This window comes from Artemia sp. Qi Xiang Cuo, chromosome 10 (genome assembly GCF_049724085.1).
Source record: "Artemia sp. Qi Xiang Cuo chromosome 10, ASM4972408v1, whole genome shotgun sequence".
NCBI lineage: Eukaryota > Metazoa > Arthropoda > Branchiopoda > Anostraca > Artemiidae > Artemia > Artemia sp. Qi Xiang Cuo.
This window is the reverse complement of record NC_142803.1, coordinates 35,142,745-35,286,923: the sequence shown is the minus strand read 5'-3', so window position 1 is coordinate 35,286,923 and position 144,179 is coordinate 35,142,745. Positions and strand designations below refer to the sequence as shown.

The window sequence follows — 144,179 nt, the reverse complement described above, 5'->3', positions numbered from 1 at the left end:
TTTTTTTTTCTCTTTATCAAAACAAATCTTAACTTTTCTAAACGATGTAGAAATTTAATTCAAGAAATTATGGAATAATTCTCGGTAAGTAACAATTTTCTTCTTGAAGTCAACTCATAGGTACACAATATTGAAATTTCATTCAAGAATTTCATGACTTAGATACACTATGTAGAAATTTGATTCAATAAATTATGGAAAAATTCTCAGTAAGTAACAATTTCTTTCTTGAACTCATCTCTTGGATCCACAATACGGAAATTTCATTAAAGAAATTATGAAAATATTTTTAAGTAAGTAACAAACTCTTTATTGATTTCACCTCTTGGATATACAATACAGATACTTCATTCAAGTAATTATGCAAAAATAACAAGTAAGTAACTTTTTTTCTCTTTATCACAAACAATGTTCACTTAGCTAAATGATGTAGAAATTTAATTCAAGAAATTATTGAAAAAATTCTCAGTAAGTAACAATTTCTTTCTTGAAGTCAACTCTTGGATACGTAATACGGTAATTTCTTTCAAGAAATTATGAAAAAATTGTAACTAATTAGCAAATTCTTTCTTGAATTTACCTGTGGGACAAACAAACAAAACATTTCGTTCAAGAAATTATGAAAAAATTCTAAGTAATTAACAAACTCTATTGTTTTCACAAGTTAGATATACGACGTAGAAATTAAATTCAAGAAATTATGAAAAAATTCTCAGTCTAAGTAGCAAATTCTTTCTTGAATTCACCTGTTGGATAAACAAAAAAGAACATTTCGTTCAAGAAATTATGACAAAATTCTAAGTAAGTAACAAACTTTATTGTTTTCACGAGTTAGATATACGACGTAGAAATTAAATTCAAGAAATTATGAAAAAATTCTCAGTCTAAATAGAAAATTCCTTCTTGAATTCACCTGTTGGATAAACAAAAAAAACAAAAAAAAGACATTTCGTTCAATAAATTATGACAAAATTATAAGTAAGTAAAAAAATTTATTTTTTTAACGAGTTAGATATAAGATGTAGAAATTAAATTAATGAAATTATGAAAAAATTCTCATTAAGTAACCATTTCTTTCTTGAAGTCAACTCTTGGATACACAATACGGAAATTTAATTCAATAAATTATTAAAAAATTTGTAACTAATTCACAAACTATTTTTATTAATTTCACCTATTCGATATACACTAGAGATTCTTCATTCAATAAATTAGGAAAAAATATCAATTAAGTATCTTTTTTTTTTCTCTTTATCAAAAACAATTTTAACATATATAATTTGTATATAAATGTAGTTAAGGAAATTATTATAAAGTTATAAGTAAGTAACAATTTATTTCTGGAAGTCAACTCTTGGATACACACCATAATGAAATTTCATTCAAGAAATTATAAAAAATATTTGTAAGTAAGTAACAAGCTCTTTATTGATTTCACCTCTTGAATATAGAGTACAGATACTTCATTCAAGAAACGTGATTAAACACGTTTTGAAACTACCTGCTATTTGTATGCCTGTCCTTGGCACTGGTCCACCCGAACAGGGCTTCCCCAAGTTTTCCAACCCCGTAGAAAAAAGTGAGCAGTACGAAAACTCCACGTTTTCAACCAGACTGGTTTCTTAGGGATCAATAGGGAGAGATATGTAAATTCGACATAGCTTTATTTCATTTTTTTTAAGGTTCATTTAGACGAGGTTACGTGCGCGCAGGTAACCTCGTCTAAATGAACCTTAAAAAAAAATGAAATAAAGCTATGTCGACTTTGCATATCTCTCCTGATTGGTCCCTAAAAAACCAGTCTGGTTGAAAACGTGGGGTTTTCGTACTGCTCACTTTTTTGCAATGTGTAGGAACCAGTGGGGAATCCCCGCTCGTTTGGAAAGGTGCCAAGGAAAGTCATAAAAATAGTATGTAGTTTCAAAACGTGTTTAATCACGTTTCTTGAATGAAGTATCTGTACTGTATATTCAATAGTTGAAATCAATAAAGATCTTGTTACTTACTTACATATATTTTTTATAATTTATTTAATGAAATTTCCTTATTGTGTGTATCCACGAGTTGGCATCAATAAATAAATTGTTACTGACTGAGAACTTTATAATAACTTACTTAACTAAATTTCTATACCACGTATATAATTTAAAATTGTTTTTTATAATTAGAAAAAAAAAGCTACCTAATTGATATTTTTTCCTAATTTCTTGAATGAAGAATCTGTAGTGTATATCCAAGAGGTGAAATTAATAAAGAGTTTGTTACTTACTTACAAATATTTTAATAATTTCTTGAATGAAATGTCCGTATTGTGTATCCATGAGTTGACTTCAAGAAATAAATTGTTGCTTAGTAAGAAATTTTTCATAATGTAATTAAATTAATTTCTAAGTCGTATATCAAACTCTTGAAAACAATAAAGTTTGTTGCTTGATTAGCATTTTGTCATAATTTATTGACTGAAATGTATGGTTTGTTTTTTTTTTGTTTATCCAACAGGTGAATAAAATAAAGAATTTGATACTTAGACTGATAATTTTTTCATAATTTCTTGAATTTAATTTATACGTCGTATATCTAACTCGTTAAAAAAATAAATTTTGTTACTTAATTAGAATTTTGTCATAATTTATTGAATTAAATGTTTTTTCTTTGTTTATACAACAGGTGAATTAAAGAAAGAATTTGCTTACGTAGACTGAGAATTTTATCATAATTTATTGAATTTAATTTCTAAGTCGTATATCTAACTTGTGAAAACAATAAAGAGTTTGTTACTTACTTAGAATTTTGTCATAATTTCTTGAACGAAATGTCTTTTTTGTTTGTCCCACAGGTAAATTCAAGAAAGAATTTGCTACTTAGTTACAATTTTTTCATAATTTCTTGAATGAAATTTCCGTATTACGTATCCAAGAGTTAACTTCAAGAAAGAAATTGTTACTTACTGAGAATTTTTTCAATAATTTCTTGAATTAAATTTCTACATCATTTAGCTAAGTGAAAATTGTTTGTGATAAAGAGAAAAAAAAGTTACTTACTTGCGATTTTTTCATAATTTCTTGAATGAAGTATCTGTACTGTATATCCAAGAGGTGAAATCAATAAAGAGTTTGTTACTTACTTACAAATATTTTCATAATTTCTTGAATGAAATTTCCGTATTGTGGATCCAAGAGATGAGTTCAAGAAAGAAATTATTACTTTACTGAGAAATTTTTCGTAATTTCTTGAATCAAATTTCTACATCGTGTATCTAAATCATGAAATTCTTGAATGAAATTTCCATATTGTGTATCCATGAGTTGACTTCAAGAAGGAAATTGTTACTTACTGAGAATTTTTTCCTAATTTCTTGAATTAAATTTCTACATCATGTAGCTAAGTGAAAATTGTTTTTGATAAAGAGAAAAAAAGTTACTTAATTGTGGTTTTTTCATAATTTCTTGAATGAAGTATCTGTACTGTATATCCAAGAGGTGAAAACAAAAAGAGTTTGTTACTTACTTACAAATATTTTCATAATTTCTCGAATGAAATTTCCGTATTGTGTATCCAAGAGTTGACTTCAAGATAGATATTGTTTTTTTTTTATAATTTATTAAATGAAATTTTCGTATTCTGTATCCAAGAGCTGACTTCAAGAAAGAAATTGTTACTTACTTAGAATTTTTTCATAATTTCTTGAAGGAAATTCCTGCATCGTGTATCTAAGTCATGAAAACAATAAAGAGATTGCTACTTACTTGGTATTTTATCATAATTTCTTGAACGAAATGTCTTTTTTGTTTATCCAGCAGGTGAATTCAAGAAAGAATTTGCGACTTACTTACAAATTTTTCATAATTTCTTTAATGAACTGTATTTTTTTTCTTTATTTACCCAGGGGTTGAATTCAAGAAAGAATTTGCTACTTACTTAAAATTTTTGATAATTCCTTAAGTGTAATTTCTGCATTGTGTGTCCATGAGGTAACATGAGTTTGTTACCTATTTACAATTACATCATAATTTCTTAAATGAAATTTCAGTATTGTGTGTCCAATAGGTGAAAACAATAAAGACTTTATTACTTACTTGCGATTTTATTATGATTTCTTGAATTAAATATCTGTATTGTGTCCAGGAGGCGAATTCAAGAAAGCTATTGTTACTTATTTACAATTTCTTCATAATTTAATGAAATGATTAAAACTATTCTAAAGAATAAAGATGGGTTAAGCTTAATGTTATTTATTGCTTAAACGTATTAACATATTCTTGAAAGAATTTGCTACTTACTTACAATTTTTGATAATTTCTGAAATGAAATTTCTGCATTGTGTATCCATGAGGTAACTTCAAGAAAGAGTTTGTTGCTTACTTAGAATTTCGTCATAATTTCTTGAATGAAATGTATTTTTTTATTTATCCAGGAGGCGAATTCAAGAAAGAATTTGTTCCCGTGTGTCTGACAATAGATATATGCAAATTCCTTTTCTTACATCTCCAAGGTTTTATTAGACATTCTAAACGTTTGATATGCTAGCTTACTCTAAAAAATAATGAACACATAACAATGTAATGCATAATATATTTTTAATGAAATAATGCTATGTAGAATATTAATTCAAAAATATATTATGATACATTATTAATATCAATGATTAACTTTGGACATTTTGAATCTGTTCCATAAAATAGTTCACCATGTTCTCTCTTGATATTATAGCTATTGTCTTCTCTTAGTTCGTAATCAGTAGAATAATCATTATTCCATTTTGAGTCATACACAATTTTTACTGGTGTCTCATCAACAGGCTCAATATGCTTTTCGTCTTTGGTATTATTTGGTTCAATGACTGCTTGATCAATGGCAGTAACGTTTGCTGGTGCTTTGTTTTTCATCGATTCATCTTTATATTCCATCGTGATATTTTCTGACAATGTCCTTTTTATTTTTCTGGCAATTTCACTGTCTATTATCACATTATTTTTACACAGGTAACAGTTTCGGCACGTAGACAAGATATGGTTTACAATATTAGTAGAAGAGCAGGCCTTTCTTTTATTGATCTTTCGTTGAAAACTAATACCCGAAAGGTGACGATCGAACGTACCAGTAGGTAATGTGCTACCTGCAACAGTAGCAAGGAGTTGTCCTCTATCATCAATGATTATTTTTATGTTGGCATTCTCTTTGAGTGCAATCTTCTCTGGAGATCTCAATCTCGCATAACCACCAACATAAGAGTTGAATTTTTTCGGTATTCCAAAGAAATTTAATTCCTTAATGTCATGACAATGCATGCATACATTTCCAATAGTGCTACCACCTGTACTTGTTTCAAAGTTTAAATACGTCTCTTTGTCAGCATTCAATGCTACAATAACCTTGTTATGTAAACACACTTTATTAATCTGCTCCATCTTCACTTTTTTTTTATAGATATGACTTATGTGTCTATCGTTCCACTGCGTAAAAAATACTGATTTAATACATGCAATAGATTAGGTAGTGTCAATAACCGGTCATAGAATACCAGTGGGAAAGTCACATCGTGTCTCTGACCAATCACAGAGCGTAATTGTTAGAGCTGTAAGCATATTTTGACATTTTAAGTTATGTACAAAAAGAAAAAATAAATAAAGTTAAAAAATTTCGAAGTTTTAAAAAAGTTTGAATTAAACACTTTTAGGATATCGAATGTCTTTACTGAAAAGAAGAAAAATCACACGGAATCCGGCAACTGAGACTCTCAATCCCCGTAAAGCTCTTTTAAAAGATACAAAAACTACTTATTTAACACAAAAATTTCGTTTTTAATGACCAGCAAGCAAATAAAATAGTGAAGCGTTTCTTAGTCGTATGTTTACCCGAATATTTAACAAATACCATTTTTCTAAACCATCAATAAAAATCAATTACTCCTAGAATTATTCAAACTAAATAGTTACCTCCGCCCTATAAAGTTCGGAAAAGAACGATTGCATTATTTATAGTGAAGCGTTTTTTAGTCGTATGTTTACCAGAATATTTAAAAAATAGTATTTTTACACGCAGTCAACAAAAGTCAAGTCCTCCTTGAATTATTTAAAGTAAATAATAACAACCACCCTAGAAATTTCATAAAGACACGGTAGACTGATTTATAGTGAAGAGTTTCTTAGTCGTATGTTTACAAAAAAATTCAACACCTACCAATTTTCTACACCATCCACAAAACTCAAGTCCTCCTAGAATTATTTAAACTAAATCGTTACCACCGCCCTAGAAAGTTCGGAAAGACACGATAGCCTTATTTATAGTGAAGCGTTTCTTAGTCGCATGTTTACCCGAATATTTAACACGTACCATTTTTCCACACCAGCCACAAAACCCAATTCCTCCTAGAATTATTTAAAATAAATAGTTACACCCGCCTAGAAAAATTTGAAAAACACTATAGCCTTATTTATAGTGAAGCGTTTCTTAGTCGTATGTTTACCCGAATATTTAACAAGTACCATTTTTCCAAACCATCCATAAAAATCACTTCCTCCTAGAATTATTTAAACTAAATAGTTACCACCGCCCTAGAGAGTTCGGAAAGACACGATAGCCTTATTTATAGTGAAGCGTTTCTTAGTCGTATGTTTACCCGAATATTTAACAAGTACCATTTTTCCATACCATCCATAAAACTCAATTCATCCTAGAATTATTTACACTAAATAGTTACCACCGCCCTAGAAAGTTCGAAAAAACACGATATACTTATTTATAGTGAAGATTTTCTTTTTCGTATGAGTACCTGAATACTTAACAAGTATCATTTTTCCACACCAGCCACAAAACTCAATTCCTCCTAGAATTATTTAAACTAAATAGTTACAGAAGCCCTAAATCTTTTGGAATAACACGGTAGACTTGTATATAGTGAAGCGTTTCTTTTTCGTCTGTTTACACGAACATTTATCAACTACCATTTTACCAAACCAGCCACAAATCTCAATTCCTCCTAGAATTATTTAAACCAAATAGTTACCACCGCCCTAGAAAGTTCGGAAAAACATGATAGCCTTATTTATAGTGAAGCGTTTCTTAGTCGTATGTTTACCCGAATATTTAACAAGTACCATTTTTCCATACCATCCATAAAACTCAATTCCACCTAGAATTATTTAAAATAAATATTTAAAACCGCGCTAGAAATATCTGAAAAACACGATAGCCTTATTTATAGTGAAGCGTTTCTTAGTCGTATGTTTACCCGAATATTTAACAAGTACCATTTTACCATACCATCCATAAGACTCAATTCCTCCTAGAATTATTTAAACTAAATAGTTACCACCGCCCTAGAAAGTTCGGAAAAACACGATAGCCTTATTTATAGTGAAGCGTTTCTTAGTCGTATGTTTACCCGAATATTTAACAAGTACCATTTTTCCATATCAGCCACAAAACTCAAGTCATCATAGATTTATTTAAACTAAATAGTTACCCCAGCCCTAGAAAGTTCAGAAAAACACGATAGCCTTATTTATAGTGAAGCGTTTCTTAGTCGTATGTTTACACGAATATTTAACAAGTACTATTTTTCCATACCATCCATAAAACTCAATTCCTCATAGAATTATTTAAACTAAATAGTAACCCCTGCCTCGCACAGAAAGTTCAGAAAGACACGATAGCCTTATTTATAGTTGTAACCAAAAGTCAAAAATGGAATTTTGATAACAATTGACAGGAATTGGGTTTTTATGCAGATTGCAACTATATAAATTTCATTACGTTTAATATCTAGCCACCAAATGCTCCAAGCCTCAGAAGGAAAAGGGATTTTGAAAACAGGGAGCCCGATTTTCGAAAAAAGGGGTACGCCGCGTGCACCTGTACCCCCCTTTTCACTGCACCCGTGTATACCCAAACCCCCCCGTGCAACGGTATCCCCTTTAACTGAACCCTAGTGCACCTCACCCCGCCCAGCAACCCATCCCCCACAAAACACTTTTCAGCCAGTTATTTTTAAATTGACAATATTTTTCAAACGTTACTTATGTATTATACAGACCACATCGGCGAGGTAAAGCTATGTCAAGTCACAATGTCATTCTATCGTTACTTTTCAATTAAGCTATTGAATACTTTCTAGCAATGTCTATTGTAAGCGTCAAATCTATTAAGTATCTGATCTTATTCTTTGTATTGTTGATGCACGCATCTCATTCTTTAATTGTCCATGAGGCATTCTTAACCTTCTCAATACCTTTACGCAAATATCTTTTCGCAAAAAAAAATTCGCAAATCTCGTAAACTAAAAAAGTAATTACCCTTTTCAAAAAACATTAGTCCTTCTATTAATGAATCCGTGAAACGAAACCAGTCTGAATGCATCACACAAACATCAGGCTCCTAGTTCCAAAAATGGAATGCATGTAGGGTTTGTAGTAATAGGTTTAAAAACCTATTAGCCAAGTTTAAAAAAAAAAAAACCTACTAATCAACTTACAGATGAATGACCACGGATTTAAACTAAAAAATATTCAAATCCTAATAACCAATCAAGTTATACTCGTTCCTCTTTGCAGGCAAATGACCCTGGTAACACCAAATCGTTTAAAGTACCTACATACATATCCATGCCTCAGGCGTAGGGTTCACATATATAGATGCCTGGCCCGTGGTAAGGCATATTACGCAATCACTGGCCGGAGTGCATTCAAAAAATGAGTGTCACATTAGAAAACCTGTCTTCTAAGGCATGTACCGTTCATAGTAATAGGTAACTGGACCGTGGTAAGGCATATTACGCAATCACTGGCCGGAGTGCATTCTAGCATACAACTGTTGTATTAAGAAAAAACTCAAAATTAAAGACGGGGGGGGGGGGCAAAGGCTGGAAGACCGGTCTCCTCTGGGTAATTTTTCTTAAGTTTTCTTTTGCAAAAATCATTCCTTACTAGTAGCAAAGATAAAAAAAAGAAAATAAAAGTGAAGAAAGTGTAAAAAATAACCCGTTCTATGAAAAAAACAACCTTTTAGCGTGATTAGCTTAAAAGTAACAGGCCTAGGAGGAAATCCAACTATAACTCCCAGTCTCCGTAGGCCAATTTGTTACTGTGACTCATCTGGATGGGTCAGATGTTACTGTGACTCATCTGTGACGAATACTATCGGCATTTTGCTCCTGTTGATTAGCCTGGTGAGTCATTAAGCTGCCCATGATGATTCTAGTGTGTCTCCAAGTTCCGTACAACACTAACTGCTTCTGCTATAAATTTTTTACTGCGTAATGTCAGCAAAATACCGATACCCTGGTGGACACTCAACCTTCTTTGCCCCGTCTTGTTCATAGCTTCTGTTTTGAATTCTTTTTCAAGAGATTCCCAAAGATTTTAATCCATATTTCAAAGTCTCCTCTAAACCTAATCCGTGTAGAGTTATTCTAGGCTAAGTTTGAACTCGAACAGGCAAACACGACAATTTTACTCATTTGGGGATATTCTTAAGTATCGACTTGTCTGTAAATTTGGTTTTATTTGTTGTTCCTAATTACAGGAGCAGGCTGATCTTGAGTTGTTGGATTCTTGGGTTTCAGACGGCTATATGTACTGCAAATTTAAACGTGATGGCTTACAAATAAATAGTGGTGCAGAATTTGATCTCAGTCAGCCCTGGTATATACTGCTTGCATCTGCAACTGCTGTTGCTGGTAAGTTTTATCTCGACATCCTTGTTTGAAGTGTATTCTAACGTCCTATAGATGGCTTAGTGCTCCAATTGGCTGAAACAAATGTCCTTGAATTTCAAGCCTGAGTGTAACCTCTAAAGTGCCCCTTACACAATGTGCATTATTCCCATTAATTCAACTCATTCCCTGAACCTTCCTAGGTTCAGGTGACTTCCTAGCCTTTTCTGTATATTTTTATCAAGATCAATCAAGCCTGACTCCATAGACTGCATAATGTAAAATGCAATTGCTTAATGACTGTTCAGCTTAAGATTTACTTATGTTTGTCGTTTCAATTTCACTCGAACTATAATGTCCCGGAAACATTACATGAATTGGACGTATCCTTGAATAAACAACCTAACCCACGTGCAGTTGGAACTGAGATAATTGGGCCCATCGCTAGTATTACTATCAAACAGTTCGTGTAACGAACTGTAAGTAGACCCCGCCGCCGCGCCGATGAGAGAAGATCGGCGGCGGCGGGGCCAAAAATAGCGCGCCACGCCGCGCCGCCGGTAAGATGTCGGCGGCGCGCCGCCGGCGTGATCAATGTTGACCGCAAACATTAATGTTTTCATCAGTATTTCTCAAATCACAGCTTAAATTTACAACAGATTCAAGCCTATTCATGAGTTCAAAAATTCACACGTCGCTGGCTGGAAACTTGTCTTCTTTGTTATTCATCAAGAGAAGTAGAAATCTGGTAGAAACGAAATGGCTCTGACGTTTCAGAACCCTTGCATAATACGAGTAGTTGAAGTATCTATTAGCTATGTATTCTTAACATAAATAATCATCAAAATTAGTAGTTTTTTTCATCGAGCATTACTGCATACAAAACTTCAAATACCGTATCACAAAATTCGTCAGTTATCTGAGTAAAAACTTAGAATATAAGTTGTGAACTTAGAAGCTTAATTTTTTCATAATGCTCTTTGCCTATATATGTTTTGTCACCTTTAAAACAGTTGAAATGGGCGACTTTGATATTGATTGTTTTTTTGTGCTTTTGGATTCCTAAAAAGCCTTCTTGTATTAAAAACTGGTTTTTTATAGCAATTTTAAAAAAATGCATTTTAAAGTTTTTTTTGGTTTCTTTATAGAATATATGTCATGTAGGCTAAGGCTGAACTGCTGCTTTTTTATTGGTTTTGGCTGCTCTTTTGGATATTATTCATTTTTCCTTTTGGGGATTCATTCCAAATTATAAACTGATAAATACCTAATATCAGTCAAATTATAAACTGCATCTAAAAGGAGTAAATTTATCAAATTGAAAAATACATGATGAACGCTTCACATGAGAACGTTTCAATTACAATGAAACAAAAAACACTTAATGGTTTATTCGGTATGAAGAAGAACGAAGTGCTAGTTACTTTATAAGGTAAAAAATGAAAAGCTTATCCATTTTAAATGTAATTTAATCAAATATGCAGACTGAAGTAGGTCCAAGAAGATGTTGGGATTTTCATCCTAGTTTGCCACTTTTAATCCAAGCAGAATGTTAGGACACTTAGTATCAGTTACTGAGTTTAAGCTTTGATTTCCAAATGATCACAAAAATTACCAAATTTAAGAGAGTCGCAACAATAAGTCACATGTGGTCAAAATACTCAAAGCCAGCTATTTGATCCCCATACATGTTCAAAGTTTCTACTATGGTCATTTCCATGGAATTATCCAAAGAGTTTCTTCTTAAAATAGCTTTCAAGCATGGGTAGGAATATTTAGCCTTTTTTGCTTTTCTACAAAGATTTGAAAAACGTGATATAATATTCAGAATGTTACATTTGTGCATATTTTTGGTAATCATTTGTGGGGTGATCGAATTTTTTAAACCACTGTAGATACTTAAGAACGTTGCAACATCTAGTACCCTGAGGTCATAAGACTGTCAAAGACTCCTCCTTGAACCTCCCAAATTGAAAGCTTTTATTATGACCAGGCCTTTTAATGTAACTTGGGCACTTGACAAAGGGCGCCATTGTGAATCGAGCGCAACGTTAGGTGGGGATGTCGATATCGCTTTCGTCACACCAATTCGTTTTAGTGTGAATCTGCCTGGTACTTATGAATGAATGTTTTCAAAGTAAACCCGTTTCATCAATAAAAAAAACGGGCTACACGCATATGTCCCTTTCCCTTTGGACGACAAAACCATGCAAGTGCTGTATCAAGTATAACTCACGACAATCTTGTTAATTTTCGTCAACTTTTCAACTTTTTGGCATCCCTGCTTTCAATAAAAAAAAATCAAGGTACTATCAATTAAATATGATGATTCTCTTTGCCCCCCCCTCTGGATATCATAAAGATAGGATACTGTCTTTGCTATAAATAAAAAAATAATTATTTTATTTGCATCTCTGCTTTCAAAAAAAAATCCAGGCTTTGTAATTTAAATATGATAGCTCAATACCCCCCTCCTCTCGGGATCCCACCTTGATAGGATGCCGTCTCTGCTTTAAATAAAAAAAATAATTATCTTATTGGCACCCCTGCTTTAAAAAAAAATCGAGGTATTATCATTTAAATATGATAACTCACTGCCCCCCCCCCCCCCTCGGGATACCACCTTGATAGGATGCCGTTTCTGCTTTAAATTTGAAAAAAATGAACTTTTTGGGATCCCTGCTTTCAATAAAAAAAAAAATTCGAGATATTATCATTTAAATATAATAACTCTCTACCCCCCTTCCCCTCTGGATACCACCTTGATAGGATACCGTCTCAGCTTTCATTAGAAAATTAATTTAATTAATTAACTATGTCAAGCTAATGTTCTAGTAAATACGTGAAAAAACGTTAAACAGATTGTCTTCCTTGAAAAGAAAAATTTGAGGGAACTAGTAAAGAAGTACAATTAAAAACACAAAAATGTCAAAATTATTCAGATATACCTCAAATTATTGAAAAACTGAGTCATAGATTCGCCTTGCCATTCAATAAGATCCAAAGAATCTAATTAAAAGGGAGCACACACAAAATCCAAATTAGGCCAGTAGCCTATGAGAAATCGCAAAATACCCAAGACAATGATCAAGTCCTAATGGGGTGCCCTGGGTCTATCAGAATATTTCAACGATTTCCCAGGGAATTTGATATCATTTCTTCCGTTTCTGCTTTAAATGAAAAAAATTATTAGCTTTTTGGCATCCTTGCATCCAATTTGAAAAAAATGAGGTATTATCATTTAAAAATGATAGCCCCCTATCCCCTCCTATAGGCAATAATTTACAATTTATTTACGAAGCATATTTTTGGGGTAACTTCCTGTTCAATCTTTAATCCCCCAACCTTGTATATAGCTTAGTCTATAGCCAAATTGAGTCTCAATAGAAGGTTGTTTTTTTTGGGGGGGGGGGGTAAAAAAGTCTCAGAAAGAAGATTGTATTTTCTAACAGGCGTTCAACAATTGAGTATTGAACATTAAGAAAATCTTATCTAAAAACAGCAAAAAAAAAAAATCTGCAAATTTACCATTCAGCTGTAAAAACAATTTGTCGGCTGTCAATTTAAAAATCCAACTGAAGGCTAAAGCTGTATAGTAGTGAATGCGTTCTATAATTATATTCAACTTGAAAATAAAATTCTTGACTTCGAATGATGTAAGAAATAGCGATTGGGAAACTGCATTCGAAATGATTTAAACTCATTTCATAAAGACGATACTTTTTTTGACAACATATGAAGAACTGTGTATATTGCAATATCTGCAAATGCATATTGCATCTGTTTGGTTTTTATGCAAAGTAACAAAAGAGACGAAAACTAATGAACAAGAGAGTAGTGAAGAATTATGGTATGCAAAGTAATATTTGGCAGGGAAAGTCACTGGTGATAAATTGCTAGGGGGGGGGGGGCACCGTGATTGCGTGATTTTCGGGGAGTCGGGGAACCAAATTTTTTTTCGGAGTGACGCACAGATTTTTGGGGAAATACCCGAAAATTCTGGGATAGTGCAAGCCCTGCTTGATTTCTAATCAGGAAAATCGAAATACTAAACCACATGAGAAGGAAAAGCTTCTACTTTGCGGTTGACGCAATAAAGAATTGTACCGATCATGTGAGTTGGTAGCCGATTGGTACAGAATTGCCACAAAATTAATTTGAAGTCGACCGAACGCCGCCACCTCTGCCGGCGGCGTTACGACACTTCGGCGGCGTTCGACCGGGCCTCTCGTCGGCGGCGTTCGGTCGATCCGCCGGCGCGGCGCCGGGGTCTAACTGTAAGTAAGGAGCGACTCGGCTCAATAATGACCAAAACTCAAAAAATCGGAATTTTGATACCAATAGATACACAAAAAAATCAGATTTTAATGCTGATTTCAAATATATAAGTTTCATCAAGTTTAGTCCTCATCAAAAGTTACGCGCCTGAGAAAATTTGCCTGATTTTTGAAAAAAGGGGGAAACACCCTCTAAAAGTTGAAGAACCTTAATGAAAATCACACCATCAGATTCAGTGTATCAGAGAACCCTACTGTTCAGGTTTCAAGCTCCTATCTACAAAAATGTAGAATTTGTATTTTTTGCCAGAAGAAAGATCACGGATGCGTGTTTATTTTATTCTTATTTTTTCCCCATGGGTGATCGTAATGGCCCAGTGGTCCTAGAATATCGTGGGAGGGCTCATTTGAACGGAAATTAGAAGTTCTAGTGCCCTTTTTAAGTGACCAAAAAATGGAGGGCAACTAGGCCCCCTCCCACGCTCATTTTTCCCAAAGTCACCCGATCAAAATTTTGAGCTATCCATTTTGTTCAGCATGGTCCAAAATATAATAACTATGTCTTTTAGGATGACTTAATCCCCCAAAGTCCCCGAGGGGAGGGCTAAAAGTTATGAACTTTACCCAATGTTTATATATAGTATTGGTTATTGGGAAGTATACAGACGTTTTTAGGGGGGATTTTTTCTGGTAGTTGAGGGGGGGGGAGGATCTTTCCAAAGGGGAAGGGACATTGCTATGAAGGGGGCGCCGGATTTCCCAGCATTATTTAAAAAACGATCAGAAATCAAATAAAAAAAAAGTTTTTCAACTGAAAGTAAGGAGCAACATCAAAACTTAAAACGAACAGAAATTATTACGTGTATGATTGGGTTCGCCCCCTAGTCAAAACCTCGCTCTTTAAGCCAAAGATTTTTTAGTACTTTAATAAGAGATATTTATTCTAATTAATGGCCTTTGTTATAAAGGAGTCATTTTTAAAGAATTGGAACAAAATCCGAGCTTTAGCTTAAAGAGCGTGGTTTTGACTAGGGGGCGAACCGCCCAATATACGTATTAAAAATATATGAATATAGAAATTCGTCACGTATGTTAATTCGTAAGTTACGTATATTTATTACTAATAAAAACGTTCGTAAATAAAATTAAACAACTTTCGAGAAAGCCATTAAACCAAATAAAAGTAAAATTAATATATAAAACACTCTTTCTCACAACTCATTTTTTTGTAAACAATAAAAAACTTTAGCGTAAAGAGCGAGACGTTGAGGAGGGGACAGCCCCTTTCATATACGGAATTATTTCTGTTCGTTTTAAGTTTTAATGTCGCTCCTTACTTTCAGTTAAAAAAACTTGTTTTTTTATTTAATAATTGATAGAGGGCTAGGGTTGGTGCCACGACTTCTCAATCTTGCAACCTTAATTCTACATTTTAAAACTAAATCTAGTTTTAAAATATAACCTAAAAATTTTTTAGTAATAGTAATTGATCATAAAAAAAGACAAAATCAATCGATAGCACACCAAAAGCGTTGACTAAAAAATAAACGTCTAAAAAATAATCTAAGCGAAGCCATGAAGTAAATTAATTCTATTAAACAACCCAGGGGTAATTTATCCCTTTTTTTAAGTTTACTTGATTGCTCCCTATTTACGCCTCGAATCTTATCAAAAACAAAATCATATTCGGAAAATCTTTTTTTTTCTTTTTTTTTAAACAACTACTAGCAGTCACTATTGCCAGTTTCTGAAAGGCACTCTTGTTTTTGGAACTTTGCATTAGAATTTTCCAGGCAGCTTTTCATCATAAGATTGTTAAGTTAGGATTGTTAAGTTGATTGACATTATCATAAAAGTTCTTAAATATTTCAAAAGTTCTGAAATTAGTTGTGAAAAAAAAAAAAATAGCAATGTATGGAACATTGCCAGAAGGAGTTACATTTGGACTATTAGTTTTAGTTGGTGCTGATTAAGATAAAATTTCAATTCAATCTTGCAGAAGGAAAAGATTATCAGTAAGACTGATAAGTTTGACTTAGACAGCAATACATTTTGATAGTAGATAAGTTATTGTTTTTGTGATCTACATTGTTTTTATTAGCTCGAAAAATCAAATGAAAATTTATTTAAAAGTGAAGAGAAACAAAGAACTTAATTGCAATATTCTGTACGAAAATAACTCTAAAATAGCAACTTCGGAAAACGTCAGCGATTCAAAAATAGTTCTTAGTCTTACCCTTATCTTTACCATATTGTTGTATTTATCCTGGGGTTTCTATCGTAAGTAAATACTGCAATATAATACTTATTTATCTTTTTCCCAACCAGCTGGGACTGGTGTACTCACAGATGTTTACTTTGGAAGGGGGGAGGGGGAATCAAATTTTCCAGAATAGAAAAAAAACAGGCAACTTATAGGAAACTAGAAAAGATTCGGAACTTTTTTACTTTGGGGTTCAGGCTCTACCCCCCTTCTTTCTACCATCGCAGGTCATTGTGCAGAAGTTTCCTAAAAAAAGAGGGATGTTTTGCTTTAAGCATATGGGTTACCTTGGTTATTTTATCGAAAGAACAATATTTGTTAAATATAATATTCTACTCTTTATTTTATTTAATAGCATGGTGTATATAATGTCAATTACTTTTTTCCAGTGAAAATGATCAAAATATTCTTAATGAGCTGTAAAATGGCTTACTATGACAGCCGCACTCATGGAAATTTAGTTGTTTTTGGGGAGAGGGGAGGGGGAAGTAAAATCTGATATATGATAAAATTAACGGACGCAAATGTCTCCATAGTTTATGGTAATATGTTCTTGGACTTTACTGTCCTTCCATAAAAAGCAACAAAAAATGGAATAAAAGAAAAATAAAAAGGGATAAAAGTTTTTAGATTATGTTAGATATAATACTAATTTGTGTTTTTCATACGCAAGTCATACCTGTAGACATACGCGAAAGTGACAAGAATATCCTTAAGAAATGCTCAAAATAGTCTTTGGGATTTTTTCTTTTTTTTTGGGGGGGGGGGATCCAAAATTTGGACAGTTAGTCTTAAATTGAACTTTTTCGGGGTTTCCTATCCCCTACTCTTCCTACTTGTAAACCCCTCTCATCTGCAGTTTCAGAATGTTTGTCGCAATGTACGGAAAATATAATACAAGAATAATATAATGAATAGAAAATAGAAACCAATGGAAATACAAATTGAATCGTTAAATCGTTTAAACCCAATTCAGTGTTTTTTTTTTTACAAAAAATATTTTTTCAGAATATCTATAAGAAGGATCTAAAGGAGATTTAAAGAAAAGAAGCCAACTCATTTCTAGCAATGTTCTTTTATTTCTCATCTCAAATTTCAAAATAAAAACGATGGCCATTCGTAAGTGACTGGGTTAACATTCTTTCCTATTTTTGTTTATCTTGAAAATATCAAAGGTCAGATCCACTAGAAACTTAGAAATGACGAAATTCTACTTAAAGTAAGAGGAACTCAAGTGCACACAGGGTAAGGCTAGGATTTCTTGAAATACTTTTTTTAGGCTTAATGGGGCAGTCAAGGTGTATATCAAGCTTATCCTATAGAGAAAAACCGATTTTTCACTTACAAATTTGTCAAGATATGAGTAAAATTATACTTGTCCCAATTAGGGATGACAGTTTGCTTCATTGAAATAATTCATTACCTGAAAATAATATTCCTTGAGCTGCATCTTTTACGCTTAGCATGTTAGTGTAGTCTTTTATTGGGCTTAACGGGAATTCAAATTGTATATATTCAAATTCGTCTGGCTTATTTATACAAATTTTCAGGCGTTTTTCTTTTTCAGATAATATACTACCGCATTTAGGGTATTACGCTGCTCATACAGATGAGCCAGTATTACTTGGTGATGTACAAACCACTCCTCCACCTCAGCCGAGTGGTCCTACAACCCCACCCACCGCCTCAACAGAATCCAGCCCAAACACAGTATATCAGGATTGTGGTGGTACTAAAGGTTGTTTTGGCTACCCCAGTGACTGTGTATCTTCCCAGAGATGTGAGGTTCTTGTGACTTATCGGAATTATTCATCAACTCAGTTTGAATTCGAATTATTTGGCATTACTACCTCCTCTAAGAAGCACAAAGCTGCTGGTAGCTATATTGCTGTTGGTTTTTCAGAGGATCGTCGTATGGGGAACGATATTGTAATAGACTGTTCATTAATCGGTCAGAAAGCCTCGTTGGCCATGTCATACAATGTTGGGAAGCGTAACGAACGATTTTTAGATGTGAGTATTTTTACATATCTTATCTAAAAGGAAACTTGTGAAGTAACTAGAAAACTGGAGTAAGCACCCTGTAAGCTATTGGTCACCAACCTCCCACTCAGTCCGCCTCCCACTGGCTTTTACACTTTCCTCTTTGGAAACCAGTGGCATCGATTCACAAATTTAGAGGGGAGGACAAAACATTCTTCAACTTCTAGTGAAGGGGGTGGGGAATTTGTCATTTTTTCAAATTTTTCCAATTGAAAATAGCAAAAACTTTTTTTTAAATGAAAATACACCCAAAAGGTATTGCTCAAAATCTTGGGATGGGGAGAAAAAAAATATAGGGGGACACAGCCCCTCCACCCCCGCGTAATTTATGCCACCGTGGGAAACAAATGGTACAGCTCCATTTTTTATCTCCACTGAAGATAGCCCATTCGATGATTACAACTGAATCATTGGATTCTTTGCGTCTGTGTGTATTTGTTTTTATTATGTTGTAGATAGAATTCCTCGAGTGCGAAAACGAGAAGCTAAATAAATGTTCTCTAGAAAGTGAATTGACAGTAGATTCGTTATTCACTCACCAAAGAAGGATTACTTCTATGTTTACTTAATTTGTAACACGCGTTGGGCCAGAGCTTGAATCTTGTCTCTACGTACGTGCAACCAAATCACCTCATCTTGAACTTAATGTCAATAAAATTAGACTACTAGCCAACTGTGAATTATTCCATACGCCATTTTTTTGTGGAAAAATTAAGTATCTGGAAACACTGACTTCCCGTTAATATGCCCAGTTTAGCCTACTCTGCTATTTCGATGATTGATTTTAAGAGATAAAAAGTTTAGACTAATTAACAAAACGATTGAAAAAATTCCTATCATGAGCAACCTATTAGGGAGGATTTTCCGTCGTTTCTCAATATTCTGGCCGCTCTGACGCAAGCCAGATGGCTTCAAAAGTATGATTGTTTATGGAATGTTACGGGAACCCGACTTAAAGCTAAAAAATGAAAGTACTCGAAAATGTGTGTAACAACTGTAAATTGGTTCCAGTACGTAGTTCCCATTTGGGTCTGTTTGATATTTTAACGTATTTAGTATACCATATATCATAATTTTAGCCTCAAGAAGGATTACAGCTTCTGGAAGGACGTGAAGACAACGGCTATTTGTACTGCCGCCTTTTGAGGGACAGTGTAATTAACTATGACGGTGAATCCTTCAATATTGGTGAGACCGACTACCATCTTTTGCTTGCTGCTGGACCTGCAGATACAGGTAGGCTTATATTGTTTAAAAAGGGGGCAGATAAAAACGAAATTTATACCTTTACAAAATAAACTACAAGCAAATTGTTTTTGTAAATGACACAAAGCTAAGAATCCATTTCAAACTACATGTGTTAAATATCTAGGCATACTGAGTTTCAGTGTGCTGTAAAGAGTTTAACTCCTGTTGCATTTGATAGTCGCAAAGTAGTCGTATTTTAGACAGCTTTATTTTGAACGTTTTATTTTGTACAGCCTTCTGTAAATGTTTATGTTTGATTATGAAAATGGATGTATTTTCAATCGTCAAATCTTTCTTTTTACCTATTATTTTTAGCTAACAGAAAAGTAGTGTGAACTTCTTGGCTTCACTAGTAAGTTGACATTAATGTTGGCGTTACTGTTGTATATTAGGTATGTCAAAAGCGCTTCAGTGTTCGCGTTTGCCAACTGGTTACATATAACAAAACTGAACTTTGTAAAGGACGAAGGGCTGGGTTTTTCTGCAGCAGAAATAAACTTTTTATAAAGGATTTCTAATGTTATTTTCTCAGTTAATTCCATTTTCATTATCTCTTTAAACTCGACATAAGTCAGTCATGCAGAAAAGCCAGTATTTGCTGAAGAAATTCCGCTGGATGTAAGACAAATGTGAAAATCCACCAATATAACCATTAGGAAGCTCAACAAGCACCGATGTAAATGTTAAAATATCGTGTAAATAAGGGTAGGGACATCATTTGTTTAGGGAAAGGGCTGGGATAATGGAAAATGTTCCTAGTCCAGTAATTTCTTTTGTTCTAGGTGGATAGGAAATATTCAGAGTAAGGTAGCTACTTATAGCGTGGGCTCTTAATTTTCTTCTCTGTTGGCTTCATGTTGATAACATGGCAAAACTTTGTTAATGGATTTACACCCTATTGGTCAAATTACTGCCTGATATCAAGCTCCACAGCCAAGCCCTTGTATGCTAGAAAAACAGATTTATTTTGGACTAACTCATTCTGGTTGCCACCTAAGTTGGGAAGTGGATAGTTTCACTTACCTGGGTAGTATTATTAGTAAAGTTGTAAGAAGTAGAATAAACAAGGTCCAGATTGTTGTCATGGATGAAAAAGTTCGGAAAATAAGAAGAAACGCGGCGCTTCGGAAGACAGAGGAGGAATTGTTAGATGTTTCCAATAGGAATTGTCTACGGATAATTTTGGTTACCCGTTTGACTGAACGCATATCAAACAATAAGCTTTACGAAAAATGTGGTTCAATCCCACTTTCTAGGGCTATAATGAGAGACAGGTGGCTACGATGTGTTTTGTCGATAAAGAATGACAGTTTTACAGAGATGGTCCTTTTTGGTCATCCATCTTGGGCCAACCTAAAAACAGGTTGTCCCCGAATGGGGTGGAAAGAAGTCGTAAAGAAGGATTTACAGGAAATTGGAACTTCTTAGGAGGAGGTAAAGAGGAAAGCTTTGAACAAATTGGACGGAGGAGGAGAATGGGTTTCGTTAGCCTCAGGCAACTTGGTGCTGCTGTGCATTGCTAGTAGTAGTAGTAGTAAGATGGGAACACACTCCAAGGCTGACAATGTTTATCTGGTTCAACAAAGATTTCTTGTAAAAACTGTCTGTAAAAAATGAGCAATTTGTGTAATTTTGGCTCCTTATCCCTGGAACCGAGTGAGTTATAATGCCCTTGAAGGCATATTTGTTGGACCTCTCGGCTGTTTCTAGCAAAATGGCTACCTCAAAACTTTTGACCCATTTTATTCAGTAAAGCAAATATACCTCTCTAATGCCTTGATGTCGAAGCGTTGTTACATAAAAGTTAAGCCGGAGCGTGAAGATTTGGGAGTGGAAGGGGTGGCATCACTTCACGTTTAGGAATATGTAGGTCTTGATATTAGAAACGAATAGACATAAAAGAAAAATCAACGAGGTTTTCTAAATGAAAGTTTAGAGTGACATCAAAACTTCAAACAAACTGATATTGTCTTATGTACGAGAGAGGCTGCCACACCCTTACCCTCCATTCTTGATATTACTGTTTGCAAATTTTTCAATGCTTTGAGAACGGGTGCTGTAGTGCAAGAGCAATGTGACTTTTTTTTTATCACAATGCCTTGAGAATGAAATGACCTATTTGTTTGCAAGACAATTTTCAGTCCAGATTTTTGAAAGGCAGACAAAAAAGAAGACAAAAAAGATACCTACGATTACCAACTGGTCTTATATGTTGCAGTCTAAATTACTTTCAAGAAATCACTTGTCAAACTTATCGTAAAGCATGGGGCTCAGGGGGCAACAAATCCTCTCATACATAAGATTTCGTTTGTTCATTTTTAGGTTTAATGTCACTCTTTGCTCTCAAATGGAATTTAGATGCAGCAATGGAGATACTTTCAGAATTCGATACCCTGCAATAATGTATTTGCGTTAGCCGTCGTACCTCAGGCTCCTTACGACCCTGTAAGCCAGCTCTCCGGCAGGATTAGTCTCTGGAACAATGCTGGATGTTAGTTAGCACTCAACAGTCCAATGAGCCAGCCCTGCTTGAAAATTGTTCAGTTACCTAATACAAATCAGGATTCCCCTAAGATAATTCTGACTGTCGGGCAAATAGAATTGGTGTTTATATATATATAAATATATATATATATATATATATATATATATATATATATATATATATATATATGTATATATATATATATATGTATATATATATATATATATATATATATATATATATATATATATATATATATATATATATATATATATATATATATATATATATATATATATATATATATATATATATATATATATATATATATATATATATATATATATATATAGTTTCGTTATTATATCTATCCATTCCAGACCGTATACACAAGCACAAAATCAAAACAGCAAGTCAAGATAGGGTCCACTTGAATGATTTTGGTAGTGTAATGGGCAGCGATCTCTCTGCGTTGTATGTCTGGCATGGTATATTGATGACGGTCTCGTGGATGTTCTTAGTCTCAGCTGCAACTTTTCTCCCGCGTCATCATAAGCAGTCATGGAAAGACAAGCAGATCTGCGGCACTGCCATGTGGTTTGCAGTAAGTATTTGAATTGTTTATTAGAGATGTTACTTCCTACTGCGGCCGCATCCAGGGAGGGGGAGGGGGGCTAACGAGTTTGAATCCCTCACTCCCGAAATTTTTGTCCGATTCGTGAAAACGGGAAAAAATGCATATAAACAAATTTGGGTACTTGTATGATATAGCCCCTACCTAATATTCTTCTAATATGTTTCTCCGACGCTCAGTCCTAATGAAATATACCTAAGTATGATAAAAATATAATACTTTCGAAACAAATTTGTGCTATGTATTTGCACATTTGGGGGGGGGGGAGGTAAAGTATAGGTGGTCTGCATGCCTAATCTGTTAGGTACAATTAGTCTGCATATTATGAAGTAAGAATTGTTTTCTAACTTCACACTGTCAAAATACTTTACCCCGCCCCCACCCCGCCCCCCTATTGTGCAAATATATAGCCCAATTTTTGTATTTTCAATATATTCTGCCATTTCTATTTTTCTTGTCTCACGCTAAACTGAAATAAACTGACGAAAAAAACGGCTTTACAATACATCAATGGATGAACAACTGGAGTGGTCGGGGCTTTATCATACAAGTACCCAAATTTGTTATGCGTTTTTACAGTCTTTTGCCAACCCCCCCCCCCCCATCCCCGAACAAAAATCCCGGATATACCCTTGCTTCTTACGAAACATATTTATGAACGTTTTAGCTACGGTTGTTATTTTATTCTAGTGGTTTGTTATTTTTCATTTATTAGCTATTATTGAAATATTTTAAAAACTACATAAAATGGGATGTTTCCGTTTTCGCTATATGAAAAAACTTATACGACCAAAAAATTCATTGATTCCCCTATAAAGACATGAAAAATTACCCAGAAATCTTTTCTTTTTCCTTGATTTTAGAAATATTTTAGTTTTGTCTTCTCAATGTTATATAAACGCGAGTTGTAGAACTGCTTCCTTAGTTTTGTCCAAAGCTTTGAAAAAGTTATCGAACGATTAGGCACTATCTTTTAGTAATAAATTACATTAATTATTGGAAAAGGAAAAACATATTTTATACGATATAAGCAACCTAGATTTTGGGCTAGTTTTATGTACAGAAGGTCATAGTGACTACGGAAAGACAAAAGCCAATAAAGAGTATAATTCTTTTGACTCTATTTACTAGATGTTCTAATTTTGTCATAATTTTGTCAGCACGTTTCTTACACCTCCTGAAAACCATATCTTGGAGGAGTCATGGTGAATTTTGGGACAAGAAATTGCTAGAAGATTAGATTGTAGGTTTCATTCCAGCCACTAGATTCTCAGTTAACAATGGAGTTTTCGCATACATAACTGCACAGAATAAGCAATTTGGGAGATCATTTATATAAAGTAAAAATAGTAGCAGGTTGTAGACTAGACCGTATCCAGGGGGGGGGGGTCGGGTTTGACCTCCCCCCCCCCCCAAAAAAAAAAATTTGTCTGATTCGTAAAAACGTAACAGAGATGCATATAAGCAAATTTTGATACGTTTCTTTAAGTTTTTTTACCTCCCCCCTCCCCCCGCCCCTGAACAAGAATACTGGAAACGCCCTTGGTTCTAGTACATATGCCATGGATAGATAACTTTGAATTTCTACTTGGGCTTTTTGATTTGTCAGTACGATTTTAATGCTTTTCCTGGAACTCCTGAATTACATATTTTTCCAAAAAAGCAAGGATGGTAGAGGCAAAAGAACACCGTACTTGTATTTTTGTTACCGTGAATGTCCGAAATCTGGTTAATGTCGACATCCACCGGTGAATGTCTGAAATTCCTTTATTTCTGCTTGGATTGAATTAGCTTTGAGAATCAGCTTTTTCAGTCTTATGCAAGCTTTGATGGTAAAAGTTAAAGTTAGGTAGGTTAGATTATTTTAGTTTAGGTTAGATTAAATTAGGTTAAAATTGGTTATAAATATCAAAAATGGGTTAAAAACCTAAGCTAACCTAACCTAACATGTCATCATTAAACGTTGCATTAAACTGAAAAAGTTGACTGACAACGAGGACTATATCCAAGGAGTAAAAAAAAAGATATTTCGGAAATTCACCGGTAAATGTCGACGTTCACGAATTTCGAACAATCACGGTAATATATACACTCATGAAAATTGTACTTGTATCTTTATCCGACAGAAAAGCCCAAAGCAGGGAACGTGCAATCAAGTTTGGTTTTGCTATTGCGAAATAATTGTAACACATTGTGCAAATCCTTGTAACTGTAACAATTACGGGGTATTCAAGTGGTAAATACATTCTACGTGTCTATTCTGCTCTTGTTAGATTCAATTCGTAAGGATAGGTTTTGTTTAATTTTTTTTTAGTACTGAAGACGACTTGGTGGAGGTCCTTGTCGAAATATTTGCTTGTTCTTCGTCTTCATATTTTGCCACTGGCTCACAAAATCCTCGTTTTCTCACCTATTTGATTTTGTTTTTCATTTATTATTTCCGTTCCTCTCTTGTTTTCACATATTCAAGTGGTTTATTGTCAAAACTAGAAAAACGACGAAATAATCTACTTGGTTAGATTGGCATCTAAAAGGATTAATCAGTAACCAATTTGAACTACTGTTCACGTGATAAAAATGTCAGATATTTATGAAAGGATAGGATGAAGACCCTTCAGAGCCATTGCTGCCACTTTGGGTGTTGAATTGCCGTTTCAGTTGCTGGGTCTTTTTTACAGGGACAAGTAGCAAGCTTATCACCCAACCTTGTTGCGGCGGGGGGTCAAACCCTGGGCCCCATATTACCAAGCAGACCATCGATCCACTGTATTACAACAGGGTATTCGCAAAACTGAAAGCTCAAAAAGAAAAAGAGCAACGGCAATAAATATTTTTTCTTATCCGTATCTCTTCGTAATATCTTGTTTTTTTTCTTTTTTTTCTTTTTTTTGTGGTTTTGAATCCAGTCTATTGTGAGCTAAGAGTTTTCTTTCGCAGTTTCTCAAACTCCAACTACTATTAATTTTTCTTTCAGTTTCATCGAGGTCTTATGGTATTAGCCGTTATTCTTACAGCGATCGCCATTATATTAATTTTTATTGCCGTTGGTGGATGGATTAATAGTGACAATCCCTACGCAAATGCGCATGCCATCATTGGGCTAATTATAACTGGTAATATTCTACTTTATTATGTTTTAATTTGTCTTTTAATTTACAAATGTGTTATCTAATGTATAACACAGAAGAAAATGCGATATAGTGTTAAAAGAATAATGACTAGTTTTGACTAGTAATGACTATAGTAGCAAAATAATAATGACTAGTTTTGAATAGTAATGACTATAGTAGCAAAAGAATAATGACTAGTTTTGACTAGTAATGACTATAGTAGCAAAATAATAATGACTAGTTTTGAATAGTAATGACTATAGTAGCAAAAGAATAATGACTAGTTTTGACTAGTAATGACTATAGTAGTAGAATAATAATGACTAGTTTTGAATAGTAATGACTATAGTAGCAAAAGAATAATGACTAGTTTTGACTAGTAATGACTATAGAAGCAAAAGAATAATGACTAGTTTTGACTAGTAATGACTATTGTAGCAAAATAATAATGACTAGTTTTGAATAGTAATGACTATAGTAGCAAAAGAATAATGACTAGTTTTGATAGTAATGACTATTGAAGCAAAAGAATAATGACTAGTTTTGACTAGTAATGACTATAGTAGCAAAAGAATAATGACTAGTAATGACTATAGAAGCAAAAGAATAATGACTAGTTTTGAATAGTAATGACTATAGTAGCAAAAGAATAATGACTAGTTTTGACTAGTAATGACTATAGAAGCAAAAGAATAATGACTAGTTTTGACTAGTAATGACTATAGTAGCAAAAGAATAATGACTAGTTTTGAATAGTAATGACTATAGTAGCAAATTAATAATGACTAGTTTTGATAGTAATGACTATTGTAGCAAAAGAATAATGACTAGTTTTGACTAGTAATGACTATTGTAGCAAAATAATAATGACTAGTTTTGACTAGTAATGACTATAGAAGCAAAATAATAATGACTAGTTTTGAATAGTAATGACTATTGTAGCAAAAGAATAATGACTAGTTTTGAATAGTAATGACTATTGAAGCAAAAGAATAATGACTAGTTTTGATAGTAATGACTATAGTAGCAAAAGAATAATGACTAGTTTTGAATAGTAATGACTATAGTAGAAAAAGAATAATGACTAGTTTTGACTAGTAATGACTATAGTAGAAAAATAATAATGACTAGTTTTGACTAGTAATGACTATAGTAGCAAAAGAATAATGACTAGTTTTGAATAGTAATGACTATAGTAGCAAAAGAATAATGACTAGTTTTGAATAGTAATGACTATAGTAGCAAAAGAATAATGACTAGTTTTGACTAGTAATGACTATAGTAGCAAAAGAATAATGACTAGTTTTGAGTAGTAATGACTATAGTAGCAAAAGAGTAATGACTAGTTTTAGCGTAAAAAGAACTGAAATTGCTTTAAAATTTTTTAATTATTTCCTGATAAGACTTGGAATTTTTGTTTGGTTCAAGCATTCGCAATTAGACCTCAACTTAGTGTTCAGTTGACCTAGCCCGAATGAAAGCTGACTGGTCCACAAAAATAAAAGCTTAGAAAGTTTTGGGGGTTCTAAGGGGAAGTGGGGTTGAATTAGACTGCTTTTATATAATTCATGTGAAACCAATGAATTATGTACTCTCTAAGGTGGGTGTGACATAAAGGTGGACGTGCAAAAAAGCCTGCAGCCCTTTACATCAAAAATAGACAGAAAAATTTGATTTTATGTGACAAATTAAACTCAAATTACGTACAAGAAAACTATACTATTTATTTGGAAATTGGAAAATACTCAAAGTTAATTGTTTTTTTTATTTAATTTTAATGATTTAAAATGACTTTATTTTAGATTTAAAAGTAAGCTTTGCGTACAACTAACTACTTTAATGGCATTCCTTGTTGCATCTTTTACAAAAATTAATTATTAAAAACAAAAATTCTGGATCAGAAATAAAACTTGGATTTAATTATAATCTGGTTACGTACATATTTGTACAAATGCTGAAACTCGGAATCTCACTGAAACAGAACTGTACATGTAGTGAATTTAATCCCATCTTAAGATAAATGTCTGAATAAACGAACTATGTTGTTAAGAAACAACTAATATGAGAAAAATCGTAGATTTTTACGATTAGAAATCGTAGATCTGGGAAAAAATGGGACGTTTATGATTGTGTGCCCGCTTAGAGCCACTTTTTGCCCAAGTTAAGGATGTTTCAACCTTCTACGTTTTCATCATAAGCTATTGTGATGGTTTTAACTTTCGAAAATTGTTAGTATTTCGCTCAATTTTCAATTGCATCAATTCACGAAAATTTAGGGGGTGGGGCAAAATATATTTTCCAATATCTGGGGGCGGTAAATCTGTCGTTTTTTCAATGAAAATACCAAAAATACATTTTAAATAAAAATACGCCCCTAAAAACATTTTTTTCAATCTGTCGGGAATGAAGAAGTTTATATGGGGGTTTTGACCCCCCCCCCTCCCCGATTGATGCCAGTGACCACCTTTTTTATGTTTCGTTTCAATCTACTAACCATAGTCAACTACAGGGTACCATGGTAAGTGATAGTAAATACTGATGTATCTACAAAAATAGTAAAAAGAAACAAGTACGAGCTAGTTTTTGATTTGGAAGCACTGAAGAATTTGCACTCTTTTTTGCTTCTAGTCTGGTGAACTGAATCAAAAGCTTTTGAATTAAAATTAAAAGCTATCATAAGCGTTCATTCTGCGTAATAATTCGTGACGTGACTCGCCATGGTTCCTTTAGTCCCTTTTTCTTTTCTTTTCTTTTTTTTTCTTTTTTCTTTCTTTTTTTTTCTATTTTTTGGCTAAGCCTAGTCGTTTATGTATTTCTGGTCGATAGTTCGTTTGTTACCGAATAATTTACAAACCTTGTAATATTCGATTTTGGGGCATATAACAAAAGGTAAATATTAATCATTGCTACCAGTTTTAGTTGACAAATCACCACTTATCAACGGTTTATGTGCGGCCCATGACCCTAAAGTTTTGTAAGGTTTGCCCAAACGAGGTCGAGGTCGAAGGCCGAGATCAAGTTTGTTAATTTCCATAATTGAAATTTTGTTGTGCAGATTTGCTGCAGCATGAACAAAAGAGATGTCTTCTTCCTTTTTGTTTAATTTTTCCACTTTCCTCTTCGTTCTCTTTGTTAGAAAAGACGTCTAAAAAAGTTTTCATCTTGTCTATCCTAATGGTTCGTTTTTTCGTGTGTGTTTAGGGTTGCTGTTAATGCTAGTGAAAATTAGAAAGTTGTCACTATTATGTAGAATGCGTTATTTTTCTAAGTTGTATTTTTCATTGTCTTTACAGCTGATGAACTCATTTTTTTTGGTGGGGGGAGGGGGTGAGCGGGTCTCGGACAACATTGTTGCACAAACAGAAAGACTTCTTGAAGACTTGTATTTCATTATGGCAGCATAGTTATCACAAATAATACTTAGTATATACTTGTAAAGTTTTCAGCAAGAAAAGTTAATTCCTCAGTCTCAAATCTAAAAATTAGTGGTTTGTGTAATCCTGTAATCCTCTGATCATATTTGCAAGAATGATCAGCATCTTCACAACGTTGAACGTTTTCGATTGATTAGCATTTTCTACTTGGAATTCCAACTCCTCTTTTAAAATCTTAGGAGACCTGACTCCAAATCTGACCCTATACGCGAAGAACTAACACCAAATTTGAATTACTGTTTTAATAATGGTTTTGTAGCACTTAATATTTGGCTATATGGGTATTTCCCCACAAGGAAGAAAAAAACAAGGGTGAGCTCAACAGAACAAATGTTGAGATGATAATCTAAAATTAGTAGATATAAAAGCGTCGAAAGTTACTGAATAGAGTATTTCTCCAGAGCATACTATGTTTACTCACGGCTCCAGACTCCAACATTCCTGCCTCTGGCCTCGACTCGCTTTAACTAATTTTCGACCTAGACTTAGAACATTAATACCGAACCAGACTCAATAAACACACATTAAAAGTTACAAACAGACAATACTAGTATTAGTACCGGAAAAGAAATTGTAAACTCAAGAAATCTACAACGCATGTGGTTGGATTTTAGGTTCGTGAGGAAGACTTTTACGTTCGTTGATGTGTTCGAGTATGAAAATAGTTTTGTGTATATTTTAGTATTGATACAAAAAAACCTTCCAAATTTTGTCTCTTCGATTCCATAATAGACTGATTCTGCAGAAAAAAGCAGCGGATGGATCTGAAGTTGAGCAAAAAGTCTGAAAAGTAGTTCTGGAACTGTTATACTTGGCTATTAAGAAAATGCTCAAAAATAGTCTTGTTTTAATTGTTGATAATTTTTTTCGTGACTTTTTCTATTTCACAAGTGACTTTTCCGAGGATCAAATTTGAATTGCAATTACATTTTTGGAGCGTGAGGAAATCCAACTGTTCCAATCGGCCTTTATGTCAATAGCCTAATATAATATGCCAATGTATGTCAATATAATGTCAATAGCTCTGTTTTTCTGAAAATGTGGCTTAGACTGTTTTGGCTTAACACTGCTGATATTGATTATAAAGTTTGTTTGACTAGGTTTACAATTTACTTTTGCTTTTGGTGCCCAGTGGCTATTTTTTCATTTAAGGATATTAACAAAATATTCTTAGTATATTATGAAGTTGTAGCCGTCCTAGCCGAATGGTTAGCACACTAGCCTTGAAATACTTTGTCCCGGAGGACAGGGGTTCGAGTCTTGGTGTCGTTGGTTATTTGGTTTGGAATGGGGTCAGTGGCGCTGGTCTGTTAGCTCAGCCACACTCAACCAAGCTCTAGATAGGTACCTGGAAAAATCTGGGGAAGGTGAAAAGGAAGGGTGTGCAAAAGCACAGGATGGCTAGCCCCCAATCCTCCATTGCACTCTCTGGCTAAAGGGCCATGAAACACTGACCAGCACTGCTGATAGGGACTGTTAAGTCTAACGCCGTGTTCTTTACCTTCTTTACCTTACAAAGTTCAGTGTCAATAAATTAATTTAAATGCAATCATCTCAAACTTTGTTTAACTATAACTAAATAATCTGGCAACATCTTGAATTTAACATTGTTTTAGTCTATTAACTGAAAAGAGAATTTCTGAGTATCCTATATAGTAAAAAAAAGGAGAAAGTTTAAGTAAGAGAAAAAGGTATAAAAATGAATTTATGTTTAACTTGTTTTATAGCTTTGGCTCTGCTGCAGCCGATTGGAGCTATTTTCCGTCCGTCACCTAGTCATTCTAAGCGCTGGATTTTTAATATTATCCACGGTGGTACAGGCTATGTGACATTCATCTTAGCAGGTAATTTACTACCTTTTTAATTGTGCTCAATGTTTTTATTAAAAAAAAAAAAAAAAAAAAACTTCCCTAAATTTGTATAAGCGTTATCTTAAATCAGTGCGATTAATTTAGTTATACTGGAAAGATGTCATTAAAAAAAGACCTTTTATATAAAACAAAATATAGAAAGAAGTAATAAAAAAATGTATATATGTGAGATCCTTATATATTAAATTAAAAAAGCAAGTTTTTTTTAACTGAAAGTAAAGAGCGACATTAAAACTTACAACGAACAGAAATTATTCCGATATGAAAGGGGCTGTCCCTTCCTCAACGCCCCGCTCTTTACGCTAATTTTTTGTATTGTTTCATAAAGCAGACTTGTGGGGAAGAGTAAAAATTTATCATAAAGAGTGGGGTGTTGAGTAGGGGACAGTCCTTTCCAGATACAGAATGATTTATGTTCGTTTTAAGTTATGATGTCGCTCCTTACTTTCAGTTAAAAAACTTTTTTTTTTAATTTAATTTCTGAACGTTTTTGAAATAATGCAGGTTTTGAAGATTGCTTACCGTACGTGAATAATTAAGAAGAAATTTACATAAAAAATTTCCTTTTTTTAGCTAATAATAACCTTATAATAACCTAAGTTTGATTTTTGTTCCAGTTTTTTTTTTTTAAGAATGACTTCTGAATCACAAAGGCTGTTTAATTAGAATAATAACATCTTTGAAAAGTTAAAAAAAACTTTAGCGTAAGAGGGAACTATTGAGGAGAGGCAACCCTCCTCATATACATAATATTTTCTGTTCCTTTAAAGTTTTAATGTTGCTCCTTTCTTTATGTTGAAAAAACTTGTTTTTTTATTATATTTCTAATCGTCTTTCAGTTGAAAAAACTTGTTTTTTTTATTATATTTCTAATCGTCTTTCAGTTGAAAAAAACTTGTTTTTTTATTATATTTCTAATAGTCTTTCAGTTGAAAAAAAATTGTTTTTTTATTATATTTCTAATCTTCTTTAAGTTTAAAAAACTTGTTTTTTTATTATATTTCTAATAGTCTTTAAGTTTAAAAAACTTGTTTTTTTATTATATTTCTAATCGTCTTTCAGTTGAAAAAACTTGTTTTTTTATTATATTTCTAATCGTCTTTCAGTTGAAAAAACTTGTTTTTTTATTATATTTCTAATCGTCTTTCAGTTGAAAAAAATTGTTTTTTTATTATATTTCTAATCGTCTTTCAGTTGAAAAAAATTGTTTTTTTATTATATTTCTAATAGTCTTTCAGTTGAAAAAACTTGTTTTTTTATTATATTTCTAATCTTATTTCAGTTGAAAAAACTTGTTTTTTTATTATATTTCTAATCGTCTTTCAGTTGAAAAAAACTTGTTTTTTTATTATATTTCTAATCGTCTTTAAGTTGAAAAAAAATTTTTTTTTTATTATATTTCTAATCGTCTTTCAGTTTAAAAAACTTGTTTTTTTATTATATTTCTAATCGTCTTTCAGTTGAAAAAACTTGTTTTTTTATTATATTTCTAATCGTCTTTCAGTTGAAAAAACTTGTTTTTTTATTATATTTCTAATCGTCTTTCAGTTGAAAAAACTTGTTTTTTTATTATATTTCTAATCGTCTTTCAGTTTAAAAAACTTGTTTTTTTATTATATTACAAAACGACTTTCAGTTGAAAAAAACTTTTTTTTTTATTATATTTCTAATCGTCTTTCAGTTGAAAAAAACTTGTTTTTTTTATTATATTTCTAATCGTATTTAAGTTGAAAAAAATTGTTTTTTTTTTATATTTCTAATCGTCTTTTAAGTAATGCTGGGAAATCCGACACCCCCTTCATGGAAAATTCCCTTCCCCCATGAACAAGTCCTCCATGGAAAGGTCCTTCCGCGTAACCTTCTCCCCCCGACCCCCCACCATAAAAAATCCCTTCTGAAAACATCTATATACTTCCCAATAACCAATACTATATGTAAACAATGGGCGATGTTCACAACTTGCAGCCCTTCCCCGGGGGCTTAGGGGGGACAAGTCGTCCTCAAAGACATAGTTATTAGATTTTTAGACTGCTGAACAAAATGGCTATCTCAAAGTTCTGATCGGCTGACTTTGGGAAAAAGTGAGCGTGGGAGGAACCTAGTTGCCCTCCAAATTTTTGGTCGCTTAAAAAGGCCACTTGAGATTTTAATTTCCGTTACAATGAGCCATTTCGCGATATTCTAGGTCCAATGGATCGATACGCACCCCTGGGAAAAAAATAATAATGATAACCTAATAAAAATAAAAATAATAACTCTTTCTTCTAGAAAAAACAAATCAAAATTCCACATTTTTGAAGATAAGAGCTTGAAACCTCTACCATAGCGTTCTCTGATACACTGAATCTGATGGTGTGATTTTTATTAAGATTCTATGCCTTTTAGGGGATGTCTCCCCCTTTTTCGAAAATAAGGCAAATATTATCAGGCTCGTAACTTTTGATGTGTAAAAATAAACTTGATGAAATTTATATATTTCCGTTACAATGATGAAAGATTTTAATTTCCGTTACAATGAGCCATTTCGCGATAGTCTAGGTCCAGTGGATCGATACGCACCCCTGGGAAAAAAATAATAATGATAACCTAATAAAAATAAAAATAATAACTCTTTCTTCTAGAAAAAACAAATCAAAATTCCACATTTTTGAAGATAAGAGCTTGAAACCTCTACCATAGCGTTCTCTGATACACTGAATCTGATGGTGTGATTTTTATTAAGATTCTATGCCTTTTAGGGGATGTCTCCCCCTTTTTCGAAAATAAGGCAAATATTATCAGGCTTGCAACTTTTGATGGGTAAAACTAAACTTGATGAAATTTATATATTTGAAATCAGCATAAAAATCCGATTCTTTCGATGTATCTATTGGTATCAAAATTCCGTTTTTCAGAGTTTCGATTACTATTGAGCCGGGTCGCTAAAAATAAGCCAAATATTCTCATTTCCGTTACAATGAGCCAGCTCGTGATATTCTAGGACCACTGGGTCGATACGATTACCTCTGAAAAAAAATACACGAATTCGTGATTTTTTTTTCTTAAAAAAAAAAAATCAAAATTCCACATTTTTGCAGATAGAAGCTTGAAACCTCTACAGTAGATACGCTGAAACCTCTGATACGCTGAATCTGATGGTGTGATTTTCATTAAGAGTATGTGCCTTTTAGGGGGCGTTTCCTGCTTTTTTCGAAAAAGGCAAATGTTCTCAGGCTCGTAACTTTTGATGTGTAAAACTAAACTTGATGAAACTTATATATTTGAAATTACTATAAAAATCCAATTCTTTCGATGTATCTATTGGTATCAAAATTACTTTTTTTAGAGTTTCGGTTACTATTGAGCCGGGTTGCTCCTTGCTTACAGTTCGTCACCACGAACTGTTTGATATGAATAAATCATATATTGGCAAAGAACAGTTTTTATCCATCTGAAACGGGATTCTTGGACCAGAGTTTTTTTTTTAAAGAAAATACCTTATCTTCTTAAAATAGCAACCTCAGATTTTTCTGGGATTTCTCACTAAATGCTTCTAACTTTTAACCCCTTTGGTTTCTTTTTTACTGAATTATTTCCTTTTGCACGTAGATATACGGTTTAGACTTTGGAGGGGTTGTTTTGTTTTAGTTCATTTGAAACTAATTTTCCCTAAAATTTTCATCTGGCTTTTTCCAAAGTAAATTCCTAAGGTGTTTATCATAACAGTCAGTCCATTTCGCGATATGGTGGCATGATCTGTGTATATCCTTATTAGGATTCATGTCATAACACGAATTCAAAAAAAAAAAAACTTTACAAAAACCAAATGCAAAAACAGAGCTTAGTATAAAATCAAGAAAAGAGACTCTCCGAAGAAGTGTTTAGTCTATTAGAAGAATGATACCATTGTCATAGAACTACAAATGTAATAATGTGTTTCTGAAGTTGAGTATTCTGAAGCTAAAGCTGAAGCTTTCTGAAGCTGTCTTCCTGAGTGTTGTACAAAAATTTGTAAGTGCATCAAAATCTTATGGGATATGCCCAATGATTGTGTGCATTGTTTGATTGTTATCCAGGTACTTGTATGCTATAGCGCCGACCTAATATTCTTCATCTAAGTAGAACCTAACCGTTTTTTGTCCATTTAGTTTGCGAAACAGATTTAGTTTTGTCCGTTGAAATACATTTAGTTTGCGATCTGTATTGCAATATGATGAAAATATCATAACCTAACCAAACTTGATTTTAATTCAAAAATCAAATGATATTCATTTTGATACAATCCTGAAAAAGGTTTATGCCTTTCAGGATTAGGATTGAGCGTCAGAGAAACAGGTTCTACTGAGATGAAGAATTTGAGGTCGGCACTATATCATACAAGTACCCTCATTCAAACCAACAAAAGTGAAAATGATAATTCAAATTTTACGGTTGAGTAAAGAGCTGCATTGCCGCTCTTTTTCTTGAAGCCATAATGAATTACTATTGAAGTCAAAACAGTTTTAACGCCCTTTTACTCTCATAATAGTTCAAACAAGCCAGACAACAAAATATCAGACTGAAAGATAAATGTCTTAAATATTATGTTTGATACTTAGGAATGTTCCCTTAACAATATCAAACTTTTTTTTAAATTTAGTTAGCGGAAGGAATCTTTGCGAACGAACCTCATCAATTGATGAGTATAAAAATATGGTTCAGGAAATGTATGCAACATGATCTCCCCTGTTGGGCCCGTTGCCACCGTATCACACGGAGCCTCTGCTGATCCCTTGATTTCGTAAATGCTTGACCATACTATTAATTTTCAAATTTATTTTTTAAACATCATGTCTTGCAGGTCATAAGACAGTATTGCCACAAATTGTACATTGTTTCAGAAATTACTTAATACATGCTCTTTCCAGTTATAAATATGATGCTCGGAACAATTCTAAAGGATGGGATTGAACCCTGGGCCATTTGGATCGTAGTGGCGTTTGCTGGTGTTTATCTAATTGCTCAGATTGTCCATCTTTTATTGAAGAGATCACCAGTTAAGTCGTCAAGTACAGAAAATATGTTAGAAGTTTCTAGAAATCGAGTAAGTATATTATCACGAAATTTACTATGTTGCATTGAGTACTAAAGGGTTTTCAAGTATATTCTTTAACTGGTTTTTGAAGAAAACTATTTTTTGATTTTTGTAATATTGTTTATCTTTTAGTAATGATTATTTTTTTCGGTAGCTACTGATCACCAACCGGGATCTCATTTTATTGATAGATTTACCATGAAGAGAAATGTAAGCATTTAGTGTCTTAGCACTGAATATTATCACTGTCGGGCTTTCCGATAGAAAGAGGCACAAATAAACTGAGATTTTTTATTTAAGTATTATTGGATTGAAATCTCGAAGTTAATTGGATGGATTATAGGCAAAGACATCGAACGCTTACATGGAACTAATAGCTGCATGTACAGCCTTTCTTTTTCTCCCCCCCCCCTCTCTCTCTCTCTACTTTTTTCAAGGAAATTTTGTATAATTAATTTCATTAACTTATTCAAGTTTTAACCTTTTAAAGTGTTTTCGTAAGATATGTTGGTGGTAATATGAAGTCTTCACACGCCATCTGAATTGCTACAACGTATCAAAAAGCGAATAAGAACTAGAATCCTGTTTACCGTTCAGTCAGCAAATTATTCATTTCTATTTCGATTTATCTACGAAAAGCTGTATTTTCTGTAGCAGTATGCGCCCTTATTTGTCAGATCAACCAGCACGTTTGAGCTGTAATTGTCCCAACTATTTTTTTTCTACGACTATGCTACAATCTAGATGATCAGTGACCACCACCATTTGCCTCCGTCACATCAAAACTGCGGTGCCATCTAACGGTCATAGACAGACCTATTGTCTTAAACATTCAGATCTGTTTCGATGGACTATCATAATAAAAAAGAAATAATTAATTGATAGAAATTAATTGCCGGAATATTTAACTCTATATATATAAAATCAATTTTTAATGCCAGCTTTTTATTTGACAATTAATAGTGATTTCACCAACCTTTCGTATAGTGCAGTTTAGTGCGCTCTTAATATACGAGAATTTTGCTTTGAAATAACCTCTTGAAAGTTTGCTATTTCAAACTTTGAGGCTTCATAGATGCATTTTGTAGGAAGATGGATAAGTTACATCTTATTGAAATCAGAGTCATGCAATGATTTTAAATCTGTATTATCAAAGCCTGGCCCTGGGGCCCACCTCTCTTTTTTGAGTTGCCAATTGCAAATAAGAAGCTACAATTGCAATATGAGTCCAAAAACGGGATCTAACTTCTACCATTAATCTAATTCAAGGGTTTTTGAGATTCAAGATTAATGTTCCAATACAGAAGTCCAAAAAGTAAAAACACGAATAATACCCATCTCACAGCAGGGTTTAATTCTCCACCAAAATTAGTAAAAGGCTTTAACTGCAATATAGAGTCTTAAAACAAAAAGCAGTACGTGGGTAAGGTTTTTCATATTGGATGTCAATTTACACCTGTTATTGTCCAATGGTATTTTAGCTGGTCAATCACAAAGTGAAATTTACGAACGGAAGTAGCAAAACGTGGTAATGGTGCTTCATGTTAGTCAAAAGAATGATATTAATGTGACGAATTTGTATTAGACTAGTTTTTACTGAATAATTTTGACGTTCATCCCTGAGAACTAAGAATTTCCTTTTTTTTCTGGAGAAAAAAAAACCTTGTTTTTTTCTTGAGAAATTTTTTTTATTTTTTTATTGCTTTAAGCTTTTTCTACGCCCCCGCGTTTTTTTTTTTTTTTTTTTTTTTGTCTACTTCTATTTAGAAATGGTACCCTATCAACTAGAACCAACCTAGCATGAGTAATGATCAGTCTGTAGCAAATAAGACAGAAAAACAATACAATTTGTAAGTCATCAATGGGAAACGTCATACGGATTTTCAAGTTTTCTTCTATATTCAAACATAAGAAGGAAAACAAAAATTTTTAAGATCAATACTGTATGAGTGAATTTGAAATTTTTCCTAACTGGTTGAGAAAGATTACTCTAGTTCTAGTCTGTCAGGTTTGTGTGTCCATTGTAAGGCCATTTTATTTCATATATGCTTTAAAGTAGTAGTCTGCTATTTCAAACGGAGCCGTAACAAAGTGTTAGGGATCTGTTTATCTTCATAAAACTCCTACTGACATCTTACTAGCTTCATAGACATTAATTACGTAATTGCCAAGACTAAAAAGATATCATGAAGTAACTTGATAGAACTTGACTGAGCTGTGCTTCCTGAAAAAATTATTGCTCTTCTTAAAATCTTAAGAGCTTAAAAGCACATGATAAAACATGAAAACGTTACCACTGACCAAGGGGTGGGGGCAAGCAAGAATGTATGAAGGGCTTTTATTCTAGAAGGGCCTAAAAAGTAAAAATCAAACAGTTCGTGGTAAAAAAAACAAAAAAAAACTCTGGTCCAAGAATCCCTTGTCAGATGGATAAAAAATGTTCTTTGCCTATATATGATTTATTTATATCAAACAGTTCGTGGTGACGAACTGTAAGTAAGGAGCGACCCGGCTCAATAGTAACCGAAACTCTAAAAAATGGAATTTTGATACCAATAGATACATCAAAAGAATCAAATTTTTATCCTGATTTCAAATATATAAGTTTCATCGAGTTTAGTTTTACTTATCAAAAGTTACGCAACTGAGAAAATTTGCCTTATTTTCGAAAAAAACGGGGAAACAACCCCTAAAAGTCATAGAACTTTAATGAAAATCACATCATCTGATTCAGCGTATTAGAGAACCCTACTATAGAATTTTTAAGCTCCTATCTTCAAAATTTTGGAATTTTTTTTTTTTTGCCAGAAGAAAGATAACGGATTCTTTTTTCTTTTTTTTTTTTTTTTTTTTAATTCTTCTTCTCCTTCTTCTTTCTTCCAGGGGGGACCGTATCGACCCAGTGGTCCTATAATATCGGGGGGGGGGGGCTCATTCGAGCGGAAATTAAAAGTTCTAGTGTCAAAAACGGAATTAAAAGTTTAAGTGACCAAAAAACACGGAGGGCAACTAGGCCCCCTCCCACGCTCAATTTTTCCCCAAAGTCACCCGATCAAAATTTTGCCATTTTGTTCCGCATGGTCGAAAAATACAATAACTATGTCTTTGAGGATGACTTAATACCCCACAGTCCCCGGGGGAAGGTCTGCAAGTTACGAACTTTGCCCAAGTCTACATATAGTATTGGTTCTTGGGAAGTATACAGAAGTTTTCAGGGAGGATTTTTTCTGGTATTGGGGGGGGGAGTCGAGTGGGAGGTGGGAGGATCTTGCCTTGGGGGAAGGGAAATGGCTATGAAGGGGGTGCCGGATTTCCCAGCATTATTTAAAAAACGATCAGAAATTAAATAAAAAAACAACAATTTTTTCTCCCTAATATACGTAATACAAATATACGAATATAGAAGTTCGTTACGTAAATTAATTCGTAAGTTATGTCAGAACAAAATTTCGAGAAAGCCATTTAGCCAAAAAAAAAAAAGTAAAATTAATATGCAAATTTTGTTTTAATTATTCATGTACGGTGAGCCAAAATCAAAGCTGCATTAATTCAAAAACGATCAGAGAAATTATTCCGTATATCAAAGGGGCTGTCCCCTCCTCAACGCCTCGCTCTTTACGCTAAAGTTTGAATCTATCTCACAACTTTATTTTTAAAAACAATAAAAAACACTTTAGCGTGCAGAGAGAGGTGTTGAGGCGGGGACAGCCCCTTTCATATACGGAATAATTTCTGTTCGTTTTAAATTTTAATGTCGCTCCTTACTCTCAGCTAAAAAAAACTTGTTTTTTTATTTAATTAAAATTCAACACCATAAGAAGGCTTTATCATTTCCGTCCTATACGTATCTAGTCAGAAAGGAAAGGGCATTATATTTTTTTTTTGTTTTTCTTATGGACGATGGTACAAGTTTGAAATTGGTCACTTTAGCAAAGAAACTCGACGGTGACTAGTCGCAAGGCTGTGCCCAGGGTACAACCCGTGACAATGTGTTTGCTTTTTTTTCAATGAGAATGCCGAAAAAAAGTATTTTTCAGTGAAAATACATAAAACAAGCTATTTCCAAAATTTATGGGTAGAGCGCAAAAAATGTAGGGAGAAAATGTCCCTAATTGACGCGCCTATCTATTTATCACTCTCTTTTGCTGTCCCTCTTTTTTTTTCTCTTGCTCACCATAAAAGAATTAATTTTGTAGTAGTAATTTAGTAGTATTAATTTTGGTTTTCTTTTTTTTCAGACTAGTTCGATGGAAGTTATCTGGTACATTTATTTAGCTGCAGCTCTGGGAATGACAATAGCAATAATTATATCTTTACTCTAGTCTTGTTTTATAGGAAATGGGACGAATAAATTATTATTTCAATAAGGGTTTTAGTTTAAGCCGCCAAATTATAGGACATAACTTCTGCCATGGAATAATTTATTTAGAGTACAGGATTAATATATGATTTTAAAAGTTAATTGTAAAACTTTAATATGCGCTATACTCTACTTTCTATTTTTCAAAATTTAACCTACAATTTCAAATTCAGTCAAGAGGATAGCAGAGAAAAAAAGCTGGTAACCTCAAACAAAAAGTAAAAATAACCAAAATACCAATTCGCTCAGAGAGGCCGTACTGAGAAGAGATAGTTTCCGTAGTTTTCGGATTATTCATTGTCTGGAATTTTATCTGCTAATTTCTCAAACTCAAATATGAGCGTTTGGGGGTGGCAAGGGGGCAGTTGCCCCCCCCCCAATAATGTGGAGAAAAAAATATTATACATCCCATGCCCTTTGACTATCCAAATATGGACCCCTCTTGCCCCCTCCCCCAATAAAAATGCTGGAGATTCGGCCCTGTCAACAGCAGAAAAGTGAAAAATGTGCAAGATTTGGAAACGTGAGTCATAGAGTTATGGGGTGCAAATAGGGCTCCGGTCCGTCTTCCGTGAATTTTGACGACCAGTCATATAGTTTCAGGTCCTTAATAGCTTGGAACGCCAAGTATTATGGATTATACCACCTCCTTCCGAAGAGACATTGGCGCAAAAGGGACAGGTAAAGAAACAGCTATAGACCCAGATGGGACCAGCAGGCTCCAAATAAGAATAGGCAAAATAGAGAAAGCTTCATTTGCTATTATTGCGGTAAGTCAAACCATTATGCAGCAGAATGTCGTACCAGGATACGAAATCAAAGCTAGAGTAAACAAGTTTCAACCACAGGGTGAAAGAAATTTAGAAAGCCATAGACCAATTAATAGGTGGCAAGCACAAGCGACAGGACTTCTTCCAGAAACGGAAGGAAGTCGCAGTATTGAACACTTTTTACCAAGAAATCACAAAGAAAACCATGCCCAAGGCCAAACAGATACAACAGTAGGATCGTGGGGAGGATCAGAAAATTTTTGGCCTAATAACAGCCGTCCTAGTCGAGTGGTTAGCGCTCCGGACTTGAAATCCTGAGGTGAGGAGTTCGAGTCCTGGTGTCACTGATTCTTTGGTTTGGGGCGGGGGTCAGTGGTGTGACTTTTTTTTTAATAACAGCGAGCGTTTAAACGAAGGACTCAGCTTGTGAGGGTTGCCAGAGCTGTATCTTCACTAGACCCCTATATAGCTTAGTATGTTGCAATTTCGAAAATTTATTGATTCATCTATTCTACGTTGTTTTAAGATTGAGTGTTTTCAAAATTTGCCTTGACTGATCGACATGGGAGCATCGACTTCCTTAATTAGAGAGGAAGTTTTCATAAAATTTCCAAGCAATGTACAGAATCACCTTAGTAACTATCATAATAGCCTTACTTCGGTTACATGTCATAGGCTTACCATTTTAGGAGAATGTCCCTTATAATTTAGCATAGGAGATATGGAAGTTACTGTCAGGACAGTTATATGTAGGCAGCTACCTTTTCCGTGTGTCTTAGGAGTGGACGCGATAAGAAAATATGAAATTTTGTGGGACCCAATAAGCAATAACACTACCATCGCCAAACCCAGCCCAATTACTAGGGCAGTTTGCGTAACATCACAAGATAATAGCGAGACCCTTGAATATAGATCACAATCAACTAGCCGAGTAACTCTAGAAGCAGAAACTATTGCCCAAGTTTTAGTTATTTTCAATGCTGTAGACCCTAAAGGATTACCCCTCAGCTTTCGTAGAAAGCAAGATAGTTAAAACTGATAAAGGAGCGGTGCATCTGAACCTATCTAATTAAAGCAAAGAAAAAGTAAAACTAAATAAAGTAGCCTTAAGGGTTCCACAAAAAAGTAAATACAGATATAAAATCCTTAAACAGTCCAGAATTGTCTATAGATTTGACTTGTCAAAAACAACCTAGAATCGCCGGGGGTGTAAACGCCGGCCACTGTTAGAACATATTAAAAATCGAATAGGAAATATATTATGTGAGTATAAATGGATATTTACAAGAAATAAACCCAATTATGGCTCAAGTAACCTAATCTCACTCAAAATAGCTACAGTAGGGACACCAATCAAAATGCACCTTTATTAAACACCATATCATTTAATGTCTTGGTTGGACGGCCAGATCAAAGAGATGAAGGCGCAAGGAGTAATTAAGGAAGGGGTTAGCGAGTGGGGTTTTCCACTAGCAATAGTCAGGAAAAAAAGATAACACATGGAGATGTTGTGTCGACTTTAGAGCTTTAAATACAGTAAATGTAAAAGACGTCATGAAACTGTCCAGGATAGATTCAATTTTGGACTCATTAGAAGGGTCAAAATATTATACTAGTTTTGACCTGATTGCAGGATATTGGCCTATGAGCATTAGACCTAGAAACTAAACATAAAGCAACGGTGATTCTTGATGGCGGTAGAACCGTTACTTTTGAACGCATGCCTTTTGGGTTATCTTTTAGCCCAATTGTTTTAGCAGACCCATGAATTTAGTATTGAAAGATAATGAAACCGGGAAAAACTTAGCGTTCGGGATAAGAAGGAAAACAGGCATCTTAAGTTATTCTGATTTTATTTACAGAGACAATAGAAGATCATTTAAACGGGCTTAGAAGGATACTATGAAAATTCGAAAAGTCTGGTTAAAAATTGGAACCCGAAAAACCCCAAGTAGCAGTTCAAAATTAGTTTTCTATGGTCATTTGATAAACCATGGGACTATTTCACCCAACCCAGCCAAGTTCACAGCAATAGAACCATTACAACAACCAACAGATTAAAAAAGCTGTACATCCGTTTGTGGGCTAGTAAGGCACTGTTATTTTAGGCGCCATGTATAAAATTATGCAACCATTTCTAAACCTTTAACCGATCTATTAAAGATATCGGGGCAAGTTGAGTGCACCCTAACTCAAATAGAGGCACTAGAAACACTTAAGAAAGAAATATTAAAGACCCATGTACCCGAACTACGAAATCTTTCGCATAAACTTTGCCTGCAAACATACGCTTCGTTAGTAGGTATTGGGGCCGTATCATGGGCGCCCATATGGGGGGGGCTCCCGCCCCCCCCCCCGGCTGAATGATACTGCCTTATTTTTATATTTTTGTTCTGAGGTTTCTCTTATATAGCATTAAAAGTGCCAATTAGACGAGGTTTGCCCCCCCCCCCTGGAATTCAGCTTATGGACGCCCATGGGCCGTATTATGTATAGGCCCTGATGGATAAGAATCAATAATTCAATGTTCTAGTCCTGCTCTAACTGAGGGTGAAAGAAAATACTCAATAGTTGAGAGAGAATTCTGGGCAATTGTAGTATACACAGAACATTTTCGTCAATTTTTGCTCGCCAAAAAGTTCACTTTACGGGTTGATCAAAAATCACTAATTTGGCTGCACACTAAGCAGAATAGTTCGGCAAGATTTAAAAGGTAGGTACTTCGCATGCAAGAATACGACTACCATCCAGTTTATATTAAAGGCTGTAGTAATATTTCACCAGATTTTCTTACGAGGAACCCTGGCCAAAAAGACGAATTACCTGTTGCAACAATCCTAGATAACCTTTTCGCCGATAGGGACGTTTTGTCAAATAAAAATACATCTTTACACCAAGACAAAGATGAATTCTTTACAGCCATGAAAGGTTTTTTAACTGACCGAAAAGAACCCTCATAGCATTTCAAAAACTATTTCAAAGAAATAGATCATTATGAAATAGACGAATATAAAAATCTTCTTTTCATATATTAAAGACCGCCGCAATGGTACAGAAGCAACGAGCTGAGACTGATACCTGTTTTATCCAAAACTCTGGAGGGGAAGATATTACACATGTCACATGCTGTGTGTGGATGGGGGAAACAAAAACAATAGGTAGAATTAAAGAACATTTTATTTTTCAAATATGGGCAAAAAGATTAAAACATTCATTCAAGGATGTGAAGAATGTATGCGACGCACCCCCCCCCCCAAAAAAAAACACGTTCAGAACTAGGAACGCATATTGTTCCAAAGTGTGTTGGAAATTTAATCTCAATCGATGTTTGGGCAATTGCCTGTTTCAGAGAAAGAAAAACATTGTGTTTTAACGGCAGTTGATTCAAAATTTAAAATTCGCGAAGGCAAAACAAAAAGAAAAATACATAGAACAAATCTATATGAACCACGTATTTCGCTATCAAGTATGGACGGAAGTTGTATGGTTTAGAGCTTTAGACGAGCATTCATCCTCCAAAATATATGCCTAATCGTAACCGTGCCAAGCGATAGACCCGAATACGGGAAGACGCAATCAAGATAATGCCTTTCGAGTACATTCATCCCGTCTCACTGGGATTCAAGATTCAAGTACGTTAAGTTCACGTATGCTTCTTCCAGATGAAGACAAACAGGGGGACAAAGGGCCAATTTCCATATTAATCCAAAAGCGACGCGCTAAATAGCGTGTGAATGGGGAAGAAGGGTTCATGTACAGGACCGAGCATAGTTGCCAGATGGTGCGCATTTGCGCCATTTGGGCGCTTTTTTGAGTTGATTGTACATTGAATTTTTCAAATTGGCGCATTGCGCTGATTTTGCGCATGTCAAAAAAATTCGGCGCAAAGTGGGCGCATTTTGCCTTCACAATAACAATGACAGAGCTAAAAACTTCAGATTCTAGTGTTTACTGACAGATTCAGTAATCTCTCTATAAAGACAGGTGGAATTTTCAGAACCCCGTAGGAATTCTCATATTGCATTCCAGGCTCCATGACGACCTAAATCTCAAATAATAAAGCGTGCATTATCCTTAGCGTGAAAAACTAAATGGGAAGGTGGTCAAATTTAAAAAAACAACAACAAAAAATACAGAACAGTGGAAAAAGCTGACCTTTGTTCGACATAGCTCAAGCACCTCTTTCTATCTTAAGCTTACCCATCAGCAACCCCTTCTTCGAAAGAGTGTTTTCTGTCATGAATCTTGTCAAGTGAAAAATTCGAAACAGGATGACCTTTAAATGCTTAAGTCTACTGTGACCATTCGACTTAGGATAAATTGCCAAGGAAAGTGCTGCAGGGACTTGGATTCTATACCCGCTATGCTGAATAGATTTACCATTGACATGTATGACATCAAAAAACCATCCAATGAGAAATGAAACTCTCTAGGAAATTTTGGGCGATATAGAAGGAGGGTTTGCTGTTTAACTTTGAAAATGATCTGAAATACTAGTCGAAGATAAATACAATATATGATTAAAAATATACAAAACTTCTTAGAAGTTCATTAAAAGGAAAACATAAATACAATAAAACTCGGAACTTTTGAAGAACTTTACCAATCAAAATTTTGTATCATAGTTACATGTCTTTGGCTTATATTTCATGACAAAATCTCAGCCTGCAATTTTATAGATAGTTGAATTAATAACGGCCGGTCTAATTTCTTATCTTTGACTTGGTCGTTCTAATTTATATTTTGAAAGCTACGAAACATTTGTTCTCATAACTAAGTTTGATAATAATCCTATCTATTAGTTATCTTTATCAAATGCGCCTTTAACTTCCAGGTTTTTGTATAACTTATTTATATTGCAAGACCAGTATACTGAGTACCGTTTTTCTTTTTTTTGTTCTTTAATCACAATTTCTATTGTTGATAGGGAATAATTCAGTATATTAGCCAAAAAGTAATGTAAAATACCACTTTAGATATTGGCAAGTATTTTTTTTTTGTTAGATCATTTTTAATTCCCTTTTTTATTTAATTTTCTGACATACCAGAGAACTAAGGAAAAAATCTTTCTCGTCAACCCAGAGACTGAGAACAGAAAATTTTGACCACAAAAAGCGCATATAATCAGTCAAAAATGCTTCACTGTTTCAGATTTCGGAATATGGTGCCGAAATCTGTCAATGAAGACTGAATCTTACCAATTTTGAGTTCTAGTATTCTGAAAAGCAAAATTCACACTTTCTGGTAACATTGTCTCTGAATTATTATTATTTTTTTTTTTTTTTTCACTAATTCCTGCAAGATCTAATTTACCCTGAATTTCGAACTCGACCCAAAAAATAGATAGTGAAAATGCGCCGATGGCGCATTTTCGCTTCCCTTGGTGCGCATTCTTAAGTCAGGCACCTGGCATCACTGGGACCGGGTACATTGACATCCATACTAGAAAAGCTCGTATAAAATCTCTATGTGCATAGTAATTTAACTTAAAAATGTGAAGAAATAGACTCGCCCTTAGGGATTCTGGCCAGTAAAACAATTGTAACATGGGACGAGAGGGTAAAACTGCCACAGCTTCATCTGTCATTCTTTGTCCAAAAAGCGGATTTTCTATGTCCAAAGTAAGAGACATGTTAGTAACAATGACAATTCCAGAAAATCCATGTCCTTAAATCAACTTTGAATAATCATCAAAATTGCTTACCTTAGAAATACAAATAACCAAAAAAATTGACTACATCCACGAGAAAAAAAATATATATATATATATGTACTTTCTTACAGATGAAATCTGGAACTGCTTTGCGCAAAAAAAAGGAGGGGGAGTGTTACAATGAGTGACACCTCCCAGGGTAAGGAATTGTTCCGAAGAAACAATCAATTGGCAAACTTTTAAGCAAACAACAATTGGTGATTTTTAAGTGTAATAATAAGGCAAAATTAATGTAGTTGGCAAAATTAATGAAGTAATGATCCCAGTTTATAAAAAAAAAAAAACACTCATGAAGTTCGGAAGAATGCCAAGACACACCAAACAAGATGTCGCCGGTGGGATTTTTTTCCTCTTCAGCACTAGCGCCAGTTTCCAGTCTTATAAGTTACCCATACTCTTTTATTTTTATAAAAAAGAAGTAAATTTTATTTGATAGATTAACAAAAAGTTCTCTGAAGACCCCCAGCCGCACACGTCCCTGAGGGTATTAGTTTGGGTCCTTAAATCTCAATCTTCGTGGCTAAAGCCTATAAAAAAAGTAAACTAATAAGTACACTACTAGTATTTTGTACTTTTTTGAAATAGCATTATCTTTATATAGATGTAATCAACAGGACCCTCGAAAAGACCAGATACTTATATCTTCAGATCCTAATATCTGTCATACGGTATATTGGAACAAAAACCCCATCAATGTGAGCCTGCCAATAGATTATTAACGATCAAAAGAATATTCTAGAAGGAAACTCTGATCAATGGCAGCTGACAATCTGTATATACAAGGGTAATTTCCATTATTTTTCGCGAAACAATCCGCTCAATCAATCGCTCAATTTTGGAGGGTGGACGATAGGCGAGACAAGAGAAGAATGTTGAAAGTTATTTTATATGCAGTGCTTGAAGCATTTTTCTTTTCTTTTTTGTAGCCATGATCCATGTAGCTTTAAAGCATTTAAAATCTATTGATCATGTCTGTGACATTTTGTTAGTTATATGGTGTTATGTGCCTTTTTATGTTTGTTTTCTTTTTGCAATTGTTATGCTTTGTCATTGTCATTATTATATACCATATTATGTGTGTTAGTATCATGTGGTATTATTTTGTGTTATTTGATGTTTTTCCCGTGGCCCAAATTGGCCTTTGTTGCAATAAATATCTATCTATCTATCAACGAAAATAAAGAGTTGATTACAGCATTTTTTAGACTAAGAACGTTCGTATTTTTGTGAGCAAGGGTGTATTTTTTGCCTGTTTCAGTCATTTTATTTAAGAACTTATTTTATTCTTAGAGTTTTTTTTTTTTGTATTTGCTTTGCGCAATACAACAGAATTTTCTTAAGTATGCGGGAGGCTGCTGTCCCGTTAAAAAGTTAACGCTAATTTTAAAATTTTTATCACAGCTTGATTAAAAATACTACTGTTTGCTGTTAAAAACTGGCATTTTTGCAATATGAAGCTATCTTAAGTCCTCACACTGTATGCTTGAATTATTAAAATAGGACTCTAAAGTCGGTGTCTGAAATAGTGCAGTTCCATTTCCTAGGAAATACCGGTCCTCAAGCTTTCTAGGGACAATCAGTTTCATAGCAAACTGTGCCTACGTTGACTCTTTTCAAATACATCTAAGCATGTAGGGGCTTGGTTACCCTTCCAAAATATAATAGCTTTTCTCTGATTTTCTTAATTTTTTCATCTAAACCTTTATTTGAGCTATTTTAGAGAGGCTTCCTCCCCACATTAACATAAATTCAAACGCGCTAGAACTCAGCTTAGCTACACAAAGAGTCCAACTCAATTCTCTAAGCCTGGACTTCCTACTATTTTGCCTCTTTAATTTAGAAATATTATTTCCATCCCAACGAGTTTTTCCGTATGACTAATCTCAAAACATAGTTTTGGAGCTCTTTTTGCTTGGAGGGGAGGGGGGCTGAACCGCTGAGCCCTTCTTTTAGCCACGGACTGTATAGGAAGAAATAAAAAAATATGGAGTGACAAAAAAAAGAACCCTGACTTAGGATAGAATTCATCTCTTAGTTTCAGCCAAAATTAAAATATTAGTCATAATTAGTTAAATTTTAAAGTTTTTGGGTTTTCCTTGTTCATTCGAGAGCAGGTGTTCTGGTTAGCCCCAATTCAACTCCGTGCATTTCTTAAGACGCAATAAAAAAATTTTCATGACTTCCTTACAAAACAATCGAGGAATAGCTCTGATCCTCCTCCAAGACGGCTTTCTTGAGCCTAACGTTTGCCTTTGGCATCTGTTGGATCGCCATGTCATATAGATGACTCAAAATAAACAGAAGTCGAGGAGGTGATCAGATTCGTGATCTTATAAGTGACCGCAACTAGCTTCCTTACAAAACAATCGAGGAATAGCTCTGATCCTCCTCCAAGACATCTCACAGGATAAACCAAGGTATCGGCATGGCTTACTTGCGAATATCTTCCACACAGCTGGACTGAATCACTCACCGTCTTTAGCTGTACATTTCTTGAGGCGTCCTAAGGTGCTTAGGATGTTATTACTTGCCACGTTCACTCACGGCCCCACACTTACAGAAGCATAGCCCAGTTCCTAGATTCTGCTTTGGAATGGGCCTGTTTTCTCAGTCAAATTGACAGATGAAATTGGGCTTAATTCTCTTAAACAACTCTATCTGGTCAGCACATAATAAAATTTACTGAAGCTCCTATTGAGGCTTAGTTGTGTTATGAGACATTTTTTCTACCCTCTCCCGCAATAAACGGATGAATTGGGGCCAAAAAATGATATAACAAAAAGGACTTCCCACTTTTTTGGGGTCCTTCTTTTCGGGTCACCCTGTGTACGAATAAATTCTGATTTAGTTAAGACTAACGACAAGAGTGAGAAGAATAAATATATATGTTTGTACATACATATATATATATACATATATATTTATATAAACCGTTAATTCAACAGTTGAATGAGATGACAAAATTTTAAAAATAAATCACAGTTTAGCCTTGCACCGAATAAAACACCGAAAACTATATTGTTCTGCTTCGCAGTGCTGCCGCATTCTATGCTTCTACGTAAGTGAGAGGGGTAATACTATCATGTGCAACCAACATTTTACTAGGAGCTTTCTTTTCAGTCTCCATGCTCTTCGCCTTCCCAAGAATTCTAGCACGGAGCTTAAGAATGATAAGAGCAATTGTTAGCGGCAAAGGAGTCATAATTGCAGATGCTACGGGAACAACTAAAAAAGAAAAGAAGCTCTTGATAATCCAATTAAGCACTAAACTTTATAAACACTTCATAAATATTTCATTTAGAATAGTTTGATTTCAAAGATTTCCATTCAGTTTATTTTCACAACTAAAAAAAGAGTGCTTGAAAAAAAAAGGGGGAAAGGAATTTTTTTCATTTTTTTTTCTTCCAATTTTGTTCATTACTTTTGCTTTCTCGGATGTTTTAATATTAATTAAAATCGGGAGTAACTCATGTTAATTTTAGTATTTTCATGTCTCTATTTTTGAATTCGAGTACAAATAATTGAGTATAAAGAGAGGATGAGGGGTTATCTTCTGTTCCTTCAGCTCGCTGCCTTTATTCTAAATTTGAATATAAGTAGTATATATACTCATTTTAATTTTTAATATTATTTGTATTTTTTTTTCTCTTCATTGCCGCTCATTTTTATATCATTTTGAAGGTGGTTACCTTAAGCAGAAAGGGGGGTGCCACTTTCATTGGATTTATTCCCTTTGTGTCAAAGTTTAAGTTTTGAAGCTTAAAGACAATTGAAGGATATATAATAATCATACTCTATATAGAGCCCCAGATAATTTTCATTTGGGCATAAAGAGTAGGTGGGCACGGGGAGTGACGGCCCAGCTCATAGTTTTTTAGGAGTATTACGCTATGAATATAAGTGTAATAAGGCTTAGTTCATGTTCATTTCGAGTCCGCTTTGAGTTTTCTGTTTGCAGAAGATTCGTGCAAAGTTCGTTAAAATCACTACGGATCAGCTTGAAATGCACATATCCTCCGTAATTATTGACATTTTCAGCAATTGAGATAATATGCCACTTAAACCTAATGTTACTATCCGCCCCATTCTCATACGCAAAATACTTACTCATAATCCCGCCTGTGAAAACTGAGACAATAGTAATAAAAATAACAAAAAATCCCCGTCAGATAGCACCTTGAACTTGTTATTTGAAGACAGTAATCTTATTTTCTCAAATGATGTTTGTACTTCTGTTCCTAAGGTAACAAACATATTGATGACCTTGATTGAATAAGATATTTCATCCGTAACGAGACTTCTGATCACGCGACCCTTTGTGAAATGAGATACAAGGTTAGCTTTTACCTAACAGACTGGAAAACAATATTACAAATTAAGTTTAACAGACTAAATTATCAATTGACATTGCTTTTCAAATTATATTCTGTTTTTTTTTTCTCTTGTTTTTTTTTTTTTTTATTTAAAAATGGACCTGTTATTGCTATACAAAACGGTCAAGTTCTGCAAAATGGTACATAAATTATACAGCAGGTAGCTCAAGTTACACAAAATTATGTGATACAACACACTAAATCTCTAACCAACAGTCATTCAGCCCGTCAAGGTATGTAAAAATAATTTCAAAAAAGTTCAACCCGTCAAGGTCTAAGAAATAAGACTTTTAAAGAATATTGGCTATTATTTTTTTTTTCAATGAAATAATCATCTGCATCAGAACGTGTTAGGGGTGAGTGCATAGTTTCTTTTTTTTTTATTTTGCTTTCTTTTTTTGGCTATCTATGGCGTCCCACGTGTAAATATTCTAAAATTAAGCGTATGTATAAACGGCGGAGTTGAATCTTGCACCTATTCTACATGGCAAATAGAAGATATCCTGATGTCATTATCAATGGACTAATATGGCCTTAAAAGTTCTGACAGAAAAAAGAGAAAAATTGAAGTTCACTTGCAAACTAAACCAGTTGCAATTTGGAATTATCCAGTCTTAACGAAACTCGTTTTTCTCAAGACATGGCAAGTATGGAGTAGGCAAGATCATCATCCCAGTCCATGGTGATCCTCATTTAGTAGCAGAGGGATAGACAAGCGTAATTTCTTTCGTGACTGATTCGCTAATTCTGGCAATTTCTCTCCAAATCTCAGAATAACTATGACAGTAAAAACATAAAATATGAGCAGCTAATGGGCGTCCATATGGGGGGAGGGGCATTGGGGGCTCCAGCCCCTCCCCCTGGCTGAATGATGCTGCTTTATATTTAATGTTTTTGTTTTAAGATTGCTATTATACAGTACTGGAAGTGCCGATTAGACCAGCCAAGTCCCGACCCCCTAAAATTCAGCTAATGGGCGCAAATGGAGCAGTTTGATATTTTATCATACCAGTAAAGCCTTTGTGTTTTAAGAACAAAAAAAAGGAAAAATACATAGCTAATGTGATAATGCTAGCTTCAAAAACAGAACTAGTGACTTTCTTTACTTTCTACAAAAGGTCTTGTTGTTTTTTTCTTGTTTGCTTTACAAAACCCACGCTACTCTCCCGAGCTTTAATTGTCTATCTTGTACGCATTGATTCGGTGGATAAATGAAAAATTGGCGGAATGTTAAATATACCACAGATACCAGGATTATTTTTCAAGTAGATGCCAATTTCAGTGTAAAGCATTCAATTTTGAAAACTTTAAATTCAGCCTCATCTTGCAAATTCAGTATTGCAAAAGAAATATATCTCCAGTATTACACGAGAAATAAATATATATCTAAGATTTCTATATCTAGAGAAATATAAGATTTCTGCATACCTGTATTTAGATCAGCGTCGGGTTGAGGTAGCGTAAATCTAAGGAGAAAAATGGCAATGCCGGTATTTTGTAGACCAGTTTCAACAGAAATTGCAATAACATCTTCAATTGGACGCCGTAACAAATACGCAGCTACGGCCCCAAAACAATAGCCTAAGAATGGTAGAGAAAAACCGGCAGTGAACACCTGAAAAAGAAGTTAGTAGAATATACAAAAAATTATAAACCCCATAACGGTGTACACAAATGGGCATGGTTCCCACCCTTTCTGAAATTAGCCTAACTGTAATAAACCACGCACAAGGGCGTATCCAGGATTTTTGCTGGGGGAGGTTTTTTTCTCGGGGTGGGGTGAGGGATGGTTTACAAATCCAACTTTAAAAAACACATCAAAAATTTGTTTACATAGATTTTCTTACGTGTGGGACAGAAATTTAGAGAGGGAGGTTCAAACCCCGTAATCCCCCTCCCTGGATACGGCCTTAACCACGCATAATTATTTTTATAAGATGATCCTTAGGAAAGTGTCCTGACATTCCTCGGCCCTGGCTATGTGGATCTATCACGCCTAATAGATACATTGGCCAGCATTTATCATAGCCTAAGATTTGAGCTGTTCTACCAATAATACTGAATTGATTTAAGTTCACGTTTTATTACTAACCCAAACTTTAACAAGAGATAGCTGTACATCCTAATAGAGGAGATAACCTTAAAAACTAGGCAATTACGGCTCCAACTTTGCAACTGAGAGACTATATTCGCTGTTGACGTTTCTTTCATTTTCTTATAATGATTCCTGTTATAAACCTTACTCTTCTATCTCTGCAATTTTGATTGAAGATAAAGGCTAAAATTAATTAAAAAATTATACCTAAAAAAGGTCTAAAAAATGAAATCATCATCATAAAAAACTAAAAATAAAAAAGAAGCAAAACACATTAATAGTAAAAAAAAAATATACTAGTGGCCTTTCTCTTGACATAAAAGCATAAACTTCAATATCGTGACGAAATCACACCTTCAGTTCGTTTTTTCACTCTTTTTTATTTTCGAGTTAAAAATTTGAGGGAAGAATATTATTTTTTATGGCAATGTGTGTCACGATATCGATTAAGTAAGTCATTTCACGATGTGGTTTTACTAACATTGAGATTTAATGCTAAATTTTTAAAGGAGTCAGTTGAGACCCAACCCGTTCAAACAGAAGATTTGTTGATCTAGCCAAAAACCAAGCTTAATTGGTTCGAACTTGGTTAAGACTGGCAAATCATTATATCTTTCTCAAAGTTGACTCGCTAGTCTCTTTGAAACCACGATGAAACAATTTAAATATTTAGTAACGTCACATTATTATATTAAATGACTATCAAACATCAAAATCTAGTCATTAGCATTAAGTAATAAGAGCTTTCGAAACTTTCTAAATCTTTGTTCGGGTTAAATTTCATTGTGATTGGCCAGAAAATATCATTACTCAGCAATTTCAGTCCTTCAGTCTCCGCTATTACACGAGTATATTACCAGTTGTATCTGTAGTTACCTCATAGGACATGCAATAATTCTCCAATGCCCGGGACAATACCCGAGTTTGAGACAAACTTGACTCAACTCAAAGAATTTGAGCTGAATTGACAAGAAACTTGAGACTCAAAGAACATACAATCAATTCATTACTCATTAAAAACGAGTCTAGAAAGATTTGAGCAAAAGTTTTGCAAAACGGTCAACTCTGTAAATGTCAGGCCCTAGCACCCTCGATACCTACCAAGCTTAGGCTCAGCGAACTGGACCAGTTTTGTTGGTTTAGGATGTGTGTCTTATAAAAAATGTCACTTTGGCGTTTTCACGAATTATCCAAACATCTCCCAAATAAACCTATTTCGGGGCAAAATTGTTGTGCAATATAGTTTTATTTTGTCTTCTTTCAAAACCCATTCCTGTCGTAGAAGGGATTTGCACAATATCCATCACATTTGGTAACTGCTTCAGCGACATCCATTAGTTAGTCTAATGATATTAGATAAAATATATAACATTAAATTACTAGATAACTTATTATTTATCCTTTCCTAGATCTTTCATTCCATTTTCCACACTTCCCTCAACCAGCAATTACTCAAACCTGTTGGTTGTGTGGAATACAATGATTCTAAACAACCACGCTCAAGTCATACTCTGAAATTTAAGAACAAAAAGTGAACACATTCACTATCTTGAAAAATCTTATCATATACTTAGGAATGTGTGGTTTGTAATTCATTTTGAGATATTGAACTGTAAGTAAGGAACAACCGGGCTCAGTAGTAACCGAAACTCTGAAAAACCGAATTTTGATATCAATATATATATCAATAGAATCGGCTTATTACGATAGTAACCTAACTGATAGCAACCTAACAAGTGATTTTTATTCCTTAGAAATGCTTCTTTTCCTCTCACATTAACTAGTTCTTTTTTGTTATGACAAATAACACACTGTTAAAAATAACAATCTCGTTTTTGGAGTTTGAAGGGGCGGCAACCGCACTTTAATGGGTGATAATATCCATTCAGGATATTATTCAGGATATTTCGCTTACGATCCTCTGGTTCTACTTTGTTTCTCAATGACATTTTTCACTGCCAAAGTTTGGAACAATTAATTAAAAAAAACATACAATGAATTCATTACTCATCGAAAAAGAGCTGGGAGAGGCTTGAGCAAGACTTTTGCAAAAAAGACTCGATGCTCAAAAAATCAGATATGACATTTTCTTTTTTTTAATTAGAACTATTATCATAGACTGATCTCACAACAGTCTAAACTTTGTTACTGGTCATAGGGTTCATTTCTAATCTACCAGACATATCTGATAATTTTTTTATTTAATCTAATGCAAAAGATTTATGTGTAGAAATTAGAGAGGAGTCAGGTATTTTGCGCATTAATCCGTGTCGATCTTGATTGGTGAGAGAGATAGAGAGAGAGAGAGGACAGTAATCATACTTAATGGATAACTAACCCTTTGACATTTGAAACGCACAATGTGTGTACAAAAAGGAACCCGTCAAATTCCTAAAATTTCATTATTGCTCAAAAGGTTGTTTTCATGTTGAGTGGAATTGCACCATAGGTAATGACAAACATCCTTTCACAGAAAAACAGTTAATATGTTATGATACTTAAATTATTGGAAAAAGTAAAACTCTTGTAACTTTCTATAAATGCTGTGACGAAGAAATGACAATAGATTATAGGCAATATTAAAAACGAAGGACAGTCAAACGTCCAAGCAAGTTAAGATGCAAATTAGACCTATTTCTAGCTAGTCCCTCCAACCCCAAGGTCTCACTAAAACCTATTTCCCTTTAATCCCAGTTTCACTTGTATGTCCTTCACCCGTTTGAATATGAGCACATTACATGATGCTTATTGCGATTGAGTGTCGCATCTAATTGTCTTTGGTAGTGCCAGAACCTTAAAACATGTCGTTATTTAGATAGAAAATATAAATTATTTTTATAATTACAAACGTGTCAAGCAAAACTCTTTTTTTCAAACAGTTCGTGGTAACAAACTGTATGTAAGGAGCGACGCGGCTCAATAATAACAGAAACTCTAAGAAAAAGAGCCTTGATTACAACAGATACATCAAAAGAATTGAATTTTTATGCTTATTCAAAATATGTATAATTTTTCAAAATTAAGGTTACCCATCAAAAGTTACGAGCCTAGGAAATTTTACCCAATTTTTGAAAAAGGGGTAAACACCCCCAAAACATCATATGATCTTAATGAAAATGACACCATGAAATTCAGCACACAAGAGAACCCTACTGTAGAGGTTTCAAGCTCCTATGTAAAAACATCTGGATTTTGCATTTTTTGCCGGAAGAAGGATCATGGATGCGTGTTTATTTTCCCCAGGGGTGATCGAATCGAACCAGTGATCTTAGACGATCGGGAGAGGGCTCATTTGGTCGGAAATCAAAAGTTCTACTGCCCTTCTCAAGCGACCAAAAATATTGGAAGGTAGCTAGCCCTCCTCCCACGCTCATTTGTCCCCCAAAGTCACCGGATCAAAATTTTGAGATAGCCATTTTCTTCAGCATAGTCGAAAAATCTAATAAGTATGTCTTTGATAATGAATTGACCCCCGACAGTCCCTGGAGCTATGAACTTTGCCCTTAACTTACATATAGTGTTGGTTATTGGGAAGTATACAGAAGTTTTTAAGGGGGGGGGGGGGGATTTTTCTGGTGAAGGGGGGTTACGTGGGAGAATCTTTCCATGGAGGATTTTTTTCGCTGGAGAAGGGAATTTCCATGGAGGGGAAGCGGATTTCCCAGCATTATTTAAAAAACGATCAGAAATTAAATTTAAAAAAAACAAATTTTTTCAACTGAAAGTAAGGAGCAACATAAAAACTTAAAACGAACAGAAATTATACCATATATGAAAGGGACTTCCCCCTCCTAAACACCTCGCTCTTTACGCTAAAGTTTGACTCTTTCTTCCAATTTTTTAAGAACGACTCCAAATACTAAAAACTTTAGTGTTAAGAGCGAGGTATTGAGGAGAGGGCATCCTCTTACATACTTTCATGTATATGAAACTATATCATGTATACCACAGGTATATGTGGGGGTCACCCCCTCCTCAATACCTCACTCTTTGCGCTTAATTTTTTTTAGAACTTTTAAAAGAGCTTATTATTCTAATTAAACGACCTTCGTCATTCTTAAATAACTCGAACAAAAAAATCAAACTTTAGCGTAAAGAGCAAGGAATTGAGGAAGGAGCGGCCTCCCTCATATATGTAGTAATTTTTGTTCGTTTTAAGTTTAAATGTTGCCCCTTACTTTCAGTTGCTAAAAACTTCCATTTTTTATTAAGTCAAAAGTCTGCAACATTTACTACTGTACGTGCTTCATAGCTTATTTGCGTCAATTGCATTTGGCTATATCACAAGTAAAATAATTAGATCAAAATCAATATTACACCCTGTTACTGAAATTCTTGGTAAGAAACTTGACCTTTATTTTCTCTTTCTCAGAATCAAGAACGAAAAAGTTTGCTTAGAGTCTAAAGAAATTTATTAATTAGGAAAATTAACAATTTATTTTATTTATTTAAATAATTAACAAAATTAAATACGATTATTTAAAAAAAATTAGTTAGAGAAATTTCTATATTTTCCCCATATTAGAATTAAGCTATTTAAGAGTAGTATATATCTTTTAAGTGATCCCCATTCTGAAACTAAGATAACAGAGTTATTGTCTGTTTATTCTAAACATATATGCTGCAGTAGAGTTAATTTCAAATGTTTCTATGATTCTAAGGTTGAGAGGAAAGGGTAGGTACAGACAAATGATAAAAAAACTCATATATTCCTGGCAATACGTCCCCGTACAGACGTTTATCGAGAAGAGACAAAAGTTATCCAAATATATTTCCACGTTTTTAATGCTAGAGAATTGGTGATATACACTTGAAAATATTTGCTACATTAGGTAGTAAAATATATTTTATCGATATTTTGTTGAACTGTTCAATTTATATCTTGACAGATGTGAATAAATACAATGCCAAACGGAAAGTCTTAGTATTTGAAGGCATGGCTAAAACAGCAATTTACATTCCGAGCGGTGTAAGCGTTGAAAACAAAATACTGTTGATTTCAGAAAAACTTGTTTTGCACCCTTAAAATAGTTTTTTTTTTAGCTTTGCCACTCTTGAAAAACTGGGACATCTCAAGAGGACCACAGATGGCGAACGCAGACCAGAGTGGTATTTCAGTAGCTCGGAAAGAAGTTGGGCCAGGTTTATAAAACCCTTTGGAAGTGATCGGCACGCCACATTGTGATAAAACAAAGGCACATTAAAGCTTACATTCCCACTTGCTTACCTATTTGTAAGGCCTGAACATTTCTATGGAATAGGCCCTAACTTAAAAAAAAAGGAAAGAAATCGAATTTGTCCAAGAGTTTGTCTTAAATCCGGATTACCACAGACTAGACGAGCAGACACTAAGAAAAATTTGAACCTGTTTTCAAAATTTAAGACCTGTCTTCACAAAATCGGTCAAGCTTACAATGCGGTGGAGTTGGGACTTCAAACTACTATCAAGGTCCTGATTCGGAACATAGGATCAATTCCTGAAAATTTAATTACCATCTGGACAAGAGCTTTTTTGAGCTAGGAAAAGTCTTTCTATTCGATTTCGAAGACAAACTTCAAAATAATCTTTTATTAAACCTATGGAGACCATGTGTAAGGAATAAACTTTTGAAAAGATCGGACTGGAGGAGCAGTTTGCATAGCTGTTCGCCTCAAATGACTTGGTGCTGCAGTGGGTTGTTAGTAATAGTATGGGGCCCCTTAATATTCAATCAAAGTCACTAACCTGCCATCCCATTATCTGAAACATATAGAGATTCGTATACACTCCGAACACAATTATAAAAACAATGAAAAGAGACGCCATTGGCTTTAACATCTTGACTAACACATCAGCAACACGGGGTAAAAAACGACGAATGGCAATACCAATAGCAAGCGGCACAACAAGCCCAGCGGCCATCGTCACGATTCTCATATACGGGATCTGAATGGCTGATTGACTGAAGACGATACGGCCCAGGGTGAACGACCAAAATGGGATCATAGCTGAAAAAAAAAACACAATCAGGTATTTGATAAATCTGAATATAACTATTTTAAGGAATAGCCTAAACACTTCCATTATAAGTATTGCAAGCACTTACGTGTTATACCGACCAAACTGTTGTTTTTGATCTGAGTAATACCGGTTTAACTGTCTGTATTCGGTGATAATTAGCTTAGTCTCAATGAGATAAACTACTATGTAGGGATATTTTAATTAAATATTTAAGAATTGGTTAGGTTAAGTTATGTATTTAATATAATACGTTCTGGGCGGTCAGGTTTCCATAATTCTCTGTTGTAGTTTCAATAATTTTGTTACTAAAATAAATTTTTGTTACTAAATAAAATTTTCATCATATTTTGGTATATTTCATTAGGATTAACCTAACTGCTCTTCTTGTCGCTATAGTCGCTCTTGGTCGCTATAGCACGTAAGTACCGTATTGAAAACTACAAGAAAAGCTTCCGGTCTGAATCTTCTCTCCCAGAAATAACAAAAATTATACAAAAAAGTCACATTTTTCCGCTGCATAATGGCTACAAAGACTAAAAAATAATATTTTCAATAGTTTACCCTACCCCCATCCCAATACGAAATCCTAGACATCACGAATCATACCAAACAGGGTTTCAATATAGACATAGGGGAAAAAATTGTTTTTTGGGGGAAAGGGCATCAGAGTATTTCTTCGAAAGGAGGGTCATAAACGCCAAAAAACGGCGTTTTAGGCTGGTAAGTTCCAATTCCTTGAAGGATAAAGGGTGCGTAGTCTCCGAAATCAATCTTAGGGAGGGGAGATTCATTTACTCTGTCAAATTGTCAAGGTAAAAGGTATTTAAAAAACCCCTTTGGAAATTTAACTATTACAAATCCAAACAGGGATGCTGGAAAAGTGTTCCCAGAACCTGAAAAATAACCATCGGATTTGCTCTTTATCAGAGGTGGAGAAGAATTTTCAAATAGGTGTCAAAATAATACATGCGGTGCAAAAAAAACATTATATGATCGATCAAGTGTTCTCTTATCAAATTGGCCCTCTAGCCTGGGGAGATAAGTGTAGGATTTTCTTTGTTTTTCTTTCAAAGAATCGACTATAAGGTGTCTCGTGGCACTAGCTGATGCTACAAATGAAAGGCCTAAATACCCAAGAGGACTACAAGCTCAACTTGAATTGTATCAAAAGAGGCGGTCACCGGTCCAAGAAAGAGTAACTTGGTCATGGAAGAAGCAATCAAATGACCAACTTCATTCTGTCTGAGGCAAACATCGTTCTGGAATGCCTCTAGATTACGTATAATCTAAGAGAAGCGCATTATAAGTTACTGGACAGAAGAATGGGGACATACAAAACATAAAAAATTGTTGGGTACAAGCAGAGGAAATAGCTACATTAGAGGAGTCACTCACTATCTGTCACCTAGTTTAGATATCGGGAGCACCGCGTGTTCTGCCATGCGTCGAATGAGCTCTCCGCGCAATTCCTAATTTGTCCACACATTGTCTACTACTCCTCCATCGTGGGACACTTCAGCCATGCGTGGCGCACACCACACGGTGTAAACGATTTCTTAAATTGAACGAACCCCTCGGCTATTTTAATACTTTGTGATCAAAATAATGGAAATAAATGCAAATAGGCTAAATGGACGACTAATCAAGATCTGAAGTTTGACCGGTATTCTTAGTCTAAAATCTTGCAATGTAACCCCTTCCCCAACCCCTAAGCCTTGATCTATCTGATCCTAGAGGATAAACATCAAACTTATTTTTTCCCTTTTTTTAAAGCAAGCAACCTTATCTATCAAAATTCCAAGCTTTCAAGGCAATATTTGTTAAACAAAGACTCTATTAAGCACTATCACTTTATCATCATCAGCTTTAGAGTACAAACAATGAACCATTTATAGATGGTACAGTGGGTAATTCATTATAAAACAACTAAGGAGTTATTTTATCATAATCACAAAAAAACATAAAAAGTGAAAGTTCTGATACAGATAAGGGAATCTGTCAGGCGTAATCTTAATAAAAGCGAAATTTTTTCTGTGTTCACACTAATGAACAAAATTACTGACTATTTCGGTAAAAGTAAGTTGTATAGACTAGTTTAAATATAATCGGGTGCAGATGGGACCTTGTGAATGAAAAGACAAAACGTTAGTCATCTCATAACATATCAGACATTTAAGGCAAGCAGGGACGCCAATTGGGGGAGGGGTGAAGAAGAGGTGGGGAGATAATTGCACCTAAACCTTGACTTTGAAAATACATGTATGGTATTTCATTAAATCAAATTAAAAAAATACCCCCCCCCCCTAATTTTAAAAAATGTATTTTTTTTTGTACCGTCAAAAAATCGAAAAAATCCTGGCCCCTTCCTACATTTTCGTAAATTGGCGTCATTGAACAATGGTTTCTAAGACAGTAGAGTTTTAGTTTAACAGTTCAGGTCTATTTTAAGGAAAAAAGCGTTCTCAAGTGAAACTGGCTGTTGACAGTTATTCACGAAGTATTCAATCCACATGAATGGAAAAAATTAGTTCTAAAAAAAATCAAACACAAAAATCAAACATTTTAAGCGCCCAGAGATTGTAAGAAATTTTGTATAGAAATATTAAACTTCAATTTCAACTGAAATACATTTTATTATCTAATTTCACTTAAACAAAAAGATGAATTAACTAATCTAATAATAAAGATTAGGAGAGCATGAGTTTTAAACAGTTCAATAGGATCAATCCTCCCCTATAACAGAATCAGCACTACCAAAAGAAAAAGATTCCTTACCAAAAGCTGCAAAGGTACTGATACAGGTCATGGTAACAGAAAGGTTCAAATTGCCGTCCAAGATATACGTCCATAAATTAGATCCTCCTCCACCAGGACTACAGCCTGTGACGAAAAGGCCTAACTGAAGCTCCGGATTTTTCGGAAAAAGGAGCAAACCCAAAACAAAAGCGCACTGAAAGGAAAAACAAAAGAAGTAAGCTCAGAATATCGCTTGAACTGGTACTAGTTTATTTGCTAAAATATATAACCTGGGAGCAGCATAGAATAAATCCTATTCTGAAGGGGACATGGGAGCTTATTTAAAGGGGTGGGACATGTAAACCTTTCATTTTTAATTAATCATGAATGATGTTCCATAATTCGAATCTCCTATGACTCAATGCTTATTATTGTAAATGCATAGCGAAGATTTAATGTTCAAGGGAATTCTGGCAAAATTCTATGCATGTGGTTTAAAACATAAAATAAAATGTTTGTTCATTTGGCTCTTAAGAACAAGGAGTTTTAAAAACTACTTAATTAATAATAATATATTATCCTAGTTCTGTCTTTGACCGTGATTTTCAACGTTTGAATATACAATAACTATGAAATTATGCTTTACTTTAGCAGTAAGATACAGTCCAGTATCTTGTCCAGAAATGAGCTTCTCCCCTTCCGACACTGAGTTCAGGCTACCCTTTATAAACTGTCAATACATGGGTAGCGTTGCCAACATGGTTTAATTGCACCGTTTTTGGTACAATTTAGAGGTCCTGGTACAATGGGTCCCATTGCAACTGAACCACCGCGTGATTGAACCCCAAGCAAATGAACCAACGTGCAACTGAACCCCATTTAACTGAGCCCTCGTGCAACTCAACCCCATTCAACTAAACCCTGTGTAACTGAACCACGGTGCAACTGGACCACGATGCAACTGAATCATCGTACAACTGAACCATCATACAACTGAACTACCGTGCAACTTAACCCTCGTATAATTGAACTCTTGTACAACTCAAACACCGTACTTACATTGGGTAAAACACAATTTAGAATCTTTAAATGTTCAACCTTTTTGGAATTATTTGCTTTTTAAAGTCATAATATAAATGACTGTCAAGATGATTAATAAAAAAGACGATTAACAAAAACAAAGAAAATCGGACGTCACAAACTATTAAAACCAGATTTTTTTCTTCCTTTTTTATGTCTGTTAATGGGGTTTCCCTTCGCCCTGTCACTGTCCACGGGTCTAGGCGCTTATCCTCCTTTCTCCCAAGGAAAAACCCTCCCCTGAAAAACACCCTCTTGTGGGAAACATGGTTTTCCAAGTTGGAACATTTTATTTTGGTTCGGTTATTTTTTAGTTAGCTGAGGGGTGCTTAGGAAAGTGGAAAAGAGGAATTTATGTGTAAGTCTTGTCCCCCCCCCCTCCGTTTAAAAATGTTCTTCTCATGGGAAATTCGCCCTAAACTCTCCCCCCCCCCTTCAGAAAACTCCCACGCGAAAAATGTCCGTATGTTTCCCAATAACAAACACTATCTGTAAGCAATAGACAAATTACAAAACTTAAAAAGGTACTTAAAATTTTACAATGCAGTTCTCTGATTGTTTTATAGCTAGGGAGAGAGGGAGATACCTCAAAGGGTGCACCCCGCCATCAGCTCCTGGAACAAGGGATGTAAGTTAAGCAAGTTACTCAATGTTAACAAATAAGGTTTTTATTGAAAAGATTGTTGTATGAGCTTGGGGGGGGGGGGGTACACATTCGATTGGAAATCAAAAGTTCTAGTGCACTTTTTAAAAAAGATGTTTTTTCCTTTACTGGTTTAGAAAAGGAAATAGTAGCAATATCTACAATGGCTGATGGTATCAACCATCACATCGTTCGGAAAATGTTTAGGAGCATCTTCAACTAAATCAAGAGGTACTTTGTGCATCCAGTTTTACAAGACGACGTATCTGCAATGTGTCGAGAACAGCTGAGGGTATAAACCTAAGGGTATGAAGTTTAAACTTTCTGGGCATGTTAAAGGAATGTTGAAAAAATAGGCTGGAGTGCAACCAAACCCCTCACATATCCTTTTTAGCTGCAATCTCCTCAAAGACATCTGATAAAAAATCGCTATCTAGATGGACAAAAGTCAAATATCTAAAACACAAAAGGCGTTTATATCAAGACTTTAAGAAACAAACAATTCCAACAAGGTTGAACATTTAAAAATTCTAACTTGTGTTTCACCCAATTATAGTGCCTCATATTTTTAGTATACTGAAAAATTAAGTTCAGTGGTATATTTGCACGATGGTTCATTTACACGCGGGTTCAGTTGTACGGTGGTTCAGTTGCATGGTGGTTCAGTTACACGGCGGTTTAGTTAAATGGGGTTGAGTTGCACGGGGGTTTAGTTGCACGAGGGTTTAGTTAAATGGAGTTCAGTTACACGAGGGTTCAGTTGCACAGGGATTCGGGTATATAGGGTTTCAATTGCACGGTGGTTGTTACACGGTAGTTCAGTTACACGGTGGTTCAGTTACACGCACACCGGTACAATGCGGTACGTTTGGAAATTTTTCGGTACAACAAAATTTTCTGGTATATTTTGGTTTTACTTGCTCCTTTCTGATTCGGATATCTATCCAAGTTTTATTTTATCGAAAATTTTCTTCTGGTTGCGGCGAATTTTTTACTTGTTGTTCGGATAGTACAGATTTTTCTCTAGCAGTACAATTTTAGTCGGGAGAATGTTACAGTTTATTTCAAAGTGTTAGTAACACTTTCCACGGGCCTTTCAGAAACTAGTCCGACTTATTCCATGTATTATATTTTCTAGGCTAAGGGCCATGCACTTGATAAAATAATAACTTGGCGTATTCGCAAGGATATTCTCCAAAACAAGAATCAGTGCAAACAAGCCCATTTTAAAATACACTTAAGAACGTTCTCCATATTCTAATATATAGCCAAATATCTGAAAAAAGCTTGCATCAATACCAAACCAGCAATGAGTAGTAAGAGAGGTGCTGATTAAAAACTTACATTCAAACTTACGCCTGAAGGCATAGATATGTGTGTAAGTTTTTAATCAGCACCTCTCTTACTACTGCAATGAACGTTCTTTTTTAATTTTCTTCACAGTTCTTTTACAGACCTAGTCAAATTAGCCTTTGAACAGTTCGTATAAAGCTTGACCAAGCAGTACTTGCAGTTCGAGTTGAAGAAGGTCTTAAGCAACAAAATTAAAAGCGCTTCTCCTAAGCAACAACGCGGGATTGTAATTAGATACATTTCTAAGCTAGCTTATTTAAAAGAAGCACTACATAAATTTACTCGAATTACATCGACCCAAACAAAAACCAATGTATAGCATTACAAAATGAACGGTAAATCGAGGAATGGCATTTAAAGAAAATCTGAAAGAGCTGCATTTCATTCTTATATCTTTAAAATGTTCAAATAAATATCTTGAAATATAAAACAACTACATCTAATTATCTAATTTAAAAGAAATATCTTACTCAAAATTCAAGTAAAAGTCGTGTTTGAAGAAGTTTGATTTCTTTTTGATAAATCAGGTAAAAATTGAGTTCTAGCATCAACAATCTTATTAAAACTCCACTAAACAAGGTATTTTCTGCATGAGCGGGATGAGGGGTTTCTCAATAAAAGGTAACGCCAATTAATAGAAAAAGAAATACGAAAAAGCCCGATACCAGGGCTTGTACAGTACTATAAACATTACAATGAAGCTAAAAAACACAATAGTACATGAAATAAATGAAGAGCATCACAAATGATAAAAAAAATGTGGTTACCATCAGTGGTCTCCTAAAATATATGTCTATAGTTTCTAACACTCTAGCTATGATATTGTACTACAGTTATAAAAAACTTATCGAAACAATTGGGAACCAAGTGTCTATTAGCGACACTTTTCTTTCGTTTGCAGAAACTTATTTCGGTGACGAGGCAAATTTGTCAAAACCAGTGGCGTCAACTCACAATATTTTGGGGGGAGCGGAGGGTGGGGGGGAGGGGGCAAAAATCACTTCCAAATCTAGGGGGGCAAATTTGTAATTTTTTCAAGTGTTTCCACAAAACACCAATAACGAAATTTTTCAAAGAAAATTCCCCAAAAAGGGTATTTTCTGAATGGGAGCAGAAAAATCTATAGGGCACATACCCCCTTTGCCCCTCCCAATTAACGACACAAGTCAGAAAAACAAAACCAGGCAAATTTATGAGAAAACTATAGAGGAATACGAAAATAGGGACAAAATGCGGCAACTTTGTTGGCTTTACCCCTATTCCAGCCCCCTGCGTAAGTATATATGTGGCACAAAGCTAATCCATTACTACTGATAGAGACATACGTGAGTTCTATGTCTAGTTCAGTGTGTCACAGTCTATTTATCCTGCAGATCCCGCGAAATAAACTAGATCTATCAATGAAATCCTATAGATGTTATATGTCACTTCGAATACAAAGGAGGTATACAGACGTTGAGGCCTGTATAAATGAGCGAATAAAGGCTTAGAAACACACAAAACGATTAAGAGATTCATGGAGATCCAAACTACGAGCACAAAAACAGCTATGGAAGACGGTAGGCAAACCTTGGCTTCCAATTTGGTGGAAAAAATCCAATATTGGAAATTTTGAGAGGTAGGTGTTACTTAAAAATAAATAATATTGGAAAGTTCGTCTGGGTAGGTATGAGGTATCGTGATGTTTTTCTTAAATAATCAGTTTTTGTGTCTTTTCAGTCTATGTTTTGTTGATGCATTTTTTCGCTTGTTTTGTGTATGTCACCATCGCCCAATTGGGCTTTCGTGTGAATAAATCTATTTATCTACCTATCTATCATACATAAAGACTATTTTGAACAGCGTCCTAGATCACTAGATCAACCAAAAGATATTATGAAAGGATATACTTCACTAAGCGCAACTACAAGTATTGCTCTTTACATGATTTTAAACAAAAGCATACTTTCATTAGTTTCTGCAAAGCATTAAATAAAAAAAAACAAGTTTTTTTTAACTGAAAGTAAGGAACGACTTTAAAACTTAAAACGAACAGAAATTATTCCGTATATGAAAGGGACTGTCCTCTCCTCAACGACTCGCTCTTTACGCTAAAGTTTTTTATTACTTAAAAAAAAACTAGAGTTGTGAGAAAGTCAAACTTTAGCGTAAAGAGCGAGGCGTTGAGGAGGGGACAGCCCCTTTCATATACGGAATAATTTCTGTTCGTTTTTAGTTTTAAAGTCGTTCCTTACTTTCAGTTAAAAAAGCTTGTTTTTTTAATTTGATTTTTGAACGTTTTTGAATTAATGCAGGTTTTGATTTTGGCTCACCACATATGAATAATTAAAACAAAATTTGGATATTAATTTTACTTTTATTTGGTTAAATGGCTTTCTCGAAACTTGTTTAATTTTATTTACGATCGTTTTTATTAGTAATAAAAATACTTAACTTAAAATTTAAATTACGTAACGATCTTCTTTATTCATAGAGTTTTAATACATACATTATAGGATTCATCCACCTAGTCAGAACATTGCTCTTTAAGCTCAAGTTTTAATTTTGTTTCAATTCTTTAAAAATGACCCTTAATTACAGAGGCCAAATAATGCTGGGAAATCCGGCGCCCCCTTCATAGCAATGTCCCTTCCCCCATGAAAACTTCCTTCATGGAAAGATCCTCCCATATAACCCCGGACCCCCCCACCAGAAAAAATCCCACCTCAAAACGTCTGTATACTTCCCAATAACCAATACTATATGTTAACATTGGGTAAAGTTCATAACTTTCAGCCCTCCCCCCGAGGACTTCGGGGGATTAAGTAATCCTAAAAGACATAGTTATCATATTTTCGACCAAAATGGCTATCTCGAAATTTTGATCGGGTGACTTTGGGAAAAAAATGAGCGTGGGAGGGGGCCTAGTTGCCCTCCATTTTTTTTTGTCACTTAAAAAGGGCATTAGAACTTTTAATTTCCGTTCTAATGAGCCCTCCCACGATATTCTAGGACCACTGGGTCATGCGATCACCCCTGTAGAAAAAAAAACAAAAAAAAAAAAAAAAAAAAAATAAAAACGCATCCGTGATCTTTCTTCTGGCAAAAAAAATTAAAATTCCACATTTTTGAAGATAGGTGCTTGAAACCTCTACAGTAGGGTTCTCTACAACGCTGAATATGATGGTGTGAATTTCATTAAGGTTCTATAGCTTTTAGGGGGTCTTTCCCCCTTTATTCTAAAATCAGCCAAATTTTCTCAGCGCGTAACTTTTGATGGGTATAACTAAAATTAATGAAACTTATATATTTGAAATCAGCATTAAAATTTGATTCTTTCTATGTATCTATTGGCATCAAAATTCCTTTTTTTAGAGTTTCAGTTACCATTGAGCCGGGTCGCTCAATACTTACAGCTCCTAAAATCTAGCTATGTTGTATTACAAGCATGAGGTGTGTTGTACATCTAAACTATATTTTGAAATCAATGTTGATTTGGTTCAGGTAGAAACAATTTTCAAAAACAAACAAACAAAGGTCAAATCAAGCACATACCGGTTTAAAATTTACGAGGCCATAAGAGGGAGACCAATATCAATATTAATCAACTACCAAACATAAGGTACCAAGATTCCTATCAACACACTTCTCAATTTGTTTGGCAGGGAACAAATGGCGAAAAAACATCTTTATATTACCTGTTTACATGGGGTGGGGCACAAACTTGTGATTCGGGAGAAAGGGACGAAGGTTTTGCTCCCCCATTGGTATTTTCTCTGACTGTTTATAAGTCAAATTGACGACCGTTTTTAGCCGAGATTTTTCCTTCAAGTTAAGGATTACGGATCATTGCAAAGCAATCCATAACTTGGCAATTTCCCAATGAGGGTTAATACCCCAAAATGAAAAATAAGATGGCCACTAAATAATTCTCCCTTTTTTAGTTCTCAATTTTATTTCTTAAATACAAAAACAAACTTAGCCATATTTTCCGCATCAAAAGACATAAGAAAAAAGAATATTGGGGAGTAAATGCGAAACTTCTAAAATTTTTGTGAGTCATCCGGCTATCTTGTGAGGAATTCCTCCTTTCCTAATCCCTTTAGCTGTATACATGATTGGTAAAATATTATAGAAATTAACAATTCATATAATTTGTCTCTTTTTTCTCCGCTGTATGTTTAACGGAGCTAACCAACTTGGTAGGGAATGACTACATAAAATGATTTTTTTTACCAAAATAGTAATAATCAATATTTGGAAACTAAGCAGCGAAATAAAAAAAGCAGAACACATAAAAAGTTAATGAAATATAACAAATACTACTACTACTAATAACAACTCACTGCAGCACCAAGCCGCCTGAGGCCAACACAGCTACACACGCTCCTCCATCCCAATCTATTCAAAGCCACCTTCTTTACACCCTCCCAAGAAGTTCCCCCTTAAATCTTTCCTTACAACATCCTCCCACTCCATTTGGGAACGATTTGCTTGTCGTTTGGTCCTAGACAGTTGGCCAAAAGGACAATCTGTCTTTTTTCATCCGCAGAACCTGTCCTAGCCATCCCAACCTTTCTATCACTATAGTCTAGACACTCTAGAGAACACTTAATAAAAGAAGCGTTTCAACTTTTAAAGCTGATTTCATTTGCTAATTTTGTTACTTTAAAGATGAAACTCGAGAGACCTCAAATGCATATAGAATATGCTGCTTTCAGAACCGACAGAATATTGCTGGCCATCTCTATTTACATAGAGCACTTCTTGTAAATATGATATATTTGCTTCAATGTAGTCATTGAAGAGGAGAAAGCCTGCTCTCCTTTATATTTCCAGTTAAATTTTAAAACCGAGGTTGATTTATTTTCTACTTTACAAAAAAAGAGTTTATTGTTGACAGACTTTTCTAGTCTATTTTAGACAAATATGCTATTCGCTAAGTACAGTGGGGTCATTTCACAAAAATATACGGGAAGGGGATAAAATGTATTTTTCAATATCTAGGGGAGCTTATTAGTCGTTTTTGCCAATTTTTTCAATGAAAATACCAAAAAAGGTATTTTTCGAAATCTAGAAGGGTGGGAAATCAAGGACACTACTGGCCAAATAAAATATTTTGAAGAACTTTTCGAGGCACTTTTCCCAGTCACCACTTTAGAGTAGGACCAGTGGGGTCATGGTCAACTTGATTTTCTGGAGCCTTGTCCCTAATCCTTCCACCCCCAAGGAAAATTGAAATGGGATATCCGCTAGGAAGTTGAAATTAAAATGGGATATCCGCTAGGAAGTTGAAAACTCGAAGACAAATTCTGAGAGCACATAAACCTCTTAATACTGAACTTTCCTTTCTGAACAATGGACCTTTGGAGTATTTTAAGTTACAGAATATCTTCTATCTGAAACTCACACATTTAAAAACATACTTGATCTTTTTATTACATACAATGACATTTCTCTTACATAAGTCACTAAACATAATAAAAAAGCCAATGTTCTAGCTCTGTTAGTAACAGGTAAAAGGCAAGAATGTTTAAGAAGTTTTTCAAGATTAGTAGTAATCACATTTTCATTTCACCCTGTGCGTCAATGCAAATTCTTACTTGATTACGATATCTCAAAGCCAAAACATGTAGATATAAAAATATTTATTGCAATAAAATACCAGTTTATGCACCATATATCTAGAAACTGGTTAAGTGATCGTGATAAGTCTCAATAGTTATAAAATTTTGAAAACTAGCACTTCACTGAAAACACAAAACCGACGCAACAAACAGTATTGGGAGCATAAATGTCCTTTAAAACCCTGTAGAAAACGAAAGACTAATTTAGAAAGCTTTCAACAATATTTCACCAGCCGTGAAATCAATAAATTTTATCATGCAATTTTCATTAAAAACCTCACGAGCCAGTTTATCTGAATCAGTTTTGCAGATTTATGTCGCAAAAACTGTGAAGCTATAAGTTTTGTTTATTTCAAGTTTCATCTTGGCTCCTTAATCTCATCAGAATTTTTTTTTTAATTAATCTTTGTTCGTTTTCAGGATATCTAAATATACACAACAGACCTTACAAAACAAGATTTTTCTAACTTTGGCGAAGAAACTAAAGAAGTCGAAATGGGTTTTTCTAAAAAAAAGGGGGAGTAAATGTAGGTTTTGCTTACAAACATCTCTTAAACTTCTCTCCCCCCCCCAATAAAATGTACAATTTTGTCACATAAAAAGTCCAAAGGGTGCATTATCATCAGTATCTTAAAGGATATACAGACAAAAAATTCGATTATTTATGGAATATTGGCATATATAAAACATCTAGCGATTTAAGGAAAGTGAAGGAAATTATACAAAAATTCGCGTTGTTATTATTGCATTTTTTCTGCCAATAATGTAAACAATTTTGAACTTCTCCTAAGAAATACGTTCGTTATTTTACTTCTTGGATTTCAACATTTTAGGGGAAATAATGATTAAAATCCTATGAAAAATAAGATTAAAACAAAGAATTCTTCAAATTTAGGAGGCAGTGCCCCCAAACGATGGGCCAGTGACATCAAAATCATACATTAGTTCATGCACACCTTGGCAGGGAAGTAAGATCTTAATTGCGAAAACTAAGGTTGGACACACTTCGGCGCTCCTATGAAATCCCAGTGCATCGCTAGCGCTGAAAAAAAGACACAACAGGGTTTCAAGCTCTTTTTTAAAATGCCCGGAAATATATTTTGGTGATTAATTTTTATTTTTAAGTTAGATATAAATACTATTTATCAATATTACTGAATTAGCTTTGAACTCGAGTGAAAACATTTTTTCACTAAGCAGTTTTTTTTCTTCCAAAACTCATTTTCTATGTTTTAACTTACTAACACCATTGAACAGGGGGATTTTAGGCATCTGGTTAAGGATCTTTGGTAATGGAAATTTCGATAGTATACTATTTATGGTTACAAGCCTATCCACCGGAAATGACACAAAAATTCCCATTTTCAGCGCCATATTCAACTTCACGCTGGCAATGTAAAGGCAAATTTATACTAAGCATAAAGATGTAAGCATTATCATTCAAATGATTTCTTAGGCAGCTTCCTCCGATGTTTCGGTGTCCCACTAGTCCACAAGTGCTGGAGAAATAAAAATAATAAAAAAAAGACACATCAGCGCTTCAAGCTCTGTTTCGGAATTTTTGGGATTTTTGTTTTTATTTGCTTATTTTGATGATAGACGTAGATAATAGTTCTTACTCCAAAATCAAAATCAAACAGATTTTTTTTAATTAGGCTCCTTTTTTAAGCTTGTTTTATAGTTTTCACTTGCTAAGGGGCTTGGAGGAGGAGTTGTAAACCTTCAGTCAAGGGTTTTTACCGGTGGAAATCCTAATGGTACCTTTTTTATACTTACCACCTTTTCAAATACAGAAATGGCACCGAAAAATTGCAATTTTCAGTGTAATATGGCACTTTATACGATGGCTCTATCAATGTAAATTTACAAAAATGTAAATATTATCGAGAGGTTCGAAAAAAACCACTAAACATCTTCTACGATGTTTGGTAGCCTACCAGTCCTGGTAGAAAAAAGAAAAAAGGAACTGTTCAAGGTCAAGGACCATAAGTCTCCAGTATTGGATTTTCGACCATGATGATTACAACTGTGCCCTTTTTACTTCGATGCCCTACCATCTTAAAGAGATTCAAGCTCTTTTCTTCCAATTCCCGTTTATTCGTTTCCACAGCGAACATTTACTATTAAGATTAACCCAAATCATACTTACTATTCCAGAATCAGCTTCAAATAGCGGTTTTTTCGCACTAGCCATTTTTCCTTTCTAGGGCATTTTTTAACTTTTGGTTACTATGGGCCGTGGTTCATTCTTTACTAGGTTGCAATTATAGCTGCAACCCGGAAAGATTTATCCAAGCAAACACAAAAATACACCGCTTAAATCATCCGGAAGAATTCAATAATCATTTATATATTCACCTTGACATTTTAACCAGCGAAGTTTTTAGATCAAGTTATACTGGATTACGTCAGCAGCCTACGTTATTTTTCTTTTTTCTTTTAGATAGGTTGCTTTTAGCTTTGCTTCCGTAATACAAAATGAGGTATTGCCGATATCAATAGCATGACAATAAGTTTTCTTTTTTTTTTTTTTTTTTTTTTTTTTTTTTTTCTTTAGAGGGGCTAGGGCTCAGGAATCGTATCAGATCTTATAGGGCTCGACTATTATAAAAGTAAAGTTTATAAGTTTTATAGAGCCTTTTCAACTTTAATTTGCATGAGGGGGGATCTAATACCCCCCTCAAAAATCATTTCAGAAATGGCTCTAGGCTGTAAACCCCCTCCCCCAGTCACAAAGCTTGCATCCATGCGTATAGCATCTAGGTCAAAAATGAATTATATGTACACGTAACGGCTAAGCCGGATCAGGTAAATCGATCGGTGCAATCAGAGTCTTTGCAACTCATATCGTTATAGAAACAAAGGTAGCTTAGAAATATTTTTGCATCTTTAGAAACTTTGTTTCTTCTCCAGTAAAATTACAAAAATGACAGACTTCTGTTTTATAGAAGCGCGGTAGCCATAGCTGTTAATAGTCTTTGGTACTACAAGAAACAACAAATCGCGGGTCTTCGCGTGAAGTTTTTGAAAAACAGCGTTTTCCCATACAACGTAAAGACCAAATTTAAAACATAAAACGAGCAGAAATTAGCTTCTCTAAGACATCAAACTTAAAATGAACAGACATTACTATGAATGACGGAATGAAACCAAAAACTAACAGAAATGACATGAATAATGACGGCAAACTTAAAACAAGCATAATTGCCACATACACTGGCGAGGTTGCCACCCCTAGAAATTTCTACCTTGGATTTCTTATATTTAGTTTCTGTTCACTTTTTTATTGATTAATTTAACAAGCAAAGTCTTTCTTCCGGTAGTTAAGAGCGAAGTTGACACTTAAAATGAACTAAAATTATTGTTCCGCCGATTACTTAAGCTATATCTGCAAAACTAGACCAAATAAACTGACTTGTGATATCCTCCAATATTTGTAGAACTTTAAAAACAAGCACTTTACTGAAAACACAAAACCGACTAATTAATAAGTCTTTCAGCGACCATGCTATCGCTAAATTTTATTATACTACTCTCTAATTCTCTGAAAATTTCGAAAAGCTCAGTTTCCAATATAGTATTTGGAAATAGCATAGAACTTATGAAATACCAGAGTTCAATATGACATCTCACGGAACCAAACAAAAGGTAGGATATCTGCTATATACTGTTGTACGTGCATGTATGAGTTATCTTCTGATGAAATATCCCTGGCCATGGAGCCTTTCGAGGGGGAATAGGCTAAAAGTATTGGATTTCCAATTTGTATTTATTGGTGAATAAAACTCTGAACTCTCTGAACTCTGATGCGGAATTATTTAAACAAAATCTAACATGGTATTTCACATAACAAAATACAAGGCACAAGGCAGGTTTCTGTCAATTTATAGTTACTATATCGGATTTTGTTTAATAATTCAACATGAGAAGATAATTCCGACATGTAGGTACAATAATATAAAGCAGACAACTTGCCTTGTACTTTGTGCTTTTTATGTAAAATAGGCATACCATATTCGATTTTGCTTAAGTGTGAGTTTTCTTTTTGTTTTTGGATACGAAGCCTAAATATTCGGGCTTTTATCATTGTTTTTGCATAAATAAGTGTTGTATTTTATTTCCATTGTCTTAGTAAACATTTTTAACCTTTTCTATGTTTTATTTTTACCCGTTCTAAAAATTATTTACAGTTCGAGATGATAAATTCTTCTTTTTTTAGAGTTAATAAATCAAAGGTTTAGGAATAGAAACTTACCAGGGGCATGAAAGCAAACTGACTAACGAACCCAATCACTGGTCCAACTGGTCGACGTAGAGTTTCTTTTACAACCTTCAGGTCCAAAGAGCAACCCATATTGATAAAAGCAATGGAAACCAACAAAACTATAATTCCAGTAAAAGCTTTGTCAATTGGACGTGTGGCCCGTTTGACACCAACGCGTAACGACTTGGACCTTTCAACTTGACTTCCATTTCTTCTTCTAAGAATTTGTACTTCCGTATAGCCAATAAACTTTCCTTTAAAAAAAGTAGCAAGCAATCTCGAAGTCTTATCAAGTATCGAGGTTAACTTGGGGACATTTGCTGATTTTTGGGAGCATAAAAATGGAAAACCTTTATTAACCAGAAAGTTTTCATCTTTTGTGTTGTTGAAAGTAGAGCAATAAATGGCTCGGTCATTTTCGTTTTTTTTTGCAAACTTACACAAAAATAGGGGGAAAATATATTCCTTTGTGGCAGTCTCAAAAGGCATTAGATAGATGCCTTTGCAATCACAGGTAAAATTACTACAAAACATTCAAGTTACTTGGCTGTTCTTTATTATATCTTCATTTCTAGTACCCCAATAGTTGGGAGCAATTACACTTACAATAACATACCAATTAATACAAATGGCAAAGCTCCTCTAATAGAAAGGATAGAGTCAGAGAATTACAATATGCGAAATGAAAATAAATGGAATTACAATTAAATCAAGGATCCCTCTGATGCTTAGATTCCACCTAATTTTGGTGAATGCTATCCTTTGTCTTTTCTTGAAATGAACCTTCAAAAAGTTTCTAAAATAAGACTACCTCATTGTCCATATAAGACTTCAAAAGTTTCATAAATAAGACTACCTCATTGTCCTCAATACCAATTAGCTATTCTGTATCAAAGTGATTGTTTCACCTACCTTTCTGTCGATTTTTGTTAGGTTCCAAACACTCTATTGAAAGTAGCTTATTTGTAATTTAAATTTTGGATGGCTGAATGTATCTTATTTTCAGTCAAAATTAATTCTACAAGACTGTTTTTACACCTGCATAATCTAAAGAAAATTTCTTAATTAGTTCTTTCGACCCAGGTGGGGAAAGAACAAAATTTCATAAGGCATAATTATAGTGGCATAAATAATAATTAATTTGCAAAGCAACAGAGAACACCATGATTATCTTGAAAGGGTAAAGGATAAAGTGTTTGTTGAATCAGTCATCCTTCTTTTAATCAGGTTATAAAGCAATGCTTAGAATTCCAGATAAAACCCATACTCTTTCAAAGGATGGTCAACGATTATTTTCAAAAACATGTAGATAATTAAGCAAGAAATTCAGAATAATATTCTGATGAGGTCTTGTTTAGGGGAGCCAAACTTTAGGGGAAGAAGAGGAGCATAGACTTTGTCAGAATTTCAGTAATTTGTAGGCCAAAGTATTGAAATTCGAAAAAAAACCTTATTTTACAAGATTGATCCTTGAGAGTTCTCAGGGAGAAAGACTTCTTCTTCTTCCATTATGTGTACAAATATAAAAACTAGGATCATCATGGTATTCTTCTCCTAGAAATTACTAGGCTGAGTTTCAAAGAGAAAGAAAGTTCTTAGAATTGTTTCAGTAGGCTATGCTATTACTTTATCTCTCCATGAAAAACATGAATATGCAATTACTTTAACAGTAAATATTGCCCTTGCATATCCTAAACAAAATTGTATTGCTTTGAGGACACAACATCCAAATAATTAAAAAATGATGTCAGAATTTAAGCTTTTTTGGGACTAATAACGTGGCCTTATATATATTAAAGCTTACCAGTAAGATTAAAATATCCTCCTTTTTCATCACTGATAACAACTGGAGGGTCTGAACTCACTTCTACAATCCGGTCATCCAAGCTAATAGCATCATATTCAAACTCATGTGCTGGTATATTCATGTCTATATCATCCACTTCAAAGCATACAATTGTAGTTTCATGCTCAGTTAAACGAGATTCAGACGTAAAGTTAAAATCAACATTGAATGATTTGAGCTTTGTACCAAGATTAATACCATTAACAGTTGCCACAAAAATTGGTAACAAGGCAAGGACATACAGGATTACGATGTGAAAGGGCCACAGTGGACACATCCTTGACAGATTGACTCTGAAAAAGAAATTTAAATTCAGATAAATCATTCAAGTTTTTAAAAATTCATTGACGTTTGCAGACGTGCAAGGAGTCAGCTCCTTAGTGATTAAACAAAAAACAAGTTTTTTCCACTGAAAGTAAGGAACAACATTTAAACATAAAATGAAAATTAATTATTCTGTATATAAGGGGACTGTCCCCTCCTCCGTCCCTCACTCGTTGCGTTATTTTTGTAAGTGCTTTTAAAAAGCTTCTTATTCTAATTAAACAGCCCTTTTGTTTCAGGAGTCGCTCTTAAAGAGTTGGGCCAAAAAGTCAAACTTTAGCGTAAAGAGCGAGAAATTAAGGAGGGGGCAGCCCTCCTCATATATAGAATAATTTCTATTGGTTTCAAACTTCAATTACCTAGGGACGCCAAATATCTGGGCTAATCTCATCTCAGTTGACCTGGAAAAGACTTTCAATTATCTTGACCATAATTTTTTAGCTGATAAACTTTCCCATGAATTCCAAATCGACCCCTCTCTGGTAAAAATTATCTCATCATTTTTAAGCCAACAATATCAAGTGGTCAAATACATGAATACTTATTCTGCACCTTTACCAGTCTATAATGGAATACCTCTAGGTGTTATAACTAAACCCATGTTTTTTAGCGTTATGGTAAAAAATTTTGCAGAAGATACCCCCGTACAATGGAAATTTGTGGATGATGTGACTCTATTATAGGTTGCCAGGAAAAATATAAAAAGTATTCTGCTAAAAATCCTTGCAGATAATGCGACATATGCCCTCAAAAACAAAATGCATGTAAACCCATTGAAATCTACAATTCTAGCAATAAATTTTCTAAGCACAGCCTCCTCATTTACGTCTATTATTCCAAGTGAACTTAGGGCATAAGAAATAACACTTCTAGGAGTAATTATAACTTCAGATCTTAAATGGGAAGCCCATATTTCAAATATAACCAATTAATCGAATATTTCCATAGCTTTCCTTAAGCAATTGGCAAAATATCAATGCCCTGCTTCTCATATTTTGAAATTTTATATATCTCTTATCGCCCAACTCTCAAATATACTTGCCCTCTATGGCACTTCTCACTAAATAAACATCAAACCAAAAGGTTGGAATCCGTCCAGAAAAGGGCTTTCAAAATAATCACACGGGGAGGGAAGTTGCCTTACTCCTACTTCTTACAAAAGTTTAAAATTAAAACCCTGGAAAATAGACGAAATAATCTGTGCCTCCGTTTTGGTGGTAATGCGAGAGCCAACATCCGAACTGAAGAACTTTTTCCGCCTTCCCATAATCCTGAACGGAAGCCTCTCCCAAGAGAGGCAAAAAATCCCATCCCCATTCTAAAACCCGTAAAGACTAAAACAAGAGGGTATTTAGATAGCTTTATACCAACCCTCACTCAAATCCTTAACACCTCCAATACCTCTTAATGAATTTTTTTTTACTTTTTTGACACTATTTTTTTTTTTTTTTTCTTTTTTTATGACTTATTTTATTATATGCCATTTTATGAATAAAGTTTTATCTTTAATGTATGACCTGTTTGATATGACATTATTTTATGCTACTTTAATATTTTTCTTAATTGTTTAATTTCTATTTGTCTGTTTATATTTTTTAATTTTTTGATGTCCCTGATCCTAATTTCATTGAAGTGCTTGTGATGGTTGTTGTTTACTTCATATTTGTTTTTGACACGAACTTATATTCGGCGATTTATCGCTTGTGAAAAGTTTTAAGAATAAAGCCTTATTCTAGTCTATTCTATACTCAATGTTGCTTTTTACTTTGAGTGGAAAAGACTTTTTTTCATTATTTGATTTCTTAACCTTTTTTTAATCATGCTGGGAAATCCGCCTCTCTGTGGAAAATTTCCCCCAGAAAATCCTTATATATATATATATATATATATATATATATATATATATATATATATATATATATATATATATATATATAGATAGATATAGATGGATAGATATTTATTGCAATAAAAGCCACTTTGGGCCATGGCAAAAAAAAGGGAAATCACACAAAATAATAACATGATTGTAACACTCATAGCAAAGTATGGTAGCCTACATAACAATAACAACGCAAAATTAAAAAACCTTACAAAAACATAATAAAGCACACGATACCATTAAACTAACATAAATAGATAGATGTATGTTACATCTATCAAGGGCCATGACTACAAAAATAACAAACAAGAAAAAAACTTACACACATACAACAATACTTCCCACACTCACCCCACCCCTTTTTACAAAAATCTATCTCTATGTGACATACCCAATTTTATATACTTTGCTATCATTCTTATTGTCCCATAATTTTTTGATCCCATTACTGAAACCAACCACTCACTTGTCCCCACATTAAAAAAAAATCCAAAAATTCAATTTACAATAATTCTCCAAATCATGTCGGAAATTCCAAATTTCCTCCAGAAAATCCCCCGTGGAAAGTTCCACCCCCCCCCCGTCCCAAAAAAAGTTTCCGTAAGTTTCTCAATAACAAATATTATATGTATACAATGGATAAATTGCATAACTTACTGCCCTTTCCCTCCATGTAAAATTTCCTCCCTGCAGAAAACTCTCTTTGTTGGAAATATCCCCCCCCCCTAAGAAATCCGTATGTTTCCAAATAACAAATATTATATGTAACAATGAGCAAAATACATAGCTTACAGCCCTTTCCCCGGGGACTGTGAGGGGTCTTGTCATCTTCAGCAGGATAGTTATTGCACCTTTCAACTATACTGAACCCAAGAGCACTGACTTAAGAATAGGGGTACTTATAGGGCCGGATCGAATAGATGTGGGGCTGAACTTGTGAACTTACATCCCAAATAAATATAATCATTAACTTCCTTCATCTCTTTCCCTTTAAAATAAAACTTATTCTTTTCCTTTCATCATTTCCAAAACTAATATAACTGATTTTTCAATATTTAAAACTAATTTTTTTACTCTCCAGATAACTATCCAAAATCTCTAACATCTTTTGCAAATCCGGAGCCGATTTCGCAAGCAATACTATGTCATCTGCAAATAATAAACAAAACAGCTCCAGCGACATCAATTTTAACATAGGGACATTTCTATTTCTAAAATACTGCTCAATATCATTAATAAAAAGAGAAAACAATATATATATATATAATATATATATATATATATATATATATTTATTGCATTTACATTTAACCTTTAGCATAGCTGTTTGTGTCTCACAATTCTTCTTCCTTCAGATCTGTTGGGATACAACTGATCTAATAATTTAAAAGATGTGAAATGTGTTCTTTAATATCTCCATTGGGGTCTAAAAGGTAGATTTGGCAGAATGGATATGGTTCAAAATCACCTTCAGGGGTCTATGATGGGTGTGCTGCTAAATTGATTTTGTCATAAATTTGTCCAGCTATTTTGAAGCTGAAAACGTTGTGACTTTTTTTGATTCGATCGTCGCATACATTGAATGAAGCTAAAGCAAAACATGAGTTTTAGTTTCGTATTTATTTGTGGAACTCTTTAGAGAGCAAGGAATGTCCTATAACAAGCCAAACAAAATCATATGGAAACTGTTGATGCAGGAATCCAATTCGACCAAAAAGGCAGCAGCCCCTGAGTAAATCATCTTTCTTGGCTAATTTTCCTGTGGGATATTGGAGGACTCCACAGTGAAAATATACAGAGTTGAAGGGTCCCAATGACTTGTAAATAGCACTTGCATAGTTTATGGCATCTTCACTGGGGTCTATGCCAAAATTTGCTGGCATCAAAGATTGTGATGGTGGTGTTCTTAAAACATAATATTTTTTTCGGTACTTGTGTACATAATGGTGCACACTCGAGAAGTAAAGTTAGGTCAATCCGAATGAAATAAACCAAAATATAATGAGAACATAATACTTTAGAAGCAAATTTGGGCTATATATTTGCACATTAAGGGGGGAGTAAAGTATAGTGGGTCTGTATGCAAAATATGTTAGCTACAGTTATTCTGCATATTATGAAGTAAGAATTGTTTTCTAACTTCACATTGTCCAAATACTTTACCCACACCCCCCCCTAATTTGCAAATATATAGCCCAAATTATATAAGTCCAATGTATTCTGTCATTTGTCACTTGTTTCCACTGAGCATAAGCTAATTGTCTCTTAATACAGACAGATAATACTGTTTTATTCTCGAGTGTGTACTATTATGTACACAAGTACCGTTTTTTCTTTTGTACTTTCATTTTTTACTCATTCTGACTCTCACTGTCCTTTGGCTGCATAGTTATTTGTTCTTAACTGTCATTTTTGAAACTCTTGATGCTTGCTTTAGTGTTTCTGCTTAACCTACAATTCTTTATTCTTATAATTCAACATGGGGTATTTCTTAGACCTTTAGTTGCTTGCACGTCTCACAGACTATTATCTCCTAATAGTATATTTCTTTGTTCTCACAGTTGTATGTTTTCTAACATTGTGACCCGACCGTTCTCTCTTCTTTATTTTCATCCGTTCTGATCCTGACTGTTGCCTGTCTAGTAACCGCAAATTTTTTTTGTTGATCACTTTGTTTTGAGTCGTTGTGACTCTTGCTGCCACTTATCTTTTAACTTCATATTTCTATGTTTTCAATTTCGTTTTTGAATTGTTCTAATTGTTGGTTTTTCTAAAATTTTAAATGCACATATCTGTTATATGTATTTTTGTTTTAATTCTTTCAGACATTTTTTAGCGCCTTTTGCCTTAATTGCTTGGATTGATCTTGTTACTTTTGATGGTCTAGGTTTTTCATTATCACCTGTTGCACATTTACATTTCAAAGTTTGTTCTCTTGATCTTATTTCATTTGATGGTCTACTTTGTTCATTTTGAGTTTACGGTTTTGTCCACTTCTGTTCGTTTTTGTACTCATTTTGTGCTAATGTTAATACACATTTTGTGTCCCCTAGATATTATGAAACTGCTGAAAATGCCTTTTGAAATTTACATCACCGAATATGGGCACATGAATTAACATTTTTCTAAACTTTTTTCTGCAAATACTTCTAAAATGGTTTTAAAATCAATGTTCTTCGTGTATTCACTTTTATTAAACTTGATTGATAAACTATTTAGTCTATCTTGATTATTGTTGACATGACATATTTTTTTTATTGGTTTAAGCCTGGAAGAATAACCTCTCTACAGAAGCAATACTTACTGAAATTGTTAAGAACACTTTAGAATTTTGAAAATCAATTCGTCATTTTCATGGCGGCGCGGGGCCCTTTCAAACGCGGGGCTCGATTGGGCCCAATTGCTCCAATCGCCCCTTTTTCCGGCCATGGGCATTTAAGTTTGCTATATTACATTGTTTGCTAATATCTTGATTAGATTCCAATGCAAACATTTATAGTTTGGATTACAGATATGGCTTACTTTTACTTAATTAATTTCTGACCTTATTATTATCCAACTCAGCAAAATGTTCAGGGGGAGCAATTCAAAATTACCACTTCCCCTAAAGTTGTAGTATTCTTTTGAAACTTATCTCACTTTTTCTGTGAATTTCACACATGAAGTCCTTTCAGGGGGAATTATTTTGGATGACTTGCCTCACTCTCAAGATAAATCCTGAAATTCTGACCATGATACAGTAATATATTTTATGCTTTTCATTCAAAAAATTTAGACAGAAATATGTATACAGGTTATCAGATAGGGAATATAAGGTTGTAATTTTAGAGTGTGATGCTTACATGTCTTTTTTTATTTAGGGGGGAGGAATATAATCTTTCAAAAAGACAAAAAAAAATCCAAAACAAAAATGAATAGGACACATTGTACTTGTAATTAATAACAAGAAAATATGATTAAAAAAAACTGCACTATCTCATGCTATTACAAGTCTACAAAGTTTAGGATTTCTACTTTTCCACACAAAGGTTTGAAATTTGGTTGAAAATCTCATCTACTTAGGGTTCAGTTTCTGTAAAAAGAAATTTACAATTACATAGATTATTTGATAAAATGATGTGTGACAAAAATCCTGAAAGACAAGCAGTGAACTATGTCATCCAAGACAAGCTTCTCAAATGCTTGAAAGACTGTATGAATTGGGTGTAACCAAATTTGTGTTGGGTGAAGAAATATGGCCATTGCATCATGCCAATACACCTGTACTTTCAGCTATGATTGATTTATCTTTTCTTTAATCACTGAGCTAAACTGCCCACCCTAATTATGCAACACAGCTGCTTAAATATCTATTTTCCCAAAAATCAAAAAGATCACACATAGGAGGCAATGGGAAAATGTGGAAATAATCAAGTGTGGACTGATGATGCACCAGAAGAGCCTGATTTCCAAAAACTTCCAGATATGTTAAAAATAATGGACATAGAAACAAGAAGATGCATAATACCAGAAATAGTGGGCATTTTGAAGAAAATTAGATTGATACAAAATTCATTTTTATAAGACAATGTTCTTATTACATCAGTTTAAGTATTTTTGGGGGACATCATAGATCAGATTCTGAAGGTTATGTTCTCCTAGATCAAAATTATCAGATAATATAGAAAAAGTATTGCAACAGTCAAAGAGGGGAATACTACTACTACTAACAACTCATCGCAGCACCAAGCCGCCTGAGGCCAACACAGCTATGCACGCTCCGCCTTCACCCTAATCTATTTAAAGCCTCTCTTTTTACATCCGCCCACGAAGTTTCCATCTTCTTTAAATCTTCCTTCACGACGTCCTCCTACCCAAAACGAGAACGGCCTGCTTTCCATTAAGCCCTAGACAGTTAGCTAAAAAGAACAGCCGTTGGCACTCTTTCATCCTCCATCCGCACAACGTGCCCCAGCCACCCCAACCTTTCTTTCATTATAGACCTAGAAAGCAGTATTGAACCACATTTTTGTATAGCCTATTGTTTGAAATACGGTCAGTCAGACGAGTACCCAGAACAATCCTTAAGCAATTTCTCTGGAAAACATCTAGGAAATCCTCATCTGCTTTTTGGAGCATCCATGCTTTAGAACAATATTTGACCACTGTCATCACTGTAGCTTCTAATATTCTAATCTTGGTTTGCAGACTTATTTTCCTATTCTTCCAAACTTTTTAACTGTGAAAAAATACCCTGAGCCCTTAGCTATTCTATTTTTAACATCTTCACTGCTCCCACCATCTTTACTAATAATACTACCAAGGTAAGTGAAGCTGCCCACCTGATCAATCTTTTCAGTACCCAACATCACCTTTTCATCTTCACTTATTCCTAACTTTATTGACTTAGTCTTCCTAACATTAATTTTCAAACCAATACTAGCACCCTGAACTCACAAAACCTCTAAAACTTCATTCATTTTGCTCACACTTTCATATAGGATGCTTATATCATCAGCATAATCCAAGTCCAAGAGACTTTTTCCGCCCTAGTTGATTCTGTGGTCTCCCATTGCCTTTCCTATGCTCCTTAAAACAATATCGATCAAAATAATCCCTAAATAGGGGGATAGAACACAACCCTGCTTAACTCCTGATTTAATACAAAACCAGCTGCTAACCTCATTTCCTACCTTAACCGCAGCAGTGTTATTCTTGTACACAGCACTAATCACTTTTATGTATTTATCTGGTATACCATACAAGGATAAAACCTTTACTAAAGCTCCTCTATAAACAGAATAGAACAATTTCTCATAATCTATAAAACTGAGAACCAAAGGTGTTTGAAAACTTATGCACTTCTCAATTATTAACCTAAGATCAATTATTAACAATGGTGATCAATTAATCAAATTAAACCTTAGGAAACTGTGACTGATGCCATGTAAGGAAAAGTGCAATGACCTAAGGAGATGGAGGAGGGTATATGAAAAACCCTTCCTAACCCTTAGTTTCTTTCTGGATTTATTCCTGGCAGTTTTATTTACTTTAATCTTTGTCTTTCCTATTAGTAAAATGCCTCTAAACTCTTGATTTTTCCAAGTGAATGGCTAGGATGTATATGCTACACTAATGAAATGAAAGTCTTGATAGCAAAAGTTTTGTGAACAGACAGTAAATAACTGCCTAGCATATGTGACAATATTCTGTACAAAATAGTGGCCACTTTGCACCAAAGCTAAACTTGTTTTTATGGTGGTAAATAAAATTTTATGTTTTAGACAATGGTAAAAAATAGTTTCAGACAAAGGATAGCAAGAGCAAAAGAGCCCTTTGAATATGCAAATACATTGCAGAATGTGAAAGAGCTAAAATACAAAAAGTAATTTCATACTTTCTATATAATTTCTTTTGTTTGTGAGAAGTTTTATTTCAAATTCAGGCAATGGAAAATTGATTATTTTACTTCTTGTTTAGTCCAGAGAAATCACCAATTACTAGATTTCAATGTTCAGGAATATGCATGTGCCAAAATTTATTTGTCTCAAAAAGCATTTATAGAATTTTCCCATTGTAAGTTTTTCTCTATTCCAGACTAGTTTAAACTATTTATCAAGCAAGATGATATATCTTTTACCTGTATGCTATCTTTTCTCAAGCAATGTATGACCAGCAGGCTAAAAATCAAGAGAATGCTAACTTTCCTTAGTACAATGCAGTTTTCAGCAGTTTTTTTGGGGGGGCAGGGAGAGGGGTTGGCTGGCAGGTGGTACACTGACCACATAAACTTTGCATGATTATATTTTGATAAAAACTAGATGGTGGTATATTTTATACAGAAATTGTAAATTTTGGATATCACTAGTATGTGCAAACTTACATACTTCTTGATGTTTTGGAGATTGTAAGGCAAACTATCTTTAGTCAAAGTCAAAACCATGTATTTACATGCTGGTAGCTAGTACATTACTTTATGGCTAAATTAAAAAGTCATTGAATTTGTTAAGTTTCAGGATTAAAAATAATACCACACTGGTGAAAATTATATATGAAATCATCCCTAGCCTGTTCTAGATGGATAGTTCCTAAGTAACCATAGCCCTGTTTATTTCGTGTAAACTGAAGACAATGCAGAGAATTGAAGAACTTTAGGCAAAGAGAGATACATTTTAATGTACCATATATAGAATTGTTTCTACATATCTAAAAACCCAAGTTCTAGGGATTTTACCCAGTGTCTTTTGACAACATAAAAAATTGTATGCTCTCTTCTCTGTCTTTATTGTTGACAGAATTGATTAATCAAATGTTATATCCAGAAAATGTTAACAGACAAGGGGTACTAATTAGTATATTTGGAATCAGTTTTTTTTTTCAAACATATCAAATAATAGGCTATATTCATCTGTTGGTAAATATTGAGTGGTTCTACTCACCATAAAGAAACACTATAAAACTCCAGAAACTCCTTTAAAACATTAAAAAATTTTTGCTTATATCATTCCTAAATATGCTTTGCTTAAATTTAAACCCCCACCGCCCCCCTCCCAATTGACAAATATGTAGTTCAAAGGTATATATATACAAGATTCCATAGCTGACATAGAGACAAAGTAGATACTGCTTGATTTCTTTTTTATGCTCTTACTAATTATAATAATCAATTCATTTGCAAAGACACCCTTCCCCCCTTTGACAACCCTATATATAGCCCAAGGAGCATACAAAGACTAAATGAAAATACAAAAACAATGAAATTCTTACTTTCTAATATGAAAGGTTTTTCTATTAATCAGATTATCATGTTTTCTTTGGCAAGAGGAAGCAAATCACATTTAGGAATGATGTAGGCTACTTAAGTGTTTTAGAATTTTTTAAAGTACATTCCAGAAATTTACAGTATTTCCTTAAGGGGAGTGGGATAAGTAAATATTTGTCCTACTCTCTTTAATACTGTCTTGTTTCCTAGCATCAGAGCTTTAAAATAAAATGTCTATGATATGCTAAATAGTGCACAGTGGGATATAGGCTGGTAATTTTTTGTTATTCATATTATTGACTTACATATGAAGTAAACATACCACTTGATGCCTTTTTTATGCTCTTTCTATACAATGTAATCATTTTTGTCAGAAATCAATTTTACCCCCCACCCCTATATATACCAATTCAGGGTATATATATGCACATTAGGGGGATGGGGTTAAAGTTTAAACTTACCTCTCATTTACATCAGAAATGAAATTTACCCCCACCCCCCCTAATGTAGAAATATATACCCTGAATTGGCATATACAGGGGTGGGGGTAAAATTCATGGTACTCATGCATTAGGCTAGATTGTTACTTTTATATATTGTGCAAGGAAACCAGTCACAAAACACCTGCCAGACAGGTTAACTGCAACAGACCACTATAGACAAATACAATACAAAGCATGATTTTCATTGCATTATGATATTTAAACTGTTTTTTTTTTTGGGAGGGGGGCTTTAGGGGGAAGGGTACCTAGGTTAGGATAGGTATTTAATATATTCTATGCTTTACCCCCCCCCCCCCTAAATGTGTAAACATGTAGCCCACAGTTGTTTATAAACTATTACATATTCATCCTATTTTATTTTATTTCATTAGCCAAACTTGACTTCTTTAGCAGTATATAGAAGTGATCATCTAGGCCTAGGCTATTGTGTAAGTACCAAATTCATTTCTGACAAAAATGATTATTATATCTGGAGAGCATAAAAAAAGACATTGAGTGGTATTTTTACTTTATTTGTAAGTCAATAATATGAATAATGAAAAATTTACCTATAGCCTAGGCCAACCTGAAAAACTAAGACACAATCCATCCTTATCCTCTAACACTGGCAAAATAAATTAAAAATTTAGTGGTCATTTTTCTTACTCTTTTTTTGCATAAATTCAAAAATCAATAACAGTTACAGAGACAATAACCTAAACATCAATTTTAATGCAGGCATAGCTTATCAAAACTGTTTAAATTCAAAATGAGGGCCAGAGACCACTAAAAAGAAATAAAGGATGGTGATTATTTCCCCAATTGAGCCTGGGCTTACCCAGGCTCAATCCGAAAAATCATACACCTCAATCTTAATGAAACGCAATGACAAAATTAGACCTAGGCCTACATTACGTTTGAAGGGTTAAAATTTGGCTTATGTTGCCGATTTAAAATTTTTGCGAATAGATTTGTAAGTGCAAAGATGGCAGTATATTTCAGGCAATCACTGTCCATTCCACAAAACCCAATTTGGCAGTTGAGATCAATGGTGACTTTCAATCAGAAGAAAATGTTGACGTAACTTGTCTTAAAATTAAATACGGGCTTAATATTCTAGACTGAAAACTGTTAAGCTTCTATTGAAGAAAACATGTTTAACCATATCATATACTATTGTCTACTATAGAAGCACAGAAAATATAAAATAAGAGAATTAAATTAAAGAGGTTGTTCATGTTTAAAAGAGTTCCCCAAAGAAATAAATTTTATAAAAAACAAATAAACTATTCAATTTTTGCTAAAATGTCACCGAATTTGTTCAATTTTGCTCGTAACATTTATGGTTTCTTCTGAAAAAGTACTGACTAAGTTAGAATTACTATAATAGGCATTTTGTTTTTCTTGCACTCTCATCTCTCTTTTCTTTTCAGTTGTTCTCTAGGTCACGGGTGTACACCAGTCATATAAGCAGGAGATGTGTCATGTCGGGACTGGGGACTTAAAGCAAACTTTGGTCGTTTTCGCCAAAAAAAGAGTTGAGACACCAAAACTTTGGTTATTTTCTTCGCAATCGATTAAACGCTGTAGTTGTCAAGCTTTTAAAATGGTAGGTTTCATTAGAGTAGCACCGTTTTTGCAGAAGATCAACTTTATTATTTCTTTGTCGACACCCATCAATGTTGTCACTTTCAAAAATGCACCAAGTATAGAAGTTAATTATATGCCAGACAGTTGAACACATTTTAATTGCTTGGGATCGTTACATGCACCAAAGAGGACCTATAGAATAATTCTTTAAGGAACAAAAGGAAAATCTTTCAGGGAGTCTTCTTTTGGGTGGTTTCTCCAGTGATGAACTGAATACGACAGTTACACGCTTTGAGGTGCAATTCTTTTAAAAAATTGAATATGATAAGAGGATATAATTAAAGATTTTAAAGAATAATTTAATTTCCAGCTTAGCAAGTGAATATTAGAAGACTATAGAGAGGGAACCTAAGTGACGGAGGGGGTCTAAAACCCGTCTCTTAATCATCATCTAATGAGGTGCCCCTTTAACCCACAACACAAAAGCTAACAGCATCTCTGTTGTTATTTTAAAAATGCAGTATGTGCACAATAAAACTACTTTGATTTTCCTTCAAACATAGCACCCACTATTTGTTTCTTCGATGTAAGAATTTTTTTTTTAGCCTAACCCTCACATTATCCCAGAAGCTTTTTGGTAATAATTACAAACGAATAAATGCACACCAATTTGCACAAGCCAGTGACCCTTTACCCCAATAATGAACGTCCTCTATGATTTTCGACTACAAGTGATTCTCCGTAATAGAGACGGAATAGAATCTTTCTTATCCCCAAATGCATATCTGAGGACGAAACATGCTTATTTTAAGCCAGAAACAGACAGTTAGCACAAGCATCAAAGGCATGCATCTGAAGTTAGACAAGCTTAACGATTCTTGCTTACACGTCACTCATTATTATAGAGTACAATCTGCAAACTAGGAAACTTTGAAACCTACTAGTGTCTAAGTTATAAAATTCAGCGATCTAAAATTGCTTAGACAAAGTTCACTTGCCTGTAAGTGCTTGCCTTTCAAGGTTAAAGCAAAACCATATAAGTTTGTGCGGAAGGTAAGTGGGGCTCTTAATTTGCACACGGCTATCAAAATCCATCCTCTCAGTTTTCTTAGCTCAAATACTTCACCAATAAGCATCAACCAGATCTAAGCGCTTTCATGTACAGGGCAGAGAAAGGCTGTACACCTCTGAAAATCTCCATTCTCAGTTTAATGGGTCCCAAGTACTTACCCCAAAAGTTCGAGAGAATTAGTGAGAAAAAACGGCCAATATATTTGTGGGAAGCTCAGTAAAAAAAGGGTAGTTAGGTAAGAACCTAGGGTCCACTTTGTGGCTCTAATTATACCGATTAAAACACTTGTACAATTCCAGTCCAAACAATGAGCAACATACCTACTTCTTTGCTAAAATTCTGGTCTTGGGAAGGGCTAAGGAAATCTGGCCCCTTTTGTCCTAAAATCATACAGACTAAAAATCCTTGCGAGACGCCGACTGATGGAAGGTGCTAGCTTTTCCGATTTGTACCACAATAATGAAAATCTTAAAACCTTAAAATTTTCAAGATAGGTACAAAAAAACTGATGTTCCACATTTTTATCTGATCAGGAAATACCGCTGAATATTGTCAAACAGTTTGTGGTAACGAAGTGTAAGTAAGGAGCGACTCGGCTCAATAGTAACCGAAACTCTAAAAAACTGAATTTGATATCAATTGATACATCAAAAGATTCAGCTTATTATGATGATTTCTAATATATAACATTCATCAGGTTTAGTGTTACCCATCAAAAATTACGAGCCTGAGAAAGTTTACCTGATTTTTGACAAAGGGGAGAAACATCCCCCTCCCCCCCCCCCAAAAAAAACAACAACAAGGAATCCTGATGAAAATCACACCATCAGATTCAGCGTATCAAAGAAGCCTACAGCAGAAATTTCAAGCTCCTATATACAAAAATGGAATTTTGCAATTTTCGCCAGAAGAAAGATGAAGGATGCGTGTTAATTTTTTTTTCCCCGGGGATGATCGTATCAAATTAATAGCCAAAAAAGATCGAAAGAGGGTGCATTCGAACGGAAATTAAAAGTTCTAATGTCCTTTTTTAGTGACAAAAAAGAGTGGAAAACAACTAGCCCCCTCAGATGCCCCTTTTTTCTCCGAAGGCGTCAGATCAAAATCTTGAGATCGTCATTTTGTCCAGCATAGTTGAAAGATCCAATAAATATGCCTTTAGGGGTAACATGATCCCACAGCCCTTGGGGAGAGGCCTACAAGTTATGAAATTTGTCCATTGTTTAAATATAGTGTTTGTTATTTGGAAGTATACAGACGGAGTATTTTGTACTTGGGGAGTATTTCCATAGGAAGAATTTTCCATGGGGAGGAAAGTTTTCAGGGGTGACACTTCCAGGGGAAATTTTGCACTGTGGGCATTTGAAAGAATTCCAATACGAAATTATTCTTATTTGTCTTACTTTCTGTTTGCCAACTCAATTTTACATATGGAGATGTTCCGGGAGAATTGTCTAGGGGCTATTGTCAGCGTGTTTGGATTTCCGGGAACAAATTTCCATGGAAGGGGGATTTCTGAAGCGATCAGGAAAACGCTTAGAAATTAAAGTCTTTCAAATGAAAAGTCTGTTAAGGAGAATATTTCAGGCTGAATTGTCCGCAAGATATTTAAAAGGGGGATTTTCAGCGCGGATGGAACTGTCCGGACGGAATTTTATGTGAGGGGGGGGGGTGAATTTTACGGGAAGGAAATTTCCACAGAAGAGTCTTCCGTGAGGGAAGGGAAGTTTTCATGGAGGGTGAGAAAGATTTAGCCTACCGATATTATTTGAAAAATGATCAAAACTAAATAAAAAAGTATTTTTTTTTAACTGAACATAATGAGCAACATTAAACTCAAAACGAACAGAAATTGATCCGTATATGAAGGGGCTGCCCCCCACCTCAATACCTTGCTCTCTACGCCAAAAAGTTTGTGTATCTGTCTGTCCCAATTTTTTAAAAACGGCTCCTGAAACACAAGGGCTGTTTCATTGGGATAGAAAGCTTTTTTAAAAGTGCTAAAAATTTTACCGTAAAGAGCAAATTATTGAGGTGGAGGGGCAACCTCTTTATATACGGATTAATTTCTGTCCGTTTTGAGTTTAATGTTGCTCCTTATGTTCAGTTAAGAAAAATATATATTTTTTTTAATTTAATTGCTTAAAAGAATGGATACTCTTCTATTAAACGGACTCTTTTACAAACGGCAATGCATACCAGTCATGAAATAGGCTGAGATGTGTGATGAAAATAGGTTTACAATGCCTTCTGGGATACAAACAAAGACAAGAACTGTATTTAAATTGTTGTTTTTTGGGGTTTAGGGGGGGAGGTACGTAGGTTAGGTTACGTATTTAATATATGGTATGCTTTGCCCCCCCCCTAATGTGCAAATACTTAGTCAAAATTTGTTTCTAAACTATTATATATTCATCCTATTTTATTTTATTTCATTAGCATTAACCAAACTAGCACTATATGAAAGAGTCCGTTTAATAGAAGAGTACAAAGAATGACATTTGTCTTAGTTCGAAAGTGAATTTTCTTGCTACAGACAAAAAAAAAAAAGAAAAAAAAAATTAGTATTATGAAAGGAGCAAAGGGCAGGCTCCAATTTCTTGTCATTGAGAGAAGAATGAAAGCTTAGGAAACACATGTGAATAACATCCCTCTGCCACAGTCCTAAGCGTAGCAAATTAAATCACAAATTCAAACCAACTTACAAATAGACATTGCAATTTAACTTTCTACTCAAAGCCAGGAACAGGGCTTGAAGAAATAGAGGCCTGGCAGAGCAAATCCTTAGAGAGTCAAGGACAAGCAAAAAACCCCTTTTTCGGCCTCAGGCAAGAATTATCCGTGCTTTCCAAAATATAATGGAATGTTCATCAATTCTGTCTTAGGTCCATACTTCCCGTAAAATCTACAGAAGCTAATTTCTTAGCACTTTCTCAATAAACCGGAATACCCACCTCAGATTCAGGATAATTTGAAAAATGTCACTTTTTCCAGTCACTGGAAAACAAAAATTAAGTCATATTCTGTTAAACTGAATTTGTTCATGCTATGCAATATAATGTTCAGGGTTAAACTAAACATGAGTCCGACTACCACCATATAGCCGCCCATGTTTACAGCAAAGTTTGGACTTTCTACAATAATGCTTCGAGAGGAAAGGCTCCTTTACGATTAAAAAATAAACAAATAAAAGGTACTTGTGCATTAACCAGTACACACTTGAGAATTTTGATCTGCAAGATCATACAATGACCGGTTTATAGCTGTCTGTACACGGAGACAATTAGCGTAGGCTCAGTTGAAATCTGCGTTGTAGGTATATTTTTATTAAATTTTAATATATAGAGAAGATATTTTGGATAGGTTAGGTTATGTTAGGTTAGGTATTTAATATAATGTGTTCTGGGCTACCCACACTCCAATGCAAACACATTATATCGCCAACACTCAAGAAATAATTTTGTAACTAAAGTATTGCATTTTCATCATATTTTGGTATATTTCATAAGGATTAACCTAACTTCACTTCTCGATTTTGTACTGGCTAATACACAAGTGCCATATAAAGCTCTGATAAAATGAGGGAATCAAGCCTGCTCTTTACACTTCAATGCAGCTATTTATACCCTTACTTTGGTAACCTATTTACAAAGTAATGTTTCCTGTTAAAAATTGTCATTTCCATAATAAGAGGAGAACTATTACCCTGTAGCCTCCCATGTTGCTCGTTTAATCTGAATATATCCCTCCAAATAAAGGAAGGTTAGATGCCCCTCCACACTCATTTTAAATCCCTCTATACTCTTAGAAAGCTAGAAAATTTTGACTTAAAAACTTGGTTTTAGACATCTTGGGTACCCCCTCCCAGGCACGTACGCAGGAGTTTGTTTCGGGGGGGCCAATTTGTTTCGGGGGGGGGGGAAATCCTTCAAACCCATTATTCTGTGAGAAAAATCAGAAAATTATGGGAAAATGAAAAAAATCGTGAGATTTCGGGGGGGGGGCGGGGGCGGGCCCGAGCCCCCCCCTGCGTACGTCCCTGTCCCCTCCACTTAAAAAATTCGCGAACCTTCACCAATGGCTGAGCCGCAACAATCCGATGATCTATAATTGTTAGTTTTATTGGAGAATCAGATTACATAATAACGGTTGTCTTTTTATTTATGTCATATACGGTAAAGTAAGGTAAAATACGGCATTGGAGTTTACAGTACCTGTCGCTACCGGCGGTGCTGATCTCCGTTTCACAGCCCTTCAGCCAGGAAATGCAATGGTGGGTTGGGGGTCAGCCATCCTGTGCTTTCGCACACCTTTCCTGTTTACCTTCCCCAGATTTCTCCATACGTGCCACTGAAGTATGGAATCCGAGATTGGGAGCTTAATATAAATCCATGTCGATAGGCTATTTCTAAGCTGATTGGCAATTTCTTAATTCCCCCCCCCCCTCCCATAGCGTTTTGGTCTTCATCGATATCAGAAAAACTAAGGCAGCGGATGCTAGTACAAACGCTTGTCCATTGAAAAATAACTCATTTAACCCTTTTTTGAAGTTGTATAGGCCTCTTCTAGGCCCAGGCCTATGTACTATCAGCCATACGCGTGTCGTGGGAACAATTTCAGTGCACTAGGTGGGAACTAACGATGGTGTGTGGACACTAACTTTAAAAAAAGAGGAAGTTATAGCATTTGATTCCTCGCATTTTGATTCCTCGCATCCTTTCGTCTCTTTATATCGGAAATGAATTTCAGCCCCCCCCCCCTATATATGCCAATTCAGGGTTAGGTTGTAGAAATATATACCCTGAATTGGCATATACAGCGGGAGGGGGCCTGAAATTCATTTCCGATAGAAATGATTACTATATTCGTAATCAGCATAAAAAAAGGCATCGAGTGGTATATTCACTTTATGCGTAAGTCAATAATATGATTTGGTAGAACTTTACCGAACAAACAAATATGTCTTTTGGAAAAAAAAACAATGAACTTAAACTCTTAGAAATATCTGTGACTACGAACTGTGAAATCTTTATAGTTTACTTACGTAACAGTGTTAAACCTTTTTTCGGCTATTTAAGAAACTTTTGCTTGCGATTTTCCAACTTCAACTATGTTCTTAGTTTTAAAAGAATCAAAGACAACTTACAATTATCTAATACAATCAACCTTTTCTTAATCAATTTTTCCTGACACCTGATTTCAATGTCTACGTCAAGCGCGAAAAAAATACTAGATCCTAAGGCTAGCTCGGTTTCTGAATGAGAGAAAATTAAACTCCGGGCCATGATGTAACCTTGGTACGAAACATGCGCGAGAAGCTAATTGCAAGTCCGGTAAAGAGTTTCTTTTTTTAAGCCATTTCGATGCATATTGCTTGCCTTATTCCTCATCTTACCGATACAGAATGTGATTGGTAAAACTGGGAATCTGGTAAAATTTGGACCTTTGTATCTAGGGTTGCCACGGGTGATTTTCGTGACACTTTTTTTTTAAAGTGGCACTTTTCGGGACACGTGACTATATTGTGACACTTTTTGGCAAAAGTGGCTTTTTTTTCAAAGTAGTACTTTTTTACCAAAAAGAATTTTTTCAAAAAAAAAAACGGAAGGAAAACCGTCAATGTAATAGCATCGATATCCTTTTTTCTTTCATTTTTCCATCTTTCTGTTTTCAGATTAAAAACGCTCTATTGCTACGTTTATGCTCCTTCATATTAATCATGAATCTTATGCTTCATCTTCATTACATTAATCATAAATAATAGCCATTTTGGAAACCTGTTGATTAATCCCCACTAAAAAAGGAATTGTACGCGCTTCCTCCTTTTAGCTATTTCCCGTTCACGAGGTTTTGAGTGTAATAAGTCATAATGTCCTTATGTTTTGTCTTCCATGTACCTCAGCAGAAGGATATTCTAAAGTTTTTGCCAAATAAATTATTTGAAAGAGTTAGTGTCTGATCGACTATTACTTGTATCAGAGGCAACGCTGTAGCGTTGCCTATAGTAAAGGCCATACGGCTCCAATTTTTTTATTATTATTATTTTTTTTCCCAGAGGTACTTCATACGGAAGGGGTTGTCGTAGAAACTTCAAAGGGGGCTCATTCGATTGAAAATCGAGATTTCTAGTGCCCTTTTTAATAGTCGAAAATGATTGGAGGGCAAATAGCCCCCCCCTACACCCATCATTCCCCCAAACACATCCAATCAAAAATTTGAGATAACCATTTTGTTCAGCGTAGCTGATTTCCACATAGAAAATATATTTTTGAGGAGGACACTCCCCCAAAACCCTCAGGGCAAGGGTTTTAAGTTATGCCCTGGGGGAATATAAGGTTTTTATAGTAGGCGTTATCGTAGAAACTTCAAAACAGGCTCAATCGATTGGAAATTAAAGGGCTAGTTCCCTTTTTAATGATCGAAAGTGATTGGAGTGTAACTAGCCCCCCTCCCCCCCCCACGCCCATAATCTCCCCAAACACATCCAATCAAATTTTGAGATAGCTCTTTTGTTCAGCGTAGTTGATTTCCAAATAGAAAATATATTTTTGAGGAGAACATTCCCCAACAACCCTCAGGGTAAGGGTTTTAAGTTATGCCCTTGGGGCATATAAGGTTTTTTATAGAGGGCGTTGTCGTAGAAACTTCAAAACAGGCTCATTCGATTGGAAATTCAAGGGCTAGTGCTCTTTTTAATAGTCAAAAATGATTGGTGGGCAACTACCCCCCCCCCCCGCACATCATTCCCCCAAACACATCCAATAAAAATTTTGAGATAGCCATTTTGTTCAGCGTATTTGATTTCCAAATAGAAAATATATTTTTGAGGGGGAAACTCCCCCACAACCCTCAGGGCAAGGGTTTTAAGTTATGCCCTGGGGGCATATAAGGTTTTTATAGAAGGCGTTGTCGCACAAACTTCAAAACAGGCTCAGTCAATTGGAAATTAATGGGCTAGTGCCCTTTTTAATAGTCGAAAGTGATTAGAGTGTAACTAGCCCCCCTTCCCCCCCACGCCCATCATTTCCCCAAACACATCCAATCATAATTTTGAGATAGCTATTTTGTTAAGCGTAGTTTATTTCCAGATAGAAATTATGTTTTTGAGGAGGACAATCCCACACAACCCTTAGGGCAAGGGTTGTAAGTTATGCCCTAGGGGCATATAAGGTTTTTTATAGAGGGCGTTGTTGAGAAACTTCAAAAAGGCTCATTCGATTGGAAATTCAAAGGGCTAGTGCCCTTTTTAATTGTAAAAAATTATTGGAGGGCAACTAACCCCCCCCCCCCCGCCCATGATTCCCCCAAACACATCCAATCAAAATTTTGAGATAGCCATTTTGTTCAGCGTAGTTGATTTCCGGATAAAAAGTATATTTTTGAGGAGGAAACTCCCCCACAACCCTCAGGGCAAGGGTTTTAAGCTATATTCCCTGGGGGCATATAAGGTTTTTATAGAAGTCGTTGTCGTAGAAACTTTAAAACATGCTCGTGCGGTTAGAAATTAAAAGGCTAGTGCCCTTTTTAATAGTCGAAAGTGATTGGAGTGTAACTAGCCCCCTTCCCCCCTCGCCTATCATTTCCCCAAACACATCCAATCAAAATTTTCAGATAGCCATTTTGTTCAGCGGGGTTGATTTCCAGATAGAAAGTATATTTTTGGGGATGATACTCCCCCACAACCCTCAGGGCAAGGGTTTTAAGTTGGGCCATTGGGGCATATAAGGATTTTATAGAAGTTGTTCTTTCAGAACTTCAACAAATGTTCAATCGATTTGACATTAAAGGGCTACCGCTCTTTTTAATAGTAGACCTTGATTGTTGGGCAACTCGCCCCCCCCCCCTGACGCCCAGCATTTCCCCAAACACATACAATCGAAATTCTGAGATAGCCATTTTGTTCAGCATAGTTGATTTCCAGATAGAAAATATGTTTTTGAGGAGGATACTCCCCCAGAACCTTCAGGACAAGGGTTTTAAGGGATGCCCTGGGGGCATATAAGGTTTTTATAGAAGGCGTTGTCGTAGAAACTTCAGAAAAGGCTCATTCGATTGTAAATTCAAAGTGATAATGCCCTTTTTAATTGTCAAAAGTGATTGGAGGGCAACTAGCCCTGGGGGCCTATAAGGTTTTTATAGAAGGCATTGTCGTAGAAACTTTAAAACATGCTCGTGCGATTGGAAATTAAACAGCTAGTGCCCTTTTTAACTGTCAACAGTGATTGTAACTAGCGAGTGGAGCTGACCCCCTTCCCCCCACGCCCAACAGGACCCCAAAACACATCCAAATCAAAATTTTGATATAGCTAGTTTGTTCAGCGCAGTTGATTTTTCAGATAGAACATATATTTTTGAGGAGGACACTCCCCCAAAACCCTCCGGGCAAGGGTTTTAAGATAAGCCCTGGGGGGCATATAAAGTTTCTATAAAAGGCGTTGTCGTAAAAACTTCAAAACAAGCTCATTCGACTGAAAATTCAAAGGGCTAGGGCCCTTTTTAATAGTCGAAAGTGATTGGAGTGCAACTAGCCCCCCATGACGCCCATCATTTCCCCAAACACATTCAATCAAAATTTTGAGATAGCCATTTTGTCCAGCGTAGTTGATTTCCAGATAGAAAATATGTTTTTGAGGAGGAAACTCCCCCACAACCTTCAGGGCAAGGGTTTTAAGGGATGCTCTGGGGGCATATAAGGTTTTTATAGAAGGCGTTGTCGTAGAAACTTCAAAAAAGGCTCATTCGATTGGAAATTCAAAGGGCTATTGCCCTTTTTAATAGTCAAAAGTGATTGGAGAACAACTAGCCCCCTCCCCACCACGCCCATCATTTCCCAAAATACATCCAATCGAAATTTTGAGATAGCCATTTTGTTCAGCGTAGTTGATTTTTAGATAGAAAACATGTTTTTGAGGAGGACAATCCCCCACAACCCTCAGAGCAAGGGTTTTAAATTATGCCCTGGGGGCATATAAGGTTTTTTATAGAAGGCGTTGTCGAAGAAACTTCAAAACAGGCTCATTCGAATGGAAATTAAAGGGCTTGTACCCTTTTTAATATTAGAAAATGATTGAAGGGCAACTCGCCACTCCCCACACCCATCATTCCCCCAAACACAACCAATCGAAATTTTGAGATAGCCATTTTGTTCAGCGTTGTTGATTTCCAGATAGAAAATATACTTTTCAGGAGGATACTCCCCCACAACCCTCAGGACAAGGGTTTTAAGTTATGCCCTGGGGGCATAAAAGGTTTTTATAGAAGGCGTTGTCGTAGAAACTTCAAAACAGGCTCATTCGATTGGAAATTAAACGGTTAGTACCCTTTTTAATAGTCGAAAATGATTGGAGTGCAACTAGCCCCCCCCTGACGCCCATCATTTCCCCAAACACATTCAATCAAAATTTTGAGATAGCCATTTTGTTCAGCGTAGTTGATTTCCAGATAGAAAACATGTTTTTGAGGAGGATACTCCCCAGAACCTTCAGGGCAAGGGTTTTAAGGGATGCTCTGGGGGCATATAAGGTTTTTATAGAAGGCATTGTCGTAGAAACTTCAAAAAAGGCTCATTCGATTGGAAATTCAAAGGGATAATGCCCTTTTTAATAGTCTAAAGTGATTGGAGGGCAACTACCCCCCCCCCCCCTCCCACCACACCCATCATTCCCCCAAACACATCCAATCAAAATTTTGAGATAGCCATTTTGTTCAGCGTAGTTGATTTTCAGATAGAAAACATATTTTTGAGGAGGACAATCCCCCACAACCCTCAGGGCAAGGGTTTTAAGTTATGCCCTGGGGGCAAATAAGGTTTTTTATAGAAGGCGTTGTCGTAGAAACTTCAAAACAGACTCATTCGATTGCAAATTAAAGGGCTAGTGCCCTTTGTAATAGTCAAAAATGATTGGAGGGCAACTAGCCCCCCCCCCCAAACCCATCATTCCCCCAAACACATCCAGTCAAAATTTTGAGATAGCCATTTTGTTCAGCGTAGTTGATTTGCAGATAGAAAATATATTTTTGAGGAGGATACTCCCCCACAACCCTCAGGACAAGGGTTTTAAGTTATGCCGTGGGGGCATAAAAGGTTTTTATAGAAGGCGTTGTCGTAGAAACTTCAAAACAGGCTCATTCGATTGGAAATTAAAGGACTAGCTCCCTTTTTAATAGCAGAAAGTGATTGGAGTGTAACTAGCCCCCCCCCCCCCACACCGATCATTTCCCCAAACATATCCAATCAAACTTTTGAGATAGCCATTTTATTCAGCGTAGTTGATTTCCAGATAGAAAATATATTTTGAGGAGGACACTCTCCCAAAACCCGGAGGGCAAGGGTTTTAAGTTATGCCCTGGGGGCATATAAGGTTTTTATAGAAGGCGTTGTCGTAGAAACTTCAAATTAGGCTCATTCGATTGGAAATTAAAGGGCTAGTGCCCTTTTTAATAGTTAAAATTGATTGGAGGGCAACTTTCCCCCCCCCCCGACGCCCATCATTCCTCCAAACATATCCAATCAAAATTTTTAGATAGCCAATTTTATCAGCATAGTTGATTTCCAGATAGAAAATATATTTTTGAGGAGGACACTCCCCCACAACCTTCAGGGCAAGGGTTTTAAGATATGCCCTGGGGGCATATAAGGTTTTTATAGAAGGCGTTGTCGTAGAAATTTCAAAAAAGGCTTATTCGGTTGAAAATTCAAAGGGATAGTGCCGTTTTCAGTAGTTGAAAGTGATTGGAGGGCAACTAGCCTCCTCTCTACGCCCAGCAGTCCCCCAAACACATTCACTCAAAATTGGGAGATAGCCAGTTTGGTAAGCGTACGTGATTTACGGATAGAAAATATGTTTTTGAGGAGGACACTCCCCCACAACCCTCAGGTCAAGGGTTTTAAGTTATGCCCTGGGGGCATATAAGGTTTTTATAGAAGGCGGTGTCGTAAAAACTTCAAAAAAGGCTCATTCGATTGGAAATTCAAAGGGCTAGTGCCCTTTTTAATAGTTGAAAGTGATTTGAGGGCAACTAGCCCCCCTCTCACGCCCACCTTTTCCCCAAACACATCCAGTCAAAATTTTGAGACAGCCATTTTATAAAACGTAGTTTTAAGTTCTGGAAATTAGGTATTTGAGGATGACAACTCCCCCACAGCCCTCAGGGCAAGAGTTGTAATTTAAGGATTCTCCGAATCCTTCTCATTATTTCTTATGTAAGGGATGCTCGTATAAACTTTGAAGAAGTCTCATTTGACTCAAAATTGAAAGAGTCAAAGAGATTGGAGAATGACGCAGTAGGTTTTAGGCTTCTGCAGTGAGGCGATACCCAAACTCTTGTTTGTAGTTATTTTTATTCGATTCAAATTTGATTTGCATATTCAATTTAAGTTTCACTCGTTTTAAGATTTATTGATTCATTTACGTTAATATATATTGTATGTTTGTTCGCATTGATTGTTATTTAATTTCTGTTCGTTTTAAGTTTCATTTATACTTTAATAGCAAAATATTCGTTTTCGTTTTGAGCTTGATTTTCATATTCAATCCAAGAATTGCTCGCTTTAAGAACAATTTATTCATTTATATTATTACTTGTTGTATGTTTTTTGCTATGATTGTTTATTTAATTTCTGTTCGTTTTGGGTTTCATTTATTCTTTAATAGTAATTTCTGGTCGTTTTTAGTTTTAATTTTAACATGTATTTGTATCTTCTGAGCTTAACTTTAAAATGACCTTTACTTTTCTTTGGAAAGCTCATTTTTCGGAAAGTTTTTTTTAATTAGTTTATCATAGAATCATCAATAGCTGCTATCTATGTTCACAGCATTCTGTTCAGTATTTTCAGAGAAAAGAAAAGTTTGAAGTACCCAAAAGCCCTGTAATAATCCAGATAGCCCATTGCGTGGAAAAACTGGATGAAAAATTATCAATGTAACCGAGTATTGCTGTCCCATTTTTCCGTTTTCTCAAAAAAAAGCTCGGACGGCTTTTTCTCTTTGCTTTTTTTGTTCCTTTTTCGCGCTATGAACAAAGACTACTCAGAAAAAAAGTAAAAAAGTACTCTTAGGGACAAATTCCCATTTAATACCGAAAGCACCAATTGCGCTTTAGTGAGTTTTAAGGGGAGGGCTGGAAAGTTGACAAGAGTGGAAATGCGGCACAAAGCGGAGAATCAGCACTACCCAATAAAATCAATATTAATTGTTTATAGTTGATAGATAGCATTAGAGCCGACTTTTAATGTTAGAAAATTTAAAGATGTGAAAAACCGTGCGGAGATGATCCCAAGCGGAATGGTCAACATTTCCAATTTGAAAAGCTTGTTGGTACCAGCGCGAGCGCAGCAAAGCAATGCGAGCTGGAAATTTTTTGATAATGACACGTATTATACCAAAGCGACAACACTATTTTGCCACCCAAAGTGGCACCAAAAAAAACCATGCTTAGTGGCAACTCTGTTTGTATCTGGTCAACGGTACAAGTAGAAAAGGGGGTACCAGCGCGAAAGATACATAATTTATTCATGGTTTATTGATCCACTAACGGGCCAATGACACCTCTTTCAAGGTCAATCAGGGATGTTTCTAAGCCTAATGGATACAGACGGGAGTGACGCAATATTTTCACTGATGTTATATAATTTATTCATGGTTTATTGATCTACGTAGGGGACAGATTTCTGAGAAATTGATTCGCATAATCGACGGATATCATTTTTAAATATGGCTTCTCTGGTCTTTAGGTCTGAGAGATAAATTAATATTCTATTTTTAAATATGGCTTCTCTGGTCTTTAGGTCTGAGAGATAAATATTAATATTCTATCGAAACCATAATAGTTTAACCAGGAACATATTAGATTTTTTCACAAATTCGTACGAGATCAAGACAGATTGAATATATTTTACGCGGGAAATGGTTTCCTGGGAATTTCAAATGTGACAGCGCAGGGATGAGTTTTAGTTAGAATTATAGTTTAGTTTAATTTTTGTTAAGAGTTTTAGTTTAGAGTTGTAGTTTAGTTTTAGTTAAGAGTTTTACTTTAGAGTTGAAGTTTAGTTTAGTTTTAGTTAAGAGTTTTAGTATAGAGCTGTTGTTTAGTTTTAGATATGAGTTTTAGTTTAGAGTTTTTGTTTGATATTAGCTTACAGTTTTAGTTAGAGTTATAGTTTAGTTTAGTTGTAGTTCAGAGTCTAGAGTTTCAAGTTAGACTCTCAGCACTTAGAGTTATAGTTAGAGTTGTATTTTATTTTAGTTTTAGTTAAGTGTTTTTGGACATGTAGTTTAGTTTTAGCTAAACGTTTTAGTTTAGAGTTTTAGCCTAGAGTCATCGCTGAAAGTTTTTCGTTGCACTTTTAGTTTATTTTAGTTTTAGATAAGAGTTTCAGTTTAGAGTTTCAGTTTGGTATTAGCTTACAGTTTTAATTAGAGTTATAGTAGTTAAGAGTTTTAGTTTAGAGTTCTAGTTAAGAGTCTTAGCTTAGAGTTTTAGTTAGAGTTAGAGTTATAGTTTAGTTTAATTTTAGTTAAGAGTTTTAGTTTAGAGTTCAGAGTATTAGCTTATACTTTAGAGTTTTAGTTAGAGTTTAGAGTTTTTGTTTAGAGTCTTAGCTTAGAATTTTAGTTTTATTTATAGTTTAGTTTTAGTTGAGAATTTAGAGTTTTAGTTTAGAGTCTTAGCTTAGAGTTTCAGTTAGGGTTATAGTTTAGTTTAGTTTTTAGTTAGGAGCTTTAGTTTAGATCTCTAGTTTAGTTTTACTTAAGAGTTTTAGTTTAGAGTTTATAGTTTTAGTTTACAGTTTTAGTTTAGAGTTATAGTTTTAGTTTAGTTTTAGTTAAGAATTTTAGCTTAGATATTGGAGTTTTAGTTTTGAGTCTTAGCTTAGAGTTTTAGTTAGAGTTATAGTTTAGTTTAGTTTTAATTCAGAGTTTTAGTTTAGAGTCTTAGCTTAGAGTTTTAGTTTTAGTTAGAGTTATAGTTTAGTTTAATTTTATTTAAGAATTTTAGTTTAGAGGTGTTGTTTAGTTTTAGATAATAGTTTTAGTTTAGAGTTTAGAGTTTTAGTTAAGAGTTTTTGTTTAGAATTTAGAGTTTTAGTTTAGAGTTTAGAGTTTTAGTTTAGAGTGTTAGCTTAGAGTTTTAGTTAGAGTTATAGTTTACTTTAGTTTTAGTTAAGAGTTTAGTTAGAGTTATAGTTTAGATTAGTCTTAGTTAAGAGTTTTAGTTTTGAGTTGTTGTTCAATTTTACATAAGAGTTTTAGTTTAGATCTTAGAGTTGTAGTTCGGAGTCTTACCTTACAGTTTTTGTTAGAGTTATAGTTTAGTTTAGTTTAAGTTTATTTTTGGAATCTAAAGCTTTATGTTAGAGTTTTATCTTGGAGTTTTAGTTAGAGTTATAGTTTAGTTTAGTTTTAGTTGAGAATTTAGAGTTTTAGTCTAGAGTCTTAGCTTAGAGTTTTTGTTAGAGTTATAGTTTAGTTTAGTTTTAGTTTGGAGCTTTAGTTTAGATCTCTAGTTTAGTTTTACTTAAGAGTTTTAGTTTAGAGTTTATAGTTTTAGTTTACAGTTTTTCTTTAGAGTTTTAGTTAGAGTTTTAGTATTAGTTTAGTTTTAGTTAAGAGTTTTAGTTTAGGTATTGGAGTTTTAGTTTTGAGTCTCAGCTTAGAGTTTTAGTTAGAGTTCTAGTTTAGTTTAATTTTAATTCAGAGTTTTTAGTTTAGAGTCGTAGCTTAGAGTTTTAGTTAGAGTTATAGTTTAGTTTAGTTTTAGTTAAGAATTTTAGTTTAGAGCAGGGACGTACGCAGGAGGGGGCCTCCCGGCCCGGCCCCCCCCCGAAATCTCACGAATTTTTTCATTTTCCCATAATTTTCTAATTTTTCGCACAGAATAATGGGTCTGAAGGATTTGACCCCCCCTGAAACAAATTGGTCCCCCCGAAACAAATTTCTGCGTACGTGTCTGGTTTAGAGGTGTTGTTTAGTTTTAGATAAGATTTTTAGTTTAGAGTTTTAGTTAGAGTTATAGTTTAGTTTAGTTTTAGTTAAGAGTTTTTGTTTAGAGTTTAGAGTTTTAGTTTAGACTTTAGAGTTTTAGTTAGAGTTTAGAGTCTTAGCTTAGATTTTTAGTCCTATTTATAGTTTAGTTTAGTTTTAGTTGAGAATTTAGAGTTTTAGTTTACAGTTTTAGTTAGTTATAGTTTTAGTTTAGTTTTAGTTAAGAATTTTAGTTTAGATATTGGAGTTTTAGCTTTGAGTCTTAGCTTAGTTTTAGTTAGAGTTATAGTTTAGTTTAGTTTTAATTCAGAGTTTTAGTTTAGAGTCTTAGCTTAAAGAATTAGTTAGAGTTATAGTTTAGTTTAGTTTTATTTAAGAAATTTAGTTTAGAGGCGTTGTATAGTTTTAGATAAGAGTTTTAGTTTAGAGTTTAGAGTTTTAGTTAAGAGTTTTTGTTTAGAGTTTAGAGTTTTAGTTTAGAGTTTTATTTTAGAGTGTTAGCTTAGAGTTTTAGTTAGAGTTATAGTTTACTTTAGTTTTAGTTAAGAGTTTAGTTAGAGTTATAGTTTAGTTTAGCTTTAGTTAAGAGTTTTAGTTTTGAGCTGTTGTTTAGTTTTAGATAAGAGTTTTAGTTTAGAGTTTTAGTTTGGAGTTTTAGCCTACAGTTTTTTTAGAGTTATATTTTAGTTTAGTTTAAGTTTGGAGTCTAGAGTTTCATGTTAGAGTCTTAGCTTAGAGTTTTAGTTAGAGTTTAGAGTTTTATCTTAGAGTCTTAGCTTAGAGTTTTTGTTAGAGTTATACTTTAGTTTAGTTTTAGTTGAGAATGTAGAGTTTTAGTTTAGAGTCTTAGCTTAGAGTTTTAGTTAGAGTTATAGTTTAGTTTAGTTTTAGTTAATAATTTTAGTTTAGAGGTGTTGTTTAGTTTTAGATAAGAGTTTTAGTTTAGAGTTTAGAGTTTTAGTTAGAGTTATAGTTTAGTTTAGTTTTAGTTTAGTGTCTAGAGTTTTAATTTAGAGTGTTAGCTTAGAGTTTTAGTTAGAGTTATAGTTTATTTTAGTTTTAGTTAAGAGTTTTAGTTTAGACTTATAGTTTAGTTTTAGTTAAGAGTTTTAGTTTAGAGTTATAGTTTAGTTTTAGTTAAGAGTTTTAGTTTAGAGTTTAGAGAATTAGCTTAGAATCTTAGCTTAGAGTTTTAGTTAGAGTTCTAGTTTAGTTTAGTTTCAGTTAAGAGCTTTAGTTTAGACTTGTAGTTTAGTTTTAGTTAAGAGTTTTCGTTTAGATTTTTAGTTTAGGATTTTAGCTTAGGGTTTTAGTTAGAGTTACAGTTTAGTTTAGTTTTAGTTTAGAGTGGTAGTTTAGTTAAGAGTTTTAGTATAGAGTTTTTGTTAGAGCTACAGTTCAGGTTAGTTTTAGTTAAGAGTTTTAGCTTAGAGATGTAGTTTAGTTTTAGTTAAGAGTTTTAGTTTAGAGTTTTAGCGTAGAGATGTAGTTTAGTTTTAGTTAAGAGTTTTAGTTTAGAGTTTTAGTTTGCTATTAGCTTACAGTTTCAGTTAGAGTTATAGTTTAGTTTAGTTTTAGTTAAGAGTTTTAGTTTAGTTATAGTTTAGTTTAGTTTAGAGTTGTAGTTTATTTTTAGGTAAGACTTTTAGTTTAGACGTTAGAGTTTTAGCTTAGAGTCCTATCGTAGAGTTTTAGGTAGAGTTATAGTTTAATTTAGTATTTGTTAGTTATAGATTAGTTTAGTTTTAGTTAAGAGTTCAGTTAGAGTTATAGTTTAGTTTAGTTTTAGTTAAGAGTTTTAGTTTTGAGTTATTGTTTAGTTTTAGATTAGTTTAGAGTCTTAGCTTATACTTTTAGTTAGAGTTATAGTTTAGTTTAGTTTTAGTTTGGAGTCTAGAGTTTTAAGTTAGAGTCTTAGCTTAGAGTTTTAGTTAGAATTTAGAGTTTTAGTTTAGAGTCTTAGCTTAGAGTTTTAGTTAGAGTTGTAGTTTAGTTTAGTTTTAGTTAGGAGCTTTAGTTTAGACCTCTAGTTTAGTTTTACTTAAGAGTTTTAGTTTAGAGTCTATAGTTCTAGTTTACAGTTTTACTTTAGAGTTTTAGCTAGACTTATAGTTTTAGTTTAGTTTTGGTTAAGAGTTTTAGTTTAGATATTGAAATTATAGTTTTGAGTCTTAGCTTAGAGTTTTAGTTAGAGTTATAGTTTAGTTTAGTTTTAGTTAAGAATGTTAGTTTAGAGTTATTGTTTAGTTTTAGTTAAGAGTTTTTGTTTAGAATTTGGAGTTTTAGTTAGAGTTATAGTTTAGTTTAGTTTTAGTTTAGAGTCTAGAGATTTAATTTAGAGTGTTAGCTTAGAGTTTTAGTTAGAGTTATAGTTTAGTTTTAGTTAAGAGTTTTAGTTTAGACTTTTAGTTTAGTTTTAGTTAAGACTTTTACTTTAGAGTCGTAGTTTAGTTTATTTAAGAGTTTTATTTTAGAGTTTAGAGTATTAGCTTAGAATCTTAGCTTAGAGTTTTAGTTAGTTATAGTTTAGTTTAGTTTCAGTTAAGAGTTTTAGTTTAGACTTGTAGTTTAGTTTTAGTTAATTGTTTTAGTTTAGAGTTTTAGTTTAGGGTTTTATCTTTGAGTTTTAGTTATAGTTTAGTTCTAGTTTAGAGTTGTAGTTTATTTAAGAGTTTTGGTTTAGAGTTTTTGTTAGAGTTATAGTTTAGTTTAGTTTTGGTTTAGAGTTATAGTCTAGAGTTGTAGTTTAGTTTTAGTTTAGAGTTTAGCATTTTTGGTTTAGAGTCTTAGCTTAGAGTTTAAGTTAGAGGTATAGTTTAGTATAGTTCTAGTTAAGAGTTTTAGCTTAGGGTTTTAGCTTAGAGTTTAGAGTTTTAGTTTGGAGTCTTAACTTAGAGTTTTAGTTAGAGTTACAGTTTTAGTTTAGTTTTAGTTAAGAGCTTTAGTTCAGAGTTATAGGTTAGTTAAGAGTTATAGTTTAGGGTCTAGAGTTTTAGTTTAGTGTCTTAACTTAGAGTTTTAGTTAGAAATATAGTTTAGTTTAATTTTAGCTAAGCGTTTTAGTTTAGAGTCTTAGCTTAGAGTTTTATTTAGAGTTATAGTTTTAGTTTAGTTTTAGTTAAGAGTTTTAGTTTAGAGATTGGAGTATTAGTTTCAAGTCCTAACTTACAGTTTTAGTTGGAGTTATAGTTTAGTTTTTATTCAGAGTTATAGTTTAGTTTAGTTTTCGTTAAAATTTTTAATTCAGACTTGTAGTTTAGTTTTAGTTAGGAGTTTTAGTTTAGAGTTGTAGTTTAGTTTTAGTTAAGATTTTTACTTTAGAATTTTAGCTTAGAGTTTTAGTTAGAGTTATAGTTTTAGTTTAGTTTTAGTTAGTAGTTTTAGTATAGAGTTATAGTTTAGTTAAGAGTTTTAGTTTAGCGTAAAGAGCTAGGTGTTGAACACATTTTTTCTTTGAAATGCTAGACTTGGAATATTTTTATTGCGGTTTACATACAAAAAGTTAGATTTCTCCACGTTTAAGTTAGGTTAGGTTAGGTTATCATGAGCGCTCATGATAACCTAACCTAACCTAGACTCTAAACTAAAACTAAAGTAAACTATAACTCTAACTAAAATTCTAAAATCTAAACAAAAACTCTTAACTAAAACTAAACAACACCTCTAAGCTAAAATTCTTAACTAAAACTAAACTAAACTGTAGCCCTAACTAAAACTCTAAGCTAAGACTCTAAACTAAAAGTCTTAATTAAAACTAAACTAAACTATAACTCTAACTAAAACTCTAACCTAAGACTCAAAAAACTATAACTTCAATATCTAAACTAAAAAACTTAACTAAAACTAAACTAAAAGTATAACTCTAGCTAAAACTCTAAAGTAAAACTGTAAACTAAAACTATAAAGTCTAAACTAAAACTCTTAAGTAAAACTAAACTAGAGATCTAAACTAAAGCTTCTATCTAAAAATAAACTAAACTATAACTCTAACTAAAACTCTAAGCTAAGACTCTAAACTGAAACTCTAAATTCTCAACTAAAACTAAACTAAAATATAAATATAACTAAAACTCTAAGCTAAGACTCTAAACTAAAACTCTAAACTCTAACTAAAACTCTAAGCTAAGACTATAACTTAAAACTCTAGACTGCAAACTAAAACTAAACTAAACTATAGCTCTAACAAAAACTATAGGCTAAGACTCTAAACTAAAACTCTAAACTAAAACTAAACAACAACTCAAAACAAAAACTCTTAACTAAACTAAAGTATAACTCTAACTAAACTTTTAACTAAAACTAAACTAATCTATAACTAACAAAAACTAAATTAAACTATAACTCTGACTAAAACTCTACTATAGGACTCTAAGCTAAAGCTCTAACCTATAAACTAAAAGTATTACCTAAACATAAACTACATTTCTAAACTAAAACTTAACCATAACTTTAAACTAAAGTTCTTAACTAAAACTAAAAGAAAGTATAACTCTTATTAAAACTCTAAGCTAATACTAAACTAAAACTCTAAACTAAAACTTTTAACTAAAACTAAACTACATCTCTAAGCAAAAACTCTTAACTAAAACTGAACTTCAACTCAAAACTAAAACTCTTAACTTAAAACTAAACTAAACTATAGCTCTAACTAAAACTCTTAACTAAAAATAAACTGCAACTCTAAACTACAACTCTAAACTAAAACTAAACTAAACTATAACTCTAACTAAAACTCTAAGCTAAAACCCTAAGCTAAAACTCTAAACTCTAAACTAAAACTCTTAACTAAAACTAAACTACAAGTCTAAACTAAAGCTCTTAACTTAAACTAAACTGAACATTAACTCTAACTAAAATTCTAAGCTAAGATTCTAAGCGAATACTCTAAACTCTAAACTAAAACTCTTAACTAAAACTAAACTACAACTCTAAACTAAAACTCTTAACTAAAACTAAACTATAAGTCTAAACTAAAACTAGTAACTAAAACTAAAGTAAACTATAGCTCTAACTAAAACTCTAAGCTAACACTCTAAATTAAAACTCTAGACTCTAAACTAAAATTAAACTAAACCATAACTTTAACTAAAACTCTAAACTCTAAATTAAAACTCTTATCTAAAACTAAAAACACCTCTAAACTAAAATTCCTAACTAAAACTAAACTTAACTATAACTCTAACAAAACTCTAAGCTAAGACTCAAAACTAAAACTCCAATATCTAAACTAAAACTCTTAACTAAAACTCTAACTAAAACTCTAATCTAGGATTCTAAACTAAAACTCTGAATTAAAACTAAACTAAACTATGACTCTAACTAAAACTCTAAGCTAAGACTCAAAACTAAAACTCCAATATCTAAACTAAAACTCTTAACTAAAACTAAACTAAAACTATAACTGTAAATAAAACTCTAAAGTAGAACTATAAACTCTAAACTAAAATTCTTAGCTAAAACTAAACTAGAGATCTAAACTAAAGCTCCTAACTAAAACTAAACTAAACTATAACTCTTACAAAAACTCTAAGCTAAGATTCTAAACTAAAACTCTAAATTCTAAACTAAAACTAAACTGAACTATAAATCTAACTAAAACTCTAAGCTAAGACTCTAAACTAAAACTCTAAACTGTAAGCTAAAACTCCAAGATAAGACTCTAACTTAAAACTCTAGATTCCAAACTAAAACTAAACTAACCTATAACTCTAACAAAAACTGTAAGCTAAGGCTCCAAACTAAAACTCTGAATTCTAAACTAAAACTCTTATCTAAAACTAAACAACAACTCAAAACTAAAACTCTTAACTAAAACTAAACTAAACTATAACTCTAACTAAACTCTTAACTAACATTAAAGTAAACTATAACTCTAACTAAAACTCTAAGCTAACCCTCTAAACTAAAACTCTAAACTCTATATTAAAACACTAAACTCTAAACAAAAACTCTTAACTAAAACTCTAAACTAAGACTCTTAACTAAAACTAAACAACGCCTCTAAACTAAAATTCTTAACTGAAACTAAACTAAACTATAACTCTAACTAAAACTCTAAGCTAAGACTCTAAACTAAAACTCTGAATTAAAACTAAACTAAACTATAACTCTAACTAAAACTCTAAGCTAAGACTCAAAAGTAAAACTCCAATATCTAAACTAAAACTATTACCGAAAACTAAACTAAAACTATAACTAACTAAAACTGTAAACTATAAACTCTAAACTAAAACTCTTAAGTAAAATCAAACTAGAGATCTAAGCTAAACTCTAAGCTAAGACTCTAAACTAAAACCCTAAATTCTCAACTAAAACTAAACTAAACTATAAATCTAACTAAAACTCCATTCTAAGCGACTAAATTTCAAATAAGAACTATTTCTAAACTAAACTTCAGGTCTAACTAAAGATCTAGGTTAAAACTCAAGACCAAAACTCCGATACCTAAACTAAAACTCTTAATTAAACCTAAACTAAAACTATAACTAACTAAAACTGTAAACTAAAACTGTAAACTTTAAACTAAAACTCTTAAGTAAAACAAAACTAGAGATCTAAACTAAAGCTCCTAACTAAAACTAAACTAAACTATAACTCTAACAAAAACTCTAAGCTAAGATTCTAAACTAAAACTCTAAACCCTAAACTAAACCTCTTAACTGCTATAATCTCTAACTAAACCTGTAGGCTAATACCAAACCTAAACTCTAAACTAAAACTCTTATCTAAAATTAAACTAAAGTAAATGTTCAACAAATAACTCAAAGGTATTACAATAGACTAAGACCATAAACTAAAACGTTTAGGTAAATCTGAACAACCACTCCAAAAATACTTTACTAAAACTAAAATAAAATGTAACTCTAACTAAAACTCTAAGTGCTGAGAGTCTAACTTGAAACTCTAGACTCTGAACTACAACTAAACTAAACTATAACTCTAGCTAAAACTGTAAGCTAATATCAAACAAAAGCTCCATCTAAAACTAAACAACAACTCTAAACTAAAACTCTTAACTAAAACTAAACTACAACTCTAAACTAAAACTCTTAACAAAGATTAAACTAAACTATAACTCTAACTCAAAATCTAAACTCTAAACTAAAACTCTAAAGTCTAAACTAAATTCTTAACTAAAATTAAACTAAAGTATAACTCTAACTGAAACTCCAAGCTAAGACTCTAAACTAAAACTCTAAACTCTAAACTAAAACTCTTAACTAAAACTAAACTACAACTCTAAACTAAAACTTTATACTAAAACTAAACAATAATTCTAAACTAAAACTCTTAACTAATACTAAACTAAACTAAAAGTGTAACGAAAAACTCTAAGCTAAGACTCTAAACTAAAATTCTAAATTCTCAACTAAAACTAAACTAAACTATAAATAGAACTAAAACTCTAAGCTAAGACTCTAAACTAAAACTCTAAACTCTAACTAAAACTCTAAAGTCTAAACTAAAACTCTAAACTCTAAACAAAAACTCTTAACTAAAACTAAACTAAACTATAACTCTAAGCTAAGACTCTAAACTAAAACTGCAAGCTAATACCAACTGAAACTGTAAACTAAAACTCTTATCTAAAACTAAATTAAACTAAAAGTGCAACGAAAAACTCTAAGCTATGACTCTAGGCTAAAACTCTAAACTAAAACGTTTAGTTAAAACTAAACCACAAGTCCAAAAACACTTAAGTAAAACTAAACTAAAATATAACTAAAACTCTAAGTGCTGAGAGTCTACCTTGGAACTCTAGACTCTGAACTACAGCAATACTAAACTATAACTTTAACTAAAACTCTAAACTTTAAACTAAAACTCTAAAGTCTAAACTAAAACTCTTAACTAAAATTAAACTAAACTATAACTCTAACTAAAACTCTAAGCTAAGATTCTAAGCTAAAACTCTAAACTCTAAACTAAAACTGTTAACTAAACTAAACTACAACTCTAAACTAAAACTTGTTACTAAAAATAAACAATAATTCCAAAATAAAACTCTTAACTAATACTAAACTAAACTAAAAGTGTAACGAAAAACTCTAAGCTAAGACTCTATACTAAAACTCTGAATTCTCAACTAAAACTAAACTAAACAATAAATAAAACTAAAACTCTAAGCTAAGACTCTAAACTAAAACTCTAAACTCTAACTGAAATTCTAAAGTCTTAACCAAAACTCTAAACTCTAAACTAATAATATTAAATATAACTAAACTAAACTATAAGTCTAACTAAAACTAAAAGCTAGGACTCTAAACTAAAACTCTAAACTCTAAATTAAAACTCTAAACTACTATAACTCTAACTAAAACTGTAAGCTAACACCAATTGATAATGTAAACTAAAACTCTTATCTAAAACTAAACTAAACTAAAAGTGCAACGAAAAACTCTAAGCTATGACTCTAGGCTAAAACTCTAAACTAAAACGTTTAGCTAAAACTAAACCACAAGTCCAAAAACACTTAACTTAATAAAATATAACTCTAACTAAAACTCTAAGTGCTGAGAGTCTAACTTGGAACTCTAGACTCTGAACTACAGCTAAACTAAGCTATAACTTTAACTAAAACTCTAAACTTTAAACTAAAACTCTAAAGTCTAAACTAAAACTCTTAACTAAAATCAAACTAAACTACAACTCTAACTAAAACTCTAAGCTAAGATTCTGAGCCAAAACTCTAAATTCTAAACTAAAACTGTTAACTAAACTAAACTACAACTCTAAACTAAAACTCTACAAAAACTAAACTACAACTCTAAACTAAAACTCTTAGCTTATACTAAACTAAACTAAAAGTGCAACGAAAAACTCTAAGATAAGACTTTAGGCTCAAATTCTAAACTAAAACTCTTAGCTAAAACTAAACTGCAAGTCCAAAAACACTTAACTAAAACTAAATGTATTGCATGGTGTTGGGGTATTCAAAAAGCCATAAAGTAAAGTTTTGGGTGAAAAGGATAGGTTCTTCAACTTGTAAAATTGATTTAGGAGGGACATTAAGAAAAGAACTTGTTCTGAAATAATATTATAAAGCCTTTTGAAAAGCATTGCTTGGTGTTGGGGTATGCAAAAAGCCGTCAGGTAAAGTTGTGGGTGAAAAGGGTGAGAGCTTCAACTTTTAAAATAGGTTTAAGAGTGATATTAAGAAAAGAACTTATTTTGAAAAGATATAATAAAGCCTTTTTAAAAGCATTGCTTGGTATTGGGGTATACAAAGAGCCAAAATGTAAAGTTTTGGGTGACGAGGATGAGTACTTCAAATTGTAAAATTGGTTTATGAGGGACATTACGAAAAGAAATTGTTCTCAAAAGATATATTCGGGGGGAGCCAAAAAGATGGGGGGGCCCTTCTGTGTCTCAAGTGCGTAAAAAAAGTATTAAAAATGGGGGGGGCGGGGAGAGGGGGCTCTTTGGAGGCCCAGGGGGAGGGGGCCCTTTGGGGGCCCGGGGAGGGGGCCTTTTGGGGGCCCGGGGGGAGGGGGCCCTTCTGTGTCTCAAGCGCACCAAAAAAAAGTTTTAAAAAAACGGGGGGGGGGAGCAAAAAAGTTGGGTGGGGGCCCCTTTGGGGTTTCGGTAGGGGACCTTACAACACTGTTCAAATGGAACTTGTGTATTATAACGACCACAGACTAAAATGCCGATTAATTTGTTTTGCCCAAATAATCCCCTAAAAGTAATTTATGCGTGTTCCTTTGTTTCGGCATCCCTGCGCTGTCACATTTGAAATTCCCAGGAAACCATTTCCCACGTAAAATATATTCAATCTGTCTTGATCTCGTATGAATTTCTGAAAAAATCGAAGGGGTTCCTAGTTACACTATTATGGCTTCGATAGAATATTAATTTATCTCTCAGACCTAAAGACCAGAGAAGCCATATTTAAAAATGAAATCCATCGATTATGCAAATCAATTTCTCACAAATCTGTCCCCTTCGTAGATCAATACAGGGCCGTATCCAGGATTTTTGTTAAGGGGGTTTTTACTAATTTTTTGACTTTTTTTTGGGGGGGGGGGGTACTAACTTTTGACTCAGTTTTTGACTAATTTTACTGATTTTTACCTAGGTTTTACTAATTTTCGACTTATTTTCGAGTCGGTCAAAAATTTCGGGGGGGGGGGGGGATTCAAACCGGGTAACCCCCCCCCCCCTGGATACGGCCTTGGATCAATAAACCATGAATAAATTATGTAACATCAGTGAAGATATTGCGTCACTCCCGTCTGTATCCGTTAGGCTTAGAAACATCCCTGATTGACCTTGAAAGAGGTGTCATTGACCCGTTTGGATCAATAAACCATGAATAAATTATGTATCTGTCGCGCTGGTACCCCCTTTTTTACTGGTACATGTGGAAATTCTTAATTACCGAATCAGAATCTTGCGTACGTGGTTGTCAGTTGTCACCCACACATGTTGTTCAAGTTCAAACTATTAATGTATCCAACTCCGATCAATTTCTTTCATGACAAAAACCCATTCCGTCTTCCTGTGTTCATGCAAATATTTACGGACTTAACACAACTTAATGTCGTTAAAGAAAATGTAATTCAAAACGTATTAAATAAATACGACATATTAATATGTATTATGAGGGATTGGCAGAATAGTTTAAATAATTTAGTACTTACTCCTGGTCAAAATCGTACTTGGCAGTAAAAAGACAAATAAATATTACAGGCAGTGGTTAAGTAATGGTTTGACATTAAAAAAAAAAAAAAAAAAAAAAAAAAAAAAAAAAAAAAAAAAAAAAAAAATTAGGGCTTAAATAGTAACAATCAGTTTTTTCACATTATTTTTTATAATTGCTATCTCTTAAGATTGCTTTTAAAAACGAAGCCGATTTTGAATAAAAATTATGTAATTGAGAAACTCTCCATTGCGTGTTATTTACTTTTATCTCTTTACTCTTTTAGTGGTTGTAACAGTGTTTTCCTCACAAAGTTGGCCTTTACTATATAGGGTCTTTTGAAAAAAAAATCAAATTAAAAAACAGAGATTAATAGACTAAATTAATAGATTAAATTATAGTTTTTTTTACTATCCCCCCTAAATTTTTTTTAAAATTAAATAATTTCCAGTTCGTTTTTATTAACTCACTGATCTGTTTGTTACATCTTCCATTTATTTCTTTGTCACGCAATTTTTTTTTAATTTGCTAACTCTTTTTCAACCAATTCCGAATGTTCAATTACTTCCCACATTTATCCGTATAGCACAACGGTAAGAGTACTTCCTGAGGCTGTGTTAACTTAGGTTGTGATATTAGATGAGACATTATATTTTGTTTAATTGGAAAATTAAAAGTTGAAAATATTTTTTTTCAGAATCGGTAAATATAAGTGAAAATTAGGGGCAAAAAACGATTCGTTTTTTCATAATTTGAACTTTTTTACTTGTTTTAATCAAGTCACCGACTTATTTCGTTGTATACATTCAAAACCTAGATAAAGTTGGTGTTTATGTTATGTAAAACGTAAAACCCAATGCTTTTTTTGCCCCTCGTGTTCACTTATATTAATATATTCTTGAGCTCTTCTTTTTAGTTCAATTTGAAGATGAGTTATTTTTTTTATTGTTTGACCCCCTCCCCTAAAAATTCGTTGTACGTGCCTGGACTTGTGCACCCATATTGAAAGTTCTAGTTCACTTTTTAAGAGGCAAAAGAGATTGGAGGGCACCTAGACCCCCCCTCCACGCCCTTTTTTCCTCAAACACATCCAATAAGATCTTTGAGATTGCCATTTTTTTAAATAGTTCAAAGACCATACAGCAAAAAATTCGGGGTCGACACAGCCCCCCAGAGCCCAAGGGCAGGCGTTGTAAGTTATGCCCTGAGGGAATATATGGTTCTTATGGAAGGGATGCACGTAAAAACTTCAGAGAAAGCTCATTTGATTGTAAATTGAAGGTTCTGGTTTTGTTTTGAGAGTCAAATGAGATTGGAGGGCAGCTAGCCCACCCCACGCCCCTTTTCCTCAAATTCATCTTGAGATAGCCATTAAGTTAAAAATTATTAGAAAGTCAGATAACAAAAACTCAGGTGTCGACACAACCCCCAGGACCCAGGGGCAGGCGTTGTAAGTTATGCCCTGGGGCATATATGGTTATTATGAAAGGGATGCTCATATAAACTTCAGAGAGGGCTCGAGTGGAAATTTAAAGTTCAAACTTACTTTTTAATAATCAAAATAGATCAGACGGCAACTAGCTTCCCCCCCCCCCACACGCCTTCTTTTCCCAAAGCCATTTGATGAAAATTTTGATATAGACAGTTTGTTTAAAAAAGAAATAGTTCAAAGGTCGGATATGAAAAATTCCAGTGTCAATACAATCCCCCAGGGCCCGAAGAAAGGCGTTCTAAGTTATGCTCTAAAGGCATATAATGTTCTTATGAGAGATGCTCGTATAAACTTCATAGAGGGCTCATTTGATTGGAAATTGAAAGTTCTAGTTCACCTTTCAAGAATCAAGAGATTTAAGAGCAACTAGCCCCCCCCCCAAACGATCTTTTTTCCCCAAACCCATCGGCTACAAATTTTGAGATAGCCATTTCAGTAGAAATAGTGCTAAGGTCAGATAGGAAAAGCTTCTGTTTCAACGCAAACCCCCAGAGCCCGGAGGCAGGCGTTGTAATTAATGCTGTGGGGGCATATATAGTTCTTATGAAAGGGAAGTTCGTATAAACTTTGGAGAGGGCTCATTTGATTGGGATTTGAAAGTTCTTGTTCACTTTTTAAAAGTCAAAAGAGATCGGAGGGCAACTAGCCCCCCCCCCCCCTCCATGCCCCAAATGCATCAGATAAAAAATTTTGAAATAGACGGTGTCGACACAGCCCCCCCAGGGCCCGAGAAAGAGGACTAAACTTCACAGAGGGCTCATTTGATTGGAAACAACTGAAAGATGTAATTCACCTTTTAAGAGTCAAAAGTGATCGGAGGGCAGCTAGCCTCCCTCCACACTGCATTTATTTTTTCCGGGAGGCACTTCATACAAAAGAGGTCTTCGTATGAACTTCAAAGGGGGATTGAAAATCGAGAGTTCTAGGGCCCTTTTTAAGAGTCAAAAGCGATCACAGAGCAACAAGCCCCCCACCCCCCAAGCCCTGTTTCCCTAAATACATCTGATAAAAAATTTGAGGTAGCCATTTTGTTAAAAATAGTTCAAAGATCATATTACAAAAATTCCTTTACGTATGGCCATTTCGTTAAAAATAGTTCAAAGGTCAGATAATAAAAACTCCTGTGTCGACGCAACCCCCCAGGGCCCGGGCAGGCGTTGTAAGTATTGCTCTGGGGGCATATATGGTTCTTATGGAAGGTATGCTCGTATAAACTTCGGAGAGGGCTCATTTGATTGGAAAGTGAAAGTTCTAGTTCACTTTTAAAGGGCCAAAGATATGGGAGGGCAACTAGCCCCCCTCCATGATCGTTTTCATCAAACCCATCCGATAAGAACTTTGAGATAGCTATTTTATAAAAAAAAGTTCAAAGATCATATATTGAAAACTGCGTGGTCGACACAACCCCCCAGGGCCTGGGGGCAGGCGTTTTAATTAATGCTCTGGGGGCATATAAAGTTCTTATTCCACGTCCTATTTTTCTCAGACCCATCCGATAAGAACTTTGAGAGAGCCATTTTTTTCAAAATGGTTCAAAGTTCATGTAACGAAAACTCCAGGGTTGACACAATCCTTCAGGGCCCGGGGTAAGCGTTGTAAGTTATGCCTCGAGGGCATATACAGCTGTTGTGGAAGGGATGCTTTAATAAACTTCAGAGCGGGCTCATTTGATTGGAAAATGAAAGTTCCAGTTCGGTTTACAAGAGTCAAGAGAGATCAAAGGGCAACTATCCCCCCACGTCTCTATTCCTCCACATGCATTCGATAAAAATTTTTAGATATCCATTTTTTTAAAAATAGTTCAAAAGTCGGATTAAAAAAAAACTCCGGTGTCAACACACTCACCCAGGGCCCGGGGGCAGGCATTGCAAGTTATGCCCTGGGGGCATAGATGGTTCTTATGGAAGGGATCGGAGGGCAACTAGCCCCTTTTGCCCTCTACGCCTTTGGGTTTATCGGATGGATAAACCCATCCGATAAAAATTTGAGATGACCATTTTGTTGAAAATAGTTCAAACATCAGATAATAAAACCACGGGGTCGACACAACCCCCCAGGGCCCAGGGACAGGCGTTGTAAGTTATACTCTGGGGGTATATATGGTTCTTACAGAGGGGATGCTCGTATAAACTTCAGAGAGGGCTCATTTGATTGAAAATAGAAAGTTCTAGTTCCCTTTTAAAGATTCAAAAAAGACCGAAGGGCACCTAGCCCCCTATCCATGCCCTTTTTTCCCCAAGCCCACCCAATAAAATATTGATACAATAGTAGTTCTAAAAATAGGACTAGAATAAAGATATAAAACTCTAAGTTGGCAGTTGACACATTTTTTTTATTTTAGCTTGGCTTATTTGCCGCCTGTTCTGATACTTACATAAACATTTGATTTTTTTTTTTTTAAGTTTGATTTTAGACGAATGAATTTTTAAAATTTGAAGCTTTTTACATTAAAAAATAAACAAAAATCAATAGAAAAAAAACTTTCCGAAAAATAAGTTTTTAATAATTTTATATTAATTACTGAAAGCCCATCAGTTCAAAATTTTACTATAATTTTAATGTTTATTTTCAATATTAAGCACAAAAGAAAATATTTGGAATAAAATTGGTTTTCAGTAAAGCGCCAATGACACAGTAGGTTTTAGACTTTTACAGTGAGAGAAGGAGGCGATACCCAAACTCTTGTTTGTAGTGATTTTTGTTCGTTTCAAGCTTGGTTTGCATATTCAATTGAAGTTTCACTCGTTTGAATATTTTTTTATTCATTTATATTAATATCTATTTTATTTTTGTTTGCATTGATTATTTATTTAAGTTCTGTTCTTTTTAAGTTTCGTTTTTAATTCAATAGCAAAATATCTTTTTCCGTATTAAGCAAGATTTTCATAGTCAATCTGAGGATTACTCCCTTTAAGATCTATTTATTTCTTTATATTATTACTTGTTGTGTTTTTTGCATCCTAACCCCCCTGGATACGGCCTTGTACCCGTTGTTTTCGAACACAAAGAAATAATTAATTATCATTAATGATATGAGTTCTGGAACACACCGCAAATCTCTTGAGCGCAAGAAAGCATCAATGTTTTTCAGTGGTGACGTGACAAACTTTTATTCTGTTTTGACGCACTTCGGATAAGGATACATTGACATTCAATTTACGTGCACTAGTCTATATAGGTAGAAACAAGCCGTTAGGTGAGCAGTCGGAACATAAGTAGCAAAATCAAGATCAATTCACAGCGAAACTAGTGAAAAAATTGAATAAAAAAAAACAACACTCTACTAGTTAAAAAATTTCATAAAAATATAAGTTTTTCAACTGAAACTAAAGAGCAACATTAAAACTTAAAACGAACAGAAATTATCCCGTATAAAAGGGGGGCTACCTCTTTTTCAGCCCTCGCTCTTTACGCTAAAGTATTAAAGTTATTCAAAATTCTTCTCATTCAACTCCAACGGCCTTTGAGTTTGAGCAGTCTTTCTTAAAGAATTATGACGAAAAGTCAAACTTTAGCTTAAAGATCGAAAATTGAGAAAGAGACAGCCCCTGTATACACGGCATAGTTTCTGTTCGTTTTAAGTTTTAATGTTGCTTCTTTCTTTCAGTTGAAAAAAAAGCTTTTCTTATTTAATTTAGGACTGTTTTTCAAATCATACCAGGAATTCGTCTCTCTCCTCGTGTAAAATTTTCAGTGACTTTCCTCTTCACAGATAATCCTTCGTTGTGTAAAATACCCTACTGAAAATTCCCCCTAGAAATGTCCGTATGTTCCTAAGTAGCAAATACTATATGTGAAAAATTAACAAACTGCATAAGTTACAGCCCCTCCGTCGGTTACTCTGGGGGGCCATGTCATTCCCAAACGCATAGTAATTGGACCTTTCAACTATGCTGAATAAAATGGCTGTCTCAAAATTTGTATAAGATGTCTTTCGGGAGAAAGGGGCGCGGAAGGGGGGCCAGTTGCCCCCCAAATCTTTTGGTCACTTGAAAAGGACTATGAGAACTTTTGATCTTAAATAAATACGCATTCGTTATCTTTCTTCTGGCAGAAAATACAAAATTCCACATTTTTACAGATAGAAGCTTCTACAATAGGGCTCTCTGATACTGAATCTGATGTTATGAGATCGCTTTTCATTAAGATCGCTTGACTTTTTGGGGTGTTTCTCCCTTTTTTTCGAAATCGAGCAGATTTTTTCAGGCTCTTAGCCTGAGAAGTTTTTTGTTACCCGTCTTTGATGTGTAACATTAAACTTGATGAATTTTATACATTAGGAATGAGCATAAAAAACAATTCGTTTTATGTACCTATTATATTTATTATTATTTATATATTTTGAGTTTCAAATACTATTGAGCCGAGTCACTCCTTACTTACAGTTCGTTACCACAAACTGTTTGATCGTTTATCATGGTTGCAGCAGTAGCTGCATCCTAGTAAAGAGCGAACCATAGCCCATAGTAACCAAAAGTTAAAAAACGCGTTTTGAAAAAAACTGCCAATGAAAAAAAAGCCATCTGACACTGATTCAGGAATGGTAACTATTATTTTGGTTCGTCTTAAAAGTAAAAGTTTATTGGGAAAAGAAATTTATGGTGATTTCGGAAAAAAACCTGAAAGTCCTCGAAAATGGCGTCAGATAAAAATGAAAAGTGTACCATTGCAATCAGCAAGATCAAAAACCTGTTCAGGGAGATTACAGTATCCCTCCTTGAACAACAAGGAAAATCACTTTTTTGTATCGGTAGCACTGATCTGTCTCCCTTTTTTTCTTTCTTTTTTTTCAGCAGACCTAGCGGGTTACCAGAATATCATAGAGATGCTTAATGGCTAATTCAAAAGCTATTTCATATGTCTACGTGGTTTTTATTGATTCCGACATCTGCAACTACCATATGGCACTAAAATGGCACTTTTTGTGCTATTTCTCAAGGGGTGGCGCTAGCAGGCTACCAAAATATCGTAGACAGATTTTTTGTAGCTCATATAAAAGATATTGTTCATATCTACGTTCTACCTATAAACTACACCATCTACAAGTTCCAAATGGCACTAAAAACGGCACTTTTGGTGCCTTGTCTCAAGTGCAAAAGCAGGGGATATTGGGCTCCCAGGACTTTTTAGAGCGATGTTTAATGGCTCATTTGAAAACTATTGCTCGTATCTACGTGGCTTTTATTAATTCTACCCTTCGTAAGTGCGATATACCAATGAAAACAACAGTTTTGGTGCCACTTTTTAAGTGAAAAGGCTCTGAAGTACGAAACAAGTACTGTTGCAATAGTTATGTTCCAGAACCCTTAACTGGAGGTTTACATGAACCCCTCCCGTACACTCCCCCTCCCAGCCCCCTTAGCAATTTTCATAAATATTCTGCTCAACAGTAAGCTACTGCAACGTTAGCAGGCTACCACTCCACATTAGATACATGTTTAATGGCTCAATTAAAAGTTACTTCTTATATTTATTCGGTTTCCCCGAATTCTACCCTCTATTACATTTCAGAGGTTTTGATGTTAACTAGTTTCTGGGAACGATTTGCAGTGAATTCTTTGTCTAGGTTTATGTAATAGCTGTATACTATTAAAGAGCGAACCACACCCCATAGTATCGGATAGTTAAAAAACATTAAAACGGTATTTTTTTTCTTCTTTTTTCCGGGCCTAACGGGTAGCAAGAACATCATACATGATGTATATCATATCAAATATGATGAACATCATATATATGATAGAGAGATGCTTAAGAACTCATTCAAAACCTGTTTGTCATATGTGCGTGGCTTATATAAATTCCTCCATCTGCAAGTGTCATATGACAGGAAAAAAGGCCCTTTTTATGTCATTTCTCAAAAGGTGGGGCTAGCGGGCTTCCAGAACATCGTAGATATATTTTTGATAGCTCACATAAAAAAAATATTGCTCATATCTAAGTTCTTCATATAAATTCCACCATCTGAGAGTTTCAAAGGACATTAAAAACATCACTTTTGGTGACATCTCTCAAGTGGAAAAGCTAGGGCTAGTGGGCTATCAGAACTTTTTAGAGTCATGTTTAATAGCTCATTTGAAAACTTTCACGTGCCTCACATCTACGTGCTTTTTATCAATTCTACCATTCGTAAGTGAGATATAGCAACGGAAACGACACTTTTGGTGCCACTTCTTAAGTTGAAAATCTTGGAATATAAATCGGTATCATTGTAATAATTATGGTCCAAAACCCTTAACTGGCTGTTTGCAAGAACACCTCCCACATGTTGCTCCTCCACATCCTCCTCCCCTTAATAAGGTACGCAATTAAAGTCCTACACACAACTATAATATTAAATTACATTATTAGAGGGGTGGTTCTGTTAATACAGCGCTGGAATTCAAATTAGATTGTCATGAGTTCAATTCCTGCTTGGATTTTTTTTCAATGTTGATTTGCCTCTTTTTATGATTGCCTCTCAGATAGTCCACTATATTTGCATAAACGGAGCACTAATTTTTTAGAGTATATCCCAGGAAGGCTCGTTTTAAACTAATTACTCATATCTACGTGCTTTTTATCAATTTTATTATCCATAAGTGTTATTTATCACTAAACAGGGCCCTTTTGGTGACACGTCTTATGTGGAAGAGTTTGGAAGCAAAAAACGATACCATTACGATAATTATGGTCCAAAGCCCTTAACTGGAGGTTTATAAGAATCCCTCACGTATACTCCCCCTCCAATCCCTCTAAGTAAGTTTTATAAATCTCCTAATAATCTTAAAAGTAAAAGATTATTGCGAAAAAAAAACTAACTAAATCTAAAAACTTTTCAACTACAAATATACCAAAAATTAAGCTTGAATGATCAACAGTTTTGAATTGAACCTTCAAACTTCACTGTGCGATGAAGCATGTGTGCTAGTTCTAACGGCGGTAATTGAGGGGAAGGGACATCCTTTCTAGAGTCCTTTCTGCAGTATTTTCAAGAGGGATCTTATCTCCCCTAGATCGGTGATCAGAAATTATATAAAAAAATAAGTTTTCAACGGAAACTAAGGAGTGACATTAAAATTAAAACGAACACGTTTTAAGTAAAAGTCAAAAGTGAGTATGTAGCCTGACAACAATCAACTAATCTTTAAAGTTTTTTATAGTCTTACACCAGTTGTGACATCTGTTACATCAGGATTGATTTATCAGGTAGCATTTTGCTCTCCCCCGCTATAATACCAATAACGAGTAATCTACAATCTTAAATTGTAAGAAATATGCTTAAGTATTACCTCAAATGAAGATCAAACAAGATATAATATGAACTCTGGAAATCCGGTTATTTCTTTCTATACAACAGTGAATTTCAAGCTATGATACAAATTCTAAAGCTAGTCTATAGTCCTAATACTTTCAAGATGGCTTTACTTCGAACTTGTCTACAAACTAATCATGACATATCCTTTTCTTAGTCAAAACGAGAGCCAGTCATTGAACTGAGCCATTGCGCAGAAGTGATACCAAATTAAACGAAAAAAAAAAAAATAAAGGAACTATCCTAAAATACTTCATTTTTTTTGCAAAAAGTGTCCTTAATTGGCGTGCTTTTGCTGTACCAAAACTTCTATATTATTTTGGGTTTTGTGTAAAACGCTAGTTTTGAATAGTCCTAGAAGGATTGGGAAACATAATTAGTTGGTTTATTTGTGCTAGTTTTATTGATATATGTTAGATAGACTGTGAAGTAATAATTTTTGCCCATTTTAAGTTTCAACTTCGCTCTTTACTTCCTTCAGAATTTTTTTTTTTAAATTAATCTAGTATAGGATCTAACAAACTGATGTTTAATATAGCCTAGACAATAATATACCTTCCATTTTTGTCTTGACCCTTCTCCCTACTCAAGCAACTCTTAGCAAAACATTTTTGTTTTTTGGAGTCATATCATACATGAAAGAGGGAGAGAGAGATAGAGAGAGAGAGAGAGAGAGAGAGAGAGAGAGAGAGAGAGAGAGAGAGAGAGAGAGAGAGAGAGAGAGAGAGAGAAAGAGAGAGAGAGATAGATATATATATATAGATATAGAGAGAGATAGAGAGAGAGATTTACAGAGGGAGAGATAGATAGATATAGAAATTTATAGAGATATAGAGAGAGAGAGAGAGAGAAGAGAGACAGGGAGAGAGAGGTCGGGCCAAAAGCGAAGAATTTGAAAACCATGTTTTCAAGGAATTTGAAAACCATGTTTTCAAGGAATTTGAAAACACAAATCCCGATTTGCATATTTTCGTCCCAATTTTAATTTTGGGGACAGGTTTGGATCCCCAAACCTCTCAGCCTCTCACAATTATTAGCTTGCTCAATTATACAGTCGAACTATATTGATAGGTTAGACAACCAAATTATTAAAGAAAGTAGATTGCTTAAACTCGTCAAATGTTGACTGGACTGCATCTTAAGTTTTAATTTATATCAGTTTAGTAATGACTGATTTACTATGTTTAGTTAAAATAGAACATTGCAATTACTCCGTGAAGCCACGTCTGATAAATATTTAAAACACCCACAAAAAAAGAAAAAAACATTCAATCAAATATAAGAAAAATGACCTGGTCACTGGACATTCGAATTCAAAAGATGGGAAATATGAACACCTTGTCATATTTCGAGAATTTTTCACCACGAAATCCAAGGAAAAACTGATAAGGCCAGCCATTTTCTTTGGAAATAAACACAACATCTGCTAAGAAATTTGCACGAAATAAAATTTTTGGCATCCGTCCCTTCAACTTGGGAAGATTAAAGAGTGATTTAAGATTAACCTCATCCCCGTTTAAACCAACGAGTAACACCAGAATAGTACAATTTTCTTTCGAATTACTATTTTTTCAAATAATTTACTAGAAAGGCTAGAATTATGTGAATCTCGTTGTAACCACCATCGTTTATTTGGACTAGGAAGAGGCAAATTACTTTTTCCTCAGGCGATATATCGATCACATTGATATTTTATGCTATAATTGCCACTGATTTTTCATAGCAATTCCCATTATAGATTGCTTTGTTTAAAAAAAAAACCCTCAAATTTCAGATTAGAAAAATATTCATCATTTTTCTCTCACAGTACCTCATATTAGCATTGCCGCTTAATGAGATCAATTAGATTTTTTTTTCAAGGGAAAAATTTTCCAAAAAAGTTAAGAACTATACCAAGCCTATGGCGAGCAGAAATAAAGTCAAATAGTAACTTAAGCGTAAATTGAACATAAATCACTATGAATATATAAATGACACCCCAAAAAAGTAGAAATCATAGGCAGCGCAATGTATTATTTTTTTTTCTTTAGACCAGGGTACTTCGTATCGAAGGATCTGTCGTAGAAACTTCGAAAAGGGCTCATTCGATTGGAAATTGGAGTGGCTTGTGCCCTTTTTAATAGTCAAAAATGATTAGAAAGCAACTAACACCCCTTCTACCCCCACCATTTCCCCAAACACATCCAATCAAAATTTTGATAGCCATTTTGTTCAGCGTAGTTGATTTCCAGATAGAAATTATATTTTTCAGGAGAACACTCCCCCACAACCCTCAGGGCAAGGGTTGTAAATTATGCCCTGGGAGGCATATACGATTTTTATTGAAAGCGTTATCGTAGAAACTTCATAAAGAGCTCATTCGATTGATAATTCAAACAGCTAGTGGCCTTTTTAACAGTCGAAAGTGATTGAATGGCAACTAGCCCCCCTCTCACGCCCACCTTTTCCCCAAACACATCCAATCAAAATTTTGATAGCCATTTTGTTCAACGTAGTTAAAAGTTCTGAAAATTAGGTCTTGGAGAATGACAACCCCCCCACCCAGAGCCCTCAGGGCAAGGGTTATAAGTTATGCCGTGGGAAATAGTTTTTTTGATTACATTACAATAAATAATCAAGTTAAACTTAGAACCAATAGAAACTATCATAAAACAGGAGTAGGGCTAACGCCACCAGATGCCTTCTAAAGACAACAATGTTATCTAGGCTTTGCAGAAAACAGTTTTTATCTCGAGCTGTGTGTTTTTATTCATCAAATTAACAAAATAAAGAATTAACAAACAAAGGGAAGAAAACCACCATAATAACCTAGATTACTGAAAAGAACTAATGAACTGTAGCTTGAAAGTTTAATTAATATTGATATTAATTCCTGAAATTTTGGATTTATCGCTGTCTCAGCGATTTTGGATTTATGAACTTTATAAACGAGAACACGTTTACCATGTTTTTTTTTTCAGTTAAGCGCAAGTGACGTTCTGCCTTATAGAAGGCACAGGGGACATTGGCACTTCTCTTGTTTGTGATGATTCCTGTTCGTTTTAAGTTTGACTAGATTATTTGTTGTAATTTTGTTCGTTTTGGGTTTCCTTTATTGACAGTAATTTATGGCAGTCTTTTGCTTGAAAAATTAGTCGACTTTATTTCTGCTCATCTTTTGTTTAATGTGGCTCTTTCTTTGGAAAATCTTCTTTTGTGGAAATATTTTTTTTTAAAGTAATTTCGCTTAGTTTTAATTGACATAAAAAGTTTTAATTAGTTTAATTGGAGGAAAAACAGATGACCCATCGAATCGAAGACCTATATCTATTCTCCCATTTTTCTCTAAGTTATATGAGAAAGTGGTACATGCCCAGTTAAGTTATTATATTGAAAAGAATAAAATTATAATGGAAAATCAATTTGGGTTCAGAAGAAAGCTATCTACGGATATAGCAGTTCTGAAATTGGTTGATTGGATTAGTGATGCATTTGAAGCTGGTCTCATACCCGCAGCTGTGTTTTTGGACATGAAAAAAGTGTTCGATACGGTGGAACACTCAGAGCTTATTCAAGCTCTTGACTCGATTGGGGTGAAGGGTTCAAGTTTTGAGTGGTTTTCATCGTATTTACACAATCGGTATCAGATAGTTCAGAATGGGTCATTTTTATCTTCAAAAAAGGAAATAGAGTGTGGGGTCCCACAAGGGTCAATCCTGGGACCTCTACTTTTCATTATTTTCATTGATCGTGTAAAACACTACCTGTCAGAGGCTGATGTCATCCTGTTTGCAGATGACACTTTGCTCTTTCTGGCAGCGCCTTCACTTGATGTTGTGTGTAATAAAATTAATTAGGTATTCTCTGAATTTATAGCTTCTTCTCAACAAAATATGTTAACCCTAAGATTTCCGAAAACTTTTTTCACGAAATTTTCTAACTTTCGTCAAGTGCTGGAAATGATTATATTACGGTTCACGGAAATGTGACAAAGAGAGTAGCAACAACGAAGTATTTGGGGTTTTTAATTGATGAAAACATGTCGTGGAAAAACCATTCAAGTGCAATAGCTGAAAAATTAAGTAGAGGCCTTGGGTTGATGCGAAGAATTAAAAATCTAGTCTCAAAAAAGATCCTGAAAATGATTTATTTTTCTATATTTTACCCATATATTAGCTACGGAAGCTCTATATGGGCAAGTAATTTTGTAACATGCTCCAAAAGAGTACAAAAACTTCAGAATAGAGCTGTAAAATTATTATCTGAATTTGATGATTCTGATGAGGTTCCTGCTCATGAGCATTTTAAAAAGAGTAAGTTAATGGATGTATCCCAAAGTCGAGATTACCAAGTCACGATTTTCTCGTATAAATATTTGAATCAGCTGTTTACCCCTGCTTTTGAAAATCTTTTTACTTTTAATAGAGACTGTCATGATCATAATACAAGAAAAACTGATAACTTAACTTATGAGTTTAAGAGCACCACTCTGGCATCTTTTGTGATTCGCCATTATGGTCCTCATGTTCGGAATATATTGTTCGAGCGTTTGAAAAGTGCACCTAGTCTCCTCGCTTTCAAGTCATGGGCAAAGAAATTTCTTTTATCTCGTGAGTGAATTTGGTGTCAAGCCCACTCCAGGTTGTCATTCTATTTAAGGTATTTCCCCGATTTACTTTGCTTTTTTTTATCTACTTCTTGTCTTTTCCTCTTTTTCTCCTTTATTCCTTCATCAGATAAGTTTCTTGTGTGTTGAGTAGCAAGGTATGAATGCGATTTAGTTAGCTGAGAGTGATAACCTCGCTTGTCCTTTCAAGCTTATTGCCTTTCTTGGCAGGCGAAAGGCGAATAGTGTTTGTTTTCTTTTTTAATAAATGTATATCTCATATCTCATAGTCTTTTTCATTGGTAAAGAAAATAGTATTTTAAAACTTTTCGGATTTTCTCTTTAAGAATCCAGATTTTTGCTTGCAATCTATATTTTGAACACAATTTTGCAACAATGTATAATAATAGTTGTACTATAATGCTATGGGAAAGCCATTATGACCACCATCATGTTATAACCTCGGAAATAGAAAAATTTTAATCGAACACCCTCCTCAACCTGTCCTGAAAGTTTAGACCTAATTACCTAAGCCGTTCCTGTGACGTCACATTTACACCTTTTTGACAGCCTTGGATGCATATAATGGCTTTTGATTTAGTTCCAAACCCCCTCGGCATGTCCTTAAAAGTTTAATTTATTGCCCTTAGTCGTGTCTCAGATGTTTTTAAATATCCCGCTCAACATGTCCTGGAAGTTTCAAGTTAATAAACTTAGCCGTTCCTTAGATATCGCAGATATGCCTTTTTGACAACCAGAAATGCACATAGTGTTTAGTTCAATATCCCAACAACATGCCGTGAAAGTTCCAACGTAAAAGCCTTAGGTTTCCGAGATATTGGATAGACGTCCTTTTGACAATTTGGATATACAAAGTGTCTTTGATTTAGATTTAAAACCTCTTTCAACTTTCCCTGACAGTTTCACATCGATACCCTATTGCTTGCTGAGATGTGGCATCTATGCCATCTTGATAATCTGTGTCACTTAAACCCTTTGGTTCAGTTCAATATTTGCAGCGGCAGCAGTAGTAGTAGTAGTCGCAATCATAAGTAGTCCCTGTCTCAAGTAGTTGGAATCGCAATTAGTTGCAATGGTAGTCGCAAGTAGATGCATTTGAAGTTGAAAGTAGTTGCAGTAGCAGTTGCAAGTAGTTGCAGTCGCAATCGGAAGTAATTGTAGGCAGAAGTCGTCGCAGTTGCAAGCATTCATAGTCACAAGTAATCACAATAGCAAGTACTTGCAGTTCCAAACAGTCAGGGTTGTAAATAGCTGCCATCGGAAGTAGTCACAGTAGCTCTAGTCGCAATAGTAGTAATCATACTGGTAAAACTAGCCTTAGCATTAGTAGTCGTAGTAGTAGTAGCCAGATTAGTGGTCAAAGTAGTAGTAGTAGCAGTTTTAGTAGCGGTAGTGATAGTAGTTGTAAAATTAGTAGTCGTAGTATAGTAGCAGTCATAGTAGTAGTAGTAGCAGGAGTAATCGTCGTACCCGTAGTAGTTCTAGTTGTTGGAGTAGTAGCATACAAATAGTGCCTCTTGTTCAGTTAAGTATGCCAGTCAGAATACCCTGAAAGTTTCAACTTAACACGTTAAGCCGTTCCTGAGATATTGCTGATACGCCCTTTTAGCAATCTGCATGTACATACTGTACTTTCATTCAGCTCAACACCCCCTCAACATTTCCTGAAAGCTTCACCATAATATCCATCGCCTTTTTGGAGACACAGGATCAAACATACCCCTCTTTCCCAATGACAAACCCAATACATAAACAATGGGTAACTTGCATAACTTAAAGCCCTTGCTTGAAGGGCTGTGGAGATCATATCATCGCCAAACAAAATGGCTGTCTAAAAATTTTGACCCGATATCATTCGAGGGGAGAGCCAACAAAAAGGGGCATGGTTGGGGGGGGGTTGTGGGTTGGTTGCCTTCCAAACAATTTTGACTCTCAAAAATACACTAGAACTGTCAATTTCCAATCGACTAAGCCCCCTCCGAGGTTTCTACGACAACTCCTTCCATGCGAAGTGGGATAGAAAAAAAAATAAATGCACTAACGCCTTATCGCTCTTTACTTAGGCAGCGCTAGCCTATGAAAAAAAAAGAAAAACAAAGGAATAAGCAGAGCCTCTGCCTCGTAAAATGTCACAGCAACTGGGATCTAAGGTAACATTTTCACAGCAACACAAGCATTGCATTCACACCTTCCGATTGCACACTATTAGTCCTATTTTCGAATCCCTAGACAGTACTTCAGCCACTCCTTTTCTATCCCTAATAATTAAGCCGTTCCCTGATAAAGGTTCCAGTGAGCACGCACATCTAATACCACTGGCAATTGTAGCAGTTAGTAAAATTTATGGGAGGGGGAATATATTTTTCAAAATCTCGGGGTGAATTTGTCGTTTTTTCCCCTCCCCCTCCTAGAGAAGTTAGAACAGGTACAGACAATAAAAAGGTTTCATTAAGAGCATAGCTTTTGCTCCTCGCCCATTTTTCCGGAATTCAATGTCTGCTCTGCGTAGGTTAATTAATGAGGAAAATTTAGGAAGCCTACTTCGTCGTTATTCAACAGCCCCTTTCGATAGATGCCCCGATGACTAAAATTTATGTACCACTCAATACCCCCTTCTATCCTGTCAACAGATGAACGATCAACCCCCTGAACAGAAAAAATAGGATATTGCTTGGCCTGAAAGCGGTTTTGCCGAAATAACAATTTTGGTCGAAACTGAGTCGCAAGCGGTATCTTGCGTAGAAAAAATTCTCTTTCGTATAGTCTAATTGACATTTCTTTAAGACGTTTCCAACTGCCTGTATTATGCAGTTCTTCTTTGCCAAATCGCATATCATTTAAAGCGGTTTTGCCGAATCGGATATGGATGGTCCGAAAGTTGCTGATTTGCTGAACGAAAATTGGTTACATAGTCAGAAAGTTGGTTATATGGTCAGATTCATGTGTGCCTCAAAATCGCAATCAAATAATGAGCTACATGATGCAAGACAACCTGAAAAAGCATTCACACGTCCAGAGTATAGCAATAAAATATTTTGAGTCTGGGCACTCCACGTTTCAGGAGTCGATTTTAGCTTAGTGCTATTTTCAAAGGGGAAGTTACTACAGTTTAAGCAAGGAGTATGGAAATGGGTGGTCTACAAAATTACGTTTGCGGATACTACTCCTTCTATAGCGCTGACCTGCACCAGAGGCAAGCCCAAGGAGGCCGTTGCCCAATGTGTCAACAATGAATGTTGCGGAAAGGTTGCTGCATCGTCTAGCATAGCAGTTGAGTTACCAACACCAAAAATAGAAGACGTAGAACAGCTTTGACGTTTCATGCCATCAGTAGATGTGGCATATGTGAAGTCTTATTAGAAGTTGTAACAGAGCTGAGGTACCTAGTACTTCAGCTGCAATTACAGCTTGTAGCGAAGCAGCCCCTGCTTTCAACGGGTAAAACCTGAAATTCCAAGGAGATTGTTGCTAAGTGCTACCTCCCACTGATATTTTGTTAAATTTTATCGTAAAACTCCCAGTTAATTGTCGAAATTAAATTGTCTATCAGATGAAATACGTTTCGCCGAAAGTCGCATTTCCAAGTTATGCAGAACCAATTCCGTTTTGTCATATCTTGCCTATGTTCCGGAATTTTCAGGCGGTCTTGCCAAATCCGATATTCATTCTGTTTTATCGCATGAACGGCTCACCTTAGGTCAATAAAATAAGCACAACAATATAAGCAATTTTTTCCCTTAATTTTTAAACAAAAATCAACGTTCTAGCTATAGCCGATTCTGAGTTTCCACAATTTTCAAACTCGTTTTCTCGGGTATTTGGAAAAACAGATTCGGCAAAACCACTTTCAGGCGACGATTAGCTCTTATTTGTTATTCAGTTTAGTTGAGACTGAACAACCTCTTCTGGAAATGGTCCTGACAATAAGAATTTAGGATCCTTTCCCCCGAAGGGTCTCGTCTTGTTCAAACCCAATATAGGCACGCTGTAAAAATCAACTTCAGTATCCCAAAACTTTTGATGAAATCTGACAACTCATTAGGTAGACATCCTGTCGAAAAAAAATAAGCCCTCCTCTCTCCTGTATTACCCACAGATGTAAGATCAATGTTTAACCCTCAGAAAAATCACGAACAGACTGCTATCTATTACAAATGCTATTACCACTTTTAATTTATACCCGACAACTCGTTTTGGAATATATCAGGCTGAAAATAATTGGGTGGGGGATCAAATTTTCCACAGAGACTGAAATGGATGTGAAAAAAAAATCACAGCTAGACAATTTACTCCTATTTCCCACCAAGTTTCATTTAAATCCCAAAACTTGTTCTGGCATATGTCAGTATGACAAGACTTTAGGAAGCCCCTTCCTCGACAGAGATCAAAATAAATAGGGACCAACAGACACGTAATCTTACTTATCACCAAGTTTGGTTGGGATCCGATAACCCATTCTGCTGGTTATCCTGTTGACAAATTTTTAGGGCCCTCCCTAATCCCCCTAAAAAGGTCGGGTCGCGTCCTGATCCCCTAAAAGCATAACTACTACATTAGCTTTTACTTCCCACCAAATTTCAATAGGTCTTACAACCACTTCAGGTCTAGTGTATAATATGCCAATGCTTGAACACCTATAACAAGTTTCCACCTTTTCAGTTTATTTTACCCCTAGATTTTTACGATTTTTAACGATTATTCGTCATAAATAAAATAAAACAAGATTTCGAAATTGGTGGTTAGCCAACAAACAAAAATGTATAAAAGCCTATATGAATTTAACTCAACTCATCAATAGCAAAATATTTTTCATTTTTATCAATAACTTTTAAGACCAATTTTTTTTTTCATTCTTATAATTTCTTTTTTTTTTCGCATCAGCTGCTTGAACATAAGCTTACTTTGAAGTAGAAATCGGACAAGCTCTCTCTTGTCATACCTTTAATAAGGAGTTTTCTTCCATATTTAGCCTTTGTACATTTGAAATTTTCATTAGCTTTCAGAAAGACCTTATTAGTCTTTTCTGAGAAATATATTAATTTCTCACTCTTATATTAATAACTGAGAAGTTTCTGAATCATTAGACCGGTTTAATCCTCAATGTTATGGATTATAAACAGGCATTTGGCAGAGCTGACAGAAAAGCGTTAGTGAAGGTCCTGTCCTTGGATGGTATACCAGATAAGTAAATAGGCGGAGATTAAGGTACGAAGCAAGGTTAGTAGTTGATTTGGTCTAGAATTGGGAGTTGAGCACGGTTGTGTCCTCTCCCCGTTTATAGATTATTGTGACGGACTTTATCCTGAAGAACACGGAAAAGGCTATGGGAGAACATGGAATAAAACGGGAAGGTGAAACTCTCCTTCCTAGATCCAGATTATACAGATGACTTGGGTGACCTATTTCTGCTGACGATGATCGCTGTACATGTGATCAAAATATCCAGACTTTTGTATTTGTTTTCACTGTCTAATAAATGGACTTATTCCCATTTGAACGTTTATTTGTTTGTCATAGAAAGGCAGTGTGGTCTTGAAAAAAAAAGATGAAAATAAGTTCTAACTCTAGTAAAATAACAATAAAACTTTAATGGGTTTCCAGACAAACTTTTTGATATTTTAAAGAAATCAGTAATATCAGATGAACCGAATATTCATAAATCGCCTTAATGAAACAGAATTTTCATGATTCTGAAAATCTTTGAAAGTTCAACTCGGCTATCTTACATAAATATAGATACATTCTTGGTAGCAAAACAGCGTTGAATTGAAAAAAAAGTCTGCTTGAATCAGTAATATTTATTTCAAATCGAAATATCATATTAACTACAACTACGTAGCACCATAACCAAAGTTCCTTCAATTGCAAACAAGTTACATAACAGCATATACAAAAATCCGCCTTTAAAAAGACCACCTCCAAACTCAAGAAAATTTTCATTTTCTACTATTCGTTAAAATCTAAGAGCATTCCAGTTACCGGTCAAGACAGATTTATACTTAAGGGAGCTGTACGGTACATAAAATTAGTTACAATAATGAGATAAACGCTAGTTAAATAATTCAATTAGTTTCTCACTGCCTTAAAACTTTTTTTTTAATCCGTCCCTGAGTTTCCCTAGCACAAAATTAGATATACAAATATAAGAAAATATATGAAACAAACCGATTAGCTGAGTATTATTTTTAAACAATTTTAAAAACAGCTTGATACTCACAAAAAAAAAACATTGAAACAAACACAAGAAAATTAAGTTAACTGTATCACTTTTGTTACCTGGAATAGAAATAGTCAAAATAATGCATTTTCGTTTTTTTAGAGTAATTAAATCCAATACAATACAGTAGCGTGGCACAAATACAAGAAAACTAAAAATCGAAGAAAAACCGATAATTTGTTTCAAGTGAAAGCTCTAGATATTAAAAGAAAAAAACAATTTAGGCACCAAAAGAGGAAGAGAGAGGAAACTCACACTTAGTTTATTGTAATTTTCACTTTTTTTTTAATTCAAAAATGTCACAATAGTAAGCAAACATTCATTTAAAAGTAGAAATGGTTCGAACTCTTTTGTCAAAAAGTGAAATGGACAAATATAGTCTGTAAAATACTAATTTTCCGTATAATATTTGGCACATTTTCTGTAACACGAGTTTTCTTGGGGGAAGGACCTTTGCACCTAAAAGCCCCTGTCGGTGGACATGTTTCTGATGCAAATTAAAAATTACAAGATCGTCTTGTGTCATATGAAATCTTTCTTATCACTGTCAAACCCGTGAGGGGGTGATGAAATCCTTATTTTCGATTTTGGAGAATATCAAGCAACCGAAATAAGACACATCTCTAAGAAATGAAGCTCAGTTACCTGTTCAAAAGAGGGAGATATGCATTGATTGAATATCACTATGGATACAGGGCTCTATACAGGGATACAGGGCTCTGGGCTCTATAACTAGTGTCTTTTCCATAATTTTTCATGTGACTGATTGGAAAGTGTCAGGTGTAGAGAAAAACAGTATTCTTTTGCATCCACAAGCCGCACTTGCTGTGTGTTGTCATTCATAAATGTTACTGCTTAGCTAGTAAAAATATTCCCTTAGGATGTCTTACCTAAAGAAGAAACTGATGAAAAGTCAGAGAAAAATCCCAAGCTAAAAAAAAATCTGATTCTGTTCCTAGTCTTTAGGGTATTTCGTCGCGCCCTCGCACATCTGCATCCAAAAAAAGGTAATCAGGGGTTAAAAGGCAAGCAGGCTTAACGGCTACTTTGGCTAAAGAATCTGAGCGGTATGGAACCATGACTGCAATTTCAAGTTTTGGTCAGCTTTTCTCAATGATTTCAATGCCTGATGATCAAAATATCAGCTCTATTAACCAACCAAATACTGAAGGCACTCTCTCTTGTGTCATTGAGATTACCTGAGTCGACAGCGCTAATTTTGAGGCGTCAAGAAGACAGATTTCGTCATTCGGAGCATTATGAACTGCAAAAGTAGGAATCTACTAAGAAGTTCTAAAACTCAGACATTTACGTTAAATGGGACCCTTGAGCCTTCACTTGGACTTGTTTTTGATGCATTAATTTCCAAGAATTGTTTTGAAAAAGGCTTTGAAGATACATTAAAAGCTGCTTCTAGACAAAACCAGGGAACTGGAATGTGCGATAAGAGACCAGACTTCAATTTTTCCGAATAAGTTACGTAGTCTCCTGTCTGCAAAAGAATGTCAGCGAAAAAATGAAAGAAGTAGTTCAAGAATCAAACTCGTCCAAAAGTTATAAAAGTGTGATGGTAGATCGCTTTACCAACGATAATATGGTTTTATCTACCCCATCAAAACCCAAAACTTTTGAAGAGCCTATTTACGGTCGCCCTTTACGACACCATAAACTGCAACTCTAATTAGGTCTTTTTCTTGTCTATGGAAAAGCTTGTTCTTCATTTAGTGGGATCCAAATCGCAAAAAAATCAACAGCTGGAGCTGTCAGACGAAGACAAACAGAATAGTCGTACGAGAGCAACATTACTACTGAATACGTTCCAGTGAGAGTTAATAATGAATTTGAAACAAGTAACCATATTCCTCCGGAAGTGCCGTAAGAATCTCTTAGTGAGCAGCTTGATTTAGATGAGCTTTGGATGACTTCGAGCAATTATTTGGAACTACTGTCCGAAACCTATGGAAGTTGTACTATCTATGTTTTACAGCCTATGGTAAAGGCTATCTTGCTAGTTCATGGGTAAACTGAAAAAAATAAAAAGGACAAACTTGCTCCTGCTGAACAACAAGGGCTCCCTTCCCCAGAGCCTAAAAATTCTACGGATTTACCAACACCAGTATTTAAAGAAGGTGATATGTCTCCAGAAGTACAAACCTTTCGAGACTGTGAGGTTCGAGACTTGAAATATCAATGCAGCTGACGGAAATAAAAAGGATTTCAATTAGTCTGTCAGATGAAAATGACTGGAGCAATCAGAGGGCAACTTAATGCTTTCATAGAAAAATTTATGATATTATTCCAAAAAGGTTCATATCTATATCTAATGAACAAGACCTGCAACTTTTAGTATCTGTACTACCTAATATCGATATTGAAGATTTTGTCGGGCTCTGCGTATTTTTGATCAGAGAAATCGCGCTAAGTTTTGCAATTTGTCAAAGGTTCTTCCAGAATGCCTGTTCAAGGGTTTGCTAGCCTCGAAGGAATGAACATAGCACACAAATTCCATATTCATCGTGATAATATGGCAACAGAACACCGTTGCCTCGCACGTACTCGAATCAGCTTGTCCTATCATCTTATCCAACGTATGATAAATTGAAGGAGTATCTTCTGGAAGCTATTCAGGAATGGTCTGAATGTTTTGATTTTGCGTAAGTTTTGTCTTCCTTTTTATAGAAATTTTAGTTTGCGTTGAGTAAATTGATGATAATTTTAATTTGAGTATATCAGCTATGAATTGGCCTAGAGATTTCAAAGCACCAAAACCGGTTTATGTTAGTTACATTTCTCTTATTAGCCCTTCCCGTAACATACTGTCATTTACTTGTATTCATTTTGAATTAATTTTCTATTTATAGTACTTTTATATTTTAGTCAAATGGACATTTTTCTTGTTTCGGGTATTACATTATTCTTATTTTGGATATGGGACTTTTCAATTACAATATGACCTTTCCTCGGCTATTGTGTGGAAACTGTGTTTGGTTTACAGCTGTTTTTCCTTGGTATCAAAACATAGCTTTAATTGAAAGAGTCTTATGCATCAAACTAGCGACTAGAAAGCCTGAATTCTTATATTTCGCGGTTTGGACCCATTTTATAAGAATTTTCGAAAAATTATTACTTTATTACCCATTCTATCATAATTACATTTGCTATTATGTCAATAGCATGACTTAGATATTTCGAATATTTGATAGGTGAACAATTAAATATGTGGAATTATCTCCAAAAAATTATGAAGAAATCATTTTGCCACAAAAAAAACTTTTTTTTTCCAGGTACAGGTTGAATCGTGACAAATGGAAGGTATTTTTCTTGGAAGTTATTCTCTGGTTTCATTATAGCAATGTTTTGCAATATACACTAGACAAATCATAACACACATCTGGGATATTCCAGATATTTGACAGAATTATGAAAAATTAGGTTTTCCACAAAAATTCTTATTTCCCCAGAACAGACAACAAAGTATTACTTGCTGCTAACATCCACGTGAATTGAAATCACCCGAAGTAGATATTTAAATACGGCACGGTAAATATTTGGCTTGTAAGAAGTTTAATTTAGCCTAAATAATCTCAGATTTGAATAGCCGTTCTTCAATGAAAAGGTGTTTCTTCAAGATTATTCTTAAGTCAGGATGTGGGGACTTATAAATAATAGGTTTAGCCTTAATTTTGAATTAAGTTATAATCGTGCTGAGGTGACCTACTCTGTTTGTTTCCTCTTGTCTTTTGCATGATGTTTTCGACTTTAAACCCAGTTTTTATTTTTCAGTCAAATGAGTTCAATTCGTGTTGAAACTAATCAATTTTTCAGTATTGTTAATAAATCTTTCATGTTTCATGCTTCAATTAAACTCTAACTTTGAGCAGCATCTTGAAAATATTGGATGAGACACTAAAGAGAAAAAAACTTCTAAATTAAAGCAATACTAGAAGAATAGAAAATATACGTAAAAATTATGTTGGTTTTACGGAATGTTTTATGTAGTTGCGAACAAATACAAAAGACCCTTGACAAATTGTACGACTTCACTTTTGCCAAGTTTGGATTCACCATACACTCGATCTACAAACGATATTGGAACCTGAAATAAAAGCAGAGCTTTAGTGCGCTAATCCAAGACACGCCACGTAGACCCCTAAAGAAGCAGATGATCAATATTTTATTACGTGTCGCAGTCAGTGCGTGAAAACCTCATAAGCGTTATTTTGGTGAAATTCGGTTAATGGGCTTTCCATAAGCCTTTTTTCCTTAGTTTGTCGAATGAAGAAAAAAGCAATCTTATAGTCAAAAGGGAGGTTTCTTATTTTTTTGATTCTCGTACATCTTTATACGTGACTGTCACGCTCATTAGATATTATGTAGACCTTAATTTCAATTTTAACACTGAAACATTTATACATATCGTTGCTGTCAGGCCTAAACGACAGATCTGACAATTTTTAAACTTATGATGTAGTCACCAAGCACTGTTTTCTGAGCTGTTGTCGAAGGAAGAATCAGCAGAACAATGCTGATCCACCTGGTGTTTATTGCTCTGTTGATCGTTTGCAATAAAATAGCTTCGACAATGGTATTTGGCAAAAATCTCACAAGTGTGAAAAGTCAGACACGACCTTTAAGCGTGACAGTGACGATATTCTCTGGATTATTTTAAGAGAGCATCCTATTCAAGGCCAATAGAAAATTACCATTATTAGCGGTTTCATTCTCATGAAAAGTTGTCATTTTTTCGACATTTTTGACAAAACACCATTATAAGGGAACAAGCTTGTCTTATGTACTATTTCATTTTAAAACACATTTTTATAAAATGACATATTCACATGTACGAGATGGTATTTTGGTTGTAAAATCCTTCGATATTCACAATTCCTAGTCACAAACTGGTATACCCTGAATTATTCCCAGGATATCGTATTGATTTTGACTGAACATAGTTGGCCATGTGAGGATATGCTCTAATTTAGACAGGAAAACATTTCCGTTACAATGTAATGAAAGGCAGCCTTCCATATGCCTACGTGAAAAGGAGACAACTAGACCCCGGCACCACACCGGCGCATCGACCGAACGCCGCCAGCAAGGGGCCCGGTTGACCGCCGCCTAGTGTCGCAACACCACCAGCGTACCGCCGGCTAGCTTTGAGTTAGATCTAGGGTAATTCTCTAGTATGTTAGAGGCGGATTCGGAGCTTCTCTTTTCTCATGCGGCTAAGTATTTCGATTTTTCTGATTAGAAATCAAGCAGGGCTTGAACTCTTCCCGTATTTTTGGGGATTTCCCCGAAAATATATTTGTCACCCCAAAAAAATTTGGTTCCCCGAATCCCCGAAAATCACCCAATCACGGTGCCACCCCTAGTGATTTATCCCTGCCAAATATTACTTTGCATACCATAATTCTTCACTACTCTCTTGTTCTTTGCTATTCGTATCTCATATTACTTTGCATAGAAAACAGGCAGGTACAATTGCAAATTTGCAATATACACGGTTCCTCATATATTGACAAAAGTATCGTCTTTATGAAATGAGATTAAACCATTTCGAATGCACTTTCCCACTTGCTATAAGAGTCTTACATCATTCGTAGTCAAGAATTTTATTTTTAAGCTGACCGGAACGCATACACTATACAGGTTCAGCTGGATTTGAAATTGATAGTCAACAGATTGTTGTGACAGCTGACTCGTAAGTTTGCAGAATTTTGTTTTCTTTTGCTATTTTTAGATATAATTTTTTAATGTTTAATTCACAATCATTGAACGCCCGGTAAATTAAAGAACATACAATCTTCTGTCTGAAAAATTTTTATGCCAAAAAGTTAATTATTTTTTTTTTAATTTAAAGCAGAGACGGTATCCTATCAAAGTGGTATCCAGAGGGAGAAGGTTAGAGAATTGTCATGTTTAAATGATTATACCTCGATTTTTTTTTATTGTAAGCAGGGATGCAAAAAGTTATTTTTTTTAATTTAAAGCAGACACGGTATCCTATTAAGGCAGTATCCAAAGGTGGGACGGATAGGGGGTTTCATTCTTAGAAGGAAATACATTGATTTTTTAATGGCAGGGATGCCGAAAAAGTTTTTTTTTTGAATTAAAAGCAGAGGGTATCTTATCAAGGCGGTATCCAGAGGGGCTTTTTTTTATGAAATTGGTAGTTCTTCTAATATAAGGTATTCACAAGCTATTTACAAGTGAGAATTATAATTTTTATCAAAATATTTTTTTCATTATAATTGAAGTGCTTCACCATCATGTATTTTTCGATTTGGTAAATTTACTCCTTTAAGATTCAGTTTATAATTTAACTGATATTATGTATTTATAAATTTCTACTTTGGAATGAATCCCCAAAAGAAAAAATGAATAATATCCAAAAGAGCAGCCAAAAACAATCCAAAAAAGCAGCAGCTCAGCATTAGCATACATGATACATATTCTATAAGGAAGCCAAAAAAACTTTAAAATGCATTTTTTAATTGTTATTAAAACCAGTTACTAATGCAAGGAAGGCTTTTTAGGAATTTCAAAGAGCAAAAAAACAAACAATATCAAAGTCGTCCATTTCAACTGTTTTAAAGGTGACAAAACAGATATAGACAAAGAGCATTGTGAAAAAATTTAGCTTCTAAGTTCAAACTAAGTTCAAACTTCTATTCAAAGTTATTACCCAAATAATTGACGAATTTTGTGATACGGTATTTGAAGTTTTGTATGCAATAATGGTCGATGAAAAAAAAAATACTAATTTTGATAATTATTTATGTTAAGAATATATAGCTAATAGATACTTCAATTATTATGCAAGGGATCTGAAACGCCACAGCCATTTCGTTTCTACCAGATTTCTACTTCTCTTGATAAATAACAAAGACCAGCGTCCAGCCAGCGACCTGTTTTTGGCCCCGCCGCCGCCGAACTTCCCTTATCGGCTCGGCGCCGGGGTCTAGAGACAACCGTCCAAAAGTAGCATTGACTTACATATAAATATTCAGTTAGGGTTACAGGTGCATTAAGAGCCTTTTCATCCTTAATTAAAAAAAAACTTTCCGAAAAACAAGTTTTTCAAAGAAAAGTAAAGGCCATTTAAAATTGAGCTCAGCAGATACAAATACCATTTAGAATTCAAACTCAAACTCAAAGAGCCAAAATTCCTATTAAAGAATAAATGAAACCCAAAACGAACCGAAATTAGATAGACAATCATAGCAAAAAACATACAACAAGTGATAACATAAATGAATAAATAGATCTTAAAGCGAGTAATGCTTAGATTGAATATGAAAATCAAGCTTAAAACGAAAAAAAAATTTGCTATTGAAGTATAAATGAAACTTAAAACGAACAGAAATTAAATAAACAATCAATTCAAACAAACATACAATGCATACTAATGTAAATGAATAAACAAATCTCAAAACGAGTGAAACCTAAACTGAATATGCAAATCAAGCTTGAGACGAACAAAAACCACTACAAACAAGAGTTTGGGCACCGCCTCCTTCTCTCACTATAAAAGTATATAACCTACTGCGTCATTGGCGCTTTACTGAAAACAACTTTAATGACAAATATTTTCTTTTGTACTTAATATTGAAAATAAACATTAAAATTATAGTAAAATTTTGAACTGATGAGCTTTCGGCAATTTATATCATTAAACATCCAATATTCAGTTTAATTTATTAGCTTTTTCTAAAGTTGTTCAAGGCGAATATAATTTCACTACAAACAAGAGCTTGGATACTGTCCCCTTCCTTATCAGTAAATAAAAACAAAAAGCCAACTGCGTGATTGGTGTTTCACTGCAAACGAATTATATTACAAATATTTTCTTTTACAGTTCTTACAGTATTGAAAATAACAATAAAATTACAGGAGTGATGGATCTTTCAACAATTAATATCATTGTACATCAAATATTCAATTTGATGTTGTTTATACTTTCCAAGACTCTCCAAGACGCATATAGTTTTCAGTAAAGCGCCAATTACGGAGTAGGTTACAGACTTTCACCAGTGAGAGAAGGAGGCGATATCAAAACTCTTGTTTGTAGTGATTTTCGTTCGTCTCAAGCTTGATTTGCATATTCAGTTTAATTTTCACTCGTTTTAAGATTTGTTTATTCATTTACATTAGTATCTATTGTATGTTTGAATAACTTAGAACGCCTTCCCCTGGGCCCTGGGGGGTTGTATTGACACCGGAGCTTGTCTTATCCGACCTTTGAACTATTTTCAACAAAATGTCTATCTCAAGATTTTCATCAGATGGAATTGGAAAAAGAAGGCGTGGGTGGGAGGGGGGCCCTAGTTGCCCTTGGATCTCTTTTGACTCGGATCTCTTTTGACTATTTAAAAGTAAACTTGCACTTTGAATTTCCAATCAAATGAGCCTTATCTGAAGTGTAAGCGAGCATTTCTTTCATAATAACAATATATGACCAAGGCCATAACTTACAACGCCTGCTCCCAGGTCCTGGGGGGCTGTGTATACACCTTAGTTTCAGTTATCTGACTTTTAAACAATTTTTAACTTAATGGCTATCTCAAAATTTTTATCGGATGCATTTAGAGTGTGGAGGAGGGGGGGGGGCTAGTTGCCCTCCGATCTCTTTTGAATCTTAAAAAATGAACAAGAACTTTCAATTTCCAACCAAATAAGCCCTCTCTGAAGTTTTTACGAGCATCTTTTCCATAAGAATCATATATTCCCCCAGGGCATAACTTATAACGCATGCCGTAGATAATTTCGGAGACCACACTGCCTTTCCATGACGATAAAATAAAAGTTCAAAATAGGGATAAAATACTTTTTAATAGACAGTGTATAGAAAATTCACAAAAAATACCAGATATTTCGGTCACATATTACTTTTATTTTATTAAAACGCATGCCCTTGGGCCCTGGGGGGCTGTGTCGTCCCCG

The 144,179-nt window shown here is 34.3% G+C and overlaps 3 protein-coding genes across 6 annotated transcripts in view; 1 reads left to right on the top strand and 2 right to left on the bottom strand.

Annotated features, from left to right (window-relative positions):
- The window catches only part of LOC148947703 (uncharacterized), a 196,440-nt gene extending 156,003 nt beyond the window's left edge, over positions 1 to 40,437 (top strand). The window contains exons 10-17 of the mRNA XM_089095381.1: positions 9,523 to 9,676; positions 17,760 to 18,205; positions 19,315 to 19,471; positions 22,349 to 22,572; positions 25,577 to 25,715; positions 30,874 to 30,990; positions 35,904 to 36,079; positions 40,309 to 40,437. Of these exons, the coding sequence (XP_088951507.1) occupies positions 9,523 to 9,676; positions 17,760 to 18,205; positions 19,315 to 19,471; positions 22,349 to 22,572; positions 25,577 to 25,715; positions 30,874 to 30,990; positions 35,904 to 36,079; positions 40,309 to 40,392 (1,497 nt within the window). The 3' untranslated portion in view covers positions 40,393 to 40,437. The remainder of the gene's footprint in view (positions 1 to 9,522; positions 9,677 to 17,759; positions 18,206 to 19,314; positions 19,472 to 22,348; positions 22,573 to 25,576; positions 25,716 to 30,873; positions 30,991 to 35,903; positions 36,080 to 40,308) is intronic.
- A 9,358-nt stretch (positions 40,438 to 49,795) lies between these two features.
- Positions 49,796 to 125,770, bottom strand: LOC148947702 (ileal sodium/bile acid cotransporter-like). 4 transcript variants are annotated; one of them, XM_089095380.1, is made up of 7 exons: positions 125,703 to 125,770; positions 76,869 to 77,203; positions 75,056 to 75,318; positions 62,158 to 62,332; positions 59,107 to 59,369; positions 52,715 to 52,901; positions 49,796 to 50,138 (listed from the first exon to the last, which is right to left on the bottom strand). In XM_089095380.1, the coding sequence occupies exons 1-7, from the start codon at positions 125,753 to 125,755 to the stop codon at positions 49,960 to 49,962; spliced, it is 1,455 nt and encodes a 484-aa protein (XP_088951506.1). In that variant the 5' UTR covers positions 125,756 to 125,770; the 3' UTR covers positions 49,796 to 49,959. The 4 variants fall into 4 exon arrangements, with proteins under 4 accessions (XP_088951506.1, XP_088951503.1, XP_088951504.1 ...); XM_089095377.1 differs by lacking the exon at positions 125,703 to 125,770 and adding an exon at positions 95,148 to 95,247; XM_089095378.1 differs by lacking the exon at positions 125,703 to 125,770 and adding an exon at positions 88,255 to 88,281.
- Positions 125,771 to 134,818: 9,048 nt separating this feature from the next.
- Positions 134,819 to 144,179, bottom strand: part of Dpm1 (Dolichyl-phosphate mannosyltransferase subunit 1) — a 23,975-nt gene continuing 14,614 nt past the window's right edge. Inside the window, exon 4 of the mRNA XM_089095983.1 lies at positions 134,819 to 139,329. Coding sequence (XP_088952109.1) covers positions 139,225 to 139,329 — 105 coding nt within the window. The 3' untranslated portion in view covers positions 134,819 to 139,224. The remainder of the gene's footprint in view (positions 139,330 to 144,179) is intronic.

What these genes read in the sequence shown, in the direction of transcription:
- LOC148947702 (XM_089095380.1), bottom strand. Translation starts at nt 125,755, where the DNA reads ATGACAAGGTGTTCATATTTCCCATCTTTTGAATTCGAATGTCCAGTG. An exon ending in TTCGAATGTCCAGTGACCAG is followed by an intron (nt 77,204 to 125,702) that starts GTCATTTTTCTT and finishes TTTCTTTTTCAG; the next exon opens with AGTCAATCTGTCAAGGATGT. An exon ending in AGGATATTTTAATCTTACTG is followed by an intron (nt 75,319 to 76,868) that starts GTAAGCTTTAAT and finishes CTTTTTTTAAAG; the next exon opens with GAAAGTTTATTGGCTATACG.